The 144179-nt window shown below is 42.5% G+C and overlaps 1 protein-coding gene across 3 annotated transcripts; it reads right to left on the reverse strand.

The window, feature by feature from the left end:
- Positions 1–38086: 38086 nt before the first annotated feature.
- On the reverse strand, positions 38087–116509 carry LOC117357727. 3 transcript variants are annotated; one of them, XM_033938714.1, is made up of 6 exons: positions 116412–116509; positions 107279–107414; positions 102822–102872; positions 91619–91654; positions 41534–41654; positions 38087–39728 (listed from the first exon to the last, which is right to left on the reverse strand). In XM_033938714.1, exons 3-6 carry the CDS (start codon positions 102868–102870, stop codon positions 39458–39460), a joined length of 477 nt encoding a protein of 158 aa, XP_033794605.1. In that variant the 5' UTR covers positions 102871–102872; positions 107279–107414; positions 116412–116509; the 3' UTR covers positions 38087–39457. The 3 variants fall into 3 exon arrangements, with proteins under 3 accessions (XP_033794605.1, XP_033794603.1, XP_033794604.1); XM_033938712.1 differs by lacking the exons at positions 38087–39728; positions 41534–41654; positions 102822–102872; positions 107279–107414; positions 116412–116509 and adding exons at positions 76087–77658; positions 84564–84638; XM_033938713.1 differs by lacking the exons at positions 38087–39728; positions 41534–41654; positions 91619–91654; positions 102822–102872; positions 107279–107414 and adding an exon at positions 76087–77658 and having other exon boundaries at positions 116412–116503.
- Positions 116510–144179: the final 27670 nt, after the last annotated feature.

Consider the following 144179-nt stretch of genomic DNA (forward strand, 5'->3'; position numbering starts at 1 on the left):
CACATGCTGCTGGTCCTCCTCCGCCACCACCATGCCTCCATCTCTGCCACCACCTGTGCCGCATCCTCCACCTCTACCACCTGGGCCTTGTCCTCCACATCAGACACCTCGACAACATCCTCAGGTGGCAGACTTTCCTCCGATGCAGAGTACTCTTCCACCTCCTGTTCAGCCTCTGCCTCTGCCACTGCCTCCCTGGCTGCCTGTAGGTACATTTCACGCACCACTTCCTGGGCTAAGCCCTCAGCAACATGCTGTGCACGACCTGTGTGCAGTAAGAATATGAAGTTAGGGTTACCATAGCGTGCATTGGTTGCATACTACATACACAATTACGTATCAAACCCCCTCCCCCCAACCCATTGAGACTAAGTGGGTGTAGGGACACAGGTCGGGCCAGTGTGTGGACAAATATATAAACTACTTTCTGTCTACAGTTACACTGGTATACATCTAAACAAAAGGTGGCAGGCATATGCAGGTGACACTGAATGTGCTTGATGTATTTGTTGACACAGTGGACTGACCAGTGTCTCATCACTCACATTTTGGGTGGCAATAGGTTGCATACTAGAACAGCTACCAAGGAAGAGCACATTCACAAGGTCCTCACAAATGGAGAGAGTATCTCTAATGTTCGAGTGGGTGCTCACCTGGGTAGTAGCGATCATCAAACGGTTTGGTTTGATATAACGGCTAAAGTGGAGAGCGGCCGCACGATACTTAAAGTCCTAGATTTCAAACGTACAGACTTTAATGCAATGGGAAAGTACCTGAAGAAAGAGCTGTTAGGATGGGAGGACATAAGAGAAGTGGAAAGACAGTGGTCTAAGTTGAAAGGAGCGATAAAAATGGCTACGGACCTTTATGTGAAGAAAATCAATAAAAACAAGAGAAAAAGGAAGCCGATATGGTTCTCCAACCTAGTGGCTGAGAAAATAAAGGCGAAAGAGTTGGCGTTCATGAAATATAAAAAAAACCCAAGAAGAGGAGAGCAGAAAGGATTACAGGGTGAAACTGAAAGAAGCCAAGAGAGAGATACGTTTGGCGAAGGCACAGGCGGAAGAACAAATGGCTAAAAATGTAAAAAAGGGAGATAAAAATTTTTTCAGATATATTAGTGAAAGGAGGAAGATAAAAAATGGAATTGCTAGGCTAAAAGATGCTGGGAACAAATATGTGGAGAGTGATGAGGAGAAAGCAAATATGCTAAACAAATACTTCTGTTCTGTGTTCACAGAAGAAAATCCTGGAGAAGGACCGAGATTGTCTGGCAAAGTTACACGAGAAAATGGAGTAGATTCTGCGCCATTCACGGAGGAGGGTGTTTATGAGCAACTTGAAAAACTGAAGGTGGACAAAGCGATGGGATCAGACGGGATCCATCCCAGGATACTAAGGGAGCTCAGAGAGGTTCTGGCGAGTCCTATTAAAGATTTGTTCAACAAATCTCTGGAGACGGGAGTGATTCCTGGGGATTGGAGGAGAGCGGATGTGGTCCCTATTCATAAAAGTGGTCACAGGGATGAAGCAGGAAACTACAGGCCGGTGAGCCTCACTTCAGTTGTTGGAAAAATAATGGAAGTGTTGCTGAAAGAAAGGATAGTGTACTTCCTTGAATCTAATTGGTTACAGGATCCGAGGCAACATAGCTTTACAAAAGGTAAATCGTGCCAAACGAACCTGATTGAATTTTTTGATTGGGTGATCAGAGAGCTGGATCGAGGACATATGCTAGATGTAATTTACTTGGATTTCAGCAAAGCCTTTGATACAGTTCCTCATAGGAGACTGTTGAACAAGCTTGAAGGGCTGAAGTTAGGACCCAAAGTGGTGAACTGGGTCAGAAACTGGCTGTCGGACAGACGCCAGAGGGTGGTGGTTAATGGAAGTCGCTCGAAGGAAGGAAAGGTGACTAGTGGAGTCCCTCAGGGTTCGGTGCTGGGGCCAATCCTGTTCAATATGTATGTGAGTGACATTGCTGAAGGGTTAGAAGGAAAAGTGTGCCTTTTTGCAGATGATACCAAGATTTGTAACAGAGTAGACACCGAAGAGGGAGTGGAAAATATGAAAAAGGATCTGCAAAAGTTAGAGGAATGGTCTAATGCCTGGCAACTAAAATTCAATGCAAAGAAATGCAGAGTAATGCATTTGGGGATTAATAATAGGAAGGAACCGTATATGCTGGGAGGAGAGAAGCTGATATGAACGGACGGGGAGAGGGACCTTGGGGTGATAGTGTCCGAAGATCTAAAGGCGAAAAAACAGTGTGACAAGGCAGTGGCTGCTGCCAGAAGGATGCTGGGCTGTATAAAGAGAAGCGTAGTCAGTAGAAGGAAGAAGGTGTTGATGCCCCTGTACAGGTCATTGGTGAGGCCCCACTTGGAGTATTGTGTTCAGTTTTGGAGACCGTATCTGGTGAAAGACGTAAGAAGACTTGAGGCGGTCCAGAGGAGGGCGACAAAAATGATAGGAGGCTTGCGCCAGAAGATGTATGAGGAGAGACTGGAAGCCCTGAATATGTATACCCTAGAGGAAAGGAGAGACAGGGGAGATATGATTCAGACGTTCAAATACTTGAAGGGTATTAACGTAGAACAAAATCTTTTCCAGAGAAAGGAAAATGGTAAAACCAGAGGACATAATTTGAGGTTGAGGGGTGGTAGATTCAGGGGCAATGTTAGGAAATTCTACTTTACGGAGAGGGTAGCGGATGCCTGGAATGCGCTCCCGAGAGAGGTGGTGGAGAGTAAAACTGTGACTGAGTTCAAAGAAGCGTGGGATGAACACAGAAGATTTAGAATCAGAAAATAATATTAAATATTAAACTAGGCCAGTTACTGGGCAGACTTGCACGGTCTGTGTCGGTGTATGGCTGTTTGGTGAAGGATGGGCAGGGGAGGGCTTCAATGGCTGGGAGGGTGTAGATGGGCTGGAGTAAGTCTTAACAGAGATTTTGGCAGTTGGAACCCAAGCACAGTACTGGGTAAAGCTTTGGATTCTTGCCCAGAAATAGCTAAGAAGAAAAATTAAAAAAAAATAAAATAAAAATTTTTTTAAATTGAATCAGGTTGGGCAGACTGGATGGACCATTCGGGTCTTTATCTGCCGTCATCTACTATGTTACTATGTTACTATGTGAGCTTTGAGAGGTACCAGACATGACATGGCATAGGATAGAACGTGACAGGTGCAACTATGAATCGGATAGTGTCTCTCTGGACCCCTTATCTTCAATCAACTGCATTTTCAAGGAGGCATACCTGAACAAGGGAAATATGCCTCAGAAACAGCAGGCCTGACATTGGTCTGGATCTATGAAGGTGAACTCCAGACCAACATCTGGCCGGCAGCTTCTGAGGCGTATTTCCCTTGTTCAGGTATGCCTCCTTGAAAATGCAGTTGATTGCAGATAAGGGGTTCAGAGAATGAGCACTCAGTATGCTACCAGCGCCGATGTCAACTGGAGAGATATTCATTGATCTGAAGATTACCTCCCGTTCCTCCATTATAGTTTTTTAGCATCTGATAGTCATCTACACGTTTCAGGGTTTCTGGTATGTCTTACAAAGCAGCTGCCATACCTGTGCTACTGACTGTGTTGGGGGTGGGGGCTGCCATTTACGTCCTGCTCTGAGGCGGTGTCTGATGCGCCGGATGAGGCCTGGATTGTCCTGGTTGACCCTGCGCCTCAGGGACTCAAGGTCATCTGTCATGTATATTCTGATGAGGTAGGGACATATCCAGAGATGAAACATCTGCCTGCCAAGATATTGTTATCCTTCTTTATCTATCTATCTATGTTTCCTTTATATCTGGGAGATATATATATATATATATATATATATAATAAAACCCTAAGCAGCGCATGCGCACTCCCACCTGCATGTTCCGTATGTCCATGGCCTGAAGGAGTGCGCATGCGCCGCCTACAACTGCCCCACACTCGCGGCCCTGTTTGCATTCCAGTGGCAGCAACTGAGTGGTGGAGAGCAGCCCCTCTCCGCCCGTTGACCCTCCACAAACCTCCCGGCTCCAGCAGGGTAGGCAGCACTTTAAACATGCTGCTTCGCGCTCTTCTACTCCCAATTTCCTCTGCCGCGTCTCTGATGACATCATCGGAGACAGACGCGGGAGAGGAAATCGGCAGTAGAAGGCCGCGAAGCAGCGTGTTTAAAGTGCTGCCTACGTGGCTGGAGTCGGGAGGTTTGTCGGTGGTGGGAGGATTGGATGGGAGGGTCAGGAGCAAGCCAGATCGAGCAGGACAATGCATTAAAAGAAGAGGGAGGGGCCTAACGGAGCAGGCCAGATTGCGGTAAAAGAAGGGAAAGGGGGGTGGGGGAAAATGCTGCTACTGCTACACAGGGACCTGGAGGGGAAGGGAAATACCGCTGCTGCTTCTGCACAGGAAAGGGGGGGATAGGAGGGAAATGCTGTTGCTGCTGCATAGGGAAGTGGGATGGAAATGCTGCTGCACAGGGAAATGGGAAAAAATGACAGACAGACAGCGGGAGGGAGGGAGACAGAAAGAAAGAAAGACACCGGGGCAGGGAGAGGGACAGAAAGACAGACAGAGAAAGGGGGCCAGAGAGAGAGAGAGAGTCAGCGGGAGGGAGACAGACAAACAGACATATATTCTAGCATCCTAAGCGGCGCATGCGCACTCCTACCTGCGTGTTCCGTATGTCCATGGCCGGAAGGAGTGCGCATGCTGTAACCCGTACTGTGGTCCGAACGGGACTCAACAGCACCCCTCAGTGGTTACAAGATATACTAGCACTTGCGTGTGACCCAGACTGGAGTCACCCTGCAGGCTTGGACTGACACCACAAAAAAAAACAAAAAAAACCCACAATGCTCCAAAAAGGTAGTAAATCAAAATACCTCGGGTTTATTTTTTCCCAACATAAAAAGCAGGAAAATCATGAATCCAAACAAACAGGTAAGTAAACCATAAACCTTCAAGCAGTCCAAACTCAAAAGTCAGAGCAATAAACAGTTCAAGGAATAAAGCTCAACTGCTTTCCTTAATATTTCCTTTTCAGGATATCCTTCCCTGAGGTTAGGCTTGCCTCAGAGCTCAATGCAACCTGCTCCCAAACAGGTTGTACAATTTAGTGCAAAAATAGAGTTCAAGTCACTGAATTCACTGTACACAGTGCTCCTCTAGTGAAGCCTCTGGCAGCCCTACACTAAACTGCCAGGCAAAGGAGAGTGTCACAGGTTTGCTTTCATCTAGCTATAATATAGCCTTCAAAATGCCCTCCCAGGTAACAGCAAACCTCTCCCAAAATAGACACTATCAGCTTCACAAAAGAAAAAGAAAAGCAAAAAAATCCCAAAAGGTTCAGTTTCAGCACAAAGTCACTTTCAATCAAAGGGAGCTGAAAACACACTCACTGTTTCTGCCAATTAGGACTTGCAGCTGATGGAAAGACCAACCTCCATGGCTTCCTCACAAGGACTTACTTCCTCAGGCAGGTTGTCAAGTTCCATGGGAAGATCAGCATCAGAAAGAACTTCCTCCAGCATTTCTCCAGCCTCCTGTACCTCCATAGGTGAGGCTGTATCGTCCCTGCTTGGCCCGAGGAGACTCTCAGGGAGGAGAGGTCTGAACCTTCTCCCTAGCCTGCCTGTCTGCTTGCTCTCAGCTGCTGGTTTTTGTACTCCAGGGGCACGCCCTATTCTACTTGAGTCAGCAGACCTGCCAGGGGCTCTTGAGCTCCTCCTGTGGTGACCTAGATACTGCTCTTCCAGGGGATCCTTGGAGATTTCAGGCTCCCACTGGTGGTTGAAACTGTGAGTGTGTTTTCAGCTTGCTTTGTTTGAGAGACTGTTTATTGAAGCTGAACCTTTTGGGATTTTGCTTTTCTTTTCTTTTGCTGTTTTTGCCTTTTTTGTGAAGCTGATAGTGTCTGATTTGGGAGAGGTTTGCTGTTACCTGGGAGGGCAATTTTGTAAGCTATATGATAGCTAATTGAAAGCAAACCTAAGGCACTCTCCATTGCCTGGCAGTTTAGTGAAAGGCTGCCAGAGGCTTCACTTTGAAGCACTGAGAATAGGGTATCCAGTGCCTTAAACCCTATTGTTTTTTTTTTTTTGATGAACTGAATATCCTGCTTAGGAGCAGGCTGATTTGAATGCTGAGGTGAGCACAAACCTCAGAGGTGTGAAAAAGGAAAAACACTTTGGAATTTTATGTTTGAACTGTTTATTATTCTTACTTTTGAATTTGAACTGTTTGAAGTTGGATGTTCTACTTACCTGTTCTGTGGAACTCATAATTATCCTGACTTTGGTGCTTTGGAAGGAATAAACCTGAGATTTTGATTTACTTCCTTTTTGAGAAGATTGTGGTTTATTTTTTTGTTTTTCCTATTGGTGTCAGTCCAAGCCTGCAGGGTGACTCCAGTCCGGGTCACACGCTAGTGCTATTCTTTGTTGTAACCACTGAGGGGTGCTGGTGAGTCCCGATTTGACCACAGTCCCGGTTACAATATATGTATTTATAGAACACACAATAAGCAAGGTTCCTTGAAAGATGGGGTGGGGACAATAGGTGACAGGTTTAGAGACTAGGACACACTGGCTACATAGTGATAGGTACTGGGTGATTCTCACCTATGCAGGGTGTCACGTATTCTTGACCAGGCCCTCACTGCAACGTTGTGGGGTGGTCTTCTGCCATTGTGGCCAAATACCCTGGCCTCATTCTGGAGGCACAGCTCCACCAGGGACTCCGTCTCCCCTAAGGAGTAGTTTGGTTCCCTTCTTTCCACCATCACACCCCACCCACTGACACAAGCTCACACACACACACTCACACACCCTCTCACATACTCACCCTGGTGGCCACACACTCTTCCTAGCACACCCTTCCTTACTACACGATCTCTCACTCCCACAATCACTCACACTGTCTCTCCTGTCTGTCACCCTTACACTCTCTCTCACTTGCTCTCACACACACACTCACAGAATCACTCTCCAATCACTCAATCTCACTCAGAAATTGAAATAACTAAACTCTCCAACAACTAACTCCTACAACCCTCCTAACTCCTCACAAATGCCTACTACACCCACATGGGTCGCACTTCTACGTGGAGGTTTATATATGAGCATGCAAGACGTTATTGGGGACAGTGTGACATCAATAGGACATGTGCCAGGACATCTAATAGATAAAGAGCACTATACGACTATCAAGTTGTCCAGTGGATAGCGGCAAAAATATTTGTATGTCTTGTTTGGACGATCGCCATTTTAGTCGGTAATTTTAGGCGCTTTTGTATACCGCAAGTGGACGTGTTTATGTTGTATGTCTTTCGTGCCAATAATTGAATGACTTAGACATCTTTCTATTATCGGCACATTTACTTGGACGTCTTATGCCGCCGACACACAGATCTTTTATACGACCTATTGATTATGCCCCTCCATGGATTTTATAATAGTAGATATTGGGGGGGAGGGGGGCATTCAGGAGGATGTGAACACAGGGGGCTTCCATTGTGTGTGTGTGGGGAGGAGATGCGTGGAAGACATATAGCAGGTCTTCTCCATAGAGAGCCCTTCAAGTTAGGGAAGCCAATTAGGGGGATTTTTGATTTGGGGGAGGGGATTTTTGATGTGGGGGAGGGTTACAGTTTGGGAAGGTGCTTTAACAACCTCCTCCAGTTGAAGTTGTCAATCCCTTCAAGAGACAATCCAGCAGCATCAGACTGCAGCTTGGAGACCCAATGCTGCTGGATGGTAAAAAATAAATAATAAAAAACCTTAAACACCAGCTTTTAGCCAAGGTTATTATAATGTCTATACTATGGTTTGCGGTGTGCACATGCATTTGCATGTTTTACATCTCATTAATATGTAACTCACAGTGGCTTAATAGCACTGCATTAAAACAACACAATCTGCGTTTGAGCCCTTTTGTCGCATTAAGGGGCAAAAGACACACCTTTTTTTTTTTTTTTTTTAGTTCAATCATCTTTATTGACAGTTTAACAATTTAGTTTACAACAATTGGTAATGTTGACCAAAAATCTAAGCCATCAATATCAACAATAATGTAATTAATTGTCAATCATTACCACAACAAAAACAGTAGGAAACATCCTACTAACAAAAATAATAATAATAAAAAGACACACCTTATTGCCCCAACACAGCTGGATAACATTAAGGGGCAGTTTATGCACATCTAAAACTCAGTGATTTTAAAATAAGCATCTTAATATATTTCTTTACAATTCACTTTTCCAACCAGCCTCAGTACTGTCCCCTGCTGCCTCTTTGATTTATTTGCCTTTCCCAATATCATCTTCTCCTCAGCCTCTTTTTCATTCATCTCTCCTGGCCTTCCTCTTTGCTGTTCTTCTAATTGTTCTTCAGCTGTTTCAGTCATTTTTTCATAAGGCCTGCTAAATGATTTCACTTTATCTCTGAGTCAAAAACTAGAGAAGTGCCTGAAAGCAGAAAACAGAAACCAGAAACCCAGACAACCAGTTTGATTAAAACCCAGCAATAGTACATAAGAACATAAGAATTGCCATACTGGGACAGACCGAAGGATTATCAAGCCCAGTATTCTTAAGAAGGTGAAAGAAAATGATTAATCCCTCATGAAATGTGGTACAAAGGGTCTACAATATGGGAATCAAAGATGATAACAATTTATTTTTCATGCTCCCAGTAGACATTTTTAAAAATCATTGTTTGTCCTTTTCCTTTTTTTTTTTGTTTCACTTTACCCCATTGATTGCAATAGCAAGAGCCCTGGGCCCAGGTTTCTCCATTCTGTCATTGCAGAGTTGGGCATACTATATTACTGGTAATATACTACTGGTACAACTGGTAATTACTGGTAATATATTACTTTTACAAGTAATTAAAATTGTATATCAATTTTAAAAAAATGTAATCGCACAATTAATCACATAAAAGTGCCCCTGTACAATGCAATATAGAGATAGCAGATGTAAATTCTCAAACTGACATATTTCAATTATGAAACTAAAAATAAAATCATTTATCCTACCTTTGTTGTCTGGTGATTTTTTTTTTTTGACAACTGCCATCCTTTCTTCTCAAATTTAGATTTATTATAGGTTGTTCTCTATTTTGTTATCTCCTCAGGAAAGATGTTATATTAAATTAAAATAAAGAAAAAATAATATTACTTAATAATATATTACTTGCCCAACACAGGTCATCTGTTCCCATGCTCTGTGCTGATATTTGTAACATTGCTTTGAGCTATAGGAACAAGTTTTAGTGTATTTCTTCCTTTGTTTTCTGGTAGAAATGGAGTAGTATTAATTTAAAAATCAAAATTACAACCCGAGACCCCCCTATGAGAGCTTTTGTAATTTTTTTTGGAAGGTAGGTAAATTTGAGAAAGTGGTAGAAGGCTCAGACAGCATATAAAGAAAGGATCTCTATACTGCATGAAAGCTCCATTGGATTTAAGTAATACCATTATACAAGGTATCAATTAATTGTTGTGTAACTATCAAACTCAGTCTTTCCTGTTATGGGACAGAACTACTCTGTTAGACCTTTGAGTTAATGTCAGAGACTCTGTACACCTGTCAACATGGCATATTAAATCAGCACATAGAAACCTCAAAGTATTTCTTTATTTGTAGGCTCTGTAGAATTTACACACACACATACACACACATATTCAAGTGCAATTCTCAGCTATAGTAACAATCCAGTAGGTAATGCCAATTAACAGGATTAAATCACTAAAATGTGGTGAGTCATGCAATCCCTGGCAGAAAATGCCACTCATTTTGGTGCCTCAAATGTTAGACCTGTTTCTGGGTATATTTGATCTACTGATTCCAAAAATGACACCCGTTTTCTCCTAGTTTCTGAGATACAGAACATGGGCCATATACCACTCTTCACTCTGCTCTCCAATTTTAAAAAATCAGGATATGTTAATGTAGTATTTAAATTAATATCTTTTAAGTATGAAAGAAACATATTAAAAATGTACAACATGAAAATCTGCTTATGCAATACCAAAAGAACAAGTGTACGAAACAAACTTTCCAGTCATTCGACACACAAGAAGCTCCTTTTGTAAGACTTCTTAGAGTGGGATCTACCAGGACAATAAAGGGATGCAGAAGATGATGAAGTGGGGCAAACTGGAAACAACCAAAGTAGTCTGATCTGTGGACAATTGAAAATTCCTGCCTTTAGTTTTCCCATGGTAAGTCCAGGTAACATATGCACTAGGTATTCAATGCACAAACCATCTTTATTCAAAGCCTTTGCAAATTGTTTCATCTGGCCTAGTTTTATATGTAGGGTGGCAGTATGATTCTATCTCCTTCTACCAAAGGTTTATTGATTACATTTTGTCCTCCAACTACCATATATTCTCTTGGAGGCCAATCTGTTTTTGCCCAATGTTCATGTTTGGCTCTACTATTCCAAAGGCATAAAAAGCAAGGATACTTTGTGTAGCCACTTTGTTGACCAAGAAGAAAATTAATTATCTTCAAGTCTATACAAATCACCCATTGATATTCTTGGTAATTTATCTTTTCCAAGACTAAAAAGATGGCCTTGTACTCTTCTTTTTATCTTGGTGGAGTGACTGATTGGAATAGAACCATATTTGTTGCTTTTTATTTAAAAGAACACATTTCAAACTATGTTTTGAACTTTTGATGAAAAGATGCCACTCACTTGGGTTACATTGTAAAAGACCCATTTTCTTCAGAAGGTTTCCAATGTCATTGCAGAATATTAAGTTGTTGTCTTCGATAAAGAATGACTGCAAGTCCTTTTCTCTCCTTCAATAAAATGTTATTTTCATTCCAGGTTGAAATACATTCTTTTCTTTTAGTCTGGAGGCAAGCAATTCAGAAAACTTCTTGGAAAGATTTAAGTACCTGATCAGATAACTCAATTCATTCTTGTCAACATGTTCACTATGTGAAGTTGTTTGGGAATCACTGTCACTGCCCCCACTTTCTTTACCTTGTGCGATATCAGACATGCAAGACTCATCCTCTGAGAGCTGTTGTAGTTCATGGAAAGGTGGAATGGGTACAATATCTGAGCTCAGACATTGACAGGAAAGTAAGGCTTGACAGCTCAGACCTGCCGGAAAATTTTGCCACAATCAAACAACCCCTCCCCCCTCCACATGCACATACATCTCCTTCCCTCCCGCTGCCATGCAAGTTTATCCAAGTTTCCAAGTTTATTTGAAATACCGTCTATCAGGTACTAGCTAAAAGGTTTATCTAATCTATTCTAGTCTTTGATTTATATACTGGGTCATCTCCTAACGGAGCTCGACTTGGTTCACATGTAATTAAGATTAGAGTACATAAGAAGAAGAGCATGAGAAAAGTAAGAGCTGTATTATTATTTTGTTGATACTGTAGTTAAGCCGTTTAAACATTGTGTGAACAGCAGGGTTTTCAGGGCTTTACGAAATCGTTGTAGCTTGCCTATCAATCTAATAGAGTCAGGAAGTCCATTCCAAATCTCTACTAGCTTGAAGACAAGAGATTGACTAAGCTTCCCAACAGATTTAATTCCCTTAAAGAAGGTGAAAGATAACTTATATCTCTGTGTATTTCTCGAATAACAAGATCTAAAGGTATTCCAATATAAGGGGACTAAAGGATCAAATATTCTATAGAGAAGCTTGAAGACTATTCATGCACATTTAAATTGGATCCTAAAGTGGACTGGGATCCAGTGAAGCTTTCTCAACAGAGGAGAAACATGATTGTACTTTTGTTTCCTGAAAATATGCTTAGCAGCTGTATTTTGTATTAAATAAAGTCGCTTTAGACTGCCCTGCTTAATGCACAGATAAACTGAATTATAATAGTCTAGCTAGCAAGCACAGTGGATTGTACCATCACTGAAAAAGGTTCTTGATAGAATAATGATCTAACTTTCCTCAACATATGCAAACTGAAAAAAACACTTTTTTGTCAAAGAATTTATTTGTTTGTGAAATGTAAGTGATGAATCTAGGATGATACCTAGCACTCTGGAAGAAAAATCTATATGTAGTGAAATACCTGTTTTCAGTATAATAGAGGAAGGGAGCTTTTCTAATCTTGGCCCAAACCAAAGCAATTTGGTTTTCGCAGCCTTCAATTTCATTTGGATGGACAATGCCCACATTTGAAGTTTAGAAATGCAGCAATCTATACTAGGAACCAAATTGCTAAGATCGGAGTTGACTTCCAATAAAATTTAAATATCATCTGCGTAAGTAAATATAGTCTCTGCTGATGTGAGACACAAGTTTTTCAGAGAAGTCATATATACATTGAACAAAATCAGCGACAAAAGAGAGCCCTGTGGTACCCCGCATGAAGAGGATGTCTTACCCGTCAAATATACCTCATAGGATCGCAGTGATACAAATTTACTAAACCAGTTTAGAACTACTTGGTTTAAGCCTATATCTGATAGCATACGAATTAAGATGTCATGATGGACAACATCAAACGTGGCTGATAAACCAAATTGCAACAATACTACACATTTGTTTTGTGTCTGTAAATTTTGAATCTTTGAAATTAGCAATAATAGGAGGGTCTCCATACTAAAGTTTGGTCTAAACCATGTTGAAATGGTAATAAAATAGAAAATTTCTCCAAGTAGTTGGAGAGTTGGCTAGAAATAATTGACTCCATCATTTTTGTCAATAGGGGTATATTTGAGATTAGGCAATAATGAGAGGGAGCTGTAGGGTCTAGATCAGCATTTTTCAATAGAGATGTCAAAATTATGTTCCTCATACTCAGCGAGAAATGGCCGTTTTCAAGGAAATGATTTAATAGTAAAGTCATATAGGGAAAGGGAAAGAAGGTACCAGGCCTCGAGGCAACTTCTGGTCACTGAGCCTTTATTTGCAGTTTGTATCAAAGTTTCTTAACAAGTCTTAAAACAAATAAGACTTCATAGTTTGTTTTGGTACTTTATTTGTTTTAAGACTTGTTAAGAAACTTTGATTCAAACTGCAAATAAAGGCTCAGTGACCACAGGTTGGATGTGACATCTCCAGTGCCTCTCTTTGTTAATAGTAAAGTCAGCCATGTAATAGCTTGTGAAGGAATATCCCCCCCAAAATAAGAAGGAAATGGATCCAATTTACAACTATATTTTTTCAATTTTAAAACTTGAGTTTCTCAAACTGGGTCGAAGGTGTTCCAAAAATGATCCACTGAAGTTACCATTTGCCCATTGGAGCTTAAAGGGAAGTCCTTAAGGTTTACAAAGAGAAATGTATCCCTAATGAGTGTTATTTTATTATTTAAAAATTTTGCTATCTCCTCTGTAGTTGGAGTACAGTTTTGCTTTAAATTTATGTTCGCTGAGGTTAATGAACGCCAGAGTTTAAAAAGGATATTGCTTGATTACCTGAACTAACTATCCTAATCCCATAATAATTTTTTTCTTGCAGTTCTAGTTTCTAGATATTTCTTGATGTTAACTCTCCAAGTCAACTTGTCAGATTCTGTGTTAGTTTTTTTCCCATTTCCGTTCCAATCTTCTACACTCCTGTTTTAATTCTCGATGATAAGATGAAAATCAGGGTGCCTTCCGCGTATAACTCACTGATTTAGTTGCTAAAGGGGATAGAACTTGAAAAGTAGTTTCTGATAGCCCTTCCATTCTTTCCATAGATTTTCTGACAATTTATCAGAATATATGCATTGTAATAATATTAGTAGATTGGACCAGAAAAGCTCTGAGCTGATCATTTTCCTGGTAGTTATGGTTCATTTCTGCTGTACATAAGTATTATTAGGGGACATAAAAATTGGAAGGCAGAATTCCCCAAGAAAATGATCCGACCAGAGAACCCTCTGCCAATGAACCTTGTGTAACCTAGTTTGTTGGTGCTTGTGATCCGTACAACTAATAAGATCTAACATATGACCCTTTACATGTGTAGTGGCTTTTATAGGTGAAGATAGACTAAAAGAATTCAGAAGAGAAATGAAATGTAAAGTGTCTTTGTTTGTGGTCTAAATGTCTAAATGTCTTTGTTTGTGGTCTAAATGTAGGTTAATATCTCCAATTATCAGCAACCTTGGGTACTTCAATAGAACATCAGATATAGTGGTAGAAATAAGTTCTGTAGAGTCCTTCCAAGGTACGGGAGGATGGTATAACAGGAGAATTCATAAGGGGTCTTGAGATAGCTCATTGTTAAATGATACAGTTCAGGATGGCTGGCTTTATTAGTAAGAAGAACATTAAAAAATGATCTGAAGATCAACCACAATCCCCCATACCGTTTATCTCTCCTAGAGGTAAAAACATACAGTATAAAATGAAATAAAACAATGACAAGTAAAATTAAACTATAAAGAGGGGATTCGAGGACTGACTAAAACTAACATGACGGAAAGGGAAGGGCACAAGGGAGTAAAAAATATATTGAGATAAAAATTAAAGCAAAAGGAGGTGAGTGGGGAATGGAAAATACAAGAGGGAAGGAATCACTTCTAAGGAAGTGTTTTGTTGCTCTATGCTGAGATGTTGTCCTATATTGAAAAGGAAGGGGGGTCTCAGGTATTAAATTTATATTTAAAGAGAAAAGTTTTGATTTTAGATCGGAATTTTTCCAGAGAAAGGGTTCTAGTTTGATTTGAAGGGGAAAGGCGTTCCACAATGTAGGAGCAGTAATTGAAAAAAATCACCTTTCGAATGGAATCGTACAATATTTTGTGAGTGGATGGAATCACTAACAGATACTGATTGTTGGAGCATAGCATTCAGGTAGAAGAGTAAGGGATCAGATGTTTATCAATAAAAGCTGGGATGTTAGCATGTTTTGTTTTGAAGGTAAGAAGGAGAATTTTTAATATGAGGCAGTACGAGATAGGTAGCTAATGGGCGTCGCGAAGGAGGAGAGTAACATGGTCAATTTTTTTTGCTTTATAGATGAGTTTAACTGCTGTGTTTTGCAAAATTTGTAATTGTCAGATTTCTTTCTGTGTACTGCCTTGGTATAATGAGTTGCAGTAGTCAATATGTGAGATTGCTAGAGAATTAATGAGAATATTTATAGATGAGGGTTTGAGGAGCGAAGTGATCAAGAGTATAAGTTTTAATTTGTAAAATTATTTCTGAATGACTGAACTGATTTGTTCATGGAAGGTTAAGTTTTGATCCAAGGTTATTCCTAGTATTTTGATTTTTGTATCCATCTGAACCGATGTGGAATCTTTGCTAATAGGCAGAGATAGATCTTTCTGGGTGGTAGGAAAAAGTGTGCATTTTGTTTTTGTGATATTCATTGCAACCATATTATGATGAAGTTAGGCAGCAGGAAGCCCACTCCCTCCCGCCGCCATGCAGCAAACCCCCAATACCTCCCAAGCAGTGGGAGAGATGCCTACTCCCTCCCGCCACCATGCAACATATCCTGACACCCCCCCCCAGGAAGTGGAAGAGATGTCCACTCCCTCCCACTGCCATGAAACAACACCCTGGCAGCGGGAGAGATGCCCACTCCCTCCCAATGACATCGTTCTACCCCTGATAACATCCCCATGCCTCCCCCAACCCACCCACCACCCTTGCCTTGTTTACGAAGGCTGGTTGGAGGGATGCCTATTCCTCCAGCCAGCAGGCTCACCTCTATAAAATTGCAGACCTTCACCTCTCTGGTGCATCCTGGGATGTACTGGGGAGGGGCCTAAGGCTTTTATTGGCCCAGTTTGCTGAAAGCCCCATCCTATGGGAGGGTCCTTAGGCATCTAGACCAATCAGAGCCTTAGGCCCCTCGCCAGTGCATCCGAGAAGGGAGCCTAAGGGTCTGATTGGCCCAGATGCCTAAGGCCCCTCCCATAGGGGCCCCTCCTTAGACCCCTACCCTGTGCATCCCAGGATAAACTGGGGAGGGGAAGGCTCACCATTTTGAAGAGGTGGGTCTGCTGGGCTGGAGGGAGTAGGCATCCCTCCAGGGAGAGTGTGGCGCAGTGGTTAAAGCTACAGCATCATCACCCTGGGGTTGTGAGTTCAAACTCACGCTGCTCCTTGTGATCCTGGGCAAGTCACTTAATCCCCTCATTGTCCCAGGTACATTAGATAGATTGTGAGCCCACTGGGACAGACAGGGAAGAATGCTTGAGTACATGAATAAATTCATGTAAACCGTTCTGAGCTCTCCTGAGAAAATAATATAGAAAATTGAATGAATAGGATCAAATGGAGGAAAGAGAGTTTTCTGGAATCAAATGGATTATGAGACCCAAGACACTCTGGTTTTACTAGAGGAAAGTCTTGTCACACAAATCTGATTAACTTATTTGACTGGGTGACCAAACAATTGGATTTAGGAGGAATGCCAGATGTGGTATTCCTAGATTTCAGTAAAACCTTTGACATGGTTCCATATAGACGATTGATAAACAAAGAGAGTGCCCTTAGTCTTGATCAAAAAGTCACTAGCTGGGTTAGAAACTGGTTAAGTGGAAGAAGGAAGAAGGGGTGGTACATGGAGTTTACTCAAAGGAAAATGTTGTTACCATTATTGTACTGCAGGGACTGGTTCTTGGCCCAGCCCTTTTTAACATGTTTCTGAGTGATATTGCTGAAGGGCTGTTGGGTTGCCTCTTTGTGGATGATACAAAGCTCTGTAATAAGGTAGGTATCACTGATGCTGTGGAAAGCATGAGGAGGGATCTAGCTAAATTAGAATAGTTCAGAAATTGGCAACTAGCATTTAATACTAAAAAGTACAAGGTCATGCACTTGAGTTACAGAAACCCAAGAAAGTAGTACCATTTAGGAGGAGAAATACTTCTATTCCCAAAAGAAGAGCAAGACCCCTGATGATCTTAAGGTGGCCAGACAGGTAGATAGGGTGACATCCAAAGCCAGAGGGATGCTTGAGTGCATAAAGAGAGGAATTACATTACATTACATTTGTATTTTCTATTCTGCCATTACCTTGCGGTTCAAGGCAGATTACATAAGAATTGTCATAATATTATTAAATACATAGGCGAATTACATTAGAATTGTCGTGATATTAGGAAATACAAAGGGTTAGTTTGAACATTTTAGGTTTGCTAAGGAATAGATAGTATTGTAGGTGAAGCTTGGGACAGATCTGGATGTGTTATATAGAAATGGCAAGCCCACTGGGACAGACAGGGAAAAATGATTGAGTACCTGAATGTAAACCACTTAGGTAATAAGTGGTATGTAAATACTTAAATAAATAAATAAAAAGGAGGTGATAGTGTCTCTGTTTAAATCTCTACTGAGGCCCCATTTAAAGTACTGGGAGAAGTTCTGGAGACCACACCTTCAAAAAGATATAACCATGATGGAGTTGGTCCAGAGGGTGACTATTACAGTGGTCGGTAGTCTTCATCATAAATCATAGACCTCAATAGGCATATTTTAGAAGAAAGACTAGAGAGAGGAGATATAATTGAGACATTTAAATATCTTTGTGGCACAAATGTTAAAGAGGTAGGTCTCTTTCAACTGAAAGGAAACTCTGGAATGAGGGGGCAAAGATGAAACTGAAGGGGGATGGACTAGATTCAGAAGTAATCCAAGGAAATACTTCTTCACGAAAAGGGTAATGGATACATGGAACAACCTCCCAGTGGAGGTAGTCAACACAGTGACTGTATTTGAATTCAAGAAGCATGAGACAGGTCTATGGGATCTCTTAGGGGGAGGAAAAGATCGCAGATGATGTGGATGGGCAGACTTGATGGGCCACATGGCCTTTATCTGCTGTCATTTTCTATGTTTCTATCAATCTGATTAAAACCCACCTTGTAGACAATAAATCAGTGTGTTGCAAGCTTTTTAACCCGCAACACACCAATCTTGGGGCTGAGGCTGGAAGGCACCAGGAAGTGCGCGGATATTGACGTGAGGCCATCATATGCATGCACGATGTTGACGTCCACACATGCGTGGATATTCTCCAGCTGCAGTCCTGAATCTCCTATTACTGCTGATGGTGGCGGATGCTGCAGAAGGAGAGGTGAGGAGAAGGAGCAGAGGTGCCGGCAAGGAGGAGAGGCGCAGGTGTTATCTGACTGAGTACAAGACACCTCTCACTGTGAGAGGCACATCCTGTGAGCAGTCAGTCAGTGCTGGCGCCTCTCCTCCTTGCTGGCATATTGGGGCATACCTGAAATCTGCCAGGGCACACTAGTGTGACATGACACACAGTTTACGATACAGTGCAATAAACCTTCAGGAAAGAATTAAAAACCATGTTATTCAGGAAATTCGTGAAATCAAGCAAATGATCTAACTGACCTTTTCATTCTATCCAGGGATCCTAATGCTTCATAGAAACATGACGGCAGATAAAGGCCAAATGGCCCATCTAGTCTGCTTATCTCTTTCTCTCTCCAAGAGATCCCATGTGCCAATCCCAGGCCCTTTTGAATTCAGACACAGTCTCTGTCTCTACCACCTCTTCCGGGAGACTATTCCACGCATCTAACACCCTTTCTGTAAAAAAGTATTTCCTTAGATTACTCTGGAGCCTTGTAATTTTACTGGGTATGTCCAGATCACCTCTTTTGTAATCCGCCTAGAACCACAAGGTATTGGCGGAATAAAAGACACTCATGTAAGGTAATGTAAAATCCCCATCTGTGGAAAGTCTGCTATTCCGAAGAACAAAGGCTCACAATTTCCTGGAACATTGCTTTTAAAACGTTTAGGCTACACTCTTGGGCCACTAGGGACTGCCATTGTGAGGTTGGGAGTGGGTTGGTGGTGGTGGTGGTGGTGGTGGGGGGGGAACAGGGACTGAGGGGGTTGGGCCACCAGGGATCTTGAATGATCTGAGATGAAGAGCAGCCCTTTATACCACATCACTACCTGCTCTTGTGCTATATCTGGCATAAAAAGTCAGCATTACAAGAAAAGTAAAAAATAAAAACAACAACCTGTGCTAAACTTTAGTGCAGTATTTTTACATCAGGAACAATTATTTTATTCAGAGATCTGTATGCATTTTGTATGCCCAATGTACTACCCCTTAGCACAGTAAGTTTACATTTATTTCCCCGTGCAAATATTTCTTCCTCCATCAGGAGTACACTTCTCCCTCCATATTCTCTGTGATAGGGGATTAACAGACCCGTCAATACAGAAAAACAGCGAATAACTTTTTCCATATGTTATTCGCTGTTTTCTATTAAAAACCATCGTGTATACGGTGAAGTCGCGAATAACATGGTTGGAGACCTGGCCTGTTCCTGAAGGAGAGGCGAAACACGGTGAAGAAAGTGCCGGGATTTGGCGATTTTCTCTGTAAACGCTTGGAATCGGCGATTTCTCTATGCAAGCTGATGTCATTTGGGGGGAGGGGGAGGAGCCAGCAAGCTCAAAGCCGCAAATAATCGAAAACGCAATTGCCGAAACCGCGAATATGGAGGGAGAAGTGTAATATTAGTGTGGGAAGAATCAATAATAAACCACTGCTCCAAAGGATAGTGCATTTTACTACATTTCCCCCCTGGGCCATATTCTGTAAATGGCACCTAAATCTGCAGCTGCCTATAAAAACGGTGCCAACTGCGTGTCAATCATGCTTAGGCGCTGTTTAAAGAATCACGGCTAATGGCGTCTATGAGAAAACTTAGGCATCTACAATGTAAGCCAGGGTTCTTTTGAGAATCGTGTCTATAGGCACCTGAGGTCATCTCCACCCGTACTTTGACCTTTGGTGCCATTACATGCCTGCTTAAACTCGATTACGATGCCTACCTTTGTAGGTGTCTAACGGCACCTGCTTTCTTAAACACGTTTTTAATCAGCTTTATTAACGGTGCCGCCAATTACTGCGCCAATTAAAGCAATTATGTTAGGCAGCGGTGCAGCGCCTACTTATGCTGCCTAGCTTAAGGCACCGTACAGTACAAGGTTCTGAGGACATTTCTCAGTCCCTGTCAGAGATGTAGACACAAATTCAGCCAAATGACATTTAAGAATCCAGACAAACCTAACACCAAAATCAGATTATAATGAAAAACAGTACAGCTGTTTACGTTTATACATGGTAGGTGTGAATCATTTTTGTAGTGCTAGAAGTTCTTTGAGCTGTATGGCTGTCAGCCTCTGACAGGGAACTAATGACCTTACATCACAGCTTGCTACCCAGCAGTTCGGCAATGATTCAGCCTGAGAGACAAGCAACACCTGGAGTATAAAATGCCAGTACCACAGATAATTCATGGAGAAGTCTGTGAACGTGAGAGGATTTGATGGCCACAAAATTTTCTGAAAATCTTCACTGTCTAGCATCCATTTTGGTGCATTAATACTGCCGGAGGAGCTGTTAGTTTTCTGAGGAATGCTTGGCACAGTGTGTGGTATTCTACTATGTTCTGAGAGGAAGAAAATGTTGATTTTGAAGGGTTCAAGTCAACAGAGAGAAAAGTAATGTGATATGCCCAAAGGTTAATTAACATTTTTCTAGGCCTCAGTGAGGATAAGATTGAGAAGTGGATTGAGCATGACGTTAATGATTCTGTGTATCAGGCTCTTACAGTATTTACTCTGAAATCATTAATGGTGTTTTGAACCCTGAGAAGTCAGTCTAATGACAGTGAAGCTAAGGATTTTAGATTAGATCTGCAAGGCACAATTACAACAGATGAGCCAATATCCATTATGAGTCAACAGATAAGTTTCCTGGAACAGAAGCATTTTATTAACCAGGTCAAATTTATCACATGGAAGCCTATTTGTGTGAAACAGATAACCATGATGGAATTATTCAGGGTTGCTTGAAGTGAATACACACAGAAAAGCATTTTTGATTTGACGTCTAAATCCAAGTATAGACGTTTTCGGAAGTGTGCTCAAAAATCGTGTCAAGAAAATAGCCATTTTCAAAACAGCAAAATGTCCATTTTTTTCCTTGAAAATGACCATTTCTAGATGTGTTTGCCTTTAGTGTGTCTATCTTTTTGACAATTTTTGAAAGAAAAAAGAAAACCCACACACATCCAATTGAAAAACTCACAGACCAAGTCATTGGGATATTTGAGGGGCCAGAATGTGTAGTAAACTGGCCACATAGACATCCGAGCAGAGCAGTGGACACTGCAGTGAACTTCACATAAAAGGTCCCAGGTACACATCTCATTAAAAACCCTTTATATTGTTCTCCAAAATCCACCCAAAATCTACTGGATTGCAACTGTACATTACATCAATAGCCCTTATGCCTGCAGGTGGCACTTATATGTATGTACAATAGGTTTTGGTAGACTCACACTTTCCACTACAAGTGTAATAGTAAGAGTGAGATGTAGGCCTGGGCCACCCTCTCTGGCATCTGCTGCGCTGACCACCAGGCTATTCCTGAGACCTGCTTGCTGCTTTACTAGGACTAACCCATACCATCTGAAGAAATTATACAGGCAGGTATGTACTGTTTCGTTCACATCTTTTGGGGATGGGAGGTGGGGGGGAGTGTGTGTGTGTGTGTGTGGGGGGGTCATGCTTACATCGCTTCAGTGGTCATATGGTCAGTTCAGGCACTTTTTGCCACTTATGTTATTACAACAGGTTTAGCCCCAAATGTCCAAATTGTAACCTGAATATAGTTGTAAATGTTTGATTAAGGCAGAAACATTTCTAAGTCATAGACCAGCCATAGTCCTGCCCTCACCATGTCTCCAACACCCCCCCCCCTTGAAATTTAGATGAACTACTGACAAACTGCATAGAAAACCATGTAGACTGGAGAAGTGTGTATATGTGTGTGTGTGTGTGTGTGGGGGGGGGGGGTTGGGGAGGTCATGCCTACATCCCTTCAGTGGTCATCTGGTCAGTTCAGGCAACTTTTTGCCACTTATGTTATTAAAATAGGTTTAGTCCCAAATCCAAGTTTTATTAAAAATTTGATATAACGCTTATAAATAATTTCTAAGCGATTTACATTAAAAAATTATGGTATAAAAAAAGAAAAGCATATACAGTACTCCCCTGAAATTTGCGGGGGTTCCGTTCCAGGAACCCCCGCGAATTTCAAAAAAACACAAATATGGTTTTTAGGTAGGGGAGACAGGAGAGGGCAGCCGGAGCGCCAGTTTTGACACGCAGCTCCTGATTAGTAAGGCCCGACTTTAGTACAAGAAGAGGCGGTTGGAGCATATAGCGAGTGATTTCCTTCACTCGCTGGCACTCCGGCTGCCCTCTCCTACCTCTCCAGCTGCCCTCTCCTGCCCGGTCATTTGTGGTCGGAAAATACTGTGAATGACCGGGACCGCGAACCACTGACCGCAAATTCGCAGGGGAGCACTGTAGACATAACTGAGACAAATACAAGAAGTAAAGGAAAGGGGGAAGAACTACAATTTTGATAGAAAAGTAACATTAATGGTGAAAACAAAGAGGAGGGGAAAGAGAAGCCCTGGAGCGAATAGCGAGGGGCGAACACAAGATGGGGGGGGGCTCCGGGGACTATGGCAGGATGGGAAAGAAGAGGGCTAGGCAAGGATAGGTGGAGGGGAGGGGCAGCGGGAGATTTGAAGAGTGGACTCTCCCAGCGCAGCCATTCTTTTGTGGCACTCCTGGGAGAGCAAACTGACCTGGTGCTTGTTCCCTCGAAGTTAGGCGCTTTCATCGCCGACTGCCTGCAAAAAATTTCCTGGCCTGGCTGGCTTTTATAAGACGCGTCCATCGTTGGCCCAAAGGCGAGCATCGGCAGCTGAGCGCGAGTTGCAGCGGGGCGGAGATTCTGGCAGCAGCGCGCCCAGCAGCTGAGCACGAGCAGCGTTCAGCATGGACAGAGGAGCCAGGTCAGAATTTGTCGGCAGTGCGCCTGAACGAGTACGGAGGTGGAGATTGTGCAGTCGTCGGTCACCCGAAGCAGTAAGCTTGACCGAGTGAGTCGGCACAGTCACATGCTTCGGCTGAAGCTGCACAGTGATGAGCAGCAACAGAGCGGCTGAAAGGCAGCAGCGGCAGAGCGGCCTAAGGGCAGCAGCGGCAGAGCGGCGAGCAGTAGCCAGCACAAAGGAGCAGGTAGAAGGGGTCGGAGCAGATGCGGGCTGGGGGAGAAGTCATGAGTCGGGCACTGGGTGGCCACGTGGAGGCTCCAACATGGCGGCAAGCATGAGGGAGGGGGAGAAGTAGGCTTGGGAGCTGAGACGCTGGGTGGTTTGGGCTTGGCCACGTGGGGAAGGCCCAGGGCGGCAGAAATAAAATAACCCAGCCCTGCCCTTGCGAAATGGCTTAAGCAATTTTAGAAAGAAGAGGAATGAATTATGGTGTGGAAAGGCTTCATTAATTATATGTAGAGATATTTTCATGTGGGCAGGGTGCTTTATGAGGCATTCCCTGATAACACTGTTAACTCAGAAAAATTTAAGCAGTTTGTTGGATCATTGTCATATGCCTGAAGGTTATCAAGCTGAAATGTAATTACGATATGCAATGGCATAGTAGTTATAAAGGGCATGTATTACGCTTCTCAGGCATATACTGCAGTGGTCATGAATTGTACATATTATAATTTTCTGTTGCTATCATACTCCTACCCTTTGCCGATAGTATCTGCTTGCAGGATGGCTCCGACAAAGAAGTTGCCCACGAAGAAGAATGCCAAGGCCCCTGCACAGCCGGCGTTGGGGAAGGGTCCGAAGCAAGCTCCACGGGCAAGAAAAGGGGCTACATCGAGAGCATCTACATCTGCAGAAGGTGCGGTGGAAGCGCTGATATATGAATTTAGAGAAAACATATAAAGATTCAGGGTCGGCGAGATGAGACAACGCATGTACAATACAGTGTGGAGCCAAAATCCCACTTGCGAGTGGAGGAGGAGGGGGGAGTCATTTGCGGCGACAAGCACTCTGCCAGTGCCAAGTATGGGTGAGCCAAGCACTCTTGCGGTACCAGGATCCATTGAGCCCAGCACTCTTGCCTTGCTAAGTTCAAGTCAACAGGAGGCGGGCACATCGGCCAGGATATCAGATGGTACGGATGGGGAGCTGGCCCTAGCGACTGTGATTAAAAATGCTATAGAGTCATTTAGGCAGGGGCGCTTAGCCAGGGGGGCGGGGCCACACTGGGTCTGGGACTCAGTGGGGGGGAGCTTGGTGCACCCTGTAGTCGTGCCAAGTATTGAGATGGTGCCATTGCAGGGTGAGTGGGCATCATCCCCACTCCCAGAGCCGGTGCTCACCCCACCTATGCAGCCTATGTACAATGCATCTCAGCGAGTGGCTAGGAAGGTGGATGTAGTTTGTGGGGTTCATACACTCGATGGCGGTGTGCCCCAAAAAATTAAGCAAAAATATGGAACAGAGAGTTAATAGATATATTTTCTTTGCTGGTTAGGGATCAGGAAGATGGGGGGTGGGGGGGGGGGGGCTAATGGGGACAACAGATTGCATTGCTGTCAAGAAAGGGAAAGAAAGCATAAGATTAATAAGTCTATTGCAAATTGGGTGGCAGCTTTTCACATCTTTATGAGTGTAGTGATAGAAAAAGAGCCAGGGATGAGTACATACTTGATAAGGTATCTAGACACAGTCACCAAAGCACATAAGAAGTATCCAGGGTGGGCATGATTGAACTAAGAACATAAGAACATAAGAACATAAGCAATGCCTCTGCTGGATCAGACCTGAGGTCCATCATGCCCAGCAGTCCGCTCACGCGGCGGCCCAACAGGTCCAGGACCTGTGCAGTAATCCTCTATTTATACCCCTCTATCCCCTTTTCCAGCAGGAAATTGTCCAATCCTTTCTTAAACCCCTGTACTGTACTCTGCCCTATTACTCCCTCTGGAAGCGCATTCCAGGTGTCCACCACTCGTTGGGTAAAGAAGAACTTCCTAGCATTCGTTTTAAATCTGTCCCCTTTCAACTTTTCCAAGTGTCCTCTTGTTCTTTTATTTTTCGAAAGTTTGAAGAATCTGTCCTTCTCTACTCTCTCTATGCCCTTCATGATTTTATAAGTCTCTATCATATGAAATTTAGGAAATGCATGTCTGAGAACCCAACTATTACATGGGAACACCGGGTGGTGGATCTGTGGCTGGATGAGATGGCACCGGGTAGGCCTTATAATCTAGATGGTGGTACAATCTTTTTTAACAATTATAGTTCGGACCGCAATTCCAATTTTCCGGTTGGCCAGTCACAGTTGTCCACTTTCACACAAAGGACAGTCCCGACACAGAGCAAAAGGATTAGTAGGCAGTTCAACAATGCGCAGTGTAACTGGCAAAACTGAAATTCAGACATGCTTGCTTTCAGTGTGGCGCCCCACACCTGGCATTCCAATGCTGGGTGGAGAAAGACAGACGTTTCCAGCTGGGAAGCCAAACTAGGGCAAACGACACTACCCATAGCGTACACCCCAATTAAGTACTCAGCTCTACTTCCTTAGTTAGCACGGTACCCATGGAAAGAGCAGGCCACAATGTTAAGGGCGGGGTTTTCGGAAAGTTTCAATATTCCATTAATGCAAGGCATGCTGGGCACTGATCGCTGCCTGAGGAATGCCAAGTCAATTGCGTCTCACACGAACATTGCAAGGGACAAACTGAATAAAGAAGTGCAGTTGGGCAGGGTGGCCGGTCCATTCAGGTCCCCACCTCTGGGCAGTATGGTCTTCTCTCAATTGCGTATTGTGCCCTAGAAGGAGCCGGGAAAAATCCAGCTCATACACAACCTATCGTTCCCAGATGGTGCATCAGTTAACGATCACATTGACCCAGAGCAGTGCGCGGTTCACTACTCGTCCATAGACAAAGCCGTGGAGATGATTCTCAAGGCTGGGCCGGATGCTCACCTGGCAAAGGCAGATATAGCATCTGCTTTCAGACTGCTGCCAGTTCACCCAAATTCATTCAGGTTAGGCTTTACATTCAAAGGAAAATTTTATTATGACAAATGCCTCCCCATGGGGTGCTCCATTTCCTGTAGATATTTTTAAATGTTTAGCACTTTCGTGCACTGGGTGGTAGAGCAAATACTCGGGTATCAGGCAGTAGTACATTACCTGGATAATTTCCTATTTATTGGGAAATCACATCAACAGTGTAATAAGGCCTTGGGGGTTTTCACGCGTGTAGAAGAGCAATTTGGGATATCATTGGCCCCGGAAAAAACATTAGGACCCTCTCAGTGCTTAGCATTCCTGGGGATAGAATTAGATGTGGCGGGCTGAGTATCTCATCTTCCGCAGGACAAGCTAGACACGATGAGAGGGGAGATAATAACGGTTGCAGGAATGAAGAAGGCTACGCTAAAGCAATTTCATTCCCTATTGGGACGCTTAGCCTTTGCGTCATGTATTATTCCCATGGGTAGAATATTTTCATGGAGAATGGCTTTAGCGACGGTGGGGGTGCACTGGGGGCACCACTATATAAGAGTCACCGCACCGATGAGATCGGATCTTCGGGTATGGTGCAATGTTCTTCAGTCCTTCAACGGGTTAGCATTCTGGCAGAGTCATCCGGAAACAAACGATGAGCTACAGTTGTTCACAGTTGCCTCTGGCGGTACGAGTTTTGGGGTTTATTTTCAAGGTGCCTGGTGTGCTGAGCGTTGGCCCATTTTATGGCATGAGATCGGAATTACTCGGGATATTACTTTTCTAGAGCTGTTCCTGATATTGATTGCCATGTCATTATGGGCCCCACAACTGGCCAATCACCACATAGTATTCAGAACAGACAACGCGACGGTAGTTGAGGTAGTGAACCGTTGCATGCTCGATCGCAAGGGGTGGTATCCATTATGTGGTAGTTGGTTTTAAAGTGCATGTGTTTTAGTATCACTTTCAGGACAGTGCATATAACGGGTGTACAAAATAATATAGCAGATACTCTTTCTTGTTTCAAGATGAAAGATTTTCGTCGCTACGCACCAGCCACAAATAAACACAGGACCCCCCTTCCCCTCAGAGCTCTGGAATTTTGCCCCCCCCTCCCACACATATGGTTAATGATCTTCGCTTCCCTATCCGAGGCAACGCAGAAGAAATACAACGCAGGAATTTCCTCTTTCGTGCAATTCTGCAAAGATAATCGGCTACAAGAGACATCCTTCTCTTCCCCGGAGATGTTGCTCCAATATCTACTCCACTTGAGGGAGCGCAGAACATCAATATCCAGTGTGTGATCATGACTGGCAGGAATCGGGTTTGTGGCCAAGGCAATAGGCGGCAAGAATCCAACCAATCATTTTGCTATTCGTCATATACTGAAGGTTTGGGCAATACAGCGGCCTGGGATCCCAGATGTCAGAAGACCCATTACATTTGCCATTCTGGAATCGCTGCTGCGAACCCTTCCAGAAATATACTACTCGCTGCTGGAGATCTGTTTATTCAAGGCCGCATTCACCTTGGCCTTTTTTGGAGCTCTCAGATTGGGGGAGCTGGTCCCACCTAATATGCAACAGATTACAGGGCTATTGCTTGGTGATGTGGAATGGAAACATGATAGTTTGTACATACATCTACGTAGGTCCAAGATGGACTAGATGGCAAGGGGATGCAGAATTACTCTGGGAGCAATTCTGGGCAACAACATGTGCCCTGTTGGAGCATTGGGAAACTACTTGGCTGTCTGCCCAAAAGGAACAGTACATCTACTTTGCCATTCAAATACACTACCACTGATGCGCTACCAGTTCACAAGAGTACTCACCAGAGGTTTACAGCATATAGGTCTGAGCAATAAACAGTACAGCTCACATTCATTTAGAATCGGGGCAGCCACTTCAGCTAGACTAGCAGGTTTACCGAACACCACGATTCAGGAGATCGGCAGATGGAGGTCTAACTGATACCAGCTGTACGTTAGACCTCATCTGGCATAATGCAAATGTCTCAATTTTGTCTTGTCTTTTCAGGAAAGAAAGTAGTATGGATCTGTGGCCATTCTTACGTACACTGGGCGAGCAGGAGAGCTCGATCCCGCAAGTCGGCGGTAGGCCTGGGCATGCTCGCGTCCGGTGTCACTCTGAAATGGTTCGGAATGCGAGGCATGAAGTGGGACCAGCTGCGACCATCCATCTCTGAGTTGTTAGCGACCCGCCCGCAGCCGTGGGCACTCATAGTACATCTCTGTGGTAATTATATCTCTTCTACGCACAGTGTTGAACTCATAAAAAAGATGCAACGGGACATGCTGGAGATAGCTGACATGTGCAGGGGTACACGGCTGGTGTGGTCTCACATCATCCCTCGTCGGGTGTGGAGGAATGAAAAATCGCATAAATCCGTCGAAAAGACAAGACAAAAACTGAACAAGTGAATGCACAAATTTATGTACTCCTTAAGGAGCGTCACTATAGGGCATGACTTAATCACAGAGGATTGCTCGGGCTTATATTAGCCAGATGGGGTGCATCTCTCAGATAAAGGCTTGGACATTTTCATCAGTGGTATACAGGACGGGAGTGACACTTTATTAATGCGAAGGGCCGCAGCATGAGGCATTTGGTGTAGGTAACTCACAGCAAGTGATGTGTCACTGCTGCGAGTTGTGGCAGGGATAGCACTTAAGAAAAGGGGGGAACCCAACACAAGCGGGGAGGGGGAACAGTTGGGAGGGGTGTAGGATTTGCCGCACTAAAGTGAGGGATCCTACCCCTTCAGGGATGAGAGACCCTTCTTGGACGGAGGGGCAAGCAGAGGATGGACCATCGCTACCCCCAATCGCTTGGACAGCAATCGGGGAACAGCCAACGGGGTCCGGGACGCTTGGACGGCAGCTTGGGCCAAGTGGGAGTGGAGCATTCGCTTGAACGGTGGTGCCTATTTATATGCAGTGCTGATGGATCCCCAGCTTGGACCCTGCTTGGTAGGGTGGTAGGCCCCTCCCCCGAGGGTGAGGTTAGTAGAAGTTAAGATTGGTATTTGACAAGTTATTGTTATTTCAATATGTTATTTATAAACAGAAATGTTGATTATGGTTAATGTTATTGCGTTATAACTAGTGTGACCATATGGCTCCAGAAAAAAGTGGACGGATTGAGACATCCGGGTTTTACTTCCATTGAAAGCAACCAAGATGTCTCAATCTGTTCTCCTTACTTCCATTGCTTTCAATGGAAGTAAAACCCGGATGTCTCAATCTGTCCCCTTTTTTCTGGAGCCATATGATCACACTAGTTATAACAATGCTGCGGCCATAAATAAAAAACTTCCTTAGTGGAACTTTAACCATGATGTCTGACTCTGACTGTGTGTGTGTGGGTGGGGGGGAGAGGGTAGACAGGGGCCCCAGTGAGGCCTCCCCAACCTTGAGGATACTAGCCTTATAAGGCTAGTTTCAGATTGTTTGAAGGGCATGTCTAAGACTATAATTGCATAATATAAAGATCTAAAAGTTCTCCCCTTTCAGAGTTTAATTCTTAAAGGCATCATTGAACAGAAAACTTTTAAGAATGCTTTTAAATTTATCTAATTGTATTTCTTCTCTTATAAAAAATGGAAGGCGATTTCAGGTTTGTAACCTGGATGTAGTCATAAATGTTTGATTAAGTCAGAAACATTTCCAAGTCATAGATCAGCCATAGTCCTGCCCTCACCATGCCTCCAACACCCCTCCCCCCTTGAAATTTAGATGAACTAATGGCATAATGCATGGAAAACCGTGTAGACGATAGGTTTTGAAAACACAGAATTGGAAGGTTTCAATGACCTCTGGATTTTTCTTTCAATTGAAAGAGACTCGCCACATGCATAGAAACAAGGAAATGACTTGGTTCTCTTTTGTCTTTCAGTTTCTAACAAAAAACACATCCCTATTTCTATCATCAATGATGCTTCTCAGGTAATTAATTATTATTTTTTTTTTTAAAGATGGTTGTTAAGTCTTATTGTGTAAGAAAAGTTTTTCTGGCAGGTCTGAGATTTTCAAACATAGGCCCTCTTTTACAAAGGCCTGCTAAGCGTTTTAGGGCGGATTTAGCGCACGCTAAATCAACGCATGCACTAACCGCTAATGCGTCCATAAGATAACATGCATGCATTAGCGTTTAGCACGCGCTAATATTTAGCATGCACTAAAAAGCTTAGCGCACCTTTGTAAAAGAAGGGGATAGTGTCACTTATCTAGTGCCTTTAGGTGGAATATAGTGGGTGCTTTCATTATCCTTAAGGGTCTCCCTCTGATTTCTCTGGAACACCTAGTACTAAAGGACAGAATCACATCGTTCATCCATAGGATTGCTATGAAAGCTGGGAAATCCAGATTTACTCCTATAGTTTCTATTTGCATTTGTTTATTTATACCCCGCCTTTCCCAAAGTGGGTCACAATAAAGTACATACATAAATAGAATCACATGCATTACAAAAGATAGAACATCAATAAAACATAATAATGATGTAAGGCCTCCTAAAATTACAAAGAGGCTACCAGCGCCTCGCATCAAAAAACTAGGGACCTTAGTTTCTTTACCTCTGTGAAAGTCAGTATTAGTAATCTGGGACATGGTTTAATAGCCAGAAATATATTTGGCTGCTACTAATCTTTTCTCTGGAATCTTTTTAGTACTTTTTATACTTTTTGTGTAATCGGAGTAGTATTTATTGTGTTTGCTAATAATTATTATCAGTATTTATTATTGTGTAATAAAATATATACATTCCATTTTGACATAGTTTCATTGGGTACTACTACTGAGATAAGCCCTTGGTTTCTTTGTGGTTACTGTAGAATCACTTCCCTAGATATATATGAGTCCAGAAGGTAGCAAATCAAGGAAATTTCTGCCCAAGGCAGGGTATTTCTAGGTTATGTGATCATCTGTAACCACTTTTCTTGCTACAGGCCAGCTAAATAGCACACAAGTTCTTCACTCCCTAAACTGTACTGTTCCTTCAGGCTTTTGCAGCCCAAATGAATGACCTTGCATTCCTTAGCATTCTTAGCATGAATGACCTTGCATTTCTTAGCTGCCAAATTTCAGACATTTCTTCAGCTTTCGCCAGATCTTTCTTCATGTTATTCAAATCATCCTGGGTGTCTACTCTATTGCAGATTTTGGTATCATCCACAAAGAGGCAAATCTTACCCGACAGCCCTTCAGCAATATCGTGTATAAAAATGTTAAAAAGAACAGGCCCAAGAACAGAACCTGGTAACATCCCTTTCCTCAGAGCGATCTCCATTGATCACTATCCTCTGTCATCTCCATTCAACCAGTTCCTGACCCACCCATTTTGATTCCCACTCTGAGAGCAGTACAGTGCCATCCGTCTCATCTTTGGCTTGAAGAAATGGGAACATATAACCCCTTTCTTCCACAAGTTGCACTAACTGCCATTCGAATCCAGAATTCTATTTAAGTTCTCATGCATCTGCTACAAAACAATATTTGGTCTGTCACCGGATTATCTTTACCCACACTTCAACCTGAATTACAACAATAAGAGATCTCCCGCAGAATAAATCTGTTCGCTTTTCCCTCACTGAAATCGTGTCATCTTATAAGATTCTTTGAAAGAACCTTCTCTTTTCAAGCGGCCAAACTAAACTCATGCTCGCCCAAATTGTGCTTGATGCCTCTTCTTATCTCAATTTTAGAAAACAGATTAAAACTCAACTTTTCAACAGACCAAATCTTTAACGTTCTCCATCACTATCCCTTCCCATTCTTTTAAGATTGTTGCTCACTCCTATTGGCTTGTATGTATTTTTTTTCCTTTACTTAAATTGTAGACGTATAACTTGTTTGACTCTATGATTGCTTTGTTATGTTCTTCAATTTCAACTGCATTGTTTGTATTTCATCTAACTGCTGTGAACCGCCTGGAACTCCCTGGGTATGGCGGTATACAAAAAATAAAATTATTATTATTATTAATTACATTAAAAACTAAACATAAACATATATGCCATTTACAGTCTACATGCCACTATTTACATGTGTAGAAGCCATGCAGTTATTTTTAAAATGATCTCCATGCTTAGTGTAAGAGCCTCAAAGTGTGAAGAATGACAGATAAACTATGACCTGGACAAGAACATTATAAACTACATATTTTTTATATATAGCCTATCTATCCAAACAAGTTCTTCAGATGACACATGATAAGTCTGTGACAGTGATCACTGTTAAAAAAAAAAAAAAAAGAACTTCATTTCCTCAAGCAATTTGACACATTCAGTGTTAGATGTCAAATTATTCAGAAGCCTACATAGTTTAAGAAGGATATTTTATAATACCATGTGACTTTCTGCCAATGATTCTGGGAAAATACTCATTTCTTTGCTATGGAGACAATAATGCATGTTGTTTCTAAATTGTTTGATAAAATGGTTAAGACTGCATGCTGTCTTCAAACCATATTTTAAGCATACATTATTGCCTTCTGAAAAATGATAGCTATCTGCAGGAATCGTCAAACCGTCTTACACATCTGATGCATTGTATTGATTTTCACAGAACCGCTGAAGCCTTGTTCAGATTCCTGCAGGTGGCTTGTCATATCCTAATGGATGACATGATAATCATGCAGGATAGAAAAAGCACATTTTAACAAGTATGAGAAGAGGAACAAATATTAACCTTTTTTTTTTTTTTTTACATTAACTAAATCTAATTTATGCGTTGTGGTTTTTTATTCTTCTTAATTTCAATTGTGAGTGTTATCTACTACAATAATTATATTCTGTGCAAGACTGGATTACTTTAATTAGTGTATAAGATGCTGCTTCTTAAATATTTTAGCTGTGTTGATCCTTTATCAATCTGCACTTTTTATACCCCAACTTCTCCATTTGCCATAGTTAGTCCTCACTATCCTCTTTATCTATCATTCTAAATGTCTCTTTGTCTACTCCCAACTCTACATAAGAATTGCCATACTGGGACAGACCAAAGGAGGTCAATCAAGCCCAGTATCTGGTTTCCAACAGTGGCCAACCCAGGTCCCAAGTACCTACCTTGGACAGTCCTTATCACTTATTTTCTCTCCCATACCTTTATTCCACAATCTCTTCCCCCTATTAAGTTTCCAAGAGTGATCTGGAAAATTACAGATGGGTAAGTGCCAGGCAGAAATGGTAGAAACTTGCACATCTGATATTGTAAGGAACAAAGGGGCATTTTTACAAATCACACTAAAATCTGGGCTTAACGCATTGTAATGCAGGATTTTACTATGCACTAAGCCCAGATTTAATGTGGCACATCTATTTTCTGTTGCAGGTCATACATTAATATAGCATTATTTATTTCCTGAGATTAATTAACTGCTTTTATGAAGCGATTCACCTAAGGTAGTGCACTGCAGGTACAGCTTTAACATAAAACTTACAATTTTGTTACAGCGTAATGACCAAATATAATATAAATACAATCAATGAGGTGAACTAAACTTTGAGCTGTGGAGCCACAGTTCTGTCCTGGCGCCATCTGATGATGCCACCCACATGTGTGCCTTATCAATCCTGCTGTCTACAGGAAACATCTGTTACAGGTAAGCAGCATTGTTTTTGTTTTGTTGGTTTTTTAAACTTTATGAGAAAAGCTAATTAGTTTAATATCATAAATGCAGAATTGAACAATGTATTTGAAGAGCCTAACAAATAAAACAAAACCGTCTTTAAAAGTAAGAAATTAAATATTTCCATGAATAACCTGTTGTGAGTATGAGCTGGTCCTCTTTTCATCCCAGTTCTATTTCAGGAATCTGGCTCTTTTCATGAATAAATGACATGGTGACATTTACAGATAAAGTAAGATTTAACTGCTAGGAAGGGAGATGACAAATGCCAGAATGTCAGTAATGATCTGTGAACATAATAGTCTCTCAGTGAAGCAGCAAGAGGATACAAAATGGGACTGCTGATCTCAAATACAACTAAGAAAAAAAAAGGAAACAAATCTATTTTTGACTAGAACTTAAAATCCATCTGGAACCCAAGATAAAATGTGTTTACTGAATGCTTAGTATAAATCTCATAATACTAATGTATTTAATATATGTGTACCTATGACCTTCTCTGTCATACAGAGAAGCTACTGAATTCTAAACTACTTAACAAGTCATTCCTAAATGATATTTAGTGTCAAATTGGTTTTCATATTCAAATTATACTCATTGATTTTCATAGACACACCAAAAAAAGGACTATATTTTAATGTACAAATCTTACATTAATTTGAAACATAGAAACATGATGGCAGGTAAAGGCCAATTGGTTCATCCAATCTGTCCATCCACAACATCCACTATCTCCTCCTCTCCCTAAGACATCCCTCCCTTTTTTGAATTGTAACATAGTCTTTGCCTCTATCATCTCTACTGGGAGACTATTCTATGTATCTACCACCCTTTCTGTAAAAAGGTATTTCCTTATATTACTCCTGAACCTATCACCTCTTAACTTCATCTTATGCCCTCTCATTCTGGAGCTGCCTTTCAAATGAAAGAGACTCGACTCGTGCATTTATGCCACATAGGTATTTATCAATAATCGTTCTTTAAGAGCTCATTCCTCAAACATACTTCTGCATATATTCACCGAAGTTCCTCAGATTACCACTCTTGCGCTATATATTTGGCAAAGCTTGTGTGGTGGTTCTCCTCACCGGAACTATTTAAATCGGTGTAATATAAATTATTTCTTATTTTCAAATTTTTAAAGAGCCCATACTTATTTTCTTTCTTTCTTTCAATAAATATATATATGTGAACTTAGCTTTTAATTGATCTGGTTAGTTTGTGAACAGTTACTGCCTCACTCCCCACCGATGCGTTTCATTCTTCATCAGGGTCGGTGATGACACAACAACAGAACAGTTCAAACAAACAGCGTGTAGCTTACAGAAAACATGCCGATGCAACCTCCAACGTGGTGGGAGTGGGCGGAGCTACCTCTCGCCGCTACCCTGATCTGGCTTCCGCCCCTCTGCCTTTCCTCCCTGCTCTGCCTTTCCTCCTGGCTCTCCGGCTTCCTCCCCTTAGCCTCTCCTCTCCTCCTGACTCGCTCTGCATGGAAAATGCTGCCGCCAAGGTGGCATATGTGTGGTAATCTGAGGAACTTCGGTGAATATATGCAGGAGTATGTTTGAGGAATGAGCTTTAAAGAACGATTATTGATATCTATATATTGAACGTAGTGCCAGCATTGTTCATGTAGGTATTTGAACATCTCTTACAAGATCGAAAAAGTAGTGACAGTAAAACCAAAAAATTCAAAAAAATGTCACTCACCAGCAGTGGGCTACCTCTCTAAGATCTAGCATTAAAAGTCAAAAACAGGTGGTGAAAAGTCTGTTAATGCAGCAATCATTGATGATTCACAGCTGCATGTTAAAACGTTTTTGAGGCTTTTTCTCCACCTGTTTTCGACTTTCAATGTTGGATCTTAGAGAGCCCACTGCTGGTGAGTGACATTTTTTGATTTAAACATTTCTATCATATCTCCCCTCTCCTGCCTTTCCTCCAAAATATACCATATATACTCAAATATAAATCGATCCAAATATAAACTGAGGTAACCTTTTCCCCAAAAAAAGAGGAAATAAAAGGTTGACTCGAATATAAACCGATGTTAGAAATTTGGGTATATGAGTGTCATTTGTCATCCCCACCAGAACACCTGGCCTCAGTCAACCATGCAGAAAACAGAAAAAAAACCTTTTCAAATACAAACACACAAACTAAAAGTACTATTGTATGCAAATGAAACCCTAACGTGCCAGACTCTGCAAACGTACACCACAAAAGAAATAGAAATGCATTTCTTACTGAACAGTTCAAATATAAAAACAACATATAAATTTCAAAGTTGACATATTTTAATCACTAAATTGAAATGAAAAACCATTTTCTACCTTTGTTATCTGGCAATTTTATTTTTTTGGTCTTAAGACCTCCTTATGCATTTGCTGTTTCTTTCCTCTCCTTCACTTTATGCACTATATCTTTCTTTGGCACTGATTTTCATATTCAGTTTTCTTCCATTTTTCTGCCTCATTCTCAAGTGTGATAGCTCTGACACTGTTGAACTCTCTCCCTTCAAATATGAGGCAAGAAACCAATGTGGCCAAATTCAAAGCATGCCTAAAAACCTTTCTCTATAAAGATGCATTTGAAGTATGAATCAGGTTTTTTTGAATTATCTTATTCCCTCCCCAATTTGTTCTTTACCACCCCTTCCCTTTTTTTATTTTATGAAATGTTGTATCCCAAAAGTTTTCCTTTCATTTCATGTATCGTGTCCTTGTTGTCTATTTTACCCTAGCTTGGCATAATTTTTAGATAATGTTTTATTTTTTGTAAATCACTTAGGATTGGTAAGTGGTATATCAAACCATAATAAACTTGAAACTTGAAATCAATCTTCCAACTCTTCCCCTTCCCTCCATCCATGTGCCTCATCTCTTCCCTTCCCTCCATCCATGAGCACTATTTCTTCCCTTTCCCACCATCCGTGTGTACCATCTCTTCCCCTTCCCTTTATCCATGTGCACCATCTCTTCCCTCCTTTACTTCCCTCTATCTATGTGCGCCATCTCTTCCCTCTCTTCCCCTTCCCACCATCCATATGCCACCATCTCCTTCCTCTTTCTGCCCATGGCCTCCCCTGTACCATTCTTTTGTTATGGTCTACCCAAGTGGAAATAGGAAGTTGCTTCAGAGGGAGTAGATCACAGCAAAAGAAAAGTATAGAGGAGGCCACCATCCTAGGTACTCCTACACTCTACTGTCCACTCCTCCCTGCCCCAACCAACATCGCACTTACTGTATAGTCACGATGTTCTGGAAGCCGACGCTCTGTGAAGGGTCTCGAGTGTCTGTGCATTCTCATAGCTTGCTGGACTCCCTTCTAGAATCCCAGAGAGGGTGGAAGCCATCAGGCCTTGAGCATTCACAGATGCTCAAAGCTCTTCAGCCCAACACAGAGCATTAGTGTCAGCTTCCTGAGCATTGGGACTGTAAGTGTGATGTTGTTCTGGGGCAGGGAGGAGCAGGTAGTGGACGATAGGAGTGCCAGTCAATGGGAGGGGGAGATAGGTGTGCCAGTCATTGGGGGGGGGGGGGAGGACATAGCAATAATCATCAGTAGGGATAGCAGGGCTGATCATGGGAAGGGGTAGATGATAGCTGTGTCTGGTATCTGGAAGGGTGGAAAACAGCATTGTTGGTCATCGGGTGAGGAGGGGAGGAAAAAAAGCACCATCATCCAAAGGAGGATCAAATATAAACTGAGAACCCCATTTATAGACCATTGTTTTTGGCCTAAAAATCTCAGTTTATTTTCGAATATATACGGTACATATTGAGATCTTTAAGTCTGTCCCCATACGTCTTATGACGAAGACCACTGACCATTTTAGCAGCCTTCCTCTGGACCAACTCCATCCTCTTTATATCTTTTTGAAGGTGCAGTCTCCAGAATTGTACACAATATTCTAAATGAGGTCTCACCAGAGTCTTATTCAGGGGCATCAATACCTCTTTTTTCCTACTGGCCATACCTCTCCCTATGCACCTTAGCATCTTTCTAGATTTCACCGTCACCTTTTTAACTTGTTTGGCCTTTTTACTATAATTTGGGATTAACATATTGTAATGTAGGATTTTACCATATGCCAAGTCCAGATCTAATAAGGCATATGGAAGGGGCATTTCCTATATTTTCTTAAGTTCAGCGCATTAACTACAGGAGCACTCAAAGCATTAACATGGCATAGTAAAAGAGCTCCTAAGTTATGTTAAAATGTTTATTTGTACATTTTATTATAAATCCTCGAATGGGAGGGGTTATAGTTTTAGAAAGGACTTGACAATCACAAAGGCAGTCACGTAACGAGGGTGAGAGTCACCTGGGGTGGTGGTGCCCCTCCCCTGCCTTCTCTGCCCCCCACCTCCACACACTCCTTCCCCGCCCCCTCCTGCCACGTGCACACCGCTTCCCTTTCCCCAAACCTCTGTAACATTCCTGGTGTGAACAGCAACCCCCAGGCTACTGTTATCCTCTACTATCACTTCCTAGGTGCGGGTCCAGGAAGTGATGTCAGAGGAAGAGCCATAGCAGGTTGGGGGTTGCTGCTCACGTCAGGAACATTACAGATGTATGGGGGAAGGGAAGCGGTGCACACACATGGCAGTGGTGGGTGGCAGGGTGATGGAGAGGAGGATAGGTGCCTGCGCTCTCACCAAAACGGTACCCGGGGTGGACTGCCCATCCCACCTCCCTTTACTATGCCACTGCTCAAAGGTTTTATTTACATGTGGAAAACCCTTTGTAAAAGATTCTCCAGAGGAATACATGTGTATAAGTATGCACATAGACAAGATAGAAATACTTATATACTGTACATTCTAGCCAAAATTCTGTATGTGGCACAAAAAATCAGCACCAATAAAATTTCATGCTAAGTGCTATTTTATAAATGATGCTCAGAATTGGGCGTCGTTTATAGAATAGCACTTTGCACTGAGATCCACGCCTAATTTTAGGGGTGAAGGTTTACACCAAGGGAAATCTGGTGCAAATTATTGTACCTAAATTACACATGGATCTCCCTTATTCTATAAAATTGTATGTTAATTCCATGAACACCCCTGATCAGCCCTCCCCCATGGCTATGCCCTCTTTTTGAGTCCACACATAAAATTTACACGCAGATCCCAGCACTTAAAAATGTGTGGGTAAATTTTAATTAATGCCAATTAGAGCCAGTAGTTGATAATTAGTTCCTAATTATCAGTGCTAATTGGCTTCTTATTCAATTTAATTGCATGCAGAACTTGGATGTGTGTCCGAATTTACGTGTGCAGATTTTAGCACCATATATAGAATTAGGCCATCTGGGCAGGTATTCCCAGAGGTGCTATTATCAATGGTTCTTCACCACAGAGACATGACCCTCCCACCATTAGGCTTTGATAGGAAATGGGTCAAGATGAACTAGCCTGGGGGAAGTGGCCAAGATGGCGGCACTGATTCGGCATTTGTGAGATCACTCTCTGTGATTCTGTTTTCCAGATTTACATGATGCCGCATACAAACACAGTAGAAAAACTCATGCCCTGTTTAACTTTCCTTCTGTAAAGGACTGCAGAAGTAAGAAATTTCATAATCGTAAGCGTTTAGTGTTTCAGGTGGCTCTTTACAATAAAGAACTTCGAACATTGCTGCTCACATCGTGCTTTTATAAACATTTTAGAACACAGCTGAAGACCTATTTTTTTTCCAATCACTTGACTAACTAACTTATTCTTTTCCCTGGATAAAGTTTACTGTTAATAATTTTTTATAAACCATGTTGAACTTACGGCTACGCGGTTAACAAGTACAATGTAATGTAAACGAAAAGGTAATGTGAAGGCTGTTTCCTCCACGACGCCTTTACAACCAGTAAAGCAGCAGACAATTGAGTGGTTTACTGCTGGAGCCTGTCCAAGGAATAGGGTGTCGGTCCCCACTGTGAGAGATGGAGGAGAAGGCCCTACTTCGCTGGGGCATGAAACATTGCTGTTGCTCCCAATATCAGTTGCTCCTCCTTGTCCGGTGTTGGCCGCTGCCCAGTGTGTGGAATATTGGGTTGCTGGAGTTGCAAGGAGGGCCCTAAGGCGGATGAGCTTCCGCCATTGGAAATTTCATCAGAGGAGATAAGTTTCCCCAAGGAGGTGATTCTTGAGGCGATTTGGAAAATGTAATACTGAAGACATCCAGAGAGGTACTTCCTTTGGGAGGGAAAATTGATGCAATATCTAGGTCTGTAGGCCAAAGCAATATGGAGAAAAAAAAATTCAATAACTCAAATACAAACCGAAGTTCAGTCTCTTGAAGAATATGACTGTTGCAATTAAAGATAATCTAGCTATACATAGAAAGGTTGAGAATTACAACTGAAGATTGAATGTACGAGTTTTGAATTTCCCCCACTCCTGGAATTTCCCCTTTTGAAATATTTAAAAGTTATTTGATTAAGAACATAAGAAGTTGCCTCCGCTGAGGCAGACCAGAGGTCCATCTCGCCCAGCGGTCCGCTCCCGCGGCAGCCCATCAGGCCCATTGCCTGTGCAGTGGTCCCAGACTATCCCTATGACCTACCTCTACTCCTATCTGTACCCCTCAATTCCTTTATCCTCTAGGAATCTATCCAAACCTTCTTTGAAGCCTTGTAACGTGCTCCGGCCTATCATAGCCTCCGGAAGCGCATTCCATGTATCCACCACCCTCTGGGTGAAAAAGAACTTTCTGGCATTTGTTCTGAACCTGTCCCCTTTTAATTTCTCCGAGTGCCCCCTTGTACTTGTGGTTCCCCATAATCTAAAAAATCTGTCCCTGTCTACCTTTTCTATACCCTTCAGGATCTTGAAGGTTTCTATCATGTCTCCTCTAAGTCTCTGCTTTTCTAGGGAGAACAGCCCCAGCTTTTTCAGTCTATCAGTATATGGGGGGTTTTCCATACCCTTTATCAGTTTAGTTGCTCTTCTCTGGACTCCCTCAAGTACCGCCATGTCCTTTTTGAGGTTTGGCGACCAGTACTGGACACAGTATTCCAGATGCGGGCACACTATTGCACGATACAGTGGCAGGATGACCTCCTTCGTCCTGGTCATGATACCCTTCTTAATGATACTCAACATTTTGTTTGCTTTTCTTGAGGCTGTGGCGCACTGTGCCGACGCCTTCAAAGTTGTGTCTACCATCACTCCCAGGTCTCTTTCAAGGTTACTTACCCCTAGCAGTGATACCCCATTTTGTAGCTGAGATAGTAAAATATTCTGCTGAATTTATTCCTCTAGTGAACAGGATTTATTATTTACCTATTTCCTCAAAACAAAACCAGGGAGTCCTGGAAGAAGAAAATATTCAGCCAGCCCAATTAGATTTGAATAATATTTTGGCTATACTTGAAGAATCTATTACAGACTCTTTGGTTAGGACTACTTTGTTGGTCTCCTTCATTTTCGAACAGGACTTAAATGCCTGTATTTTTGACATTCTAAATAATTGTTTCATGGTAAAAGAATTTGGGTTTATTTGGATGTAACAAGAATTACACAAGAAAGAAGAAGACAGTTTCTTTCTATGTGACAAGAGACGAGGGTTTTAGGGTCTACTTTTTATTGGCATACCCATGTAAATGCCTTGTGAAATATGCAGATGTTAAATATGTTTTATTTATCCCAAAGCAATTGAGAACCTTTCTGGATTTAAAGAAAATCGCCTCAACATAACTGATTAATGGTAAAAGGGACAGTTGAACAGTGTTTTTGCCTTTCCTTTAAGTTTATTTCCTAAAATGTAGTGCTCATTTATTTTTCCTGCTTTACTCCCTCAATATGTTAACTGTGGTCTAAGCAAGGAAATATTTTCTTTGTATTTATTTTTGACTTTAATATTAATATTCCTACTGTATTTCTATAACAAGAAATTCTTCTTGTAAATTTCAGTCGAAATGATAAATAAAGTAAAAAAAAAAAAAAAGTAAGATGAACAAGCCTGGTATTTCAAATATTGTAAATGTCTTGAACAACCCCTTTGGGAGAATCTAATCACAAAAGCTTGATACCTGTGGAAAAGGCAGATGGACATTTCCTCTTCATTGTTGCAACAATGCCTATAGGGAAGTGTCTGTCTCTTTCTCTTGCTTATCCATTCATACACATAAGTATGTTGACAGCTTGTGGTAGCTACGACAAAGAAATCAGTATTGAAATCCTCAGCTCAATGTGCGGCGGCTGCTAAGAAAGCAAATAGAATGTTAGGAATTATCAGGAAAGGAATGGAAAACAAAGAAGACAATGTTACAATGCCCTTGTATTGCTCTATGGCAGGGGTCTCAAAGTCCCTCCTTGAGGGCCGCAATCCAGTTGGGTTTTCATGATTTCCCCAATGAATATGCATGAGTTCTATGTACATGCACTGCTTACAATGCATATTCATTGGGGAAATCATGAAAACCCAACTGGATTGCGGCCCTCAAGGAGGGACTTTGGGATCCCTGCTCTATGGTATGGCTGCAACTCAAATACTGTGTGTATTTCTGGCTGCCATATTTCAACAAAGATATAGCGGAATTAGAAAAGGTACAGAGAAGGGTAACAAAAATGACAAAAGGGATGTGATGACTTCCCTATGAGGAAAGACTAAAGCAGCTAGGGCTCTTCAGCTTTGAGAAGAAATGGCTCAGGTGTGATATGATAGAGGTCTATAAAATAATGAATGGAATGGAAATGGTAGATGTGAATCGTTTGTTCACTCTTTCCAAAAATACTAGGACTAGGGAGGGACAAGCAATGAAGTTACTAAGTAGTAGATTTAAAATAAACCAAAGAAAATATTTCTTCACACAATATGTAATTAAACTCTGGAATTTGTTGCCAGAGATTGTGGTGAAATCAGTTATTTAGTGGGGTTTAAAAAAGGTTATTGAGATGGCTTGGGGAAATCCACTTCTTATTCCTATGATAAACAGAATAGAATCTGTTTTGCTACTTGGGATCTAGCTAGGTGCTTGGGACCTGGGTTGGTCACTGTTGGAAACAGGATACTGGTATGGCAATTCTTATGTTCTTAATGTAGGAGGGAAAAGGAGGTAGTAAATGAAGGGCAATGATTGAAGGAGAGGAGGAAAGTGGGGAAGTAGAAAGAGGAGAGAGAAGGAAATAATTTGAGAAAGGAAGGATAGTAAAAACATCACACTACAAACCCCTTTAACATAGAATCCCACCCTAAATGTCCCCACATATGCCACACACAGAACCCCTGCCACACAACCTCCTAATAAAATCTACCACACAGATTCCATTCATGTTCTTACACACATACCTACATTATCTCAATAGATATATTTTATACTGCCCATGAGGATCCACAGTTTGTTTATTCCATCCGTACCTAAACAGATGCCATATACTGTATTTCCTCCCACTCACCCACAGAATCCTGCCACCTTACTGAGGCAATCTTCAATTTGCCTTATCTCTTCTTTCATTTAGTTTTCTACACAGACTTGCCCGAGTCTGCACATGGAGGTGTCATGTGTGAGTGTGGAATTTTCAAACTTGTTACGGTTTTGTCTAGGAGATCTTCAAATTATTGAAGTCAAATATTTGGTTCAGTGTAAATAGTTGATGTCTTATGGCATTGTATTTAGGATATAACATTTATTTTTTTTTTTGGGGGGGGGGGAGGGAGGGGTTACTAACCCCCTTTTTACTAAGCCACGGTAGAGATTTCTACCACAGCCTGGAGTGCTAAATGCTTTGACACTGCTTAACGATGCTCATAGAATTCCAACGAGCATCAGAGCATTTAATGCTCCGGTTGAAACCTCTACTGCGGCTTAGTAAATAGGAGGAAAACTATTTTTACCATACTATACGGTATAGTCTCAATAGTTTGTCTGCAGTCATTTATAAAAATTCTTGCAGTTAATTACACCAGCTCCATAAAATGTACAAACTAGAAATTCATTTCCTCCATCCTATTAAAACAAGTTCAAAGGCTGGTCCCTCCTTTGTGAGCCTATACTTTATCCCAGTTTATGCTGTATTATTTTATTGAAAAATTGTCATACTGTCAAGTGCATCAGTTCAGCATTAAAGAGGTCAGTTATTATTATTTTTTTAAAATTCTTTATTGGTTTTTAATCAAAAACAGTGTCATACAAATGAAAGAACAAAAGATATTCCACATATATGAAGTTATTGTGTGGTAACACCATTATCATGCATTACGGTACCTTGGGCACAGTCCATTGCAATAAATGGATCCTGCAGCAGGTAACTTTCAAAAACTGTTGGTAAATGACTCCCGATTCATAAATGCTCTGTTGTTTGCAGCAAGCCTACTGTACACTAATCAGCTATGCTTGTAGAAGACACTCGATGTCAGGAAAGAGGATCAGAAGCATATAGATTAATGTGAAAATTGCCAGTTTTACATTTTCCATGTATTTCATGCAAAATTACTTTCTGTAAATAATAATCAGAAGAACTATTATTACCATGACCGTACTCATAGTAAATTGCATTAATTAACTCGCCTGGCTTGAAAACGCAATAAAATAATGTCGCACAATGTCTAAAATTGTGTAGCCTCTGGACAACGTTAAGGGACAAATAATTCAAAGTCATCCATAGAATTGCAGAGAATAAAGCCTTCTGAAGAATATTTGTCAGGACAGAGAAGCGATTCTACTACATAGATGGTAAAAGATTGTCCTGGTTCTCTGGGCAGCTATTTCCTTACTGAATGTTATAATTCTCTGTGAATGCCTCTTTCTGCTGTCAGGTAGAAATCATGAGAAATGTAATATAAAGTATTTTCTGTCAGTTCTCAGAGAAGTGAAAGAACTGCTAGATAAGGGATAGATGCTAAAAGTAGTATACTCTCTATGCAATGGCGCAGTAAGGGAGGGGCGGGAAGCGGTCTGCCCTGGGTGCCATCTTGGTGGGGGTGCCAGCACCAATCCTTCTCTCCGACCCCCTACTCCCTCTTGACCCCTGTCACACCCCTAGCCTTAAAGCTCGGTTTGTGCCAGGCAGGGGTTTGTCTAATCCTATTACAACTGTCAGAAGAGCTGATCAATGTAGCAAGCCAGAGGGAAAGAATAGGGAAGATGGTTCATTTCCCTTTAAATCTCAGGTAGCTGAGCTCCAGGGAGTGAAAGATGCAGAATGTAACAGCCTGGAACAGCCTGAGATCACTCCCACCTCACCTACCAACTCTCAGCTGCAGAAGCTGATTGCTGCTCCTGAGAGAGTTAGGAAAAAGCTGCAGGCTGGCCCTCCCCCTCAGAGAACTGGGCGTGCCCGACTAAACGTAATAGAAGCTGCTCTGAGGGGAAGGAAGTCAGTCTGCCCTGAGCCTGCTCAGGAAGGAGGTATCCAGGACAATGCTCCTGATCCTCACTGCTCTGCTGATGTGGAAATGCTAGAGTTTGATATTGACCCTGAGACTAACCAGCCAGCAGAGCTTGAATTTATGGATTGCCAGGAATCTGCAGTTTGTCCTGAAGGTATGCCTATGGAAGAATAATAGGATACATGTTTGTGAAACTGTTGGGTTTTTCTTCCAGCTCAGGTGAGCTAATTGTTGGGACTACTTCTCAGCAGCTGTTCCCAGTTGAGGGAAGAAGAAGAGCAGTGCTGCACTTCTCCCTTTTGAGGAACCTTTGAAAAGAAAAAACGTTTTCTTTACTTGAAGAAATCTGCACTGTTAAAGTTTACTTTTGTGGTTGAATGCTGAAGAATGAGGAAGTAAGTGTGGGGAGAATCCACTGTACAACTGGATGGGTTTGTGGGGCCATTTGGGCATTCTGTGTTAACAGATATTTTAGTGGATTCGCTTACTCCCCTCCCCCCACCAACTCCTTTGGAGCTGGCTGGGGCCAAGCCTATTTTCCTCTCAGGCTTGGATACAGCACTACAGGCAGTGCTAATAGCAACCTTGCTAACTGCCTTTCTTTTTGAAGATAACAGTATTGTTTGAAGCTTTACTTTGGCCACTGATGACAAACGTTTTGTAAAGTGTTTTGGTTACTTACCTGTATGGAGATGAGAGCTGAGACATAGTGGTTTTCATCAGCTCTGGTTTTGCTTTGGGGTATTGGTATCGGTGACTTGGAGTACAGACTGAATGGAAGTTGGCTCCCAATCTAAGCCCCAATAAAAGTGACTTGTAGCATGAACTATAAAACTGACTCTTTTGAATTTTTGTTTTCATGCTTTGCCAATGAACATTGAGACCAGCAGGACTTCCAACTTTATGGAAGCACGTCAGGCGTGAGTATTTGTGTGTTTGGACCGAAGCCTACTATATCCACAGGCGCCGGCTCGACCACACCCCCCCTGCCACATGCATGCGCCCCTTCTGTTCCCTTCTACCTTTATAACTTTCCCAGCGTGAGCAGTATCACGAATGTGCTGCCCGCATCAGTGTTGCTCTCTCTGATGGCACTTCTGGGTCCTGCACCAACATGACATGGGCAGCAAGTTCGTGATGCTGCTCATGCCTACAAAATTAAAGAGGGGTGGGGCAGGGAGGTCAGGAAGGAGCGGGGTAGGGGAGGGCACCACGGCCCCAGACACCACTCACCCTCACTATGCCAATGTATCTATGGACTTGATTCTATAACTGGTATCTAGCAATGCCTATCTCCTACGTCTCAGTGCCGTTGTCCAACAACCACTAGGCGACGTTTACAGAATCGTACTTAGTGGTCCCTAAGTGTTGCTAGGTGGCCTAAGGCTTGGGTTTTCCTGTCCTAATTTACCGGCACCTAACACAGACACCTAGTGATGCCTACATCATACCATGCCTATTCTCTGCCCCTAATCATGCCTACTTTGCAGGTGGGCGACATTAGGAACCAGCAGGTGCCTGGACTTAAGTTTCAAGCTTCAAGTTTTTAATAAAAATTTGATACTATCACTTATCAAAACTACTAAGTGAGTTACAATTCTATTTCTATTTTATTTTATTGATTGATTGATTTGAAAAACATACAGACAGTGCAATCAAATACAATAAATTAACCTTTTCCTATCGTGTGTCCCGGATGATGGGACATTCCAAAAAATGTCATTGCCATCGTATGTCCCATGGCATGGGACATACAGTACACCTTCTACCTATCATTTGTCCCATCTATTGGGCCATTGTGTTTACAATAGCTGTAAATGATAACAGAGAATAATACAAAACTTTGCTAAAATAATTACGATTGGAACCAGCGTAACATAAAATTTATTACAATAGGAAAAGGTTAATCTCATAAAACCACTTATATAGAACAAATATATATTAGAATAAACCCTCTATCATATAATCCCTCCCAATAAGGGGAGAGGACAAACATACACAAAATTTTTCCATTAAAATGTAGACAATACTATGACAAACATGAAATGAAAGGTATTTGCGTAGAAATACAATTTGAGACAGAAAAGAGGAACAATTAAGGGAAAAACGAAAGGGGTTGGGTTGCAGAAGACCAATAATAAAAGACTGGTGAATTCTAAAAGTTTGCTATGAGAAACTAAGCTTAAGGCTTGAAATCTTGCAAAAATAGATGACATTTGAGGTGGCCCTTAAAGCGATCAAGGTTTTTCTTCTCAAATTAACACTGGCAAGGTGTTCCAGAGCTGTGGGGTGACTACAGAAAAAAAATGTTGTGCCATTTAGTGCCAATTTTTCTTAATGATGGAATCGTCAGTAGGCATTGGAAAACGCCACTCTGAATTCCACGTGGAAATTATTTAAACATTTTTTGAGCTTTTAATGGCAATGGTCAACTACCATGCTAATTAAACTTATTCAAATGTGAGTTCTGTTCAGAACTGGTCTAGGTGTCCACAATAGGGACGCCTAGCAGCACCTAACCTGGATGCTGTTTACAGAATCTGGCCCTATGTGACCTCCTATGGTGGCGGTGTGAAGACATGGTCCTCAAGGGCCACAACCCAATTAAGATTTTTAAAGATATCCACATTGAATATACATGATATTGCATACAATGGAAGCAGTGCATGCAAATCAAATACAAATAGACCTCATATACTGTATATTCATTGTAGAAATCTTGAAAAGGATTGGTGTAATTTTAGATCGTACCCTTACTATGAGAAATCAGGTTGACTTGTTGGTTCGAAAGGGTTTTTATACTTTATGGAAACTAAGAACTATTAGAACATACTTTGATATTAACTCATTTCGATTGTTGGTTCAATCACTTGTCCTTAGTCAGTTGGACTATTGTAACATTATTCATCTTGCTGGTACTCAGAAAAATCTTCATAGACTGCGCATAATTCAGAATGCAGCAGTCAGATTGATTTTCAACTTAAAGAAGTATGATCATGTTACTGATTTTTATCGGCGACTGCACTGGCTTACAGTTGAGGCATGGGTTAAATTTAAGCTCGGCTGTATTTGTTTTAAGGCACTAACAGGCTTAATTCCTGAGTATCTTATAAAATCTTTTATCATTACAAACTCTAAACATTCTAGAAAATCTCACTCATTATTTTTATTCCCTTCTGTAAAGGGATGTAAATATAAGAAATTTCAGGAACTATTGCTATCTTTTCAGGCAGCCTTATGGACTAGGGGGCTCATAATTGAAAGAGAAAAACGTCCAAAAACCAGCCTAAGTCGGCACTTGGATGAACATTTCGCAAAAACGTCCAAGCGCCAAAAATAAAAACGGGTTTTGGACGTATTTCTAAACGACCTAGGCCCAGTGGCGTACCTAGCATATGTGACATCCGGGGCTCATCATTTTTGGCACCCCCCACATTTGTACGAAAAACATGATTTTTAGTAACAAGCCACACATCACACATGAGTACCTAGGAAAAGGCAGCATCTTACATATGCTGTGAGCAGTACAACATCAATGTACCCATTGTAAAACTAAACAAGCCAGACTAGTACAGATCAATCGTACACCATCAATCCTAACAGAAAACCATGTCTTTCGAACACACAGAACACAGAAAATACCTTCGCCTAGAATGGAATATGTCATCACAAACTAACCCCTCCCTCTTTTACAAAACTGTAGTGTGGATTTTAGCCACGGTGGTAACAGCTCTGACGCTCATAGAATTCTGAGCATCAGAGCTGCTACCACCACGGCTGGTGCTAAAAAATGCTCCAAAGTTTTGTAAAAGGGGGGATAAAATAGAAATACATAGACAAAGGTTAAATTGAACCAGCAAGAAGCTGGACTCTGCATACAATGCAACACCACAGAAACAGTGACACATGTCTCCTAAAGCAACAAATAAATAGAAAATTTTTGTTCTACCTTTGTCTTCTCTGGTTTCTGCTTTCCTCATCTTCTTGTTACTCTCTTCCTTCCATCCACTGTCTGCCCCTATATGGCATCTTCTCTCCTTCTATGCCCCTTCCAGAAACTGTATGCCTCCCCCTTCCATCTCTCTTTTCACCTCCATTGGTCTGGCATCTCTCTCCTCTCCCACACCTCTCTTCTGTAATCCCTTTCTTCCCTCATTTTCCTTTTCAATTTATCTTCTGCATCCATCTAGATTACGTTCTTACTACCCTCTCTTCATTTCCCTTTTTTACTGTCTACCTATAGCTCGCCACCTCTTTCTCTCCCTCCCTCCAGTATTTCCCTAACTCAATCCTGTTCCCCCATCATGTGCCCCCCTTTTATTTATCCCCTCCTTCCATCATCTGCCCTCTTCTCTCCCCCCACTTCCATCATCTGCTCCTTCTCTCCACTTCCATCATCTGCCCCTTCTCTCTCTTCCCTCCCACTTCCATTATCTGCCCTCTTCTCTCTCCCCCTTTTCTCCACTTCCATCATCTTCCTCTTCTCTCTATTCCCCCCCACTTCCATCATCTGACCTCTTCTCTCTCCCCACTTTCATCATCTCCCCCTTATCCCCACTTCCATCATCTGCCCCTTCTCTCTCTTCCCCCACTTCCATCATCTTCCCTCTTCTCTCTCCCCACTTTCATCATCTGCCCCTACTTCCCACTTCCATCATCTGCCCCTTCTCTCTCTTCCCCCACTTCCATCATCTGCCCTCTTCTCTCTCCCCCTTCTCTCCATGTCCATCATCTGCCCCTTCTCTCTCTTTCCCCCCTCACTTCCATTATCTGCCCTCTTCTCTCTCCCCCTTCTCTCCACTTCCATCATCTGCCCCTTCTTTCTCTTCCCCCACTTCCATCATCTGCCCTCTTCTCTCTCCCCTTTCTCTCCACTTCCATCATCTGCCCCTTCTCTCTCTTTCTCCCACTTCCATCATCTGTCCCCTTCTCTCAATCTCTCCATCCACCACAGGCCCATCTTTCTCCCTCACCTTTCCGATTTTGGCAACAAGATTGGCAAGGCCCCCCCCCTTGTGACGGCACTGAGCGGCATCGGCACCCCCCCTGCCCTGCGACAGCACTCAAGATCGGCCTCTTTCTTACGGCATCAGCAGAACTTCAGATCAGCAACAGATGCTCAGTCAAAAGCTTCCCCTGACTGAACTGCCTGGGCGGAAACAGGAAGCTGAGTCAGGGGAAGTTTTTGACTGAGCACCTGTTGCCGATCTGAAGTTCTGCTGATGCCGGGAGAAGGAGGCCGAACTTGAATGCTGTCGCGGGACAGGAGGGGCGCCGATGCCGCTGAGTGCCGTCGCAGGAGGGGGGCGCCAATGCCGCTCAGTGCCGTCGCAGCCCAGGAATTTTCCGGATCTGTCCGGCTGTGCACCCCCCCTAAGGCTGCACCCGGGGCGGACCGCCCCCCCCGCCCCACCCTTGGTACCCACTACCTAGGCCTTCATAGTGCTGTTCAACATCCAAAGCTAAACGGGGCGTTTTGGGAGGCGTGTCGAGGGCGGGAGTTGAGCGGGACGTGGACTGGCTTAGATTTAGTCGTACAGCATGTATAACCGAAAGTTATACAGCCCAGGATCGACGGAACTTGGACGTTGTGACTTAGACCATGTAAAACATAGTCTAAGTCACAAAAACCCACCTAAATTCACCAGATAAGCACTGAAAACACATAACACAGACCCCCACATACTAACCCAGTTATCACCAACCCCCCCACCCCCATAAGAATTATATTCACAACTTTAAATTTCAGCCTCCAGACCATCATCACCTGGCCACCTGGCATAGTAAAGCTTAGTTGTCCAGCCCAGAGGCAGCTTAAGTCATCTTGGGGGTGGGTTAGGGACCCATAGAGAGGAGGACCCATGCCCATAAGCCCCTGTAATCACTGCATTGATACTTAAATATGTGCACTGCCCTATACACCCCCAAAACCCTTTTTGACTGGCATTTAAGTAGCTCCTGCAGCCATAAGGGCTATTGGGGTGGTAGATAAGTTGGTCTAGGGGATTCTGGAGGTGGTTTGGGGGGCTCACCATAACCTATAAGGGAGCTGTAGTGAGGAGAAGCCATGGCACCCTTTTTGTGAAGTTCACAGCAGTGCCCTGTAAGGTACCCCACTATTTAGGTGGCATGTCTGGGTGTGCAGTCCATCACTTTGCAGACCCCTCCCACGCCCAATAGGGCTTGTTATAGGCGTTTTTGACTTGGACGGAAAGTTGGACGGAAATGTGGTATAAAGATGGACGATTTAGTGGCTTGGATGATCAGATCGGCAGGACTATACGTAAAAAAAAGTTGGACGTATCTTTCGAAAATGTGTCTTAGGCTCTTTTTAACTTTGGATGACTTGGGAGATGGACGTAAACAGACTTAGACGTCCCTGATAATTAAGCCCCTCTAGGGATTTAACTCATATATTCATATTCCAAAATTCGTATCAACAATTTTGATGTGCCTTAAAAACATATCTTTTTAGGGTATCTTTCGGATATTGGATGTTTATTAATTTGTATTACTAGTCTTTGTGAACCGCATAGAACTTAATGGTATTTGCGGTATACAAGTGAGTTTTATGTTATGTTATGTTTGTGGTCCTTGAGGACTGTGGCAGTTGCCCTCTGTTCTATGATAATAATAATAATATCAGTTTATATACCGCAGGATCGTGAAGTTCTATGCGGTTTACAATGATTAAAAGATGCTACAGATTGAGTAGAATTAACAAAGTTAAGAGCTAGTGATCAACAGCTCTAGAGATCAGATATTGTGGACTAAGATTGTACAATTCAGTTACCTAAATACTTCAGGAACAGATATGTTTTTAGGTTTTCCCTAAATTCCCCATAAGTAGTAGGCATAAGCAGTTGTTCCAGGTCTTTACCCAATAATGCTGCCTGATGTGCGAGAAGATGTTGATGATGTTTTTTAAATTTACATCCTCTAACCGGTGGAGAAACAAAATTCAAGTGGTTATGAGTCAGATGCGAAGGAGTGGAAAAGTCCAAAAGAGACTGGTGAACTCAAGGTATTTCACACGATCCTTTATTTCTTCAATACAACATACATCAATGTACAAGTTACATTCCACACTTTTCTTGACACTTTTTATTTCAATGATATGAAATGAAATGAAAGTGTCAAGAAAAGCGTGGAATATAACTTGTAAGTTTTATGGCCCTCACATCATTCTCTTTTTGGTTGGGCTGAAGACTTTTCACTGGCCCCCTCATATAGTGTACTTATTCACTGATTGAAAAGATATATATTTTTCTAGAATTTTTTTTGTAGATTTACTGCCACTTATATGGTATGCCCCCTAGTCCTAACACTATTGGACAGAGTAAATAGCTATTCTTATGACTTACTTTACCACAATATAACATTTTATCAAGTTCTCATCATTTTTTTCTTCTTTTTTTGTAGGACCTCCAGGGCTACCCTCTCCTCCTCATAAAAGGTTGGCTATGTGTAATCAAGGTTATGTAATTAATGTAGGAGGTTTCTGTTTATAATTATTTTATATCTGAATAAAGAAAATAGCTGGAGTGTGCTTGGATAGCAATTTCAGCAGTTGGAACCTAGGACATTACCAGGTGGACTTTAGTCTATGCCCAGAAATATCAAAGAAGAGACAAGTTAACCTAATCATGTATTTCTAATAAGAATAACTAATGGGCAGACTGGATGGACCATTCAGGTCTTTATCTGCCATCATTTACTATGTTACTATAACATAAAACACAGATAAGATGTGTGCTTGAAATTCCCATCCATAGCCAGCTATCCACTCAGTCGTCTCTTCTCCAAGCTAAAGGGTTCTAACCTGTTGAGACTTTCTTTTTAGTTTTTTATTTACAGATGCTTGATGCTTCAGATGATTGGCACTATTGCAAGATTTACACATTAAAAATAAAGAAAAAGAAGTACAGTGTTATTGTATAAGAAGAGAGAAGATAAAAAAAGGGGCAAAGAATAGGGATAAAGGACAATATTGAAGGGGGGGAGGGGCAAAAGGTCAGTAAGAGCGGTATCAAGGCCAGTGTGAAGGAATGTAAACCGGGCAAGTGCCCTGTGGTTCCCCATGCCAAAGTAGGCTACAATGCTTTCTGAAGATGAAGAAGAGGGCAATCTGACAGTTGGCTTTGGGGCCATTTCCCAAATTCCTGCGCTGGAGCCATGCTTAATTGCATATCTAACACCAGCCCTGATCAGTATGGGAGATGAAAGTGGGGGAAGGAGTATGAAGGAACCAGGGGACTATAGAAGAGCTGTCTCTGCATTTTTCTTGCCTTGCCTGCTATGCCTTTAGTAGTTCTTATCTATGCTTAAGAAGTAGTGACCAGAACCGCACATACTATTAGGTGCAGTGACACTATGGATTGAGTCAGTGGCATTATTATATTCCCAGTTTTGATCTCTTTCTCTCTTTTTTAAATATTTCCTAGCGATTTCTAAGGGTTTCTTTTAGATGCCTTGGAACACTGAACTGAGAATTCTATAAGTATTGTTTATAGTGAGTCCATAATCTGTTTTCTGAATAGTAACTCTTAATATGAAACCCAGCATTGGAGGATGCTTCTATAAGATTACCTAATACTAGGCTGTCTGCCTAGTTCATTCTTCTGTTTCTTGATAGCTTTCTTTAAAATCTAAATTATTGAAATAGGTGCATTTGTGAACTGTGTGCAGTGCTGGGTTTCATTTCCCAAAAGGAACATAAGAATAGCTTTTTTGTATTTTTAGAATGAATCTGACCTTTAAGCACTGAGCCGTTTTATCTTGGCTGTTATGATGCAGTTACTTGACAGGGGAAATTAACTGCTCAGAAGTGTGGTACAAACATGTTTTATTCATGCTGCGAAAGAACAATACAACGCTGGGAGAGACATGTAGTTCAGATTCACAGTTTGGGATCTTTTGTAGCCAACTTAGTCCGTCCTCGACTATGCTTGTGAATTCAAATGTAATAGTCAGTCCTGTCATTTGGACAGGCATATGTCTTCCATTTAGAAGTGCACCTTTTCCATGTGTTATCCCCCCCTCCCCCATTTCTAAATATAAAGTATAAGACTAGGATTCTCAGTAAGGTACCCTGTTTAGGGTAAATAAGTTTTTGTGCACATAGGACCAGATTCAGTAAATGACACCCAAAGGGCTCCTTATACTAAACGGTGGTAGAAATTTCTACCACAGGCCGGCAATGTAAATATTCCAACACTCAGAGTAATTCTATGAGCGTCAGAGCATTTAACTCAACAAACCATGGTAAAAATATCTACTGCCATTTAAGAAAAACCAGCGAAAGTTAAGTGTTAAGAAAAATATGCGCTAAGCACTGCCCTATAAAGGGCACTCTAGGCTGAGCCTACTTTAGAGAACAGTGTTTAGCACAGATTACCATGCCCAACGTTGGACATAAGGATTTATACCTGCTGAAGACTGGTGCAAATTCTGGCAAAGCAAGTTGGGTGTGTACCCCGGTGTCCTATAAACCTGCACTTAAATTTTGGGAATGGCCCTGACTTAGGGTTCCACTAAATAGATCTGGACACAGAGGTTTTTGGTTAGCCAAATAATACTACTTAAAACCTAAAATGTACTGTTATTTGAGAAATTGTTGGGTTATCATGCATCCAAACCACCATACTGTACAAACAATGAAGAAACAAAAAACTTATTATAATAATAATAATAATAATGAGAAAAACAGATCTCTAAATGCTAGGCTCTTTGATTCATGAAAAATCTGTTAGAGCTCATATCATCATAGGCCTTGAAAAGTCGGCGTTGTGATCCAAGCCACAGCAAATTTTTGAAAATAAGATTTGAATGGTGTGCTGTTGCTCTAGAAAATGCTGCTTTTGAGAATTGGTCCCCTGATGTAGCCTTTCGAGGAGAAACAGGAGTACCCTGTCGGGAGTTTGATCTAACAACAGTTGTTCTGGCAAGAGTGTTTGAGTCGGAAGGGGTTCTTTTAACAATATCATTATGGGAAGAAAGCTAAGCACTTTTTTTCACATGTTTTAAAAAATGTATTCGGCTTGAACTGCATGTGTTGTTTGATAGGTTTATATAAACACACCAAGAACTTTATTGATGAAACATAAAAGCCAAAATATGAGAGATTTATTGTTGTGAATTTGCATGCTATAAGCAGTTTTGGAAGCTGAAAATTGAATGAATTTCTATACATGTTAAGTGGCGTTTTTTTTTTTAACAGACCTATAATGATATGAGTCTAATGGATTTTTCACGAATCAAAGAGCCTAGCATATTGAACTGGTTTTCTCCACTTATTATTAATTTTTTTTTGTGTGTCTTCATTGTACTGTACAGTATGGTGGTTTGGATGCATGATAATCCAACAATATCTCAAATAGCAGTATATTTTAGGTTTAGAGTAGTATTACCTGACTTAGGGTTGCCATATGGCTCCAGAAAAAGGAGGACGGATTGAAACATCCGGATTTTACTTCCATTGAAAACAATGGAAGTAAAACACGGATGAATCAATCCATCCTCCTTTTTCTGGAGCCATATGGCAACCTTACCTGACTCCTCCATGTCCCGTCCCTTGCCATGCCTCTTTTTGAGAGGCATGCAGTGTTATATAATAGCACTCAAATTTTAATCAGTGTAAAACATTTAAATTGGATCAAGGAGAAATATATTACCCAAGTGTCTCTCTCAGACTGGCTCTCAAGCTTCACAGAAGCCTGTTCAAATGAACAGATGAAGGAACAACCCCCTGTCCCCAGACACAGGGTCCTTTTATATTTTACCTACACAGCTATTTGAATGAAAAGTCCCCAAAACGTCATGTTCTTGTGTTCTAAGGCCAGCTGATGTTGCAGTCTTCTTGGGGGATGGGGGGGGGGGAAGAAAACAACCTTCACACCTGGTCAGGGTATTTGACTGGACAAAGGAGTGTCAGACAGCTTTCAACACCCTCAGGGACGCAATAGTGCTAAGAAGTCTAGCTTTAGAGAGGCATTTTATTCCGAGGCCTAGATATACAAAGAATGCTTTCTCTTACACATTGTGGCAATTGTACCCAGCAGAAACTAAGACTTTGGCCTTAGTATCTATGGAATCTCGATTACAGGATCAAGTGGAAGCTAAGTGATCAGAATGAGAGAAAATGTGTGGAGCAACAATTTGGGCATTACAGCACACGTGTTAAATAACTGGAATGGCTCGTTATACGTCAGTCTCCACATTCTTCTTGAGGAGTCTGTTAAGAGGAGTGTTTAATTTTACTACGGTAGCCAGTAATAGATTAATGAAGTGGACTTTATATTGTTCAAGCAGAGGAGAACAACTAGATCCAGGAGTACGAATGGATCCTATTCTCGATTTGCTGTGATCGGTAGTGACTGATGGTGAAAGCCATGTGTGTGCTGCTTAGAAGGGTTAGAATTCATAACATTTGGCACTCGCACCACTGCACTCTTATAACACTACACTCTACAGAATTTGGGACATGACTCAATGAATATATCTAATATTTTGGAAACATTTGATAAAGAACTAGCGGTTCCAGCAACTTTACTTTTAACAGTATCTCTCGCACCAGATAAAAACTGGTTGCTGAGACTTTTCTTTAAAAATAAACAAAAAGAATTCTTAGGTTGTAAAATACAGATGTTTCCAGATTTGGCTAAGGAGACTCAGCGAAGGAGACGTGAATTCTTACTAAGGAAACCTGGTGTTATCGCTCTAGGGGCTACATTTTACTTGCGACATCCATGTAAATGTGCAATTAATTATCGTTCACATAAATTTGTTTTCTTTGAGCCATCTCAACTGACAACCTTTCTCTCAACTTCGTGTTTGGAGAAAGATGGAACATGAGTGCTAAGTTTAAGAAAGGGTGTACTGACCTTAGTCAACTAGTATATTTTTGTAATTTAAATTTTCCTTTCATTTTCGCCTATCATCCAACTTGGATCTTATTTGAGGACTTGAGTTGAACTTTAAGCTTCTATTTGATGTTTGATGTTTTATAATGTTTTCTTGCAGAATTTATTTTCTTGCTGAATTTCCTTTCTGTACAAGTTAAACTTGATTATATTGAAAATTCAATAAATATATATAAACATAACACTACACTCTACTGCCTTATTTCAACTAAAACACTCAAAAAGTCTCATAATCATGTTGGCAAATCTTGGTCGCAGCTTTATTTATTTAACAATAATTCAAATAACAATGCAATTCATTACACCCTTCTTCCCAGGTGGCCCCAACTCTCCTCTTCTCCATCAGCTAGTCCTAGTGGTTCTGTGTTATCAAATCACAGTAAATCATGTTAATTCAAAGTATCCCATTTCATAAGACCAGAGGTATCACCTGGCCTTATAGCTGTCTGTGGTGGTGTCGCACACATTTTCCAATCTGAACATATCTCATATCCCCTCCTCATACAATAGACCATCTGGAAGGACCTCCCAATTTCTGCAAAAGCTACGACTCTCTCCCTCAGCCCACCCATTCCCCCACATCACCACATACTCCCCACTGAACCACCACCACTCACTCAAAGAACACCAACTGCAACAACAAACCTCCCATGCACCATAACACAAACACAAATAGGGTGGGAAGGGAGGGCAAACTCAGACCTTTAACCAATACTTCCTCACTCCCGAAATCCCCCAAATCTCCCAAACCCAAACCAAATCCCAGATCACCTCAGCACACAAACACCTGCTTTCTTCTCCAGACTCCCGCCCTCAACCAGCCAATCAACCATTTCTCCCTATACACAATCCCCGCCTGCCCTTCCCTGGCAACAAATCTAGTCTACCATCCCACCAATCACCTACCTTTTTACCTCGTCACACATGCATCCCAATCTTCACTAACAATTCTCACTTCTCCCCTCCAAAAAAAACACTTCAAATCTATCTAGTTTGTGGGCTCGGCCAAAGTTATTAGCCCACAGATAATATCCGTGGGCTTCCTTTACCTTTGATTTTGCCAGATTTGTCTATGGAAGCAGCCAACAAAAATTGTCCCTTTTAAGTTTATTTAAAAATGTGATTTGATCGCAAAATCATAATCCAATGCGATTTACAAATAACAATAAAATCAGAGTAAGAAAAAGAAAAAACTTATTGATTGAACCAGACAATTAATACAACTTTTGACAAAACAGACACAAGAGGCAAAAAAAAAAAAAGGAATAAATACAATTCCTAAACAAGTAAAAAGGGCGTAGGTAATGAAACATAGGATGGGGAAAGGTTACCTGCTCAATTTTCACTTAACAGCACTTAGTCTGCTGTAGAGTCTCCTGATTATATAGAATTCGAATAACTCAGTTAAATGCGTCCATAAAAAGCGAGCTTTTCAGAAGATTTTTAAAACTTACTAAGTAATTTTTCTTCCCTTATCTTGTTTGGGAGCAAATTCCAGATTTGAGGGGCTGTGACAGAAAAAATTATGCCCCTCCTTGAATAAATGAGTCTTAGTGAAGGGACTTTCTCATGTGTGGGCTTTTGATGGGACTTCAATAGTGAGACATGGTAAATATTGTAGTGGAGCAGTGTCAGGTGATGACTAGTGCTCGATTAACACAGATTTGGCTGCCAATTTCTCAGCTCAGTGTGCAGAGGTGGAAGCACTGTTACTAACACTTAGGCAAAGGAATGAGAAAGATCTTCTGACTTAAGAATCATTGCTAATCACTGATTCAAGATATCTATTTTTTGTGTTAACTGGAGGATTACAGTTTTGGGTTCAGAACCAGTTGATGTCTCTAGAAAAAGAAATTTCTGAGTCTGCGTTTTATTCATCAGTGAGATATTTTGAAACCTATTTCTCCAGCGGTCTTGAAGTCTGACGGTCCAGCACTGTAGGGCAGGAGCTTTCAGCCTCCTGCCCTTCGATCCGGCTTTCTCTCCAGCAGCAGGCAGAGTCAGAGCAGCAAAAAGGCAGACGTGAATTTTTCGCTTCCTGCCTTGCCGCTCCGTGAATGGCAGTCCAGCCCTATAGCCTCCTGTCATAAGAACATAAGAACATAAGCAGTGCCTCCGCCGGGTCAGACCATAGGTCCATCCTGCCCAGCAGTCCGCTCCCGCGGCGGCCCAAACAGGTCACGACCTGTCTAAATCACCAGAAGGGGCCCCCATGCCGCCTTGGTTTCCCTTCCTAGCCCTCCGGTCTTGCACATGCACGACCTGGGTTTCTATACTTATTTTCTGGTTAGCTTTCTCAATATCCCATGATCCCTTTATCCTTCAGGAATCCGTCCAGTCTCTGTTTGAATCCCTGTACCGTACTCTGCCTGATCACTTCCTCCGGTAGCGCATTCCAAGTGTCCACGACCCTTTGGGTGAAGAAAAACTTTCTTGCATTCGTTTTGAACCTATCTCCCTTCAGTTTCTCCGAATGCCCCCTCGTACCTGTTGTCCCCTTCAGCCTGAAGAATCTGTCCCTATCCACCCTCTCTATGCCCCTCATGATTTTGAAGGTCTCTATCATATCACCCCTGAGCCTCCTCTTTTCCAGAGAGAAGAGCCCCAGCCTATCCAACCTCTCAGCGTATGGGCAGTGTTCCAGCCCTTTTACCAGTTTCGTTGCTCTCCTTTGGACTCTCTCAAGTATCGCCATGTCCTTCTTGAGGTGTGGCGACCAATACTGAACGCAGTATTCCAGATGTGGACCACCATCGCTTCTCTCCTTTCTCCTCCTGAACAGCACTGGCAGCGATAAGCAGGCAGGCGTGAGTTTTTCGCTTCCTGCCTTGTCCCGCGTTGCTCTGTGACTGGCTTTCCCAGTTCTCACTGAGACTGTAACTTTAAACACTGTGCCACACACACTGGGAGTTTTCATTAGACTGGAAAGATGCTAAGGGCCTGATTCTCTAAATGTATGTCCTGATTGCAGGCAGCGGTAGGTGTCCTATGGTCATCTGGCAGCCAATAGAAAAAATTATCCCGAGAAAGGGTGCTTACATTAATGGCTTTTGTTGGGAATCTAGGGAGAAGCGTAGAGACAGTTAAACTCGCCCAAGGTGGGCAGTGAGCATGGTTTCACTCAGAACTGTCCTTGGGAGAGTTTAAGCATCCCTTGGCACCTTCCTAGAGCCACGACAGATACCTGAAATGTAGTCCTGCAAAATGCTGACCTACATTTTTTTTTTTTTTAAATTGTATTTAAGGGTTTCTAGTGTTGTTTTCTCTGCCAGCTCTGTTTGTTATGCTTGTTCTGATCTTGGTTGTATGCTGACCTACATTTCAATCGGAAAAGTAAACGTGGCCGGCTGAACTGATCAAGGCACGTGAATACCTGATCAGCTGAGCCAGCAGGACTTCCCTAAACTGCGGCTTCAGGGAATCCTTCCAGCTCAGCTGATCGGGGAAAATTCCCCTGCCATGATCAACAGAGCCAGCTGCACCGGAGAACCCCCCATGATACCCACCTTAGAGATCAGCAGGAAGGATGCCCACTCCCTCTCTCTCTCTCTCCTGTCTAACACCCCTGATTCCCCTACCCCCCATATCCATGATCAGCAGGAGGGATGCACATTTCCTCCTGCCGCTGGACCTTCTCTATCCCCTGACATCCCACCATGAACCCCTGAAAGCCCCAAACCACCAAACTTGCTACACGATACCCTTGACATCCCAACACCTCACCCAATACTCTGACACCCCACCTTGATACCCCAACACCCCATCTTGTATTGGGGAGTATCAAAGTGGGTGTTTGGGGTGGGGTGTTGTGTATCGAGGTGGCCTGGTGGTAGAAGAGATGGGCATCCCTCCTGCCAATTGCAGATGTGTGTGTTTGTGTGTGTGTGTGTGTGTGGGGGGGGGGGGGGGTCAGGGGTGTTAGGCAGGAGGGAGTGGGCATCCCTCTTGCTGATCGTGGATGTGGAGTGTCAGATCTTCTGGGTGGGTGCCAGGGGGGTCCTCTGCCACAGCTGGCTCTCCTGATTGTTGCAAGGCTATTTTCCCCCTGATAAGCTGAGCTGGCAGTACTCCCTGCAGTCGTGGTTTCAAGGAGTCCTGCTGGCTGAGCTGATCTGGGATTCCCATGCTACAATTAGCTGATGTCAAGGGACCCCTCGGCAAAGATAGGTGGCTGAGCCGTCTATCTTTGCAATCAGGCAGGTGCAATTCTCTAACCAGCACCGGTTGACATGGGCGCCAGTTAGAGAATTGGGGGGTAAAGCGTCTGTTCTTTAAGATAGACGTGATTCTGCATAATAATAATAATAACAACTTTATTTTTGTATATCGCAATACCACAAACAGTTCAGAGCGGTTTACAATGTAAGAGACTGTACATATACAGCGAAGATACAATGTAAGGGAATGTACTATGCAGTTGAGAGCAAATTACAATGCAGGGACTGTACATATTTAGCGTAGGTGTTAATACTGCGGAAAGCAAAGCAGAATTACAATGCAGAAGTCTGTACATCTACAGCAGCGATATTTATACAGTGAAAGAAACTGTACGAGATAGATCGGGGGAGGAGAGGTGGGAGGGTTTGGTTATTTGGAGGGGAGGGGTTTGAGAAATTTATCATAGTATGCCGGTGTGCGATTCTCAGACAATAGAATAATAGGAACTGTTTTGCTAAGAAATCTGAATATCGGATTGGCAGATATTGCTGTGATTTGGATTTGGACATTAAATCCAGAGAGACTTAGTGATCTATGTGCACGAGAAGCATGAGTCATGCGATACATGTTTTTATAATCACACTTCCACACTTAAGGCTCCTTTTACAAAGGTGCGCTAGCGGTTTAAGAGCATGCTAAAATGCCACGCACGCTAGCCGCTACCGCCTCCTTTTAAGCAGGTGGTAATTTTTCAGCTAGCACACGCTAATCTTGTGCTAGCTAAAAATGCAAGCGCACCTTAGTAAAAGGAGCCCTTAGTTTGATGAGAAATGTGCAGAAATACACACATTTGAAAGTTCAATGAAATATTACTCTTAGGTCATTAGTAAAAAGAAAAATACCACCACTTTGTCATTGGAGATTAGAAGCTAGAAGAAGACACACAACAGAGCCAGCAGCTTGGGAGGATTATTTTTCTCTCACAAAGTTTAAACCATACTTAGTGCATGTTCTAAGATATATTACTGAAGTAGCAATTTTACTAGGTTATGAATCAGAAGCTGCATTTACATGGGAAACATCAAGAAAGAACAAGCTCCGATCCCTTCTAGGGAGGAGCGAGGCCAAATCGGCCGAAGCCGGAGCGATAGGATGGGAGGGGGGAGGGGGAAGGGAGGAGAAGGGAGGGGCCAATCAACAGAGGAAGCGGGGGGGGGGGGGGGTTAGGGGATAGGGGTGAGCGGAAGGGAGGTCGCCCTTTCGTTACGGCGATCCCAAGAGAGATGCGGCTTCCCTTCCTCCCACCCTCGACTACAGTCTGTTCCCTCACCTAGGGCGCCTCCGGCTCCCGCGGCGATCAGGTCCTGTGTCCTCTCCTACGGCTGCGTGTGTGGGACCGCCGCCCGCGGGATGCCTGCATGGGGGAGTTGGGCCACTGCCGGGTGGGGAATCGCCGGCCGGTACAGGCTGTGCCGTGGGCCGCTGGCCCCGACGTGGTCGGGAGGTGGGTTGCGCCTGTGGGGAGATTGTCTTCTGTGGCCCATCTCCATTGGCTTCGCGGTGCCGCCGCCGTCTCCGGCTGTGCGGCGCGCTGGGAGGTGGGGTAGCTTGGTTTGGGCCGCTCTGCACGCGGCCACTGAGATGGGACAGATCCGGGGACCGCGGTCGATGGGACAGATCCGGGGACCGCGGTCGGCGGCCGGCTGCGGCAGGCCGCGAGCTCCCCCGATTTCTGTGCTGTGAAGCCATGCTGCAGCCGGCCGCTCGACTCTAACCGTCCGATTTGCGCGGAGGGAGGGGGGCGGCCCGCCCCACCCCGGTTTTTTTGTCCGCCGCCCTGGTTGCGGCATGCCTTCGCCTCCGTGCCGCCTGCCTCTACAAAAAAACAACAAAAAAAAACTTTTGGAATGGAGGATTTGGCTCTGGCAGCTGGACCCTGCCCCTCGCGTTCCGCTCGATCGCTGTGGGGAGGGGAGCCGATCCTGTTGGGGGGGGCGCTGCTCGCTCGGAGAGTTTGGCGCCCCTCCCCCACATGGCCAGGCGGGACCGTGGCAACTTGGGGGCTGTGGGTGGGTCCTGGTCCTCCCTGTGGATCTTGCCGGATCTGGCCACCCACGTGGCCCCTCTCTGCAGGAGTGCTCCGTTGGTAGAATGGGTGGGCCCTGGTCCTCCCGTTAGATCCGGCACGGAACAGGCCACTCGCGTAGCCCCTCTCTGCTTGGACCTGGCTAGGGAGTGCTCCATCGGTGGAGGTGCTGTGCCGGTGGCCCGACTGGACTGTGATTTTGTGTGGCGGTTGTGCTATTCATGTGGATGGGTTTGGTGTGAATGCTCGTGCTATGCTATTAGGCAATTATATGCTATCTACAGCTATTATATGCTATTTAATTAAATGCTATGCTATTAGGCAATTATATGCTATTTAATAAAATGCTATTTAATGCTATGCTATTAGGCAATTATTTGCTATGCTATTAGGCTATTATATGCTATTTAATAAAATGCTACTTAATGCTATGCTATTAGGCTATTATATGCTAGTTAATAAAATGCTATTTGATGCTATGCTATTAGGCTATTAAATGCTATTTGATGCTATGCTATTAGGCTATTATATGCTATTTAAAGGCTCTTATATGCTATTTAAAGGCTCTTATATGCTATGTAAAGGCTCTTATCTGCTATTAGCTGCCATTATATGCTATTCAGATCCCATCATATGTGATACCTACAACTTAGCAGCAATGCGCTCTTTCTCCAACTGGAGTTTCTGATGGCTTGAGTCCTATATTGTATTTTATGCATGATCCCAGAAGGAGGGCTTTACTAATATTAGGGCCTGTCTCGGGTTCCAATCCACGTATGCCTGTACTGACTGTCTTTATTCTTTAGTACTTATTATAGCCATGCCTGCTCAACGTAAGCCACGATCAAAACCAGCACTGCAGAAAAAGCCCACGGCTAAGAGTCAAAGAAAGACTAGGACCACAAGCATCACAACAACAGCGGTGGCTTCTACGGCGGCTTCTGCGGCCTCAACAGCGGCACCGGCTTCTGCGCTTCTACGGCCGCACAGCCTCAACAAGAACTGGCCGACTTAATGGCTTTGTTCCAGAGGCAGATAGAGCAACACGGGGTTCAAACAATGCACCAACTCCTAGAAGGGCAGTCGACGTTTGTCCCAGGTGAGCCACCACAAGCTGCTCCAACACCGACACATCCATTCACATAATATGCCCTCACCTCTCACGGGGGAGACCATGCCCTCTGCTAGCGGTCAACCAGGGGACCATGTTACACTAGCACGAAGTATACGGGAGGCACTGTCGCTCTTTGAACAGTCTAGGGCTCAACCTCCTTCTGAAGCAAGTAACACATGGCCCTACCCCCAGAGAAAAGGGTATTATCACATGTGGGGTAACCACGCTGGCTTTAGGAGTCGTAGTATCAATCCCTCTTCAACAAGACTCTTCGTATCCATCGTATCAAATTTTCGCCTCCATTCAGGTATGAGTTCCTCCTTAGCCAGTGAGCAGCAGTAAGATGTAGCTTTGAGCCCTCATATTAGGCTTCCTCGAGGTTTTTCATTGACCATGGCCTGCCCTTATGACGGGGTGATGCTACGGACAAGGGATATGTTGACCTCACTTCATGTGTATTTCATATATTAACTGTTTTCTTGCCTCACTTACTCGCTTCATCAGGACACGGCCATGATATCATCATTTCCCACCTTGCTTATGACCTTATTACCTGGAGTATGTTTCCATCCTTAGCATGTTGCCAGTGCAGAATGGGACGTAAGACGTAGGCCTTGAGTCCTCATTTGACTTCCTTGAATTTCTCCTCGACCATACCAGACCCTTATACGGGGATGCTACTGACAACAGATGTGGGCGCACCTCTTGTATTAATTATGTTCTTGCCTCACTCACTCTTCATGACCTACACGGCCAGGCTATCATTTATTGACCACCTTGCTGACGACCTTATTACCAGAGACCTTAGCAGGGCGACCAGCTAACATCACTCACAAGCATCAAGGAGATAGGAACGTGAAGAATCCCTTACTCGGAAGGAGAGTCACCATCTGGGAGGTGAGATCGAACGCCACGTAAGCAGCTCAACACATAGCGCGTGTCTATAATCGGGGAGCGACATAAGGGTTGTTATCGGGGTTTACACCGGATTTAAGGATACATACCGATACAGAATGGAGTTATATCACAGGCGGTACAGTACGATTCGGTGGGAATAGGCCTTGAGTTGTCAGGGTCTACATTCGGGACATTTTGCATGAGGTAAAACTTCATAGTTTATGGATCTTTCCTTTGGCTAAGCCTCGATGGTATTGTGATTTGTAGCGGCAGAGACATTTGGTCATGAGGCTGTTTTTGTTGCTTTTGTGATTGTGATGGGACATGCCGCGGGTCTCAAAATAGTACCTGAGGGGCCGCATGTGGCCCCCGGGCCACAAGTTTGAGACCACTGCTCAAGATCTTGCTCACCCTAGAGTGGTAGCAAACTCAGTGATCTACATTCGGTTATTCGGGCAAAACCAGGGATCTACATTCCGTTTATACATCAGTGTTCGGGATGGATGCTGCCTCGATTTTGTGTCAACAGGACCACATGGAATGCTGAAGGCCCTTCATACTTCCGTTTTACATTACGGAGTTTACCTTAGGGTTTACAACACTTCAAGAAATGCTGAATGACCTTCACAATTAGGGTTTACATTTCCTCAAGTACCTGATGGCTTGCGACATTAGGTCCCAGTATTTACTGGTCCCATATTCCTGTATTATTGGGTTGATGGGATAATGAGGGTTAAAGGTACAGGGTTATAGGTACATGAGTACAAGGCACCTTGGGTATGAGTTCAACAGTCCATTATGTTCTTCGGTACATTGCCTGTGGAGGTTCCTCAGTACACTGCTGGGGATATGCTCATCAGTACGTTGAATATGTTCATCAGAATGTTTGGTTTGGGGAAGTTCATCACTATATGCTTATCAGTATATTATGCTATTTCGTACATTACTTGCGGAAGTTCCATATGTTTCATCAGAAGGCTTATCAGTGCATTGGCTTGGGGAAGTACAGCTGTATATGCTTATCATTGCTTTGGATGCTCATCAGTACTCTAATCAGTACACTGGGCTGGTGAAGTTCAACAGGATATGCTCATCAGTACATTGGATATGCTCATCCATCCACCCCAGCGACCATTGTACAGTTAGGCAATAAAAGGTAGATCCGATTCTTTATCCTCAGCCTGCAGGCTTTCCCACGCTACCTTATTGTTTATCCTCAGCAGCAGCAGGCTTCCCCACATGACCTTATGTGCTCCAATTGTTTGTCCTCATCCAGCAGGCTTCCCCACACTACCTTATCTGGTCCGATTGTTTATCCTCAGCCAGCAGGCTTCCCTGCACGACCTTATGTACTCCGATTGTTTATCCTTAGCCAGCAGGCTTTCCCACGCTACCTTAATAATAATAATAATAATAACTTTATTTTGGTATACCGCATTGTGGTCCGATGGTTTATCCTCTGCCAGCAGGCTTCCCCACACTACCTTAATAATAATAATAATAATAATAACTTTATTTCGGTATACCGCATTGTGGTCCGTTGGTTTATCCTCTGCCAGCAGGCTTCCCCACCCTACCTTAATAATAATAATAATAATAATAATAACTTTATTTCGGTATACCGCATTGTGGTCCGTTGGTTTATCCTCTGCCAGCAGGCTTCCCCACACTACCTTAATAATAATAATAATAATAATAACTTTATTTCGGTATACCGCATTGTGGTCCGTTGGTTTATCCTCTGCCAGCAGGCTTCCCCACACTACCTTAATAATAATAATAATAACTTTATTTCGGTATACCGCATTGTGGTCCATTGGTTTATCCTCTGCCAGCAGGCTTCCCCACACTACCTTATTGTTATCCTCAGCCAGCAGGCTTCCCAACACTACCTTATACGGATGGCTTCCCAACACTACCTTATCTGGTCCGATTGTTTTACTCAGCCAGCAGGTTCCTACACTACCTTATCCTCAGCCATCAGGTTCCCACACTACCTTATCTGATCCGATGCTTTATCCTCAGCCAGCAGGCTTCCCCACGCTACCTTACCTGGTCACATCTTATACAATTTATACCCAGTTAGTAGGCAAAGCTCCGAGCTCTCACACAGCCGTGGAGATAACTCGCAATAGACCGACTGTTATCCTGAGCCAGTAGGCTCCCCCACAGTACCTTATTGTAGTCCCTTATATACCCTGCTTAGATCTCACACAGCCGTGGAGATAACTCGCAAGAAACGCAATACGTACTGGGCAAAATTTATGCCTGCCTGCAATAGGATAGCTGTCTGCGTCGGTACCGCCTGGATGGGGTACATCGCTCCGACACTGCTCTGGATATATTCACCAGTTCAATACAGGATGTTGTCATTGAGGCTATGTGAACCTGCGGGGCCGCAGCCATGACACTTGGGGGGAACCCGCGATTAGCGAGGTTTCGCTATCACGGGTAGTGGCAGGTAAGCACAGCATATGGATAGAAGGCATACATCTTTACTGTGGTTAAGACATGGGGCACGTCGCCTTGCTTGGACGGCAGGGAGGCCAGGCCATGGTCTTCACACCTACGTACCGCTGACGAGGGGACACCTCCTTGAATGGGAAGGGTCCGGTGAGCCGGGGTTGCTTGTACGGCACCCCACATTGTGCGGGGATAAAGAGGCATATGCTGTGCGCCTGATCATCGGTTGGTTATATGTTGCCTGGTGATGTACCTTGTGTGTTATGCCATTGTCAGAAGTGCGGTTACAGTGTACAGGTCATCACCGTTCATGCTTGATTATTATGTTCAGTTGATAACAGTTGGATGTAATTGTGCTGTTATGGCTGCGGCCAAATAAATTCCACTTGAGTCGATAAATGCCTGAGTGTCATCATTGTTCCATGTTAGTCCATGAGGGGTAAGAGCTACAGTGCTGAGTGCACGATTTGAGAACAAGCTCCGATCCCTTCTAGGGAGGAGCGAGGCCAAATCGGCCGAAGCCGGAGCGATAGGATGGGAGGGGGGAGGGGGAAGGGAGGAGAAGGGAGGGGCCAATCAACAGAGGAAGCGGGGGGGTGTGGGTTAGGGGATAGGGGTGAGCGGAAGGGAGGTCGCCCTTTCGTTACGGCGATCCCAAGAGAGATGCGGCTTCCCTCCCGCCCACCCTTCACTACTGTCGCAGCCAGGCTGGCAGGTAAGCACAGCATATGGATAGAAGGCATACATCTTTACTGTGGTTAAGACATGGGGCACGTCGCCTTGCTTGGACGGCAGGGAGGCCAGGCCATGATCTTCACACCTACGTACCGCTGACGAGGGGACACCTCCTTGAACGGGAAGGGTCCGGTGAGCCGGGGTTGCTTGTACGGCACCCCACATTGTGCGGGGATAAAGAGGCATATGCTGTGCGCCTGATCATCGGTTGGTTATATGTTGCCTGGTGATGTACCTTGTGTGTTATGCCATTGTCAGAAGTGCGGTTACAGTGTACAGGTCATCACCGTTCATGCTTGATTATTATGTTCAGTTGATAACAGTTGGATGTAATTGTGCTGTTATGGCTGCGGCCAAATAAATTCCACATGAGTCGATAAATGCCTGAGTGTCATCATTGTTCCATGTTAGTCCATGAGGGGTAAGAGCTACAGTGCTGAGTGCACGATTTGATGGTTCCATACATTTACAGAACTCAAATAAAGATGAGATAGAACAGTTTACAGTGAATGGCATGGATGGAAATTGGTGTTTACTGCAGAGGTATCAGATCTTAATTACTTAGAGAAGCAAAGTACTGGTATAATAATAATAATAGTTTATTTTTATATACCGCCATACCCGGGAGTTCTAGGCGGTTCACATTAATCAATCATAATACATACAGTACAAATAGATATATAAAATTGAAATCATCTAAAATTTCAGCAGTTAAAAGCTTACAGTGGGAAGATACAAACAATTTAAAATGAGATAAAAATTATTAAGTAAGTAATAAGATACATTAGGATGCCAGTCTGTTGAATAATTGGGTTTTTATCTGTTTTCTAAAATCAAGATAAGAGGAAGCTTCTAACACAATTTTGGCAAGCCATGTATTCAGTTTGGCCGCCTGAAAAGAAAAGGTTCTGTCGAGGAGCCTTTTGTAATGACAGGATTTTATTGAGGGATATGCAAATAAGTGTACTCTTCGAGAGCTCTTATTAATGTAACTCAGAGTAAAATGAGGGGGTAAGATAGCCTGGTAGCATGCCAAATACTGCTTTGTAGCAGATACATGAGAGCTTAAATAAGACTCTGGCTTCCAATGGCAGCCAGTGAATCTTTTGATAGAATGGAGTAATATGCTCCCATTTTTTTAAAACCAAAAATAAGGCGAATCACCGTATTCTGAACTACTCTCAACTTTTTGCGAATTTTCTTAAAAGCACCCAAATATGATGTTACAGTAGTTAAGAATACTTAAAATAGAAGATTGAGTTAACAAGTGAAAAGAGGCTTCATCAAAGTACTTCTTAATGGTGCGGAGCTTCCAATCCAAAGCACCAAAATGCTTTTTTAAAATATTAAATCAGAATGTTTTTCCAATGTGAGGTGTTTATCCAAAGTTACTCCCAATATTTTTAAAGATTGTTTGATAATGTAATCCATACCATTTACATGTATCATTGTTTCTTTGATTTTGGGCTCCTTTTACGAAGCCGCGGTAGCGGCTTTAACACACACAACTTTTCATCACGCGCTAACTCCCACACTAGCAGGAAAACTACTGCTCAAGAGGTGGCAGTAGCGGCTAGCGTGACTGGCGGTTTAGCGCACGCTATTACGCGCATTAAACCGCTGCCGCGCCTTCGTAAATGGAGCCCTTTATCATTGGGAGTTGCTAAAAAAATTGTTTTTTTTCTGAATTTAATTTGAGTTTGAAGGCAGCCATCCAGAGTTCAATTTGATTTAAAATAGTTGATAATGAATTTGTAAACTCAGGATGACAGACAGGTTAGCAGGATAACTATAGTGATGTCATCCGCATGAGGCTCTGTAAAAGATTTCCCAAAGAAACAAGATAGATGTTAAATAGGGTGGGAGACAAAGGGGAACCCTGAGGAACTCCACAGGAATTAACTCAGCGGTAGGACAGACTATCGTCCTTAAACACCTGTTTAAGGATCTTTTGCCCAGGAACCCACAAAATCAGTTCAGGACATTTCCTGAAATTCCAATGGATTCCAAACAATCCAGAAGAATGTTATGATCGACCAAATCAAATGCACTACTTAGATCAAGTTGCAAGATCATAGTGCTTGAACCTTGACTATATAGTGAGTGCAGGTAGTCAAATAAAGAAGCTATGACTGTTTCAGTGCTGTAACATGATAGGGAACCTGATTGTTTAACATGCAAGATGTTATACTTCTCCAAGTATGTGATTAGTTCAACCTTTACTACCCCCTCCAATAATTTAGTGGCCAAGGGGATATTAGTAATAGGTCTGAAATTGGATGCAATATTAGATGGCTCTTTAGTATTTTTTCTAATTGGTGTGATCACAATTTGACCTAGTTCCACTGGAAATTTTTCTAAGGATAATAAAGAATTTAACCCAAATCAGCAATTTAGCCTTAAAATTAACCGAGGTTGTTTTCATGACATTCAGAGGGCAGGTGTCCAGTCTATAGTAGGATTTGGCATACTTAAGAACATAAGAACATAAGAAGCGCCATCTCTGGAACAGACCCTAGGTCCATCAAGTCCGGCGATCCACACACGCGGAGGCCCCACCAGGTGTACCCTGGCATAGTTTTGGTCCCCATATCGCTCCAAGCTTCTCGTAAAGAGAAGTGCATCTAGCCTACCCCTACCCATGTCACTTCATGCCACTCATAAGGAGATGTACATCTAACTTACCCTTAAATCCTAGAATGGTGGATTCCGCAATTACCTGTTCTGGGAGAGCATTCCAGGTGTCCACCACTCGTTGTGTGAAGCAGAACTTCCTGATATTTGTCTTGAACTTGTCCCCCCTTAGCTTCAGCCCATGTCCTCTTATCCGTGCCACATTGGACATTGTAAATAACGTTTTTTTCTGCTCTATCTTGTCGATTCCTTTCAGTATTTTGAATGTCTCGATCATATCCCCTCGTAGTCTCCTTTTCTCAAGGGAGAACAACCCCAGTCTCTTAAGTCTTTCCTCGTAATCCAGGTTCTCCATACCTTTCACCAGCTTTGTTGCTCGTCTCTGCACCCTCTCTAGCAGTATGATATCCTTCTTTAGGTATGGAGACCAATGCTGGACGCAGTATTCCAAGTGTGGTCTGACCATCGCTCTATAAAGCAGCATTATGACTTTCTCCGATCTACTCATGATTCCCTTCTTTATCATGCCTAGCATTCTATTCGCGTTCTTCGCTGCCGCTGCGCATTGCACCGACGGCTTCAGTGTCCTATCGATTAATACTCCCAGGTCCTTTTCCTGTTCAGATTTTCCCAGAGTTGCACCTGACATACTATACTTGTGTTCTTTATTTTTTCTGCCTAAGTGCATCACTTTGCATTTTTCTACATTAAACTTCATCTGCCATTTATCTGCCCAATTCTTCAATCGGCTCAAGTCACTCTGGAGTTCTTCACTGTCCTTCTGCGATTTGATGGCCCGGCATAGCTTTGTGTTATCTGCAAACTTGATGATCTCACTGGATGTTCCATCCTCTAGGTCACAGTTCTTCAACCGCCGGTCCGCAGACCGGTACCGGTCCGCAGGAAATTTTTGCCGGTCCGCGCAGGACCGGCAAGATTGACTCATTTGAACTTCCTGCCGGTCCGCGCAGGACCGGCAAGATCAGCATCGGAAGCGTGCGCTGGGCCGGAGAGATCTTGGGGAGCCTCCGACAGTGGCTTTCTCCCCTCTCTGCAGCTCTCCTTTACTTCCCAGCGCAGCGATTCACGAAGGCAGCCTCGGGGCTTTTGCTGAGTCGCGGCTGCCTCTGATGATGCAACTTCCTCTTTCCTCAGAGGCGGCGCGACCCAACAAAGGACCCGAGGCTGCCTTCGTGAATCGCTGCGCTGGGAAGTAAGAAGAGCTGCTGGGAGGGGAGAAAACCACTATCAGTCTGGGAAGCTGCTGGGCAGGGGAAAAAGGGGACAGCTGCTACTGGAAAGGGAGAAGGAGAGATGCTTCTGGGAGGGGAGGAGGGAAAGGGATCTGGGAAGCTGCTGGGCCAGGAAAAAAAAGGGACAGCTGCTACTGGAGAGGGAGAAGGAGAAGGAGAGATGCATCTGGGAGGGGAGGAGGGAAAGGAATCTGGGAAGCTGCTGGGCAAGATAAAAAAAGGGACAGCTGCTACTGGAGAGGGAGAAGAAGGAGAGATGCTTCTGGGAGGGGAGGAGGGAAAGGAATCTGGGAAGCTGCTGGGCCAGGAAAAAAAAGGGACAGCTGCTACTGGAGAGGGAGAAGGAGAAGGATAGATGCATCTGGGAGGGGAGGAGGGAAAGGAATCTGGGAAGCTGCTGGGCAAGATAAAAAAAGGGACAGCTGCTACTGGAGAGGGAGAAGAAGGAGAGATGCTTCTGGGAGGGGAGGAGGGAAAGGAATCTGGGAAGCTGCTGGGCTAGGAAAAAAAGGGACAGCTGCTACTGGAGAGGGAGACGGAGAGGTGCTGCTGGGAGGGGAGGAAGGGAAGAGAGTTACTGCTGGACAGGAGGAGGAGGGAAGGGAGAATGAAAAAAGGAAGGAAACAGCTGGCAGAGAGATTAGAGGAGGGGAAGGGGAGACACAGGCATGAGAAAGTAGAGAGATTGATGATAGGAAGGGGTCAGCAGAAAAATAAGCAGAGGGACAACGATGATAGATCTGGTGTAGGAGAGATAAAAATGAAGAGAGCAGTGAAGCTGGAATGAATCATGTAAATAGGAGAGAGGGGCACAAGCTGGATGGAAAGGGGAGAGGGACATAGAAAGAAGACAGATACCATATGGAAGGGGGAGAGGACAGATAGTGGATGGAAGGGGCAGATGCTGGATTGAAGAGACAGAGAGGGCATACGCTGGAAGGAAGAGAGTGAAAAAAAGATTGAAAGCAGAAACCAGAGACGACAAAAGGTAGAAAAAAATAATTTTATTTCTATTTTGTGATTAGAATATATCAGATTTGAAATATATATCCTGCTAGAGCTGGTGTTAGACATAACTGGGGACTGCAAAACCCAGGCAGTGCTTCTTTAGCTTTCAGCTGGCTTAGGGCGCTCTCTGACCAGGGGGCAGTTGCCCTAGTTGCACTCCCCTAAAACTATTCCTGTCATGTGTTACTTCAGTATTCTGTTAGCATGATATTTCTGTGTAGCATTCTGTAATAATTTGGCTTGTTCAGTTTTCTTGATAGTAGAGGGGATATATGTGAAGGGGAGGGGAGACAGGGGTTTTGTTGATCCTTGCTCTGAATTATTTGTATTTATAAAATGACAATTCTACAGAATATTGTTTCTTTTTATACTTTAATAAAATACATTCAATATAAAATCATAACTGAGGCTTGTGTGGATGGGATCAGATGATTTGTGGGGACCGAGCTCGCGGAGATGGGGCGGAAACGGGATTTTTAAATTTTAGTCCTAGTAGTTTGCCGGTCCACAAAATAATTATTTTTTTTCTGCCGGTCCACGGGTGTAAAAAGGTTGAAGAACACTGCTCTAGGTCATTGATGAAGATATTAAATAAGATGGGCCCAAGTACCGAGCCCTGGGGCACACCGCTAGTCACATTTTCCCAGTCCGAGAACTTCCCATTTATGCCCACTCTCTGCCTTCTGTTCTCCAGCCATTTGCCTATCCATCTTAGTATATCTCCTTCTATTCCATGGCCCTCTACTAAATTGTATAACTTACTAAAGACTTGCCAGTCGATAGCTGTAAATTTGTTCCAACTCAAATCTGCTCTAGAAACATCAGAATCCAGCAGAATGGGGAAACTCCAATGAAGATCAGTGGGGTCAACTAAGGTTGATCTTAGATTTTGTATTTTAGTATTAAAGAAATCAGCCAAACCATTTGCAGATAGGGTAGATTCTTCTGTAGTATCAGTGAATGTCTCTGTATCGTACAAATCATTAACGGTTAATGGTGCTTTACCAATAAGTTAGAATCTTGCACACAATCCAATTCCAGTGTCTTTGACCTGGATGCCATGTCTTTTTCATATATCTGTAACTATGAGAGCAGCAGATGATAGAGCACTGTTTCTTAACACGTGGTATACATACCCTTAGGGGTATGTGGGCCGCTTTTTGGGGGTACACGGCCTGGCTGCCACAGAGGATATTCCCTGTCCACCCGTCGAAGCTGCAACCACAGCCGGGGATCCTTCCTTGCAGCCCATCCCACCCATTGAAGCTGGGGCCACTGCTGGAGATCCCTGTCTGCCCTCCATCCCTGCCTGCTCGTCCATTGAAACTGATCCCTCCTTGCTTCCCACCCCACCCAATGCCAGGGTTCCTTGCTCCTCCTTCCCTCCTGAAGCTGACCCACAGGGCTTCCCTCCGACATCAGAGAAAAGCCTTCCGGGTCAGCGGGGGTGGGTGGTCCCAGTTACCTCCTCACTCATTCTGCCTTCAGTGGCTTGTTCGGGGGACACACAGCAGGCAGCGATTTACACACTGCATGTAGCTGACCTGGAAACCTTCTCACTGATGTCAGAGGTGAGGCTTGTGGGTCAGCCATGTGCAGCGTGTAAATCACTGCCTGCTACATGTCCCCTGAACAAGCTGCTGGAGACAGAAGGAGCAGTGCAGTTCAAACAAGTAAGAGGATAAAATAAGAAAGGAGGGGGGAGGGAGAAGAAGTGTGCTGGGATATTGTAGGGGTACGATTCTTGGACAACAGCTTGAAGGCAGAGAGGGGGAGGGAGAACAAACTGGACACAGAAGGAAGGGGGCATGAACATGGAACACAGAAGGGAGGGAGGAAGGGTCACTAACTTGGGATAGGAGGGAGGGAATAGAAAGGGAGAATTGTTGGGCATCAGTGTGTGAGTGAGAGGGAAAGGAAGAAAGAGAAAAATTGGGCATATATAGAAAGAGGAGAGAGGTAGAGATGCATAGGGAGAGAAGGATGAGAGGAGAAATGGTGGATATGGTGGTGGAGATTGAACAAAGGGACAGATTGAAGGGGATGAGAGAGGGAAAAATTTGGGATGTGGCAGTAGAGGGATGGGAGACATGTCTGGATCTCTCAAGACAGATGGACAGTGAGAGAGAGGGAGATTTGTTGCTAATAGGGGTGGAGGAGAGAGGAAGAAAAGTTGGACTCATGGAGGAACAGAGAGAGATGATGGTTGGAGAATGGAATGAGGTCTGGAGGAGAAGAAGTGTAGGAGGAAGAAAGAAAGAAATATTGGATGCACAGTCAGAAGGAAGTGCAACCAGAGTCTCATGAAATCACCAGAAAACAGAGGTAGGAAAAATTATTTTATTTTCAATTTAGTGATCAAAATGTGTCAGTTTTGAGAATTTATATCTGCTGCCTATATTTTGCACTATATAAATGATAATTAACATTTTTTTCTACATACAGTGTGCTTTGTGTTTTTAAAATTTTGTGGTTACCATTATGTATCAATAAGATTATATTGTGTGAATATGAATAATGGATGGAAGAAATTGCATTACAATTAGTACTATTATTATGGGGATGGAGTCAGGGGCAGAGCTTGGGTGGGTATGGGTGGAGCTTGGGCTGGGGTACTCAGTTGGTATTTGTTAGCATGAAGAACTTGAGAAACACTGTGTTAGAGGATATAAGATCTGTAGGGTTAAGAAAGGGAGACCCATCAATAATTGCATACTTTTCATTAATCTAGTAAAGACTGTGAAAGTGGTAGAAGTATTCATATACCCTCAACCTGTGTTGGTAACAAATAATTCATTTTTACCAGACCCAGAGATTTTTCAGCCTATTCTCTGTGTGGCTAAGCTAAAATATATTCCAGTTAGCCAAATCTGTAGATCATGCCCGAATAGTAATTTCATAGAGAGCAGGCCTAGATTTTTTTTTGTATAGATTTATATTTCTTTATTAGATTTATAATTTTGACAATCAAAATCAAAACACAAGAAAAATATCATGAAATTGGAAATTATCATTAAATCCATGTAATTCAAGGAAAATTTTTTGAATACACAATATAGTTAGTCCACAATCAAATGGAGACGGTGCTGAAATTGCTGAAATTTTACAAACAAATTATATAACCAGGAAAACCAAAAGGAGGCTTGACTGCCATAGAACATTTCCTTATCTGAATGGACTGGGAATCAGGATTAATTATTACTTACTATCCTGAGACGCAATAAATTTAGATAACTGCTGCGGTTCATAAAAAACATATCTGTTCTCTTTGTAAATCATTACACATTTACAGGGGTACCTCAGAACAAAGGTCGCCTCCAACTGAACCACCTTAGGTCTCAGTATAAGAAACTTTTTCCTTCTCCTCTGTGTTGGACATGAAACATCTGGGTACATTCTTATAGTAATAGACAAAAAGGGAACATCTTTATATTTGAAGAACATTTTTAACATTCATTCCCTATCTGAATCAATAGCGAACTGTACTAATAGTGTAGCTGGTACCTGAGTCTCGGTTTCCGACCTCTCTAGGAAATTAGTTAAATCCAAACTATCTGCAGATAAGTTCTGCTGATTGGGATTTTGAGACCTAGGTCTCGCCGGTAGGTAATATATTTTAGAGAGAGGTGGATATGAGGAATCAGGTACTTTCAACACTTCACTTAGGTAACGCTTGAACATATGATTTGCCGATATGGAAAATAATTTTGGAAAGTTAATAATCTGCAAATTACTTCTCCTAATGGAGTTTTCCACCATTTCTTGCTTGAAATGTAGACTTGCTCTATCTTTAACCCAAGTTAGTGCTTGCGCTTCCAATGATTTTATTCTGGTATCACAGTCATTTGATTTATTTTCCAATACTGAAACTCTGTTCTTCAAATCCAAATTTTCTGATAGGACCGCAGTACAACTTTGAGAAAGTTGCTGTATCTGGTTTCCCAGAGAAAACTGGAGAGTAGAAATAGCCTCCCAAATTGTTTCCATATTGAAGACTTTAGGTTTAAGTAAGGGCAAAAACTCAGTTCTGGTTCCCCCTGATAAAGCCAAAGTGCTTGCGTTTGCTGCAGATACTCCCGAAACAACTTTTATCTGATCCTCCTCTCGGCTGCTTAGATGAAACTGCATACTCTCCCTGCTTCTATATGGTTCTGGGAACTTCACCCTGCTGGGCAAGCAAGAAGGCATCCTGGATACAACTCGGCATTGGCTGCTCCTCACCCACTGCTCCAACTTCTTCTTTTGCTGCTTCAGGACGAGCCGGAGGACTCTGTTCCTCCGGAGAGAAGCTGACACCCTCAAAGGAAGGGAGACGCGCCTCAGCCAGCACTTCCCCTCCAGTCGAGGCATTACCCTCCGGATACTGCTGTGTCCCCTTGCTTTGCTGCATGAACTCGCCAATCGGTCCAACTGTAGGTAATCACTCACCCGGTAGCCCCAAGCACTTAGACTTTCTTTTTATCATTTCTAGGTAAGAATAATGCTCTAAGTCTGCTATGATGTCGGCGTGCAGATTTGAGCTGCCATCTTGTCAAGCTCCGCCTCCCTCCTGCAGACCTAGATTTAAAAGACATGTTGAGAAACCAGTGCATAGAGGGTCCTCTGTTATTGGTCTATTTTCACATTAGAAAATAGACACAGTAATATTAAAGATGAGGTTACATCAGCTACTGTGAAACAAATGCATCCACAGATTACCCCAAGGCTTCATCAGCCTGGAGAAGAGACAGCTCAGGGGAGATATGATAGAGGTCTATAAAATACTGAGTGGAGTAGAATGGGTAGATGTGAATCTCTTGTTTACTCTTTCTGAAAAATACTAGGACTATGGAGCAAGCAATGAAGCTACTAAGTAGTACATTTAAAACATACTGGATAAAATATTTCTTCAACTAAATGGGTAATTAAACTCTGGAATCTGTTCTTTGAAAATGTGGTGAAAGTGTTTAGCTTAACAGGATTTAAAAAGAAACATTTGGATAATTTCCTAAATGAGAAGTCCATAAGCTATTATTAAGATGACTTGGGGAAATCCACTGCTTATACCTAGGATAATCAGAATAAAATATTTTTTTCCTCCTTCGAAGCTTGCCGGGTACTTGTGACTTGGGTTGGCCACTGTTGGAAACAGGATACTGGGCTTGATGGACTTTCAATCTGTCCTAGTACAATTACGTTCTTATATTTATTTCCGCATACAGTTCATATTCCTCTTATTGACTTACTATTGCATTCACTCTGCAATTCCTCAGTTTCTGGCATCTCTTATCTCTCCCTACACTCCTCCACGGGAGCTCTGTTAAGTGGGTAAGCCTCTCTTATCTGCACCCTTCTCCTCTACTGCCAATTCCAGACTCCATCCCTTCAATCTTGCTGCACCATATGCCTGGAACAGACTGCCTGAGTCAGTATGTCAAGCTTTGTCTCGGTCAAATCTAGACTAAAAACCCACTTTTTCAAGGCTGCTTTTAACTCCTGAAGGAAAGTTGTAATAAATATGCAAGGATTTTGGATAATTATAGATAGGAAGAGCTGCAACAGCTAAACACATTACTAGAAATAATGTTACCCATTTTCCCTAAGGTTCGTTTTATGCTGAAGTCTCACATCTCTTATTTTGTCTGATGGTTTCCAAGGAGATGCCCTAAATGAGCAAGCTCACTGATTTAATGCTCCTGTTGGATAATATCTTTGTGCTCTAAAGATCTATTTTGTTCAATATATGCTGCTCTGCCCTTTCTCCAGTGGGCATTTTGCTTCCCTTGCCTGCTTCTAATGGCTAATAATGAGATGAAATAAAATACTCTGTAATTTTCCATCACTTCTGCTGTTTTCTAATATGAACTTAGCCCACATTAGGAATTGCTTCAGATACAATAATATGGCTAATTTCTCTCTGAACAACGATAACAACCTTGTGACTAGTCTAAGATGTTTTTATATATAGTGCAGAGTTTAATAATCCCCAATGATTTTTACCAAATAATGCCCAAACACTATGCTTTCTCAAATATCTATTATAAAAAGAAATATTTGGCTACTCTTCTGTGTGTTTTCAAACTCTCAAAGATTTATTCACCAGAACCTCAAAGAAGATATTCTGACCCCGTATAACATAATTCTGTCCACAGAGCTAAAAACTAGTGGTAATCTGTCAAGAGAAAAAATGAGGGGGTGGTCTGGCCATCCTAGTCAAAAACAACCTAAACAGATATACTGAACAAAGCCTCTACTCCCTACATGATCTACTCACCTGCCAATTATCTGGTGACACGCTAAAAGGCTTCATGACCTGCTTTCTCTGCTACGCCAGGGAAATGAGAAGTTGCAAGATCTGAATTCGAAGATTTTGCATTCTGAAACTCATTATTGCCAGCACACAACCTGATCCTAGGAGATCTAAACATTCACCTCGAAGACCATATAAGAACATAAGAATAGCTTTACTGGGTCAGACCAAAGGTTCATCAAGCCCAGCAGCCCGTTCTCACAGTGGCCAATCTAGGTCACTAGTACCTGGCCAAAACCCAAGGAGTAGCAATATTCCATGCTACCGATCCAGGGCAAGCAGTGGCTTCCTCCATGTCTTTCTCAATAACAGACTATGGACTTTTCCTCCAGGAAATTGTTCAAACCTTTCTTAAAACCAGCTACACTATCTGTTCATACCACAACCTCCGAGTGAAAAAAAGGTCCTCCTATTGGTTTTAAAAGTATTTCACTGTAACTTCATCCAATATCACCTAGATTTTATAATTTTTGATGGAGTGAAAAATTGATCCACTTGTTCCCTGTTCTACTCCACTCAGGATTGTGTAGACTTCAATCATATCTCCCCTGAGCCATTTCTTTTTCAAGCTGAAGATCCCTAACCTTTTTAGTCTTTTATCCATCCCCTTTATCATCTTGGTCACTCTTCTTTGAACCTTTTCTTGCACTGCTATATCTTTCTTGAGATAAGGAGATCAGAATTGAACGCAATTCTCCATGGAGCGATACATGGGCATTATAATATTCTTAGTCTTGTTAACCATACCTTTTTAAATAATTCCTAGCATTCTGTTTGCTTTTTGGCCCCTGCCACACATTGGGTGGAAAGTTTTATCATATTGTCTACGATGACACCCAGATCCTTTTCTTAGGCGCTAACCCCTAAAGGTGGACCTTAGGATCCAGTAACTGTGATTCGGGTTATCCATGCGTTGAATACATAGCACATATATTACCTGGACTTACCATGGAAAAACTGAATGCAGGAATTTTCAATGGTCCACAGATCAGACAACTTATAAATGACCCACATTTCATAGCATGAATGAAAGAAATCGCATCATGTGCCTGGTCTTCATTTGTTCTTGTGAAAAACTTTCTTGGCAACAAGAAGGCAGCAAACTACTTACAATAAGTAGAGGATATGCTCTTTCATTTCAAAAGGCTTGGCTGTAACATGAGTGTTAATGTCCATTATCTGCACAGTTAGATTGCTTTCCAGAGAACCTTGGTGACTTAAGTGAAGAACAAGGTGAACGATTTCACCAAGACATAAAGACAATGGAAGACAGATACTAAGGAAGATGGGATGCACACATGATGGCAGACTATTGTTGGAATCTTATGCATAATTGTCCTGGCAGATCTCAATCTCAGAAGCTTCTTGTATGCCAAATGACTGGAAAGTTTTTATCATAAACTTGTGTTTTTGGTATGAAATAAGTAGATTTCCATGTTGTACACTTTTCTTTTAGGGGGTCTTTTACTAAGGCGTTACCTGATTTAGCGTGCGGTAAATGCTAACGCATCCATAGAATATAATGGGTGCATTAGCATTTAGCACGCACTAAATCGGCTAGCACACCTTAGTAAAAGACCCCATTAATTTTTAATATGTTTCCTTTTTGCTTAAAAGATATTAATTTAAAAACTACATTAAAATATCCTGATTTTTAAAATCCTTCTATTGGTTGCACTATGGGGTCCTTTTACTAAGGCGCGTTAGCCGTTTTAGTGCATGCTAAATATAGGATATAATGGACGCGTTGGCACATGTTAGCGTTTAGCGTGCGCTAAAACAGCTACTGCACATTTGTGAAAGAGGGGGTATATAAAATATACTGATTTTTTTAATGGGAGGGCAGAGTGAAGAGTGGTATATGGCAAATGTTCTCTATCTCAAAAAAATAGAGTTGCTAGGAGAAAACTGGTACTATGTTTGGAACCAGCAGGTCAAACTATACCCAGAAACAGGTCTAACATTTGAGGCACCAAAATGATTGTTGGCCAGTGTAATTTGACCACTTTGATGGTTATCTTTTGGCCCCTTTTATCAAGCTGTACTAGAAGGTTTTTTGCGTGAGCCAGCATGGTAAATGTTTGAATGTTCATAGCACTTACCTCACCAGCCTGCGCTAAAAACCTATAACGCAGTTTGATAAAAGGAGTGGTGGTGTTTGTCTCTGATAGAGACAGAATCCCTAGACATCTTTTTTTCTGCTAGGTTGCAAATATTTATGCCCATGAAATCTATATTTTTCTTTTATGTGCTAAAACTGAGAAATTTAAGCCAAGGTTTCTTCAACTCTGCCCCAAATATCAGAGGCTGGGATTGGTTCTTTAAGAAAAAAAAAAAAAAAATACCAGGAAGTGTTTTGCTAAGTTTACAGGTCAGCTAGATGTGTTTTGGTATCCAGCCAATTCAAGGAATTTAATATCCAGGAAAGAGTCCTTAACAGGAGTCTAAAGGGGATTCATTAGAAGTTCAGGCAGCTGTTAAAATAAAATAGCTATTATTAGTGGCTATTTGAATATGACTTATTCCATGTTTTTTTCATTCTTGTTGAAGTGCAGCTTCTTTCTCACATGATAGACTTATGTGACTAGTTCAACTTTATTTTCTCTGTCTCTATTTTGAAGCTATAAGATCTTTGAAAGGAATTTTATTTTTCTTGTGGATTCTTTGTTATCCTGTAAAAACCTGATAATTTTTTAAATGAAAAAGAAAATTCAGGGAGCAAAATATTTAAATACAATACATAAAGAACTAGGGACCAGATGCACAAAATTCTGGCAACCCAGTAAAAAATACCCAGATGGGAGTGATTTTGGTTTTCTGGGCTATGCTAGCATAGAAATTTTTATGCACATCATCTGTGCTGAGCAGCCCAGTAAAAGGGGGAGGAACTGTACCTGGTGCCTGTTCAGAAGAGCAAAACATTGTTCAGTTTAGGCCCAGTGTAGCTCCTGATTGCTGGAGCTTGCAAGTCATATTTTTCTTTTTTCATTTGTGACTTACCCAGGATCAAACCCACAAACCCAGGCTGATGAGGCAGAAGCTCTAACTACTAACCACTTCTCCACACTGTGTAGGGTTGTGCTTGAGATCTGATAAGCAGCAGCAACAGCAGCAGCAAAAAAAGAGGTCCCGCTGCTTTTAGAACTCAAGCACAGGAGGAATGGCTAAGTGGTTAGAGCTCCTGCTTCTCAGCAGCCTGAGGTTGTGGGTTTGATCCTGAGCAAGGTTTTAGATTTGTACTTATCTGTTATATGAGTGTATGTCCCATGCTTAACAGCTGCAACCTGCCCATAGGTGTGGGACATACATTCACATAACAGATGCACAAACATCTACCAGATGCACAAACATCTACCAGCAGCTCCAGACTTTGCACAAAACTTTACCAAATAAGAGGTGTGCATTCCCTTTTGTGCATCACAAGGAAAGCTCATTTAAATACTCTTTGAGCTCCTTGTAATGCATTTGCATAGGGTTTTTGGTAGCCACTACAATAATTGGTAGAAGTCCCTGAGAACCCTTTTGAGCATCAAAGATTGGCTGTAACCTGTCTTACTTTGCACGGCAGACTTTTGTGCATCAGGGTCTAAATTCTGTATATGGCACTGAAAGAAAATGAGTTCTAAGCACTATTCTATAAACAGTGCTCAAATTGGGCACTACTTATAGCAGCGTCTTGCAAACTTTGCAAAGCTGCAGCACACTAAACGTGGTTGCTGCTACTCAAGGGCATCCGAAAGTGCACAGATGTTGACACAATGATGTCACATGCATGGATGATGTCATCACGTCGACGTCTGCGCATGTGCGAAGGCCCTCCAGTTGGGGCCGTGAGCTGGCAGTGGGGGGTGCTGGAAGAGAAGAGGTGCAGAGAGAAGGAGAGGGGCAAGCGCCGGCTGACTGCCTATAGGATGTGCTTCTCGCCACGAGAGGCATGTCCTATAGGCAGTCACCTGGCACTGGCGCTTCTCCATCTCCCTGGCATATCGCAGCACACCTGGAATCTTGGGTGGCACACATTTTGAGATACACTGATTTATAGAATAGCATTCGGTGCAGGAATACACGCCCAATGTTGGGAATGAGGATTCACACCAAGTGAAACCTGGAATAAATCCTCATGTCTAAATTAGGTATGGATCTTCCTTATTCTTTAATACTGTGCGCAAATTCCAAGAATGTTGTGACCCTTCCATGCCCCTCCCATTGCCATGCCCCTTTTTAGATCTCTGTGTATACATTTACACATGCATTTTTATACAACAGTGGCTATAAATATGTATATATGAATTCTACATTTTGCCAATCAGTGTCAATAATTGATTATTGATTGTTAGCACTAATTGACTTAATACAGAATACGGCCATCAGATTAATATGCAATCTTCATAAATTTGATCATATCACCCCTATATTTGAAAGAAGCCCATTGGCTCCCAATTAAACATCGTATTGCATATAAATTACTTTTGGTAACTTTCAAGGTTTTGACTACAAAAGAGCCATCCTATCTTGTACGTTTGTTAGGTCCAACATTTTCTTACAGTTCAATTGCATAGAGAAATAGTTCATGAGCATGTAAGAGATGCAATTTTCTTTGTTAACGGTCCAAAGTTGTGGAACTCATTACCATTAATGCTCCGACTAATAACTTCTATTGATATGGTCAAAGTCATTCTGAAAACTTTTCTTTTCAATGAAGCATATTAAGCCATAATTATGTATACAGTGCTGTTGGTATCAAGCAAAACAGTAAATAACCCGCATGTATTTTTCCCTTCCTTCTTTTCTATATGCATTTTGTAGTTCTTCCCCCTTGACCTTAATTCCATGTAAAGTGGAACCTTGGTGTGTGAGCATAATTCGTTCCAGAAGCATGCTCGTAAACCAAAGTGCTCATATATCAAAGCAACATTTCCCATAGGAATGAATGGAAACGCGGGCGATTCGTTCCACATCCCAAAAAGACCTCCCCCCCTCCCCCGAGGCCACTGGTGCACTTCCACCCCACCCCACCACATCCCCAAAAGACACACACACATACCCCGAGGCCACTGGCACGCTTCCACCGCACTCCCGTGAACTGGCTTCGCCCACCCCACCCCTGAGAATCGACATCACCCATGAGAACTGGCATCGCCCCCTCTGCTCGTCCGCCTACCCAAACCCTTACCACGATCGGGCCAGCTGGTGCCAAAAGAGCCTGCTGCCTTCCACCTGCCGGTGATCTCTGCTGGGCCTTGAGCATCTGTGAAATGTGATCCTTCTTTTTATAGGCAGCCAGTAAATACAATTCCTTTAGGACTAGCATTGTATGATTAAAACCAATAGTTCTGCTGCTCTGTTCTGAAGGAATGAAGACATTATGAACTAATCCAGGTCATTTCCTGATATAAACAATTTCAGTAATTAAGGTGACATGTGACCAAGGCAGGAGTAATAACCAGCATGTTGTATACAGCTTAAAAATATTTCAGTTGAATATTTTACATACCTCACATTTCTTTTTGTGTAAGACTTTATGTTAACCAGTGAATCCTTTCCACCTCTGAAGAGAAAAGCCCAAGGCTGCCTCACCGACGAGAAGAGCACAGCACAACAGAGAAGTCGTAAGGATAAGATGTCAATAATTCAGCCACGGGTGTAAAATTCAAGATACACTTTATTGAATGTAGCACTGCGAAAACTCGAAGACTCGACACTGACAGTGTTTCGGCATCTATGCCTTTGTCAAGAGTCTCAAAGGCTTATTACTCTATCACATGAATAGAGCATTCAACACAGGTCAATGTAAAGAGCGAACAGAGTAGTAACTGGTGTCCAAAGCAAAGCTGAGGATCACGAGTAAGGAACAAAACAGTAACTGGTGTCCAAAGCACCTACAATTTGTATTAGGTGCCATTTATAGAATTGGGGCTACATTGCATAGAATTTTCCTATCCACCTTTTTCAAGATAAATGAAAATATTCTTATAAAGGGCCATTTTCAATAGGACATCTAAATCTGAATTAGGATGTTTCACATAAGATGTTCAAAGTCGGAGGTTGCAAAATGGCTATTTTCTAAACTGGCAATACCTCAAGATTTCCAATTTTTTTTTTTTAATCACCTACTTAGACGTCTTTGCCACCAACTTGTCCAACTGTTAGGACACCCAACTTTATTCACCATTTTTGACCACTAAATTGTCCAAGTTCAAAATGTCCAAATCCAGACCATTTGGACATGGGAGGGGCCAGTATTATAAAGACTGGACCACATAGACATGTTACTAGAACAGTGGGCACCTTAGAGGGCTCTGCTGTGAACTTTATATAAAGGGTGCCAGAAGTACATCTCACCATAACCCACTTTTACTGCATAATGAGGCCTCCAAAACTCCCCCCATATCTACCATACCCACCTGTCTCCCACCCCAATAGCCCTCCCTTATTGCTGCAGGTATCACTTATATGGCAATTTAGTAGGATTTTGGTGTATTTTGGTGACCTCACACTTTCCACCATAAATGTAATGGTTAAAGTGGTTTATGGGCCTGGGTCTACCTCTCTGTGGCTTACTAACCCACTCACCAGGCTACTTAAGACACCTGTGTGATGCTCTACTAGACTTTTCCATATCAGATGCTGCTGTTCTAGAGATAGGTATGTACTTTTTAATTCAGATTTTTGTGGGGTGGGAGGGGTCAGTGACCACTGGGAGAGTATGAGGGATCATAACCTAATCCCTCCAGTGGTCATCTGGTCAGTTTGGGTAACATTTTGGCACTTAGATGCTTTTAAAACATCTAAATTCTATCCAGGACGTCTTGGGAAAGGTTTATTACTGCACGAGGTCCAAATCTAATCTAAATTCTATCCAGAACGTCTTGGGAAAGGTTTATTACTGCACGAGGTCCAAATCTAAGCCTGCCCAAAGCCTGCATATGACATACCTCCAACATTGCCCCCCCCTCCCTTTAGTCTTGGATGCTTTGTAAGATGTCCAGAAAGACAGTTTTAAGAATCAGCACTTAGATGTCCAGGTGCTGATTTATGCCATTTTGTGGACGTTTTAATGTTTTGAAAATGCCCATAATAGTTAACTTTTACTAATAAGTAATAATAATAATAATAACTTTATTTTTGTATACCGCAATACCACAAACAGTTCAGAGCGGTTTACAATGCAAAAGACTGTACATATACAGCGAAGATACAATGCCAGGGAATGTATTATGCAGTTGAGAGCTGTTTACAATGCAGGGGACTATACATTTACAGTGGAGATATTTATACAGTGAAAATACAGTGCAAGAGACTTGTAGAGCACGATACAATGCAAGAGACTATATAATGCGGTTAAGTGGATTACTATGCAAAGATAGTTACATATAGAGCGAGATGTCAATAAACAACTGGATAAGAGTGGAAGGGTAGGAGGAGGTTACAAGTAGTTGATTTGAATTTTTACATATCTATGAAGCAAAATAATGCTCCCTTTTCTTAGCTAACATTTGTCACTGGCCATACAAGTACTCTTGATTCTCAAATATCTGAGACCCATGAAGTGCTAAATGCTTAGCTTCACTTCTGCTGTTTCTTTCCAGCAGAGCAGAGTTTTTATGTATCTTCAAAAGACAGTGTGCCACTATACCCAAGAAAAGATCAAGCTCTCAGAGATTAAAGCATAACGTCTTTTGAAGTTCCATACAACTCTGCTGAGCTGGAGAAAAACAGCAGATGCAGAGCTAAGTATCCAGCATTTATTTTCAAGAATTTTTATTGAAGTTTCCCCAATTATGCACCTAGTGTGTCGACTGTGTTTGAGAATCAATAGTGCTCATATGGTCAACAGACACTATTTGCTGAGATGAGGGAGATAATTTTTGAATAAGAATGTGTGATGAAAAGTTCATGGACAATTCCTTATAAGCAGAGCTTAAATGAGAGCCCTTTGTGCTATGTGGAGATTGAGCACTAACAAGAACTGTGCTCACCTATATCTCTTCAGATCAAGCTGTACTGAATGCTGCCCAATCACTTTAATTCATTTCTGGAATATCATCTGTGTATTTTCTTTTATTTATTAATTATTATTATATAGTTTCCTCTTGTTTTTTCTTCTTTTATGAAAAAAAAAAATCATTTACGTGTCTTGTTTGCCAGATGGAATTAAAAATGACTGGTGTAGGAAAGCAAACTGAACTGAAGGAGATCCCACACGTCGCCAGTAAGATTTGTTAAAAGCTTCAAGCTTCTGGGCTAGAAGGGAGTTCTGTGCCTGGATCCATGAAAAGATGTCACTAAATAGTATGGCTGCTTTATCCTGCCTATCACCAGATAAAGTATGCACTATCATGTTTGTATGTGAATATTTAGTGGCATAAATTTACAAGACTCCTTTTTCACATTTTATGTAATAAGATATATTAATTGCCTTTATGAAGAGATTCACCCAAGGCAGTGTACAGTAAGGTACATCTTGGCATAAAACTTGCAATTTTATTAACAGTGTAAACAGTAGTAAAATGAACAAATATAAGCATCGGGTGGTCAGATTAATAATTTTATTATTATGTGAAATGGTGTCAAGCAGTTTTGTGGTAGTTTTACAATAAAATACAATAAAATTAATGAAGTGGTTAAATGGATTTTAAAAAATGCTATTTTCAGTAAAGGAACTTGATTTATTTAATATTGGGTGAAACTATATGAGGATTTAATATTGGGTGAAACTATGAGAGGATTGATGAGTAGTATCATATATATGCGAATATAAACCGACCCAAATATAAACCGAGGTAACCTCTCCCCGAGGAGGAAAAAAGATTGACTCAAATATAAACTGAGGGGTGGGGGTGGGAGAGGGTTAATATTCAAGTACAGTGCCCTGCCCTGCCAGGCTCTGCACCCAGCCCTCCCACTCACTCCCTTCCCTGCTATGCTGGTCTCTGGACCCAGGCCCCCTCCCCTCCCTGCCTAAAAACTTTTAACTCCCTCCCACCTGTGTGGCATACCTTTTAAATCCCTAGTAGTCCCGTGGTAGGCCGGGACAGGAGGAATCCCTTCCGTTTCCTGTCCCGGCTGACTCTGAAAACTTTTTACCTCCCTGGCGTATCTTTTGAACCCCTGGTGGTCCAGCAGTGAACCACAGCAGGAGCTATCTTCCTTCACTCCTGCCCTGAGGAGAGCCACAAGCTGAATGGCTGCCACAAGTTCTCACGAGTTCCTTGACTTTCTGTACCACAATGAATGTCATTTATTTATTGAGATGCCCATGCAATCTGTGTTACATAAGCTAAACCTCCATACCCCTTGAAGACATGATTATTTAAACACAGGTACAATATCGATCATTGGTGGGAAGTAGATGTTTTGACAAGACACTGTATTCTTTCTGAACATCTTTAATGACTTTCACTGCATGGCTATAGGCCGCATTGTAGCTTCTCTGCAGGGAGATGTGAAGCAAAGATTGTATCAACTGGAGCAAAGGTGGATTTTTTTCACCGAAAAGGATTTGGCCGAAAGGATTAAATCAAAAAGATTGAGTTTTTTTTTTTTTTTTTGTTTTGTTTTTTTTTAAGATTGTGATAATCCGGAAATAGCTCACACACCGGAAATGAACAGATCAGCGTTTTCTTAATGCGGAGCCTGCTGCAAGCTGTTAGTGCACAGATTAACAACTTCCTCTTATGCAGCCAGGACTACTGGCAAAACAAGATTCTTATTGGGAGATCGATTACAACTTGAGCTGAGGAATTTAAATAGTTGTAAAATATGGCGCTGAGAAGCTTGGGCGTTGCAGCACTGACATTTGGGGAATTCTTGAAGAACTCAACAGACAGCTAAGTTTTGTTTGTTTATTTTTGATGGTTTGCACATCAGTGGGATGTTCTTTGGTGAGATATGATTGGTATTTTGTGAGTGGAGTTTTTTTTTTTTTTTAATGCCTGTGATAGTATTTTGGCAGCCTTTCACAAAGTGATTGATAATTGCTGCACATAGTTTTTGAGGCTTTTTCTCCACTATTGTTGAAAAACCATATACTACGTAGTCTCTCCCACTATTGGCACAGTAATTTTCAGATAATTTTGTTATAAGAAAATTTTGGACACAATTTATAGAATTCCCTCTTTTTCTGCATTATGATGATTTGGCTGAAGGGCTGGTAAACAGAAGGGCCTCTTTTTATGAAGTCACGTTAGCGAGTACTGTGCCGCAAAAGCTCTTTAAATCTTTATGGGCTTCGAGGCATTTACTGCTACGACCCGCCCTATCGAGCTTGATAAAAGAAGCCCTAAGTGCTGTGTAGAGAATGACGTGTAGAGAATGACACGGTGACAAAATTCAACACCATTCCCGTCCCCGCGGATAACCGCGGGAAACCATCTTCATGTCATTCTTTAAGGAAAGAGGGAAGAATCAGAGTATGAATGGCCACAATCACTGACCCGCAAGCTTTGCTTTGAATAATGCTGGTGTAGAAGGACAGAGGATGAAATAAGACACTAGAAAATGACATGGGTTTATTTCCCGCGGTTATCCGCGGGGACGGGAACGGTGATGAATTTTGTCACTGTGTCATTCTCTAGTGCTGTGTAAGTGAATTTGAATTTTAAGAAAAGCAACTTTAGTCAGATTTTATTTAAAATTGCAAGGTGATAGTTATAATACAGTACTGATACCCGAAAACCTGCATTACTGCTGCCATAAAGCAGAGAACTTACTGACAGCTTGCTGACAACTGTTTTTAACCTAAGCTATGACATTAATTGGGACAAAATCTAGTTCTTTTGTACAATTAAACCAGGTTCTCAAAGGTCAGTGGTGACTGGTTGGTACATAAGACTGCTGATTTACTGTGAACAGTTATAAGGGCTGAGTTGCTGGGATGGTTGCTGTGCACAGAAATGAATACCTGCAGAGCCTGAGAAAGTCCTTTTATTAGAATATAGTTTACATGTAAAAGAATAGCAAAGAATTCTAGCCTGGGGAATAAAATTATCATATTTTCTTTAGTGCAGGGTTTATACATGGTAAAATTAATGGTGTGCCATGCACCTAGCAATAGAATCACTATAGGAAAGGAAAAGAGTCCAGGGCTTTGCTTTATAACCTTTTGCAAAGGCAGGGAGTACCTGCACAGGAATGGGGAATGGGGATCGCGGGAATCCCACGGGTCCTGCGTGGGTCCCGTGGGAATCCCCCCCTAACCCACGGGACTCCCACGGGGACCCACCTCTAGCCAACGGGACTCCCACGGGGATGGAAGGCTTTGGAAGCAGGGTTCATCCATATAATATAATGGACACATCAGCCTTAATAAAAGAGGGGGTTTATAAGTTAATTACCTGAACAGAAAACAAAAAAAGGGTTCCACCAAAGAGATTCCACAAGGAAAACAGCAGCGCAAACACAATAGAAACTGTGGAATTGATGATCCTGTCAGAAATAATTGCTGCTTTTTATGGGGACGGGCAGGGATGGAGGTAATTCCTTGCGGGGATGGGTGGGGACGGAGAGGATCCTAACGGGGACGGGTGGGGATTGGTGGGATTTCTGTCCCCGCGCAACTCTCTAACACAGAAGAAGAACTGAGGAGGAATAATACTGGAATACTCAAGGGCCCCACTATTAAGAAAGGAAAAGAGCCTATAAAAGAAAGGTGAAGAATATAAATAGTTGATTTTTAAAAAGTGAGAGACAAAGGACTAGATTCTGTCTAGGGCTCTGATATCGGCGGCCACCTAAAAAGCAGCCACTGATCGCATGTCAATCAGGCGATGGCGCCCTATAGAGAATCGCACCTCTGTGAAAGATGTAGGCCAGGATTTTCTGGGCCTATATTTCTGGTGCCTATCTATGCTGCGAATCGCACTTACGTAGGTAGTTTATGGCACCTAACACCACTTCCGGCATTAGCCACTCCCATAAGCACCGTAAAGCATCTACATAGGTGTGTTTTTTAATTTAAGCATTGGTAGGCGCTTTATTGTTACCATTTTTCACCATTCTCAAGTGACTTAGGTGCCGGTAGGGTGCCTACCAGGGCCTAAGTTTCAGAACCATTTATACACTATTCCCCAAAGACAAAATCAAGAAAAGAAAGAGTAAGAGAGAGAGAGGGCTCTTTCCACAAAGTAGCACTATCCATTAACAGCACACTGACTTGAACAAGCCCTTCAAATTCCCATTCAGCCATAGCACTTTGTGATAGGAGCCCATAGAGAGAAATGTACTTACCTGAGAGAGGTATCTGGGTTCCGGTGTATCTGGAGCCTGAAAAATAAAGCAACTTTAAAAAGATTCAGTTCTTATTTACGTACCTCCCTTTCACAAAACAACAGAAGTGGTTTTTAGCGCAGGCCAACGTGCTGAATGCTCTGCGCTGCTCCCGATGCTCATAGAAACTCTGAGTGTCGGGAGCAGCGCAGAGCATTCAGCACGCCGGCCTGCGCTAAAAACCACTTCCTTGGTTTTGTAAAAGGGGAGGGGGTTAATGCAAAATAAACTGATAGAGTATTGTTGAAAATTATATATATATTTTTTTTCTAATAGAAAGTTGTTTTTCTTATCTAACTGGGTGTTGAAATCTTAAACAGGCAAACTTCCCTGTTTGAATCAAGTTCTATAGCCTGAGAAAAGAAAAATTTTATTTGAAAGAATTCATCTGAGATCACCTTTTAATTATGTATGTAATGTAATCCGCTTTCAATAAAAGCGGAATATAAATAATAAACTAAACTAAAAGCTTAAAATATTTATATTATACTATTGATTTATTTATTTAGGGCCCTTTCTACAATGCCACAGTAGCAAATTCCTGCACACAAAATGTAACAAAGACCATTCAATTTCTATGGGCTTGGTTGCATTTGCCACACTGGGAATCACTATTGTGGCTTTGTAAAAGGGGACTTTAGTTAGTTATTCATTACACTGATGTAATAATAATCACCTAAACACTTTAATGCTAACACTGGTTTTTATCCATGTTTTTATTTTAATCCCAAATAAAAAGCCCTTTGTAAAATCACTGTCCACATTTTAGGCCCCATTTATCAAGCTGTGCCAGAAGATTCTAGCACAAACTGTCGCAGTGAATGCTCCAATGCTCATAGAATTTCTATGAGCATCGGAACACTTACCTTGCTGGCCCACACTAAAAATCTCTTGCATGCCTTGATAAGAGAGGGTTAGTTATTATTTTCCTTCTTGAAACAGTTAAGAGCGGTTTGTATTTTGTCCAGTTCTAACTGAAGCAGGTGATAAAGTCCAAGGTAAAATAAGCCACGGCTACAACATTCAGGGTTTCTTTTACCAAAACGTGCTGAGAGATGTGGAGGGGCATAATCGAAAGGGACGTCTAAGTCCGTTTGCGTCCAACTCACACGTCGTCCTAAGAAAAATACAGCTCAAGACACACTTTTGAAAAATACGTCCAAAATATTTTTGTTTCGAAAATCGTCTAATTATATGTCCTGCCGATCTGATCGTCCAAGTCACTAAAGCGTACATCTTTTTACCACATTTCCGTCAAACTTTTTGTCCAAGTCCAAAATGCATGGAACAAGCCCTGTTGGACGAGGGAGGGGTCTGCAAACCCAGACATGGCCTTACAGGGCACTGCTGTGAACTTCACAAAAAGGTTGCCATGTCTTCTTCTCCCTACAGCTCCCTTATAGGTCATGGTGAGTCCCCCAAACCACCTCCTGAATCCCCTAGACTCACTTATCTACCACCCCAATAGCCCTTATGGCTGCAGGAGCCACTTATATGCCAGTAAAAGAGGGTTTGGGGGGTGTATAGAGGAGTGCACATGTTTCAGTATCAATGCAGTGATTACAGGGGCTTATGGGCATGGGTCCTCCTCTCTAACCCACCCCCAAGACGACTTAAGCTACGTCTGTGCTGGACGACTAGGCTTTTCTATGCCAGGCGGCCAGGTGATGATGGTCTGGAGGCTGAATTTCAAAGGTGTGATTAATATTTTTATGGAGGTGGAGGGTGGTCGGTGATCACTGGGGTAGTGTGTGGGGGTCTGTTTTATGTGTTTGCAGTGCTTATCTGGTGACTTGAGGTGGGTTTTTGTGACTTAGACCATGTTTTACATGGTCTAAGTTACAACGTCCAAGTTCCGTCGATCCCAGCCTGTATAACATGCTGTATGACTAAGTGTAAGCCGGCCCATGTCCCGCCCAACTCTCACCCTCGACACTCCTCCCGAAACGCCCTGTTTAGCTTTGGTCATTCAGCGGCACTATGAAGGCCTAGGTCGTTTAGAAATACATCCAAAACCCGTTTTTATTATCGGCACTTGGACGTATTTGAGAAATGCTCATCCAAGTGCCAACTTAGGCCGGTTTTTGGACGTTTATCTCTTTTGATTATGAGCCCCTTAGCCTATTGTATAGTTATGGGCTGCATGGCACTTAACACACACTTATTCATTAGTTTGTGCTAAATTCATTAGTGCACTTTAGTAAAAGAACCCCTTAGGACTATTACTCAGGAAGAGGGCCAAGTGGCACAATCAATGATGTAAATCAATGATATGCAGCTGGCATTAAAAAGTATCAAAAATATACCCTTTTCATAGTATTCAAAAACAATCATATAATAGAAATATGATAAATGTAATCAGAATATAAATGATACAATAATAGGCAGAATGGAAGAACATTCATATAGCATAGATATGATTCTCACAATACTAATGAAAACACTGTAGTAGGCACACATTAGAACATTGAAATAATTTTAAAATGGCCCTGTATTTCTTTTGAGTTTTGCACCAGTTCTCAACATGAAAATACAAATTTACATCTGATGTTTCTAAAGCTCAAATTTTCTAAACTAAACTAAAACTTAAGTTTATAGACTGGGTCATCCCTAAAAATATGGAGCTCAACTCGGTTAACAGTCATTAATTAATAGTAATAACAAATTAAAATAAAAAGGAGAAGGAATATGAACCAAAAATTGCAGAGATGCCATTAAAAGGATTAAGAGGAGTGGTTCGTTAAATATTTTGAAAATAATAATGTTTTCAAAGTTCTATGGAATAATTGAGAAGAATTTAAATCTCTTATCATACATGGAATTACATTCAAATCTCCATTAATTTAAGCATATAGGAATTCACCAGTTTTCCTGTAATCTAATTCCCTTAAAAAGGATATGAAAGTTTTAATCTTCGTGGACTTCTCGTGAAACCAGATCTCTGTGCATTCCAGGTTAACGGAACCAAAGGTATGAAAATGCCAAATAAGAGTTTAAAGACAATACATGCTTATTTAAATTGAATCCTAAAGTAAATAGGGAGCCAGTGAAGTTTTTCCAGCAGAGGAGATACATGATCGAACTTCCTTTTTCTGAAGATCAATCTGGCCGCAGTATTTTGTATCAATTGCAGTCTATGCAAATTACCTTTGGTTAATTCCAAATAGATTGAATTACAGTAGTCCAACAGAGCAAGTATGACAGATTGAACCAAAACTGAGAAATGCTGTTGATGGAAAAAAGCTTTAACTCTCTTTAACATGCGAAGGCTGAAAAAACACTTCTTAACCAGAGAATTTATTTGATTTTTGAACATAAGTGAAGAATCTGTAAGAATACCTAAAATTTTCTAGAAGTATGTGCGATGATTCAAGTGATACTTTGTAAAATATTCTCTCTCTAATGAATGCTAATTCAACTGACAGTTGTGTACATCATTTTTCAGGGGGGCTCTGTAAATGGAAAGCCAGGAGGAGGAGTTTGGATGTCGTATAGAATAGATCCTAAGGAGAGTTTTGAGGGAAACATCTCTCTCTCTCTGCCAAGCTGACTGGATAGGAACTGAGCTCTCTAGTCAGTGGAGTCCCAAGTGCTAGATTAGGCTAAGAGCAAGAGTTACCCGTTTCTTATCTTCCCAACACCTAGGTTCAGAACTGAAAGCCTTAGGCCCTAATGAGGGAGAAAATTCACTATGTCAATCCCAGCACAAGGGAAAAGAGCAAAAAGAGGTGCCATAGAAGAGTGAAATCTCAGGAGTGTGTCCCACATCACCCATCCCTTTACTTGCAAACTAGGGGCTCCTTTTACTAACCTGCACTAGCGGTTTTAGCGAGCACTACAATGCCCCGCGCGCTAGATGCTAATGCCTTCATTGAGCTGGCATTAGTTTTTCCGCATAGCGTGGGGGTTAGCGCATGCTAATCTGCAGCGCATGCCAAAAACGCTACTGCAGCTTAGTAAAAGGAACCCTAGGTCTTGCAACCATTTTATATAACAACTAGTCTTTAAGCCCGTTACATTAACGGGTGCTAGAATATATGTCTGTCTTTTTTTTTTCTTTCTGTCTCTCTCCCCCTCCATTTCCCTGTGTAGCGCTGTCTCTGCTTTCTTCCTCACTTTGCACTCTCCAGCTGTAACATTACTGCCTCGCTTTTTCTCCTGCAAGCATGTCTGCTCTCTTTCTCATCCCCAGTCTCTTTGCTCTTTTTCTCTTCTTGCAGGGGTCTCTGCTCTACTTTCTCTATGTGTTCCTTATTCCTGCAAACCTCTATGCTGTATCTTTTTCTTTGTATGCTCCTGCTCTTGTGTTTCCCTGTAGATATTTATTCCTATTTTTTTTTCCTTCTTCAGTCTCAGCCCTTCTTTATCTGAACATTTCCTACCTCAGTCTCTCCAATTTTCATTCCTTCTTCAGCCTCAGCTCTTCTTTATCTGAACATTTCCTTCCTCAGTCTGTTCAATTGCAGCTTTCTTGCCCTCTAAGCCCCTGCTGCAAGTGGCTGTGCATGTCTTCTCTCCTGCTCCCCTTTCCCGACAAACCTGCGACTCCAGCAGCGTGTCAGCACTCTACACATGCTGCTTCGGGGCCTTCTACTGCCCTGATTTACTCTGGCACGTCCCTGATGACATCATCAGAGATGACGCAGAGCAGTAGAAGGGCAGTAGAAGGTCCCGAAGCAGCGTGTGTAGACTGTTGCACACACTGCTGGAATCGGCGTTGGAATCGGGACCGCGAAGAAAGTAGCGGCTAGAGTCTTTTTTTGGTATTTCCCTTCCCGCCCCTTGAGGTGCCGCCGCGGCTCCTCTCGATCCCCGCCAGCGTCGGAAGCCTTCGATGCTGGTGCGGCTCGTGAAAGGAGCCGACAGGAGAGCAGGCTGTCCAGCCTGGGGTCCAGTCCTTCCGGCGAGTGTAGGTAGGTGCTGGGGATTCACGCATGCGCACTCCTGCGGCCACAGACCTACTGATCATGGAAGCACGCCTATAGGAGTGCGCATGTGCAGCTAGCATTTTATTATATAGGATGGAAGAGTTACCTTATTCTGGAGGGAAAAGTACAAAATAGAAATAGTCCTGGGCACAAGGAGTCAACCATTGTTAAAAGAAGTGGAGTATTTATGCAGACCCCTATAGAAGCTGCAGAGGAGAGATTCTGCCACAGCACTGGTCTCCAACATTTTTCAAGTAAAGGGTCGCAATGTGAATATGAGAAGGCTCTGAAGTCCACCAAAACATTTGAAGCGTACACATGCTGCTAGTTTTGTAAACCGCCTTGACCTGCTTGCTCAGGTTGGATATTAAACATTGAAAATTAATACTAATATTGATTTTACAACACTTCAAGGATATATTCTGTGGTGAGGGCGAGAGGTGTCTGGGGTGGTGGCACCCCACCATCTTCTCCACCCCCCTAAGCTCCTTCCTCACCCCCCTGCCATGCATGCACCCCTTCCCCTGTAGCTCGAGCTATTCACTGCCGTAACCAACAACTTCAACATGCTCCTCGCGACCACATCCTCTCCCTCTGACATCACTTCCTATGTGAGGCACCCAGAAGTGACAGGAAGAGCTGACAGTCATGATGAGTACATTGAAGCTGTTACTCAGGATGGTGAACAACTAGAGGTATGGGTAAGGGAAGGGGGCACACACGCAACAGGGGGAGGAGTGGGAAGAGGCGGTGGTGGTGAGGAGGAGGGGTACCGGAACTTCAACATATTCCTCACGACTGCATTGGCTCTCCCTCTGATGTCATTTCCTATGTGCGGCACCAGAAGTGATGTCAGCGAGAGCCAATGCAGTTACGAGGAGCACGTTGAAGTTGTTACAGTTGTGAACAACTAGAGGTATGGGGGAATGGAAGGGGGGTGCGAGTGTGGCAGGGGGAGGAGTGGGAAGAAGCAGGGGGTGGAGAGGACTGCACCCCCCATTACTACGCCACTGAATATATTTTAAAAACTCACTTTATTTTGAATTGTCAACAATAACAAATTCCATAAATGAGATACCCGAGTACCACATTTAAGAGATTGTTTGCACTTTATCAAGTGGGATTCTGCCTTTTGAAAATTGTGATTTCGATGTTTTCAGCAGATGTACTCTTATTTGGCCATGTTAAGTCATCTGTCTGCTTCATGAATGAGCCTCATAGTCTCTGTTGGGAAATGCTAATTAAAAGGGGCCCTTAGATTCTTAGCATTCTGGGTGAAGACCCACCCTGTAACTGGATTTGTAAATAACCTTGAACGTGTATTTGGAAAGACAATAATTCAGACCCATTTCTGCCCTACTCTCATTCTTTCTTTGAATTGCGAGAGGGATATATAAGGAAAACTAGCAACAACAAAGAACCAATTAACAAGGATAAATCCTATGTAAATCACTTTGAAAATTTTCCTTTCTATTGTGACATTTGTCTTGAATAATCCCTCTAATTACAATATGGATCGCAGTGCATTCCCAGTGCTGTTGAGCTGTTCTATGTGATTGTTTAAGTAAGCGTACCATTTGCTGTTGACGGTATGTAATATAGTAGGAAAGGGGGGGGGGGGGTGTAATTGCGTAATCCTGCTTTTCCCATTAGAGGAGGAGTAAGCAATGTAATAGAGTTTACAAATTTAAGTGTTTTGGAGGACTCTTGTTTCATTTCTGTTATACTGACAAGAGGGATCACTGGGCTCCAAAATCAGTGGGCCTTGGACAAAAAAAAAAAAAAAGTGAGGGGAGTTGGTAGTTTTGCCTTTTTTTTTCTAGACAAAAGTTGAGGGATTAGCTGAAGGCCAAAGACTATTCTCCTGCCTCAATAATATTCATTTTCCCATAACCATAAAGGGAATGACCAGTAGGAAAAAGGAGGTATTGATGCCCCTGTATAAGACTCTGATGAGACCTCATTTAAAATATTGTGTACGATTCTGGAGACTGCACCTTCAAAAAGATATAAACAGGATGGACGAAATCCACCCAAGGGTACTAAAAGAACTAAGAAACGAAATAGCGGAAACACTCTGACAATTTTATAATCCATCCTTGAAAACTGGGGAGATCCCGGAGGAATTGAAAAAAGCAAATGTCACATCTATCTTTAAGAAGGGATCGAGGGGTGACCCGGGGAACTACAGGCCAGTAAGCTTAACTTCGGTTCCGGGTAAGATAATGGAAGCACTGACAAAAGACAGCATCTGTGAACACATAGAAAAGAATGGACAACTGAAAGCGAGCCAGCATGGCTTCTGCAAGGGAAGTTCATGCCTACAAACTTACTGCGCTTCTTTGAAGGGATTAACAGCCAGATGGACAAAGGGGAATCCATAGAAATCATTTACCTCGACTTCCAAAAAGCCTTCGACAAGGTACCCCATGAGCGGCTACTTAAGAAGCTGTGGAACCACGGGGTGGAAGGGGATGTATACCGATGGATTAAACACTGGTTGGCAGAAAGAAAGCAAAGAGTTGGAGTAAAAGGCCAATACTCGGACTGGCAGTGGGTCACGAGCGGTGTTCCGCAAGGGTCGGTGCTGGGACCGCTGCTGTTCAATATATTTATAAACGACCTAGAAACAGGGACGAAGTGTGAAGTTATTAAATTTGCGGATGACACCAAACTCTGCAGCAGGGTTAGAACCGCAAAGAATGCGAAGACCTACAAAGGGACCTAAACAAACTGGAAGAGTGGACAAAAAAGTGGCAGATGCACTTTAATAAAGAGAAATGCAAGGTCATGCATATAGGGAAAAAGAACCCGATGTTCAGCTACACAATGGAGGGATCATTGCTAGGGAAAGCAACCTTGAGAAAGACTTGGGTGTGCTGGTGGATACAACAATGAAACCATCAGCACAGTGTGCAACAGCCTCAAAGAAAGCAAACAGAATGTTGGGTATCATTAAGAAGGGTATCATGACCAGGACAAAGGAAGTCATCATGCTGCTGTATCATGCGATGGTGTGCCCGCATCTGGAGTACTGTGTCCAATATTGGTCGCCGTACATCAAGAAAGACATGGCGATACTTGAGAGGGTCCAGAGAAGAGCGACAAAGATGATAAGAGGTATGGAAAACTTTTCATATGCTGATAGGTTGGAAAGGCTGGGGCTTTTCTCCCTGGAAAAGCAGAGACTTAGAGGAGACATGATAGAAACTTTCAAAATCATGAAAGGCATAGAGAAGGTAGACAGAGACAGATTCTTCAGACTATGGGGAACCACAAGTACAAGGAGGTACTCGGAGAAACTGAAAGGAGACAAGTTTAGAACTAATGCCAGGAAGTTCTTCTTCTCTCAGAGGGTGGTGGACACATGGAACGCGCTCCCGGAGCTTGTGATAGGGCAAAGTATGCTTCGGGGATTCAAAGAAGGATTGGATAAATTCCTGAAGGATAGGGGGATTGAGGGGTACCGATAAAAGTAGAAATAGGTTAGAAAGAGCATAGATAGAAGAAAAAGGGGGATTATAGGGCTAAGTCAAGGAACACCTGACAGGTCATAGACCTGATGGGCCACCGCGGGTGCGGGTTGCTGGGCGCGATGGAGCTCTGGTCTGAACCAGCGGAGGCAACTTCTTATGTTCTTATGAGTTGGTCCAGAGCAAGGCTACTATAATGGTCGGTGATCTAAGTCGGTGGTTCTTAAAACTGTTTTGGGAGACCCCAGCCAGTCAGGTTTTTGAGATATCTCTAATGAATATGCATGAGGCAGATTTACATATAATAGAGGTAACATGCATGCAGATCAGCCTCATGCATATTCTTTAGGGATATCTTGAAAATCTGACTGAGAGCACCTAGGACAGGTTTAAGAACCACTGGTTTATGTCATGGCATTCGGGGAAGCCTTAGAGATCTCAATATATATATATAATTTGGAGGAAGGGTGGGAGAAGGGAGACATTTAAATACCTACATGGCATAAGTACACATGAAGTCAATCTCTTTCAAATAAAAGGAAACTCCAGAGTGGGAAGGTATAGGATGAAGCTAAAAGGTGATAAGCTCAGGAGTAATCTAAGAAAATACTTTTATACAGAAAGGATGGTAGATACAGCTTGTATGCGTCTTGCCTTGTTAACATTTGTTATACTTTTATATGCTAAAATCAATAAAAACTTTGGAACTTAAAAAAGAAAGGATGGTAGATGCGTGGTATAATCTCCCAGTAGAGGCGATGGAGGCAAAGACTGTATTTGAATTCAAGAAAGCATGGGTCAGGCACTTGCGACCTCTTATGAAGGTTAGGAGATAGTAATGCTGTGGATGGGTAGACTGAATGGGCCATTGGCCTTTATCTGCTGTCATGTTTCTATGTTTCTATGACAACAGTTAATGTCCTTTAGTTTATATGGAGATACACTTCCGCCTCCGTATTCGTGGGGGTTAGGGGCAGAGCCGGCCCGCGAATATTAAAAAACCGTGAATAATATTTGGGCTGGTTCTGCCCCTAACCCCCGCTTCCCCCGGCTATTTTAAGCCCTGAAAGCACCCCCGCCTTTAAGCCTTATCTGGTGGTCTAGCGGGTTTTCAGGCAGGAGCGATCTTCCCATGCTCCTGCCCTGTGCAGATCGCTCACAGGAAATGGCTGCCTTGAGCTCCCGTAGTCTCTAAAGCCATTTCCTGTGAGCGATCTGCACGGGGAAGTAGCGTGGGAAGATTGCTCCTGCCCCGAAAAACCGTTAGACCACCAGGTAAGGCTTAAGGGGGGGGGGGGCTTAAAGGGCTTAAAATAGCCTGAAAAATGAAAATGCTTTTTTTGATTTAAAACCACAAATAAGTGAATCTGTAGATACAGAATTCGCGAATACGGAGGGGGAAGTGTATAAGCTTGGAAGCTCATTATCCCTCTTATTAAATGACTAACATGTATATTTTTCCTCAGTCACATAGCAGCAAATTTTCTGGTGCTTTAACAACTAAGCAGTCAGCCTATTGTCCTAGGCTGACTGCGAGGAGAAAATGTGAGACTGAGAGAATCCCTGGGATGAGGGGAGTGGGAGGGGGAACAGAAATTCTGTGCAGCTCAAGGCAGGCCACTCACCACTGTTCCCATACTCCTTTCCACACCCCCTGCAAATATGTCACTGACTACCTATAAGAATGTTAGTGTTCTGGAAGCATAATCATAAATGAAAAGATAGATTTTAGCAATATAAAGAGGGAAGAAATAACAAACATAGGACCCTGAATCTAGTCTTTCCTTCATCTCTGAGAACTCATTAAAAAGGTAAGGAAAAATTTCCTCCTTCATTCCTATAGTCTTTGGATTTGCAAGATACTCAGTCCTTCAAAGAACCTGCTGCACATAGTGATGAATGAAGAGGACTCTGAAGGAGCTTACGCATCTGGTATATCACAGAGATGATCAGGAGTGTTTGAGTAAAATGTAGGGGATTTGAAGAGATTCAAGAAGTGTACTGTTATTTTACTTGCCAAGGAAATGCTTGTCTAGTTTTGGCATCAGTGAGGAGTGCCCTCTTCCACTGGAGAGCAAGACGGAGCAGAAGATCACTCATAAGTCATTGAGGGGCCAAAGACAATCCACACATAAATGCTGGCATAACTTGTGTACATGAGTGGAATCAGGGCCGCCATCAGAAATTTCTGGGCCCCTTACTGAGCAATCCTATTGGGCCCCCCCACGCACCCCTTCCCCCCCCCCCTTTTGTCCGGGGCGGTGCTATCAGGAAATCGACAGGGGACAAAAAAAAGTATGACAGCAGTGTTTATTGTTTATTGTTGTGCAAAGCAGAAGCATAATACAGGAATTTGTGCTATGGTGGCCTAGGACCAATGTTTCCTCTAAGGATTGATGAGGTGTGTGCAAAAAAAAATATCCATGAGCAACAAGTTACATACTCCACAAATTTATGAGCAGGCACGGAGGACGCATTTTTAAACAAATGTAATTTATCCTTGTACTCCTTATGTATTTTTAATCATCTATGGATATGTTTGTATGTTTATTGTTCAAATGGTTTTATTTATTTCCCCAAATTTATTTTTGTTATACGCATTGAAAATATTTGATATTGCGTTTAAATCAAAATCTCAATAAACTTGAAACGAGTGCCCGTGAGATTGTGGGAGGGTTAAATACTCAAAACTTAGAAGAATAACAATTTATTTAAAGTTTTTGCTACGCCAGCTTTCTGGTATCTTTACATACAGTGGTGTACCTAGCATATGTAACAGCCGGGGCCCATCATTTTTTGGCACCACTCCCATCTGTAAGAAAAACATGATTTTTAGTAACAAACCACACGTCACACATGAGTACCTAGGAAAAGGCAGCATCTTACATATTGCAGTGAGCAGTACAATAATACACCCATTGTAAAACTAAACAAGCCAGACCAGCACAGATCAATCCTACATCGTCAATCCTAACAGAAAACCATGTCTTTCAAACACACAGAACACAGAAAACACCTTCGCCTAGTATGGAATATGTCATCACAAACAAACCCCTCCCCCTTTTACAAAACTGTAGTGTGGATTTTAGCCATGGTGGTAACAGCCCTGACGCTCATAGAATTATGAGCATCAGAGCTGCTACCACCACGGCTGGCGCTAAAAAACGCTCCACAGTTTTGTAAAAGGGGGGATAAAATAGAAATACACAGTTTCAACGCTCTAGCTCAGAGATGCCCAAACTTTTTGGGCTTGCGATCTACTTTAAAATGGCCAAGTCAAAATGATCTACCAAAAATAAAATTAAAAAACACAAAGCACACTATACGCTGAGAAAATGTTAATTCCTATTCTGGGTTTTTTCAAAGAGGCGATAAAGGACAAAAAAGTATCTTTCCGGAGATGGAAAGAGGACCCAACAGAGGAAAATTGCCAGGCGCACAGGAAATGCCAAAAGGAATGCCACCGGGAGGTTAGAAAAGCAAAAGAGAAATACGAAGAGGGGCTGGCCAAGGAGGCGAAAAACTTCAAGGCATTCTTCAGTTACGTTAAAGGGAAGCGACCAGCGAGAGAGGAGGTAGGGCCGTTGGACGATGGGGACAGGAAGGGAGTGATTAAGGAGGATAAAGAGGTAGCTGAGAGGTTGAACACGTTCTTCTCGTCGGTTTTCACGAGCGAAGACACATCTAATATACCAGACTCAGAGGAGCTCATGAGTGGGGAACAGGCTGAAAAATTAGAGCACATAGAGGTAAGTAGGGAGGATGTCCTCAAACAGATAGACAGGTTAAAATGCGGCAAATCACCGGGCCCGGACGGGATCCACCCAAGGGTGCTGAAAGAACTAAGACAGGAAATAGCGGGCACAATCCAACATGTTTGCAACCTATCCTTGAAAACTGGTGAGGTGCCAGAGGACTGGAAATTGGCAAATGTCACACCGATCTTCAAGAAGGGATCGAGGGGTGACCCCGGGAACTACAGGCCGGTGAGCCTGACTTCAATAATAGGGAAGATGGTGGAAGCTATGATCAAGGACGGCATTTGTGAGCACATCGAGAGGAATGGCCTACTGAGAACAAGCCAGCACGGATTCTGTAAGGGAAGGTCGTGCCTAACGAACCTTCTGTACTTCTTTGAGGGAATAAGCAGTCGGATGGACAATGGGGAGCCCATAGACATCATTTACCTCGACTTTCAAAAGGCTTTCGACAAGGTGCCACATGAAAGGCTACTTAAGAAGCTGTGGAGCCACGGGGTGGGAGGGGATGTGCACAGATGGATCAAGCACTGGCTGTCGGGTAGACTGCAGAGGGTTGGAGTAAAGGGCCAATATTCTGACTGGCGGGGAGTCACGAGCGGTGTGCCACAGGGATCGGTGCTGGGGCCTTTACTCTTTAACATATTCATCAATGACCTGGAAAAGGAGGCAAAGTGTGAGGTTATAAAATTCGCAGACGATACCAAAATGTGCGGCAGAGTTAGGACCAGGGAGGAGTGTGAGGACCTACAAAGGGACCTGGACAAGCTGGAAGACTGGGCAAACAAATGGCAAATGTGCTTCAACGTGGACAAATGCAAGGTCATGCATATAGGGAAAAAGAACCCGTTGTTCAACTACAAATTGGGGGGGGGTATTGTTGGGAGACAGCAGACTCGAGAGAGACTTGGGTGTGCTGGTGGATGCATCACTGAAGCCATCTGCACAGTGCGCAGCAGCCTCGAAAAAAGCCAACAGGATGCTGGGCATCATAAAGAAGGGCATAACAACCAGAACACGGGAAGTCATCATGCCATTGTATCGAGCGATGGTACGTCCGCATCTGGAATACTGCGTTCAGTATTGGTCACCGCACCTCAAGAAGGACATGGCGGTACTTGAGAGAGTCCAAAGGAGAGCAACAAAAATGGTAAAAGGGCTGGAACACTGCTCGTACGCCGAGAGGCTGGATAGGCTGGGGCTCTTCTCTCTGGAGAAAAGGAGACTCAGGGGAGATATGATAGAGACCTTCAAGATCATGAGGGGCATAGAGAGGGTGGATAGGGACAGATTCTTCAGACTGAAGGGGACAGCAAATACGAGGGGGCATTCTGAGAAACTGAAGGGAGACAGGTTCAAAACAAATGCAAGGAAGTTCTTTTTCACCCAAAGGGTAGTGGACACTTGGAATGCGCTACCGGAGGAAGTGATCAGGCAGAGTACGGTACAGGGATTCAAGCAGGGATTGGATGGATTCCTGAGGGATAGAGGGATCGTGGGGTACTGAGTAAACCAACCTGGTCGTGCATGTGCAAGACCGGAGGGCTAGGACTTCGATAGGAGGGCAGAACTTAAATGGGAAACCAAGGTGGCAGGGGAGCCTCTTCTGATGATTCAGACAGGCCTTGACCTGTTTTTGGCCACCGCGGGAGCGGACTGCTGGGCAGGATGGACCTGTGGTCTGACCCGGCAGAGGCACTGCTTATGTTCTTATGTTCTTAGGTCAAGGCAGATGACTCTATGCATTGTCACCTCAGTAACAACCATACAAAAATAGACAAATATACCCCCCCATCCTTTTTATTAAACCACAATAGCAGTTTTTAGCGCAGGGAACTGCGCTAAATGCCCAGCGGTGCTCTCGACGCTCATAGGCTCCCTGCACTAAAAAACACTATTGCGATTTAGTAAAAGGGGGCCATAGTGCAAAATATAGACAGCATATATAAATTCAGACACATTTTGATCACTAAATTGAAAATAAAATAATTTTCCTACCTTTGTTTTGTAATTTCATCTGGTTGCACTTTATTCTTCTGACTGTGCATCCAATATTTCTTCCCTTCTTTCAGCCTCCTGTATGCTTCCTCTCCTCCAGACCTCATTCCCTCCCTCAACTTTTTCTTTCTTTCTCTATGTCTGTCTTTCTCTGATTCTGTGCCCCATTTTTTTGCTTTGTTTCTGGTTCCCTGTCCCCCCCCCTTCTTTCTTTCTTCCTTCCTTCCTTCCTCCGTGCCCCATTTTTTGCTTTTTTTTTCTGGCTCCCTGTCCCCCCCCACACACACCTTCTTTCTTTCTTCCTTCCTGCCTCCCCCATGCCACCACCGCCCCTGCCGCAATCGGGAACAGGCCGAAATCTCCCTGCTTCTCTTCTGCATGGGGCCGATCAACTCTCGCCACCCGATGTCAATTCTAACGTCGGAAAGGACGTTCCGGGCAGACAAGCAGCGATTGGCTAGCCAGAACGTCCTCTCGACGTCAGAATTGACGTCGGGCCGCCGCGAGAGTTGGTCGGCCCAGCAGGGAAGAGAAGCAGGGAGATCAAAGACACGGTGCTGGCCTGATCCCCGATGGCAGCAGTGAGAAGGGAAGGGAAGCAGGTTGGGCACCACTGCTCTAGGCGAGCCGCACTCTAAGGAGAACAGTTGACCGCCCCCCCTTGGTACGCCACTGGAGTAGCAGCGTGTCTGGCCGGCTCGTTCGTTCAAAGCCGCAGGTGGCGGCTCCTTGCGAGATCCGCGCCTGCGTCTGAAGCCTCTCTGATGTTGTGACATCAGAGAGGCTTCCGATGCAGGAGTGGATAGCGCAAGGAGCCGCCACCCGCAGCTTTGAATGAACGAGCCAGCTGCTGCTCCAAAAGGAAGAGAATGATCGCCTCCAGACCGCGGGCCACAAATAAAACCTGGAGAGCCACACGCGGGCCGCGTGTTTGATACCGCTGCCTTAGAGGCAACACTGCCTAGGACCCTGGGGGAGCACGGGCCCCCTGTCACCTCCGGGCCCCTGAATGCAGGACTGGTAGTACTGCCCTGATGGTGGCCCTGAGTGGAATGGGCCTGAGCTAGTTCCAGTATGTTTTGGAAGTTGCTCAAACAGACATGGGGAAGTGGCAATTGAGCGAGCTGAGATATTACCAGTAAAAAACAAGAACAAAAACCTAAGAGTGTAATTTTATAAAAGTCACCCAAATTTGGGTACTGGAAATCTGAACACTAACCTAACATTCTATAACAGCAAATTTGCACCTAAATTTAGGCAAGATCAGGTAAATTAGTAGTCCGAGGGTAAAAAGACTTCAAGTGCTCACTGGTGCTGGATGTTAAGATACAGTAACTCTTGGTCGGTCGCCTCTATTGTGAGCTATCATTAATCTTTTTTTTAAACTCCAATTTTTTTTTTTTATATCTATGCTACTAATAAAGCACTTTTTGCTACATATGAACATTTAGCAGTTACTTAGCTTTTTGCTAGTTGCTGGTGGTTGAACGGCTGGGACCTTTATTTTACCAATATTTATCTTTTTCTTTTCTCAACGGAGCATCTTCATTTCACTTTAGGAGCTTTGTCAGGAAACTTTGCGCCTAGAAGTTCCCTGTAACTGAAAGGAAACAAAGCCATCAGTGCGAGGACTGCAGTGCACTGTCTATGTTATTTTTCTCTTACATGCTGGCAAAATGCTTAAATTATGTCTTCAAATTAACATGTGTTTTTTTTTAAATGCTATATTTTAAACGGTTTTCAAACAGAAAATCAATCATCTAATTGTTACCTTTGGAGAAAACAGAGGCCGTTCAAGATCTATGTCAGTTTAAAGCGCCTACCCACTGGTAGAATGCCTACTGGAACCTTCTTAACGACACTGTTTTTAGAATCTGATCCTTAATATTTTTATTGAAATTGAATTTCGAGGGCGTAAGATGTCGATCTCTCACGTTAGGATCGGGGCAACAATGTTGTCTGTGGCAGGCGCCAAGCTCGGGAATGCGCTGCCTGGCTGCAGGCCGGCACACTGAATGCTCTGTGCTGCTCCCGACACTCATAGAACTCTATGAGCGCTGGGAGCAGTGCAAAGCATTCAGCGCGCCATCTGGTCCTAAAAACTTTTGTGGATTTGTAAAATGGGGAGGGGGAGGGAGGGAGGAGGTGCATAAGGCTGAAGCCTGATAGTGTTTTCTGATAGCTTCTTTAGCAAAAGCAGGGTTTCCATGCAAGGTATGGCCTTAACTTTCTCCTGCCTGGGCAGTTCTATGGTTCTGTCCATCCCATAATTACCTTGATATATATATATATATATAAATAAAATATAATGGAAATATTATTATACAATATTTCTAAGAGTTATTTGAATCCATGCTGTGTAGAGTAATTAATTCCTGCCTACTAATAGCACAGTTTGCAGTATATAAATATGAGCATTACGAAGTAAATGTTATGCTTATTGTCTGTTTCCTTCTATGGTGTGGCACAAATTGCCAGATATAGTTACAAGCTGATTTTTCATAGTATCATGAGCAGACAGTGTTCCCAAGGTTTCAGGAAGCCTGCTGTTTTAATGGCAAGACGTCTTGACAGCTTGGGTAACAGCCATTGGAGGCTATAATTTCTACTCCGCTGGAAACATTTTCTTTTGGACCCCCTGATTACATTATCATATTCTCTGTCCACTATTACTGTCTCCCTGTTCAGGTTTTTCTGTGTTTGTAACTGTCATAAAAGTTAATCGATTACATATAAATGAAAAAAAAATTGATATTTTCTTTGATTAGTGTTTTTAAAAAAATGTATAAAAAGAGATCTCTTTTTGTCTCAGTAAATGTGTGGTTTAATGTATTCCTATGTATTCAATGCCCAATCAGAGTATGTTAGGGAATTGTGAACTGTTAGGGAGTATGAAGAAGTTCAGGAAGTTAAAAGGATTCACTCAGAGAATATGTTACCTATCCTTGATGGCTGCAAAGGAAGAATGTACAATATAAGATACAATGTACAATTGGGATAGAGATTTTATTATGTAAATATATACAAAATAAAATGTATTAAATTGAAAGTTCAGGTATAATAGTGTTCACCTTGAGAAATTCCAAATTTGGGCTCAGCTCCTGAAGATGTTTTTGAGCGAAACACAGTCTGGTGTTGAGTGGGACTTAAATATGTTTTATTAAAAGAATCATACCTGGCATGGACTTGAACATATTTTAAAGAACCTTAGGGCAACATTTACACATTGTTTTTGTTTGATCTTTTCTAGGTATTTTTGCTTCTATTTGTAGGTATTGTTTTTAGCTTGTATTTTTAAAAAAATATTTTGCTCTTTATGTTTGTGAAATAAATAAAGAGGTTCTCAGTATTAGCTTGTGTACAAACTGCAAGAGAGGCAATGCATAGAATGGAACTAGAAGGCCTTGTTGGTTTCAGAACGGTTTACATGAATTTATTCAGGTACTCAAACATTTTTCCCTTTGTCCCGCCGGGCTCAGAAGCTTTCTAATGTACCTGTAGTTATTCAGCTCCTGGCAATTGAAGGCATATCATAGTCTGTTACACAACAAAATCCCTCCTGTAATCTATTAATCCCTTTCCCTAACCTCCCTCCCTCCCCCTAGTTCTCTCCCCAATTATGAATATCAGTGTCATTGAGATGGATGAGTAGATAGGATCTATAAAGGAACCTTGCTATTACATTTAGCTTTTTCCTTGGGTTGGCGTTTTAGTGGCCGCTCGCCATAACAACTAACAATCCTATATCCTGTAAAAACGAAAAAGACAATTCTTTTTCAGAGCAGTCAGCTTGGACATCAAGTGAAAATAGTCCACCTTTCACTTTATAGTAGGTAGTCCAGGTAACTCCAATTTCAAAAGAAGGTGTTAATGTCGGACAGCGAGGCTTCCTTTTCTGGCTTATAGGGTATGAAAATATTGAGTAAATGCCTGTTGTATTTCTTCTAGCTTATTGCAGTTCTCACCTTCTCCATCTATTACCCGTAAAATGGTATTGTGAAGTTGTTTTTTTCTTAAGCTTATGAGCTAAAAATTTGCCTGCTCAATTGGCTGTTTCAAAATATTCCTGTCTAAGGCTCTGTAACTTAACACTAACTTTCTCCAACTCCAATGCTTATAGTTCCATTCCAAGCTTATTTATTTGTGACTCTGTTGCAGGTAGAAGCTGCCCCCTTTGTGGCCCTGTTCTAATCGATAGATTTGGAGTCTAAGTTCCTCTGACTTCTGTCGCTTAGTTTTTCATATGTGGATCCTCAACTCTATTATCTTACCCCACAGCACTACCTTAAGTCCCTCCCAAAACATCACTGAGGAAACTTCAGCTATATTCTTTTAACTCATTCTCAATTAGACATACATTGTTTGGGTCAGCAAGGAGGCTGTCATCTAGCCTCCAGAATCTCTGCCCTCTACCAGAGGGTTGAAGATATACTCCCTCTTGTACGAAACTGCAATAGCAGTTTCTAACGCAGGGAGCTGCGCTGAGTGGCCCATGCTGCTCGCGATGCTCATAGGAACTCAATGAGCGTCGGGAGCAGCATGGGCCATTCAGCGCAGCTCTCTGCGCTAAAAACTGCTATCGCAGTTTCGTAGAAGAGCGGGATAGTTTAAACCAAATCAGAGTGTGAGCTGACCACACTGTTGCCTCAACAGAGGAGCTGTCCACTAGTGTAAATAGGTCTTTATTCGCCAGCCATATATCTATTATAGAATACTAGTCTTATAGCCCGTTACATTAACGGGTGCTAGAATATATGTGTGTGTGTGTGTGTGTCTTTATTTTTTTTTCTCTCTCCTTAGCCGCTTTCTGTATTTCTGTCTGTCTTTTTAATTTTTTTTTCCTTGGCTGTCCACTACCACCCCTTGCCTGCTCCCCCTGTCCAATCTCCCTTCCTTTTACCTCCCCTGTGTCCTCCACCACCCCATTACTGCTCACCTTATCCAGCAGAAGCCCTTCTCCCTTTGTTTTACCTCCCCCTGTCCATCATCACCTCCTTCCTGCTCCCCCTGTCCAGCAGTAGGCTTGTCTTCATTTTTCTGCCCCCCTCCCTGTTCATCAGCACCTCTTCCCCTGTCCATCAACCCCTTTTCTGCCCCTCCATTTCCGTGTATTGCAGCATTTCCCTCCCACCCCACTTCCCTGTGCAATATTTTCCTCCCCCCATACCTTCCTCCTGAACTCCATGCCCTACTTATGTTAAAATGCTTTCCGGGATTGGCTGCCGTGGCCTGCAGCCACCGACAGCCGCCGAGGCCGCCATCTGACTCGGGCCGCCGCGGCCGACATCCGCCTTGGGCCGCCGACAGCCGCGGCGGCCGACATCCACCTCGGGGGGAGGGAGAGAGAGAGCTTCGCGCGCATGCGCACTCCTATCTGCGGTGCCCTATAGCTCACAGAAAACCGGCGCACACAGATGGGAGTGCGCATGCGCGGCCTAGCATTTTATTATATTAGATGAGCTATGAACGTCTGAATAGTGGGTATAATCAGTAGCAAAAGGGTGCTGTAGGCACCAAGGCCCAGATTCTCTAAACAGTGCCATTTTTTTAGGCACCAGTAGGTGTCCAAACAATAAAAAATGCCATTGAAACAACATTTAACCGAGTTTTAAGATGCCTTCTGGCACCTAAAAAAAAAAAATCGGCACAGAATTGCACACTCCATAGCACTTTAGGCTGCCTAATGCCACTGTGGGCATGTCTAATGCCATACGTGGCATTAAGCGGCCTAAAATGCCTACAGAGACGTGATTCACATCATAGGTAGGCACCAGAAATATGGGCTAGGACAACTTAACATCTGATATCTCCATCCTCATCTTGGCATGTATGAGAAGAGACCATAGCCTTGAAGCAAAGTCACTGGAGAAAACCATAAGGCCTCAGCAAAGTATATTGTTATCAAAATCATAGATAATCTTTATACTTATTTCTATTTAGAAAAGAAGGAAGGATAGAGATACTATCCAAAATGCTGTTCCAATGAAACAAGTTTGGTCTTGCATTTCAAGTGCATAGAAACATGTCCTAAGGGAAATGAAAAACAAACAAATTTCATATCTCATAGAAATCAAGAAATTACTTCTTGTGCAGGAAAGTTGACACTCTGAAACTGAAGATAAACAATAATGAATCAAATATAACAAGAAACAAACTATATCAGATTCCTCAAGAAGAGGAGCCTGTAAAATGGCAAAATAAGCATTAATTACAAAAGTTTGCATAACACTTTTTATATTTTATGTTTACCAGTTGCATTACTGTGATTGTGGGTTTACAGTATTGGTCTTATATTTCAGTACAATATACTATATTAGTTGTTATGGAAGATCCTTGTATGAGGTCTGGATCATGCCAGTGTGTCTAAGGCATTATTTAAATTTTCAGATGACAATTTGATCCGCTTTGTCCTATGCGAAGTACTGAATGTAATTTATTTTCTTGCTTTTAAATTACATTATTCTAAAACACATCTATAACTAGGATAAGCAGTATCTCATATAAATGAGATTCCACAATGATATAGAGAAGCTAACATTTTATAAACAACGGGATGTGCCCCTGAGTAAGTCTCAAAATGGGGTACTCTGTAGGGCAATCAGTTGAAACACCCCCCCCCCCTTAAGGAAATATTTGAACATTTGTGGGCATCACAAGGATAAGAACTTAAGAAATGCCGCTGCTGGTCAGACCAGTGGTCCATCATGCCCAGCAATCTGCTCACGTGGCAGCCCTTTGGTCAAAGACCAGTGCCCTAACTGAGACTAGCCCTACCAGCGCACATCCTTGTTCAGCAGGAACTTGTCTAACTGTCTTGAATCCGTGGAGGGTGTTTTCCCCTATGACAGACTCCAGAAGAGCGTTCCAGTTTTCCACCACTCTCTGGGTGAAGAAGAACTTTCTTATGTTCGTACAGAATCTATCCCCTTTCAACTTTAGAGAGTGCCCTCTCAATCACCCTACCTTAAGATAAGTCTCCATCTCCATTTATTTTTTGAATCATGATGGAAACTTTCTTGTATAAGGATTTATGGGTCTAAGCGACTTTATATTTAACATTTTTGATTTCTCTGATTTATGCACACAGCACTTCTGAATTTAAAAACGATTTATATACAGGGTGGTGATATGTGATGATTGTGAGTAAACCCTGCACAATTACTGTGGATATACGCAGGTGAATTCCTTAAGGATTGATAGGAGGTTCCCATATAAATCACCCTCTATGAACATTTGACAAATTATTTAAATAAGTGCAATCTTGTTTGTAGGGTTCTGTGTGCAAATTAGAGAATTAGGAGCAGGTATTTTGCATTATTTTACATTTTTGGCCCCTCCCAACTTTTGTTTGGCTTTATATATTTGTGGATCTCATATAAATGAACCTTGAGCCTTGAATTACAATTCTTAAGGGATTAGGAGACCCCCAATTGTCCTGTGAAAATGAGGGTCTCAAAGGATCGGTGCTCTCTACATTGTTCTTTAACATCTATATTGCACTGTTAGGTTGTTGTTGTTTTTTTTAAAGAACTGGGTGTAGCTTACAGATGTCCAGTTCTTGCTCCCCCGCTATTGAGGTAAGGGAGGAATTAGCTAACAGTGTTGGAGAGGCAAAGAGTCTAGACGCGGTGCTAGATGCATGGCTCAATATGAAAGAACAGGTGGATCATGCGACAGTCTTCATTTTTTTTCAGTTGCATATGTTGTGGACATTGAAACCTAGTTTTTCTCCTTGTTGTGCAATGTTTAGTGCCAGTAAAGTTAGGTTATTGCAATGCCTTCTTACATTGGGCTAGATTCACTAAACAAACCAATCATGTACCGATCGGTTTGCGACCCCTTTGCCACCAGATTTCCCTCTGGCCTGATTCACTAACCTCTCCTGCAATCCGCTTCCAATCCGTGCATGCAAATGAGGGAAAACGCATGCAAAGTAGACAGGGACACGATTCAGCAAAGAAATTTTAGAAGCTAATTGAAAGTGAGAGGGCATAAAATGAGAATAAGAGGTGATAGGCTCAGGAATAATACAAGGAAATACTTTTTTTTTTTTTTTTCAGAAAGGGCAGTAGATGTGTGGAATAGAGATGGTGGAGACAAAGACTGTGTCTGAATTAAAGAAAACGTAGGATAGGCATGTGGTATCTTTTAGAGAGAGGAGGAGATAATGGATGCTGCAGATGGGCAGAGTGGATAGGCCATTCAGCCTTTATCACTCATCATGTTTCTATGGATGTTTTTGTGGTTAAAAATGGCCAAAAAAGTTAGACATCCAGACAGCCAAGACATCTAAATAGGTGAATTTAAAAAAAAAGATATATAGATATATATAGAGATCCAGCAGTTTCAAAAATGGATTTTTTACATTTTTGCTTATACTTCTGAGGACATCCAAATCGGAGTTGGACACACTATCGAAAATGTTCCTCTTTGGCTGTATCTCAGAAAGGTGGTATATCAAATTACTCTTTTATTAATGTAAACTGTGGGTACCCTGAAATATTCAATATTCAAAGACATCATGACACTGTATTTTAGTGCAGTGGGGATGTATCTTATGCATGATGGCAGAATATTTCTGGATGTTAGGTATCACCCTTCAGGTAGCATCCCTCTGCTCTATGGATATCTAAGCAAGTCACGGTGTATGTGCATAGGAGCACCTGTCCACTATTATAGAAAACATTGATTTCCCTCTATGTAGTTCTATTCTGTATTAGGATCCTAGCTTTTAGAAAGCAATTAAAAATGTCTTTTACTTTGACAGATGGTGGGCTTATTCATTGGACCACTTGATTATCCTATCTCACGATGAATGTTTATTTCTTAAGCTAGCCAATTTTGGTTGCTAGGTCTATTTTCAAATTTGCCCTGGAACACTGACATTTTGAAACAACGGACCTTTTTTGTCTTTCACCTACATTTAAATAAATTAAAATTAATGCATTTATTGCTGCAGTAGAGGACCACAGTGCAAATATAGTCCCAGATGTGCGTTTCTTTTCTTTCAGAATATTATGAAAGGGCAAAAATATCACTGACAAAACTATCATTAGCAAGAACATTTTTACATCAGGAATCCAAACACAAGACAGAAATGAAAAGGACAGGTTTTATTTGTAGCAAGAAAAGAAAAGGTCATCAACCAAAAAGACATTGGAAACAAAATTTATTTCCAGATAACGTTATTTCTGCATAGAAGAAAGAATTATTATTTTAAAGAGTACAATAATAATTTCTAATATCTACCTGCAATGTATCTCTGGTTATGTTCTGCTGTAAATAGTAGAATGTGTCTAAATAGCAAAATATGATGCATCCTCCAGGTAAGCTCTCAGGGTGTTACTGAGCTTCCCAGTGCTATTCAAAGAGCCACCACAATACTGTAAAATAGGATGTGCATTCAAGAGTGTGCTTTTGTTTCATAAGGGTACCTAAGAGTTTAAAATACACCCTCCCCCCACTTTAATTATGAATGGGTGCACCTATTATTAGCTGATTTAAGCGCTGGAATTGCATATATATGTATAGCTCAGGGGTCACTGAAAAGTTCTCAGCCCAACCAACAAAGTTTGGGCAGTCTCCTTCTAGGGCTATTGTCTACAGTCAAGGGAGACCAGATTACGGAGCAGGTCTCTCCAGGCAACACACAAGTGCCAGTCCGAGTGGTCCAATGGAGTAGCAAAGAAGTAAACACAAAAGAAAAAAAAAAAAAAAAGGTTATTTTACTTTTTTTACTAGTTCCAACACAACATAATCTGTTTCCCAAACAGGTTTATTCCTTGGATTATAGTATATTTTCTTCCAAAACCAATATCTTCAAACAAAAAGGTTATCCATCATGCAAACAGCCAGACAACTCATAGACATTTCTTTATAATAACCAAAACATTCCTTTCAATTCCACAGTTCAGCTTTCATAAAGGCAAAACATTCTGTTCACTAGCACAGTTCAAAACCTTGCCAGAGGTTTATGCACAAAAAAGAAAAATGAAAATAGTGTTCAATGGAGGCCTTACATAGGCCTAAGCCTGGGCCACACTTTAGGCTTCCTTTAGGCAGCCATGCACTGATTCTTTTACATGCATTCCTATTTTAAGCAGTACCTTGAACTATTCTTCCACTGAGCTTTCACTATCTGGGCCCAGTGAAGAGGGAACCAACCTCCCAATGAATTTGGTATTGTACTCCCTCCCATTCCCTTTTCAAGGTTTGTTATTGTTCTTGAAGCTCCCGTTTGGCTTTTCTATTTAAAAGTTCAAAATACCAAACATTTTTACTGTAGCTACTGAACTGCAACAGTCACGAACAATCCACAGTCTCCACACTTGCTATGAGCCTCAGAGAGCTTGAAGCTCAGCTCGACTTCATTATCTCTATTCCAAGCACAGAACTCAGCCTGAGCTTTAGAGGCATATTACTCACAACAGCAGGTTCATTAACATTTCAGGCATTTAGCTCCCAGGCCATTTCTTCCTCTTCAGGTAGTTTAGAATAAATATTTGAACCATAGCTTCAGTTTGTTCCTCTATATTGAAATCCTCCTCAGAACCAATGAATAACTGTTCAATATCTGCTGTATCAGAATAAGTCATACCTTGTTGTGAGAATTCCTTAGGTTCACCTACTCTCTTTAATGAGCCAGACCTTGGAACAGAAACTGGCTTGCCTCCTGTTTTCCCATCAGCTATATGGTTTGTGTGCCTTGCTGCATCTACTTGTAGTTCAATCAGTTTAATCCCCATCCCAGGTGTGAACTGACCTTTGATTAGTTGGAGTATTCTCAAGCCTATGGCTTGAGTAGGAGCTATCTGCTGAACTGAATAGGGCATTCCTATTCCCATATCTTTCTTCCTAGAACTTATCCTAAAGGTTTGTGAGACATTGGTTTTCTTTAGCCCCTTAGTGTCATGCTTTTGGAGGGGTAAATAGGCCCTTGTGTTTACACACTTCCTTTCTTGTGGCTGCCGTAGCTTACTGGGAAGTGGGACCACAATTGCTTACTCTAGGTTGAATGCGCAATGAATAGTCTAGGTTGTGGCATTGGCTTGATCACCCTGGGCTTTGATGTTGGGGCAGGGACTAGAGCCTTCAACCTGGGAATTACCCTGGGCATTGCTGTGTTTCCCTGCCACACTATACACTTAGGGGCCGATTCTCGTTGGGCTGTAGGCATCCTACTGCCGCCTAACTTTTTGTAATTGTTTTAATTGATGATAAATGACACGGTAATTATAATGGAATATTTCAGTATTATGTATTGTTTTTATTTTTTCCCCCTTTAATTTTAACCTGCTTTTTTAAATTGTAAACTGCCTAGACCAGGGGTAGGCAATTCCGGTCCTTGAGAAGCACAGGCAGGTCAGGTTTTCAGGATATCCACAATGAATATGTATGAGATGGATTTGCATGCACTGCCTCCTTGAGATGCAAATCTATCTCATGCATATTTATTGTGGATTTCTTGAAATCCTGACCTGCCTGTGGTTCTCTAGGACCAGAATTGCCTATCCCTGGCCTAGACGTAATGATAGGTGGGATATCAAATATATAATAAACTTGAAATTTAACATAACATAAAATTTTATTTGTATACCACAGTACACCATGAAGTTCGAAATGGTTGACAGGAATTAAGCTGAAGATCATACTGTACATGAGAGGTCAGGATACAAATACAAATAACAGGATCATGACAAAATCAGAGTCAAATGCAATTATGGTATGATAATACAAGAATAACTCAAGTAGGTGAACAACTTTCGAATGCTGGTGCAGATAGATACAGAAACCCAAAAGAAGGTGGTGAGAGAGGTGAGGGAGGGCAGATAGTAAGAGTTGAATGAGTCTGTGCATAGAGCTTTTTTTGTCATCTTGAGGAGGAGTGTGTGAGACATGCAAAAAGGGCACAGGGTTTCATGCTCTAATAGGAATTACCGTATAAAACACACTTTTTTCCCCCCAATAAAAGTGGGTGGAAAAAAGGATGCATCCTATGGAGCAAAAACCCGACCCCCCCCACCCATTACCTTATTTAGATCGGCGCCCGTCCCTCGCCCGCTGCCACCACTGCTGCTACTGGTGGCTCCTGCAAGTAGAGGAAGGGATGCTCTCTGCTCCTGCCACTGCTCCTGGTCTCTGCTCCTGGCCACCATAAATAGAGAAAGGAAAAGGCAAGGTGGGTGCTCATCCCTCGCTCTCGGTGCTTTAGACAGGAATCTCCCCCCCCTGCCGCTGCTGCTTTGTGGACGTGTTCTCACAGCGGCAGCAGCGGGAGGCAATTAAAACTAGCAGGCAGGCGGGCGGAAGAGGACAAACTGGAAGGCAGTGAGGGGAACATAGGAGGGAGGGAAGAAGGGACAATTGTTGGGCCTGAGGAAATAAAGAAAAATAAAAAAAGAAATCACCAGACAACAAAGGTAGGAAAAATGATTTTATTTTCAATTTAGTGATCAAAATATGTCAGTTTAGAGAATTTATATCTGCTCTCTATATTTTGCCCTGTATTTGTCTATTTTTCTATAGTTGTTACTGAGGTGATATTGCATATTTTAAAAATTGCTTTGACAATTGTGCCCTGTCCCAGCCTACCACCAGAGGGGGGACAGGGTGCAGAGCCTGGCAATGAGTGTGGGGTTGGGTGCAAAGCTTGGCAGGGAAAATTTGGTTCAGAATGTTTTTTTTCTTGTTTTCCTCCTCTAAATTTAGGGTGTGTCTTATTGTGCAAAGATATGGTATGGTGCAAAAATTGGATGGTTAACAAGACTAAGAATGTTATAATACACAGTTCTTCAACCGCCGGTCCGCGGACCGATGTCGGTCCGCAAAAAAATCTTGCCAGTCAGTGAAGGATTCGGATCCCCACCGCAGCAAAAGGTGCCGGAGTCAGCTGACGTGCAACTTCCTGTTGCCGTTGCTATGCTGGCACTCCTGCCTTCCACCACCGACTCTTGCCGCATATGTCTCCGTACCCCCAAACAAGCAGCATGTTTCCTCTATGTAGGCTAGTGGCAGCTCTGTGTGCTTTTAACTTCGGCACACAGCTGCCCCTAAGCAGTATTTTAGTGTGGTTTCATGAGACAGCCTCGGGGCCTTTGGTTGGCCAGCCCGCTTCGATGATGCATTGTGGGCCGGCCTACCAAAGGCCCCGAGGCTGCCTCATGAAACCGCGCTAAAATACTACTTAGGGGCAGCTGTGTGCCGAAGTTAAAAGCACACAGAGCTGCCGCTAGCCTACATAGAGGAAACATTTGCTGGAGAGGGAAGGAGGGAAGGGAGTAGGGGTGTTCCTGGACAAGGGAGGGGAAGGGGCTACTGCTGACAGGGGAGAAGGGAAAGGGAAGGGACGAGAATTACTGTTGGATAAGGGGAGGAGGAAAGGGAGTAGGGGTACCCCTGGACAAGGGAGACGAAGGGGGAACTGCTGATAGGGGAGGGGAGAAGAGAAAGGGAAGAGACGAGAATTACTGTTGGATAAAGGGAGTAGGAAAGGGAGAAGGGGTAGTCCTGGACAAGGGAGGGGAAGGGGATACTACTGACAGGGGAAAGGGAAGGGATGAGAGTTACTGGATAAGAGGAGGGGGAAAGGGAGAAGGGGTACTCCTGGACAAGGGAGGGAAAGGGGCTACTGCTGACAGGGGAGAAGGGGAAGGGACGAGAATTACTGTTGGATAAGGGGAGGAAGAAAGGGAGAAGGTACTGCTAGACAGGGGAGAAGGAACATTGGAAGGAAACAGCTGGCAGGGAGATTAGAGGAGGGGAAGGAGTTGGGATGGAATGGAGAGATCAGATGAGGAAAGTGGAGAGACAGAGGAATGACAAAATAGAGATAGATTGATGCTGGGAAGGGGGATCAGATGAAAAATAAGGAAAGAGGGACAAAGATGCTAGATCTGGTGTAGGAGAGAGGGGCATAGAAAGAACACAGATACCATATGGGAGGGGGAGGGGTAGAGGGCAGACAGTGGATGGAGGAGGCAGATGCTGGATTGAAGAGACAGAGGGCAGACACTGGATGGAAGAGAGTGAAAAGACGATGAAAGCAGAAACCAGAGATGACAAAAGGTAGAAAAAAATATTTTTTTTTTCTATCTTGTGATTAGAATATATCAGATTTAAAATATGTATCCTGCTAGAGCTGATGTTAGACATAACTGGGGAGTGCAAAGCCCAGGCAGTGCATCTTTAGCTTCCAGTTGGCTTAGGGCTCTCTCTGACCAGGAGGCAGTTGCTCTAGTTGCACTCCCCCTAACACCATTCCTGCCATGTGTGACTGCGGTATTCTGTTAGCATATTTGTGTAGCATTCTGTAATAATTTGGCTTATTCAGTTTTCTTGATAGTAGAGGGGATATAGGTGAAGGGGAGGGGAGACGGAGGTTTTGTTGATCCTTGCCCTGTATTATTTATATTTATAAAATGACAATTGTACAGAATATTGTTTCTTTTTATACTTTAACAAAATATGTTCAATATAAAATCATAACTATTTGAGGCTTGTGCGGATGGGATCAGATGGTTAACGGGACCGAGCTTGCGGGGACGGGGCGGAAATGGGGTTTTAAAAAATTTCAGTCTTATTAGTTTGCCAGTCCACGAAATAATTATTTTATTTCCGCCGGTCCATAGATGTAAAAAGGTTGAAGAACACTGTTATAATGCCTCTGTATCGCTCCATGGTATGACCTCATTCTGGTCTCCTTATCTCAGGAAAAATATAGCGGCACTAAAAAAGGTTCAAAGAAGAACAACCAAGATGGAAATCCTCTTGTATGAGGAAAGACTAAAATGGTTAGGGCACTTCAGCTTGGAAAAGAGATGGCTGAGGGGAGATATGATTGAAGTCTACATAATCCTACTATTCAAAAAACATATTCGGTTAACCTAACCTAACATGAATCCCATCATGCTGGAATCTTCTTTTCTATATCACAAAATAACCTGAAACCTCACTATGTAACTTGAAACCAACTACCTTCCAATGTAATGTAACTTCATGGAAATGCCCAGCTATCTTCTAATGCAGGGGTGCCCAATACGTCGATCGCGATCGACCGGTAGCTCATGAAGGCAACGTGAGTCGATCGCGAAGCCCATCCCGGGCTCCGTGATAGACTTGTATTGCCATCCTGATCTACCGGGCCGATCAGCCTTCCTCTCCAATGTTCTCCCTAGGGCCTATTAGCTGGGCGGTCCGCCCAGCTGTCATCTGCTGCTGCTGCTGCCGCTGAACATTAAAAAAAAAAACAAAAATCCGGCTTGGAGATTTCAGCCCACAGCGAACTTATGCTCCGGGCTCTAACGTGTGCGTGCCGGCTTCCCTTCTCATCCCTCCGAAACCGGACATTATGTCCGGGGGGGGGGAGAGAAGGGAAGCCGGCGCGCACATGTTGAGAGCCCTGAAGCAAGCGTTCGCTACGGGCTAAGGCGGGAGACAGATTAGTGAGGCATTTGCTCTTCTTGTTGCCGGGTCCTACCTACCTTCTGTTTCCGCGAAGGCAGGACCTGGCAGCATTTCCCCCAATAGGTCGATCGCGATCTTGGGCCGATCAGCCTTCCTCTCCCCGACGGCAGAATTGACGTCAGGGAGAGAGAGGAGTGCTGGTCGGCGGAAGCAGGGAGAGCTTGGGGTGGAGTCGGCTTTCGAGCCTGTTATTGGTGGTGGTTTGGGGCCTGTTATTGGTGGCGGTTTGGGTCCTGGTCCCCAATGGCAGTGGCAGTGGCTTGGGGGAGGGCAGGGAGAAAGAAAGAAAAAGGGCAGGCAGGGAGACAGAAGGAAAGAAGAGAAACAGAAAAAAAAAGAAAGGGAGGCAGAGAGAAAGAAAGGGCAGGGAGAGAGGAAGGAAAAATTGGGAGAGGGAATGAGGTCTGGAGGAGAGGAAGCATACAGGCTAAAAGAAGGGAAGAAAGATTGGATACACAGTCAGAAGAAGAAAGTGCAACCAGAAACTCATGAAATCACCAGACAAGGTAGGAAAAATGATTTTATTTTAAATTTAGTGATCAAAATGTGTCTGAATTTATATCTGCTGCCTATATTTTACACTAAGGTCCCCTTTTACTAAACCACAATAGAGGGTTTTAGCGCAGGGAGCCTATGAGCGTCGAGAGCAGCGCTGGGCATTCAGTGCAGCTCCCTGCGCTAAAAACTGCTATTGTGGTTTAGTAAAAAGGGAGGGGGGTGGGTATTTGTCTATTTTTGTACGGTTGTTACTGAGGTGACAGTGCATAGAGTCATCTGCTTTGATCTCTTTGAAAAAACCCCGGAATAGGAATGATAATTAACAATTCTATGCATACAGTGTGCTTTGTGTTTTTTTTTTAATTTTATTGTTGGTAAATCATTTTGACTTGGTCATTTTAAAAGTAGCTCGCAAGCCCAAAAAGTGTGGGCACCCCTGTTCTAATGTAATGTAACTTCCTGGAAATGTCCAGCTATCTCCCAATGTAATGTAACTTCCTGGAAAAGCCCAGTTATCTTCCAATGTAATCCGCTTAGAACTGCAAGGTACAAGTGGAATAGAAATCTGTAATGTAATGTAAAAAAAAAAAAAAAGAATGGGTACAAGTAGATCGATTTTTCACTCCAACAAAAATTACAAAGACTAGGGGACACTCAATTAAGTTACAGGGAAATACTTTTAAAACCAATAGTAGGAAATATTTTTTTCACTCAGAGAATAGTTAAGCTCTGGAATGCATTGCCAGAGGTTGTGGTACGAGTGGATAGTGTAGCTGGTTTTAAGAAAGGTTTGAACAAGTTCCTGGAAAAAAAGTCCATAGTCTGTTATTGAGAAAGACATGGGGGAAGCCATTGCTTGTCCTGGATCGGTAGCATGGAATGTTGCTACTCCTTGGGTTTTGGCCAGGTACTAGGGACCTGGATTTCCCACCATGAGAATGGGTACTGGGCTTGATGGACCATTGGTCTGACCCAGTAAGGCTATTCTTATGTTTTCTTTTGCAACATGTCTAGTCCAGATCTGAAGAGCTGCTCTGTTCTTTGATGAGGATGTTTCCTTGCTATAGGTTCTAATGGAATATTTTGACTCAGATACACAAACATTAAAACAGTAAAAGACAAAAAATGAAAATTCTTCTCCCTCTGGGCCCTTTCTGGATGTCTTTGTATCTTGTCACCACTGTATTTGCTTTTGCTGTTAATGTTTGGCCTGCTTCTTCTGCCCTGGTATTTTTGGTTTTATTGAAGTATTTTACTACCCCTTCTACCTTAACCCCCAAGAAAGTAAGCTTGGTTTTCTGCACTGTATTGAACTTAATGTTAAATGCTCTTCAGACTCTAGATATATAGGAGGTAATTCTCATAGGAATAATAAAGTTAGTGCAATGCTCCAGGGATCAGAAATAACCTAGACAGGCACCCTGTTCATAGCTCTTTGTGTAACTCTTTTACAAAGAAAAATCACATCTCACTCAGTCACCCCACAGCATGAATAATTGTGTACTTAGCTTTTTATTAGCAGCAGACATGGATCATAGCAAACAGGTAGATGCTCATAATTATTCAACATCAGGCAATCAGATAGCAATGATCAGATAAGCAAGTAGATCATAATTTATCTGAAATCACAGGAAATAGGCATGGGGCTACATAGATTGTCCAGCTTCGGGGAATAAAAAGCAATACCAATCACAAGCACTAATATCTGTGCAATAGCTGTTTTGGTAAATACTCTAGCTAAGATGGAGGCCCTGCAAAAGTCCCAATAAGCATAGTCTGACAATATAGTAGATCAGTGGTTTTCATTGCAAGGCCCGTGAGCCAATGATGGCCCTCCGAGATCTCTGTGGCATCCCATGGAGGCTATGCAGAATATCATCCCCCCCTTCACCATTGGATCCTATACTGGTATACCCTTTTTGTTTCCAGCACTGCACTCTTTGGGCCAAGGGCAGTATGAGTGAAGTAAATACACTGCTTTCTGCGACCCCGGAAGGTTTCCCTTTGCTACAGCTTCCTACCACAGGGACAGGAAGCTGTAGCAAAGGGAAAGCTTCTGGGGCTTCATCAAAACCCTGCCCTCTTGAAATTTAGATGCACTTCAGACAAACAGCGTAGAAAGCCATCCAAAAAATAAATTTCAAAAATGGCAATTTGGACATTTTAGCAAATAAACCATCCAAATACCACTTAATGTCATTTTTGGATGTTTTTCTCTTTTGAAAATGAATAACTATATAATCTCATAAGAACATAAGAATTGCCGCTGCTGGGTCAGACCAGTTGTCCATCGTGCCCAGCAGTCTGCTCCCGCAGCAGCCCCTAGGTCAAGGATTTGAGCCCTAACTGAGTCTAGCCTTACCTGCGTATGTTCTGGTCTAGCAGGAACTTGTTTAACTTTGTCTTGAATCCCTGGAGGGTGTTTTCTCCTATAACAGCCTCTGGAAGAGCATTCTAGTTTTCCACCACTCTCTGGGTAAAAAAGAACTTTCTTACATTTAACTTTAGAGAGTACCCTCTTGTTCTCCCTACCTTGGAGAGGTGAACAACCTGTCTTTATCTACTAAGTCTATTCCCTTCATTATCTTGAACGATTCAATCAAGTCCCCTCTCAGTCTCCTCTTTTCAAGAGAGAAGAGGCCCAGTTTCTCTAATCTCTCACTGTATGAAAACTCCTCCAGCCCCTTAACCATTTTAGTCGCTCTTCTCTGGACCCTTTCGAGTAGTACCATGTCCTTCTTCAAGTACGGCGACCAGTGCTGGTTGCAGTATTCCAGGTGGGGTCGGCCCGGTACAGCGGCATGATAATCTTTTCCAATCTGTTCGTGATCCCCTTCTTAATCATTCCAAGCATTCCTTTTGCCCTTTTCGCCACTGCCGCTCATTGCGCGGATGGCTTCATTGACTTGTTGACCAGTACTCACAGGTCTTTTTCCTGGGGAGGTCTCTCCGAGTACTGCACCAGACATCCTGTATTCGTGTACAAGATTTTTGTTACCGACATGCATCACCTTACACTTATCTACGTTAAACTTCATTTGCCATGTTGCGGCCCATTTCTCGAGCGTGTTTATGTCCTGTTGCAGGTCTTCGCAATCCTCCTGCATCTTCACTACTCTGAATAACTTCATATCATCTGCAAATTTAATCACCTCGCTCTTCGTTCCAATTTCCAGGTCGTTTATAAATATGTTGAAGAGCACAGGTCCAAGCACCGAACCCTGTGGCATTCTGCTAGTGACACTTTTCCAGTCCGAGTATTGTCCATTTACCCCCACTCTCTGTTTTCTATCCACCAAACAGTTTTTGATCCACGTGAGTATTTCACCCTCAATTCCATGGCTCGCAATTTTTCAAAGTAGTCATTCATGCGGGACCTTGTCAAACGCCTCCTGAAAATCCAGATATACAATGTCGACCGGGTCACCTTTGTCTATCTGCCTGTTAACTCCCTCAAAGAAGTGCAGCAAGTTTGTCTCACAGTGGATGCTTTATGAATTTTTTAAAAATTAATCTCAATAAAATGAACATACTTTGGTTGAGAGGAGAGGAAAGAAAATAGCCATCCACATATAAACAAATTAGCCTAGAAAGCGTTCTTTAAACTTAGGGCTTCTTTTACGAAGGCACATTAGCGGTTTAATGCATGTAATAGCACGTGCTAGCCGTTACTGCCTCCTCTTGAGCAGGCGGTAGTATTTTGGCTAGCGCGGGGGGTAGCGTGTGATTAAAAGTCGCGCGCACTGAAGCCGCTAACGAGGCTTTGTAAAAGGAGCCCTTAAATTACTTCATAGAATAAAACCTTTTCTGGACACATCTCATTTGAGAACTCTTTGCAGGCAATAATCATAAACCAATTAGATTACTGCAATATTGTTTTGTTAGGTTTACCAAATTCAAAAATTTGAAGTTTACAGCATGTGCAAAATGTGGCAACTAAACTTATTTTAAGGGGAAGATCTACTGATTTTGATTAGGTTGCATTGGCCGCCATTTCAAACAAGAATCTAATTTAAACTTTTTGCTTGGTAAATACAGCTCAAGCTTAGTGAGTGTTTTCCAGCTAGCCATTTTCAGCAGGACATTATTAAAGATGAAAGAACTTTGGACTCTAATGGTAGATAGCCTACACAATTATAAGACTCTGGTGAAGAGAAATTCTAGGACTGTGATTCATTTGATAAAGCCCAGAGCAGATTGCATTATAGTTTGTTTTGAAGAATTCTTTACTAGTTTGTAAAGTTTCATGCCACCGGTGCATTGTGTAGCTGAGACCAGTGGCTTAATAAAGCTTATAATTTTCACTGAAGCCATTCTGACTAATGGATTTTCTATAAAGGAACACACACAGGTTGTGCTAGATAATAACCTAGGGGTGTCCCATTTGAAAGGTTCCCCTACTTCAAAGGGGCTCACGCCAGAGTTTAAGTCATATGTCACTGCCAGGCTGCCTAAAGCGCTCGGTGGAGCACAGGTGGTGACACCTTCCCACGCCTAAGGACACCTATGTTTAAAAGTAGGCATGGTTATGAATGGACTTAGGTATCAATAGATGAGTGAAAAGGTGGCCTAATGGAGCATCACCTATGTCTAGGACACCTAACAGTGCCATTTTTTGATTAAACCAAACAAAAAAGGAAACGTGGAGACAGATGTTGCTTATTGAGACCTTTATTTTGATCAAAAAGTCAATGATATCCACAGCCTGGAAAGGGGGACCCAACACGGTCCATGTTTTAACCTATGTGTCTTCCTCAGGGGTCCAAGTGTGGTTGCAATAAGATTAATATGGATGAAATCCAAGGCGTAAATATCAACCAAATTCAATCCATTTCTTTTGTAAACGTTTTGCGGACTACTTTTACTGTGGATCGTATGGGCCAACTTCCTCGGTTGGCCATTTTTTGATTAGACAACTGTACCAAGTAGGTGCCGCTCGGTGCCATTTATAGAATCTGGTCTTACATGTTTTTCAGTTATATTGTTCTGCAATCTTGAAATCGAGAAAATGAAAAGAGTCTGCTAACATGATATCTATGAAGATCTGGCATGAAAGTAACTCTAAAAATATTTAACAAATGGAAGGGTGCTGGAGGTACATTGATATATTATTCATTTTTACAATACCTATGATTCTGCAAACCCTGAATACCTTTTCTTTCAAGGAAAATAAAATTTGGGCAAAATGAGACTATCAACTGGTTATTTTTATTCTCAGCCAATGCTTGGTCTGCCACAAATTCTAAAATGGATACTTCACAGGTTCCAAGTCTTTTGTTGTGGCTATAATGGAACACTAGCATTGGCCTTTCATTTTGAATTGTCAGTACAAAACAGCATAGGAGATCAACCGAGGCAATTCAGAGAAAATGTTTTGAAACTGCAGCTCCTGTTCCATGAATTATCAAGATCTTTTGTTGTGTTATAAGCAAGGCAACTTCCTGCTAGTGCTGAAAATACTCACACTGTCAGTTAATGCCCTGCAGTGTATTTTACAAAGGTCATGTCACAATTTTCATTGATATCTTTGATGAAAGAATAAGTATAGTGTTGCCCTCTGAAATGGTACACAGTCATAGATCACATTTCCTGCTGGTTTCAGAATAATATGTAGCCACTGTTTCTTTACCATGCCTTTTTCCATTGTAGAACTTTGGGTCATTCCTCAATAACTAAATGGTAAATGTGAGTCTATGGATTTTTGCTACATTTGTCTTATCTTCTCAAACAGCTTCCACAGGATATTTGTAACTAAAAATTTTTGGTCTACTGTGTAAGTGTTTATGATACAATTATATTGCTACAAATCTGAAGCCATATTTTATCTAGCTCTGTTTGTAAGCATATACAAACAGTCAAAGTATGAATCTAGGGAGCTTGTTGGGGGGGGGGGGGTTAGAGATGGAAGAATTATTACTACAAAGATCACACTGAATGATAGTCTTGGTTGAATTTCAGCCAGGACCTGCATAAGCTTGGGTAGCCAGCACAAGTTGCATTAGCCCTCAATATTCAATGCTGGTGCCTGAACATGGCTAGCATTAAATATTTGTGGATAATTCTGTCCACAGCGGTCAGCATTTAAAAAAACTGCTGACCACTTTGGGCTGAATTTTATATTCTTATGGCAGGGAGGAATAGCTTAGTGGCTAGAGAAGTGGGCTGAGACCCACAGAAGCACAGCTCAAATCCCACTGTCCCACTATCAGTGTGTCAGAATTTAACACTTTGGCCCATATTCTATAAACAGTGCTGTAGGTTAGTGCACAATGTCATAAAAAAAAATATTGAAAAAACCTGATGGTTACATATCAATTAAATACAATACATAGAATCACCAAAATATACCAAAATGACACTGGTAGTAATTTTTCTCTTTTTTTTCTTTAACCATTAATGAATGGGAACAAGCCTCAGAATATTGAGAGTTAAGTTCTCAACCCTACAGGGTTCTTTCAGAGAGAAATACATTTCTTTCTCTTATTCACATTCACATTACTGGCTTGAACCCATCCTCCCTACCATCTTTCTAACATTAAATATATATTTTTTTATTTCTTCAATGATTTACATTAAAAATACTCTTTAATATTAAAGGGGCTTTATAGTTTATTAATACTAAAAACTATTTTGACCTCACAGTTCATTTCAGAAATTCAGAACTGACAGAAGTGCACTAGTGCAAAGTGTACTAGTGCTTTAAAGTGCCATTTCAAAAAATGCATATGTGCTGTAAACTTTTAAACTCTTCATTGTAATTTCTTTCTATACTAATTACTGTAAACCGTGCCAAGCTCTACTTCTGTGGAGATGATGCGGTATACAAACTTAAGGTTTAGTTTAGTTTAGTTTAGTTTAATCTCATAGAGCTTAAAGTACTTAGCTTTGATCTTATGCTCTTTAAGAACCAGGACCGTTGCTTGCTACTCTTAGTCCAATGTGGCCTGTGTTTCAAGGGATCAAATTACACCCCGCTGCATCAGGGAAGAGTCTTTTTGCAATGCTTATCTAGGCTACAAATGAACTCCTGCTAGTTCAGAACCTTTAAAGCTCTATGGGCTTTGGGGCTGTTAGCGCAGCTTTGTAAAAGTGGCTGTTAGTATTACCCCTTTGATCAGTAATCATTTCTCCAACCTATAACAAAGATATAATGAGTACCACCAGAAATGTCTGTTATTAAAGTAATCATGAAACTTGGAGGCAGCAGAAATGGCTGTGAAGCTGTGAAGCTCCCATCCCCAGGCATACTTTTGGCGATTTTCCGCTTTTAAATTTATTTTGTTAGAAGCAGAAAGTTTGAAATTTTATCTAATAATGGCTTCTAATAATCAAACCAAGCCTGAAACAGCTTTTAATACAGGTGGGAAGGCAAAAAGATTAAAAGAAGATCTGCCCACACCTTCCAAGACTCCCCTGCCTGTGGATATTCTGGACATGATAGAGCTAATTGAGGAGCTGTGAAATATTAGGTTAGTGATGAAAGATAACACAGATCAACTGGCAGCGTTGAAGGAAGAAGTGGCAAACTTGGCACAGAAAGTGGAAATGGTACATACCAGAATGGAACAGATAGAAACCTGAATGGAGAAAGTGGAAATGGAGCAGCTGCAATATAAAAAAAAGATCACAAGGTTCTTCAGGACATGGAAAAACGGATGGTAGATTTTGAAAATTGTTCAAGAAGAAACAATGTGAGGATACTGGGATTAAAGGAAGGGGTAGAGGGAAAGAATGTTATAACTTTTTTGGAAGAAGTCATACCAAAAATACTCCCCCTTAATTTAAAAGTGCCATTAGAAATTGAAAGGGCACATAGGGTCCCAGGAAGGAGACCTAGTGGTCAGTCGGGACCTAGACCATTAATATTATGCCTGTTGGGGGGCAAGATAGCGTCTTGAGCAGACGTTGGTTTGAGAGCTCCTCTTCACACGGCAATTTTCTTTTTGAAAACTGTTTGAAATATACCTTCTAGATGCTTAAAAGAAGGGGGAAACAGAGAGGTTTCCCTCCATCTATCTCTGGCTCATCAACCCCACGACAGACTGTAATAACATCATTTACAGTCCAACCCTACTTACCGGGCGAATCCGCTGCTGTGACCGGAGTAGAACACAGCTTGGACGGCAAAACTTCGCTGAGCCCACGAGGACCGCACACCAGTGGCGTACCTAGGGGGGGGGCGGGGGGGGGGCGGGCCGCCCCGGGTACCAGCCCTAAGGGGGTGTTCCCGGCCTTGCCGTTCAGTCCCCCGCCACCCCCGAAGGACCCGCTCGCCCCACTGACCTTCCTGCACCATCTGTGAAGCAGCCCGCAGCAGGATCGCGAAGTCAGCGGCAGCAGCCCTGCGCTGCTTCCTGCGCCGCGATCCCGCCCCACCCTGAAGGCCTCATGCCCCGACCCACCCCGAAGGACCGCTCGCCCCCCTGGCCTCCCCGCACCACCTATGAACAGCCGCAGCAGGATCGCGAAGTCAGCGTCAGCATCCCTGCGCTGCTTCCTGCGCCGCGATCCCGCCCCTCCTCTGACGTCAGAGGAGGGGCGGGACCGTGGCGCAGGAAGCAGCGCAGGGATGCTGACGCTGACTTCGCGATCCTGCTGCGGCTGTTCATAGTTGGTGCGGGGAGGCCAGGGGGGCGAGCGGTCCTTCGGGGTGGGTCGGGGCATCAGGCCTTCAGGGTGGGGCGGGCGGGCAGGCAAGCAGGCTTTCAAGGGGGAGGGGGTGACAGGCAGGCAGGCAGGCCTTCAAGGGGGGACAGGCCTTCAAGGGGGGCAGGCAGGCCTTCAGGGGGGTGCAGGCCTTCGGGGGGGGGGTGTAGGCCTTTGGGGGGTGCAGACCTTCAAGGGGGTGCAGGCCTTCAAGGGGGGAAAGGCAGGCAGGCCTTCAAGGGGGGGACAGGCCTACAAGGGGGGGGGGACAGGCCTACAAGGGGGGGGGGACAGGCCTTCAAGGGGGGGTGCAGGCCTTCAAGGGGGGTGCAGGCCTTCAAGGGGGAGACAGGCCTTCAAGGGGGGGGAAAGGCAGGCAGGCCTTCAAGGGGGGGACAGGCCTACAAGGGGGGGGGACAGGCCTACAAGGGGGGGGGACAGGCCTACAAGGGGAGGGACAGGCCTACAAGGGGGGGACAGGCCTTCAAGGGGGGGTGCAGGCCTTCAAGGGGGGGACAGGCAGGCAGGCCTTCAAGGGGGGGACAGGCCTACAAGGGGAAGGGACAGGCCTTCAAGGGGGGTGCAGGCCTTCAAGGTGGGACAGGCAGACCTTTAAGGGGGGACAGGCCTTTGGGGGGGGACCATGATTTAGAAGTACACAGAGGGAAGGGGGTGTTCAAAGAGACATGCATATGCCAAACTTTGGGGGGGGAAGAAATAATGGGTCTGAAAATAGAGGAGAGGGAGAGAGATGATGGACCATGGGATTTAGGGAGGGAAGGAACAGAAAGGGAGAGAAATTGGACACAAGGGATGGTGTGGAGGAGGGATAGAGATACTGGATAGGAGGGTAATTAGGAAAAGAAAGGGAGAGATGGTGGACTCTGGGATGGTGGGGAAGGAGGGAGAGATGCCGGATGAAAGGGTATTTAAGAAAAGGTGGATCTGTGGAGGGAGATGAAAAAAAGGAAAGATACCAGACTTCCTGGGAAGGGAAGGGAAATGGAAAGGGAGGACAGAGTTGGCAGATGGATGGTTAGCATGCAGAAAGAAGGAGACCCTGGCAAGCAAGTTATCAGAAGAAAACCAGAGCCTTGGACCAACAAAATTTGAAATATAACCAGACAACAAAAGGTAGAAAAATTAATTTTATTTTCTGTTTTGTGATTATAACATGTCAGATTTGAAATGTGTATCCTGCCAGAGCTGGTGTTGGACTGCAAACGTGAGCTAGGATTTAACAGAAAGAGGAAAAGTCCTTTTTGTTTCTTTATTTTATTTACACCACAGCGCCAGTGTGGTTAGGAGAAGCCAAAGGGGGTGAAAAAGCTATAAAACCCACCAGGAGTTTTGAAAAAAATCACCCAACTGGGCAGGAAAATCGAATTGAAAAACCAATTCAATAGGGCTGAATCGAATCAAAAATTTTTTTTCCTGTATCTGGCAGCATTAGTTTGCGCTACTGTCTTAGACTTTAGGACCTGGGATTGGGGAGAGATGGCATCCTCAGTACTTTATAATGCAAGTGAAACGAGGATTTGGTCAGACTTTTGAAGGGTCTGCAGAAAAAAAAATATTGTATAGGCCGGGGACATGAGACAGCAGGAAATGGGAACTTTTCTTCCTTCTATTTTTGTGAATGGAAAGGCTGAGGATGTCAGAGAGGTCAGTTAAAATATGTGCTTTATAAGAAAATATAATAATGTGTTTTATAAAGTTTATAGCATAGCTGGCCTACCCAGTGAGGTGTTCCTAGTGGTGATGGTGGCAGCGTGTCAATGTGTTGAGAGGAAGAGGTGGTGTGGGAAATTCTGCTGAGCAAACTCTGGGCCCATTTCCACCCCCCAGTTAGTCCACTCCACTCAACTGATTCACACACTGAGTGGGTCTTTGGGTGTTGTTTTGGGATCTCTTCCAGTGGTTTATCTCCTTCTGGTCCAAGGAAGGAAACTTTGTTATCCTTAGCATTGACCTACAGAATATGTTTGTAACAGCGCTGCTTGTGTGGCATTAGGCTATGTAGTGATCGAAAGAAAAAAACAGACCTTTGCACATTTTTGCACTATATGGTGGGTGTATGAGGAGATTCACATTTCCTGCACAGCTAAGTCCATGTGAAGTTACCTTGTGCTGTATTTGACATCTAGCAAGGTCTCTGTTTGAAAGGAAAGATCTAAACTTAAAAATGAAGTGGCCAGAAGTTATGGTAAAAGCAGATAGTGTAGCTGGTTTTAAGAAAGATTTGGACAAATTCCTGGAGGAAAAGTCCATAATCTGTTATTAAGACATGGGGGAAGTGTCTGCTTGCCCTGGATCGGTAGCATGGAATGTTGCTACTCTTTGGGTTTTGACCAGGTATTAGTGTCCTGGATTGGCTACCATGAGAATGGGCTACTGGGCATGATGGACCATTGGTCTGACCCAGTTAGGCTATTCTTATGTTATGTTCTCATCTGTAGGGGCCTTTGTTTTCACTTCTTATTTTAATGTATTTTTTTTTCTGGGAACTTATCAGTGTTTTTTATAATGGGAACAAAAATGGAAGAGAATTAATGTGTGTGGAATGGGGGGTAACTAATTTCTTCAGCTAAATAATTCAATCCACTTCAAACAGACATAGGAGAACTTGTGCACCATTCACACACCCTCCAACCAAAAACGTCAAAAGAAAAAAACTGTTCGACAACCTCCTAGCCATTCGAGCTGCAACACTCGACCCCCAACTCTACAACCAATTGATATCAACCACAGACTGCAAAACCTTCAAAAAGAAATAAAAACCCTTCTATTCAAAAAACACATAAAACCGAACTAACACAATCAGAACTGTCCCAAGCATCACCTGCAACTACTCCATATGTACTTCTAATGTCATGACAATTTAGACATAATTTATGTTATGTTATGTTTGGAATAATGGTTACATATATGAGGTTCAATAAAAGAAAATTTTCACTGCCTGTTTCTATTCTGACCATTTATTCCATTTCATGGTTATTGCAAAAAAAAAAAAAAAAAAAAATTTTTTTACATGGGGGGGGGGTGTCAAAAAATGATGGGCCCCGGGTGCCACATACCCTAGGTACGCCACTGCCGCACACGCCCCCAAATCCCGGCGAAACATTGGGAGATCAGACGCTGCTGGAGGGCATGCCGAACGCACCGAGCATGGCACGCACTGCACCTGAGATTGACCCAGAAGTTATTCCAGCGATGCCGACTCTGGGACAGGAGTTGTTGCACCTTGGGAGCATAGAACCTGAGGGGACCAGCGGTGGAGAGAACGAGGGAGCCTGGAGTTTGCTCTCTGGGGATCTAGCCCATGGGAATCTGGCACTTATCTCCCCCCTCAAGCCACTGGAGAAACCACAGGCAGTGACTCTTGATTCTATATGGTCTGCGATTGAAAACCTGCACTCGGTTGTACCAACTTTATATCCATTACTTTAAATACTTCTTCCAGGATAACCCTTTTGGAGACTTCAGTTCAACAGCAGAAGACTGAGCTTTCTAAACTAGAGAAACTAACAGTTGAGAATAAGAACTTGGTGACTAAACAAATGACTGATAGAATGATGTTTCTGAGGAAGATAGAAAATTTGGAAAATCAACAGAAAAATTTGAATTTAAGGATTCTTAACTTTCCAATAGCTAAATTTATGTCTCCTCAGGAACTCTTTAAGAACTTTATGATGACAGTCTTAAAAGTTTCAGAATCGAATCTACCTCCGACCCAGAGAATTTATTATTTAAAGAATATACAAAAAGAAAAAGTTTTAGAAGGTGGAATTGAACAGTTAGATGTATCAGCTATATTGCAATCTTTTGAAATTAAAACAGTGGGTCAGGCGACATTATTAGTATCTCTTCTGTTTTTACAGGATAAGGAAATTATACTTTAATTTAAAACAAATCACCTTTTTAGGTGAAAGGGTATATATATTTCCTGATGTCTCAAAATGGACACAGTCCAGGAGGAAAGAATTTTTGCAATTTTGTTCAAAAGTTATTTCAATGGGGCAATTTTTCAGTTAAGATTTCCTTGTAAATGTTTTATTTCCTATCAAGGGAATAAATATATATTTTTTGAGCCTGCCCAATTAGGTTTCTTTTTGGAGAGTAAAGGGATCTCAACGCAGCCAGAATGAATCAAGTGATTAGTGCGGAATTTAGATTAAATAAGTAGGTTAAATCTTATTGCTGCTCCTTTTGCTATATGTTTTATTGTACTTGTATCCCCTCTCCCCAGGGGGTTTTCTCTTTTTGTCTTGCCTACCTCCTTAAATTGAGGACTATATAGTTAGTATATTGCTTTGTATATTTTCTTTAGTCTGTATTGACTAAATATTTGTATTTCAGTATTTCCTGTACCATTTTATGGTTGTATAGAAATTATAAATAAATAAAGATTTAAAAAAAATTTTGCCTGTTTTGTTTCCAGCATGCTATAGAAATTATAAGAGTGGCAAAGGAGACCAAAAATCTGACTTACAAAGACTCAAAGATTATTTTTATCCCTGACTTTTCGAGTGCAACAGTGAACCTGCGCAAAGTTTTTACAATTGAGACAATTAAGGCAGATTGGGGCAAAATATGGTCTTTATACTCATAAAGATAAATTATTTTAGTTTGAAGACCCTGAGGAGTTGAAGGAGTTTCTGTCTCAACAAGAGAAACTGATAAACTGAACTGATGATCCTGTCAATTGTGGAGGGCACACTGGAGGAGAGTTTTTGGACTTTGGAGTGAATTGAGTCTTTATTTATTGTTTTCTTTTGAATTTTGGTGAAGTAAGGCTGAATTTTTGTGTTTTGGATCATTTATTTTATTTTATTAATATTAAATGACTTAACTACTTCGGATTTCTAACTGTCTTAGCACCATGAGGACATTTTTTTTTTCATTTGAATATGCCTCGAGATTGGAGAGAATTCGATCTTTCTTCTAATTTCATTGAATGGTTAGTCAGCATGCGGATAGTTCCCGCCCACTATGTTAATGGAGAGTCTCATGGAAGTACACTGATGGACATCAGAAGAGTAGCAGCAGTCTTCCAGTCCGGCTGCTTCATCTTTGTGAGAGCCTCTGCCGGTACCCAGTCAGCCCGCCCCTGCTAAAGTTGATATCCTGTGTAACTCCAGCCCCCGAGTTTGATGGTTCTTTTTTCTTTCCCAACTGGGATGTATCTTCCCATAATAATAAACTTCTCTTTATTATAATGGGATTTGCCATACAATTTATTTTGAAGAACTGGAAAAACTGGGACTGGTTAAATTATAATTTCTGGTGGGAATCTTTATGCCACATTTTTAAAATGGAGCTGTAGGTGGTATTCTAAGCCACCCTGGATACCTTGTATGAAAAATTCAGTTATAATGGTTCTTCTCGGCCCTCAGAGATGCCACCAAGGGTTCACAAGATCATATCCCCTGGCTTTATGCACCTGATCGTCACTGGGTCGGTGTTAGTGCAAAACTAGAATAAAGTCTTAGAATGAATTATTTAATTTGCTCATGTGTTTACTTAAAATAATAAATATTGATGAAAAATTATTAAATCAATACTTAGCTTAACCGGGATGGTGGTTGACAAGGGATATGAAAGCCAACATGTTTCACCCATAGAGGGGGTTTCCTCAGGGCTACTATCCCTTTCTGTTGCTGATTATTCACGACGTGACCACCCGATCTGAGTTCTCAAGACCTTGCATAAATCAGTTAAGCCTACCATCCAAAACATTTTTAAAATGGAACATATGATTGCTATACAGCAGGGACATTATAGGAAATTTAAGGATGTTTGGGAGCCATTGACAAAATTCTGTAAGGAGTGATTATGGATTTTGTCCTTTGAACATATACGTCCAGGGTGGGGAAATATTTTTAATTTTAATTATGGTTGAGTTCAATTGTTGGGTATATAGAAGGGCGGGGGGGGGGAGAAACATGTATTTGTTATGAAATATAATTTGATTGAATTTAAGTGCTTTTAAAGTGTAAAATGTTGCACTTATTTTTAGCTTGAAAATGAATAAAGATATTAAAAAAAATAAAAATAAAAAAACATATCCTACAACATCCCTTAGTTCTGGGCAGGTTACAAAACATACATAATAAAATTACAACAGACAAACAATTTCATACAAACAAATAGTACTAACAAAAAAATCTATTATAACCCCCAATCAAATATCACTAATGCAGAAAAAAAAAATACTATAATAAAATAAAAACTCTCTTTTTAAATTCCAGCAACCATCCAAATGAATACATGATTATACTTAAATTGAGGTATCTATATATACTCTCTCTCAAATAAAAATGTCTTTACATACTTTCTGAACTGTAAAATATTAGTAATAATAATAATAATAGCTTTATTTATATCCCATCATACCTTTTCAGTTCAAGACGGTGTACTGTATTGAAGTGAACATAATGATTACATGTTACTGGAACAGTTACAGATACAGGTTTGAGAAGAGTACAGGTGTATCGGGACAATACAGCATGGGTTTGGGGTGGGAATAGGTGACGGGAAGCAAGGTAAGAAAGGAAGAGGGGGTGAGTTGGGGGGTTAGTCATTGAGTGGAAGTTGGAAATTTAGACAAATTTGTCAAACAGGTGGGTTTTCAGAGCTTTTCTGAAAGATTGGTATGTAAGGAAATTCAGGAGGAGGCCACTTAGGGTGTTGTTCCAGATGCCTGCTTGGAAGGATAGCGTTCTATCTAGGAATCTTTTAATCTCAATAGGTAATGAATTCCATAACAACACTTCTTGAATGGTGTTCCAGGTTAATCCCTTTGAGCTCTAGCAGAAATCCAGAGAAGCTAGATGCTAACAAAATAAGAGCTATGCCAACACAGGTCCCTGATAATAAGCCCATTGTAAAATCTAGACAGAAACAGGGAAAAAGAGGTGCACCTAGGAAACACTCTGGAAAAGGAGCACACAGAGTCAGATACCTATTTATCTTTTTCCAGGCAACTGCCCAATAGGACACACTCAATACAGGGAAACCCTTTTAAACCAGGAAAGGGTAAATAAACAGTTTATATACCGCAGGACCGTGAAGTTCAATGTGGTTTACAATGATTAAAAATGCTACAAATTGAGTAGAACTAGCAGGTTAAAACTAGTGAATAAGAGCTGGCTAGCATTAGAGACCACAGTGCACTATGGAGAAAGCTGGGTCAAACAGGATCACAGCTCTCATCCAATCAGGGAGAAGCATACACCTGTGGCTAGCTTTAATTTTCCTAGGAAGGAGAGGCAAAGGGAAGAATAGCAAGGCAGGAATGAGCAGCAGAAGTTGAAGCCAGAAGCCAAACCATGCAGGATTTGGGGACAGAATACAGCTGGAAAGTAGAAGCAAGACAGACAGGATTTAAAGCCTGAATTAGAGTTTCAGGAAGAATGCATTTCTGTTTGCTCTGAAGATGTTGTAGAAGCGAATGGTGAAGAGCCTATAAACTATAATGAAGGCTCGCCAGATGACTTGCCTATGGAAAGCATGATGGAAGATTAGATGTGTTTAAAAGACTGAAAGTTTACTGCCTTGAAGAATATGCAGACAGTGCCAAAGTTGTGTTTTTGCGAGGCAAAGACTGAGACTGTTTAAGCCTGAAAGTTTACAGCACTGGGGAATGACCAAGCAGTGCTAAAGCTGTGTTTCCAATGGCAAGTGTGGAAACTGGTCACTATGCAATGAGGCCCAAGTTAAGGATTTCTTCCTGACAGCCTTAATAGACTATAAAGCTGCAGGGCAGAAAATATGACTTCAGATAGTAACAAAGAGAAATGCAAACAATGCAGAGCTTGCAATGAAAATGTAGTAATGCAGAACTCTTGAGATATTAAAACCTAAATGGGATTGGCTGATCATTTATGGGTGATGTTGGTCCACATCATTGACCTCTGAACTTAAATAAAGCTCAATGGTGTCTCAGGTATGATTGCATGAACTCGGTGAATTAAAGAATGGCAAAGGACTAAAGAAATTGTTTATTTGCCATTTCCTGAAGAGGTTTCTGGTCTGGCCTAGCAGGAACAAAGCTAGGACCAAAGCATAAATAAAAAGTGAGAAACAAGTTGGTGGCATAAAAGAAAAGAAGTTTTGTTTTGGGAAGATAAGAACGTGCTGGAACAATTAATTGAACTATGGCTCATATACAGTGGGACCCAGTTGCTGAGAAAGGGCCCATTTTTTTATTGCTGATATTGAACTATTTAAAAGTAGAATATGTTGCATTAATAAAAGCACTTATTCCAGAAGTTGTGTTTGTGACATTTGAACTCATAAATCTTGTAGTGCCACCTTCTCTACCACCTCCAAACATCCACTCAGTTTGGTGAATGAACTGGGAAACATAGGCTTCACCTTCACAACCAAGCTCATGCCCAGTCACAACAGTCACCATAGACTTCCAAATCCTAACTAATCATACAACATTCACTGATGGAAATTCTAGCCACATCTTATTCACAGAATGCAACTCTCGCTGTTACTGGTAAAAACTAAGCTGCAAATGTAGGGAGATAGTGGATGCCTTTCAAGAGGCTCTTCTCAGACAAATGGTGATGGAACCCACAAGGGAAAAAGCGATATTGGATCTGGTCCTCACAAATGGAGAGAGTATCTCTAATGTTCGAGTGGGTGCTCACCTGGGAAGTAGCGATCATCAAACGGTTTGGTTTGATATAACGGCTAAAGTGGAGAGCGGCCGCACGATACTTAAAGTCCTAGTTTCAAACGGACGGACTTTAATGCAATGGGAAAGTACCTGAAGAAAGAGCTGTTAGGATGGGAGGACATAAGAGAAGTGGAAAGACAGTGGTCTAAGCTGAAAGGAGCGATAAAAATGGCTACAGACCTTTATGTGAAGAAAATCAATAAAAACAAGAGAAAAAGGAAGCCAATATGGTTCTCCAACCTAGTGGCTGAGAAAATAAAGGCGAAAGAGTTGGCGTTCATGAAATATAAAAAAACCCAGGAGAGCAGAAAGGACTACAGGGTGAAACTGAAAGAAGCCAAGAGAGAGATACGTTTGGCGAAGGCACAGGCAGAAGAACAAATGGCTAAAAATGTAAAAAAGGGAGATAAAATTTTTTTCAGATATATTAGTGAAAGGAGTAAGATAAAAAATGGAATTGCTAGGCTAAAAGATGCTGGGAACCAATATGTGGAAAGTGATGAGGAGAAAGCAAATGTGCTAAACAATAATTCTGTTCTGTGTTCACAGAAGAAAATCCTGGAGAAGGACCGAGATTGTCTGGCAAAGTTACACGAGAAAATGGAGTAGATTCTGCGCCGTTCACGGAGGAGGGTGTTTATGAGCAACTTGAAAAACTGAAGGTGGACAAAGCGATGGGACCAGATGGGATCCATCCCAGAATACTAAGGGAGCTCAGAGAGGTTCTGGCGAGTCCTATTAAAGACTTGTTCAACAAATCTCTGGAGACGGGAGTGATTCCTGGGGATTGGAGGAGAGCGGATGTGGTCCCTATTTATAAAAGTGGTCACAGGGATGAAGCAGGAAACTACAGGCTGGTGAGCCTCACTTCAGTTGGAAAAATAATGGAAGTATTGCTGAAAGAAAGGATAGTGTACTTCCTTGAATCTAATGGGTTACAGGATCCGAGGCAACATGGCTTTACAAAAGGTAAATCGTGCCAAACGAATCTGATTGAATTTTTTGATTGGGTGACCAGAGAGCTGGATCGAGGACATATGCTAGATGTAATTTACTTGGATTTCAGCAAAGCCTTTGATACAGTTCCTCATAGGAGGCTGTTGAACAAACTTGAAGGGCTGAAGTTAGGACCCAAAGTGGTGAACTGGGTCAGAAACTGGCTGTCGGACAGACGCCAGAGGGTGGTGGTTAATGGAAGTCGCTCGAAGGAAGGAAAGGTGACTAGTGGAGTCCCTCAGGGTTCGGTGCTGGAGCCAATCCTGTTCAATATGTTTGTGAGTGACATTGCTGAAGGGTTAGAAGGAAAAGTGTGCCTTTTTGCAGATGATACCAAGATTTGTAACAGAGTAGACACCGAAGAGGGAGTGGAAAATATGAAAAAGGATCTGCAAAAGTTAGAGGAATGGTCTAATGCCTGGCAACTAAAATTCAATGCAAAGAAATGCAGAGTAATGCATTTGGGGATTAATAATAGGAAGGAACCGTATATGCTGGGAGGAGAGAAGCTGATATGAACGGACGGGGAGAGGGACCTTGGGGTTATAGTGTCCAAAGATCTAAAGGCAAAAAAACAGTGTGACACGGCAGTGGCTGCTGCCAGAAGGATGCTGGGCTGTATAAAGAGAGGCGTAGTCAGTAGAAGGAAGAAGGTGTTGATGCCCCTGTACAGGTCATTGGTAAGGCCCCACTTGGAGTATTGTGTTCAGTTTTGGAGACCGTATCTGGCGAAAGACGTAAGAAGACTTGAGGCGGTCCAGAGGAGGGCGACGAAAATGATAGGAGTCTTGCGCCAGAAGATGTATGAGGAGAGACTGGAAGCCCTGAATATGTATACCCTAGAGGAAAGGAGAGACAGGGGAGATATGATTCAGACGTTCAAATACTTGAAGGGTATTAACGTAGAACAAAATCTTTTCCAGAGAAAGGAAAATGGTAATACCAGAGGACATAATTTGAGGTTGAGGGGTGGTAGATTCAGGGGCAATGTTAGGAAATTCTACTTTATGGAGAGGGTAGTGGATGCCTGGAATGCGCTCCCAAGAAAGGTGGTGGAGAGTAAAACTGTGACTGAGTTCAAAGAAGCGTGGGATGAACAAGGAAGATTTAGAATCAGAAAATAATATTAAATATTGAACTAGGCCAGTACTGGGCAGACTTGCACGGTCTGTGTCTGTGTATGGCCGTTTGGTGGAGGATGGGCAGGGGAGGGCTTCAATGGCTGGGAGGGTGTAGATGGGCTGGAGTAAGTCTTAACAGAGATTTCGGCAGTTGGAACCCAAGCATAGTACCGGGTAAAGCTTTGGATTCTTGCCCAGAAAGAGCTAAGAAGAAGAAAAAGAAAAAAAAAATTAAATTGAATCAGGTTGGGCAGACTGGATGGACCATTCGGGTCTTTATCTGCCATCATCTACAATGTTACTATGTTACTATGTCAGACTCTTATTCACTGCTTTAAAGGAGGGATAGGGGGATATATGATTCAGACGTTCAAATAATTGAAAGGTATTAAGATAGAACAAAATCTTTTCCAGAGAAAAGAAAATGTTAAAACCAGAGGGATAATTTGAGGTTGAGGGGTGGTAGAATAATGTTAGGAAATTCTTTACGGAGAGAGTGCTTGATGCCTGGAATGCACTCCCGATGGAGGTGGTAGAGAGGAAAATGATGACAGAGTTCAAAAAAGCATGGGATGAAAACAGTGGATCTCTAATTAGAAAATAATAGGTATTCGATGGCTGGGATGGTTTAGATGGGCTGGAGTGCGCTTTGATGGAGACACTAGTAGATAGAACCTAAGCACACTACCGGACAGATCTCTAGGTTTCTGGCCCAAAAATATCTAAGAAAAAGGACCATTTAAATTAAATTATTAATTTATAGAGCAAGCATAGTTGGACAGACTGGATGGACCATTCGGGTTTTTATCTTCCATCATTTACTGTTACTATGTTACAAACAAAGTATCTTGAACTCAGTACATGAGGCAAAAGGCAACCAATGTAAATTTTGCAGATGGGAGTGATTTGATCATATCTGGAGGTACACACAATGATCCATGCAGCAGCATTTTGTGCAATTTGTAAAGCAGGAATCACATACTTGGGCAATCCAAGATAAAGGGAATTGCAATAATTAAACATCGGAGTCAACAGCATACTGATCGCAGTACGAAAGTTATCCAATGTAAGATAATCTCTTAACTTTCATAAATGAAGCTTAAAAAATACTTTGGAGACTACTGCCTTAATTTGTGGCTTAAATGAAAGCGTGGAATCCAATAACACTCCCAAATACTTTAATTGGTTTAAGACCGGAATGATCATCATATCCAACATTATAGTAGATGGGAACTTCTCCAAATGTTTTTCAAGAGCTACACATAGTCTCCTGCCAATGGTGCTTTACGGGGTGGGTGTTGAGGATGGTGGACCAGCAGCAGGAGGGAGTGGACATCCCTCCTGCTGATTTTCGGGGTTCTTTCAGGGGATCCCCTGCCGTAGCCACTCAGCTGATTTTGGCAAAGGTGCTTCCCCCCAATCAGCTGGGCCAGCACTTCTCCCCGATGACGCAGGTTATCGGGGATTCCCTTGCCGCAATCACCTGAGCCAGCCGTGTCAACCTTTAGGTTGAGAAATATGGACCAGCATTTTGCTGACCTACATTTCAGGCATCTGTTGCAGCCCTAGGGAGATGCCTAGAGTTGCTTAAACTCACCCAAGGCCACTTCCAGGTGAAACCATATCCACACTCAAGCCTTGGGTGAGCTTAAGTGTTCCTAGGCATCTCCCTGCACCCGTGACAAATGCCTACAGTGTAGCAGTCTCCTTTGGGGTTTTTCTTTTAAATGTGCATCCCAATTGTCTGCCAGACGACAGTAGGACACTTACTGCCACCTACAATTGGGACACCCATTTCTAAAATCTGCTCCAGAATGTCTGGCTACAAGCTCAATTGAAAACCAAGACATAAGAACTTGTAAACTTAAGAAACAGCCTGAAGCAGAAGGCACAAGAGGTTACACACCTACAGGGTCACGTAGCCTATGTGGAATCCTCAAATGCAACTCTGCAGATGTGGTTGGCAGAGTTAATTGGGGAAGGAGAAAAGGCATAGGAGCAATGGGAGAACGCCTTGGTTGAAATCAGCCATACACATTAACAGTGCAGGTGACATCCCCCAGTACTTTTTATAGTTCAGATAGCTGGAGGGATAACCAGTGGCATACCTAGCATATGTGACACCCAGGGACCATCATTTTTTGGCACCCCCCCATCTGTACGAAAAACATGATTTTTAGTAACAAGCCACATATCACACATGAGTACCTAGGAAAAGGCAGCATCTTACATATGCAGTGAGCAGTACATCAATACACCCATTGTAAAACTAAACAAGCCAGACTAGTACAGATCAATCCTACACCGTCAATCCTAACAGAAAACCATGTCTTTCGAACACAGAAAACACTTTCGCCTAGTATGGAATATGTCATCACAAACTAACCCCTCCCCCTTTTACAAAATTGTAGTGTGGATTTTAGCCACGGTGGTAACAGCTCTGATGCTCATAGAATTCTGAGCATCAGAGCTGCTACCACCACGGCTGGCGCTAAAAAACGCTCCACAGTTTTGTAAAAGGGGGGATAAAATAGAAATACATAGACAAAGGTTAAATTGAACCAGCAAGAAGCTGGACTCTGCATACAATGCAACACCACAGAAACAGTGACACGTGTCTCCTAAAGCAATAAATAAATAGACATTTTTTTTCTACCTTTGTCTTCTTTGGTTTATGCTTTCCTCATCTTCTTGTTACTCTCTTCCTTCCATCCACTGTCTGCCATCTCTCTGCCCCTATATGGCATCTTCTCTCCTTCTATGCCCCTTCCAGAAACTGTATGCCCCCCCTTCCATCTCTCCTTTCATCCCATTGGTCTGGCATCTCTCTCCTCTCCTTCCCTCTCCCACACTTCTCTTCTGCAATCCCTTTCTTCCCTCATTTTCCTTTTCAATTTATTTTCTGCATCCATCTAGATTACGTTTTTACCACCCTCTCATTAATTTCCTT

Source organism: Geotrypetes seraphini, chromosome 3 (assembly GCF_902459505.1).
Source record: "Geotrypetes seraphini chromosome 3, aGeoSer1.1, whole genome shotgun sequence".
Classification (NCBI taxonomy): Eukaryota; Metazoa; Chordata; class Amphibia; order Gymnophiona; family Dermophiidae; genus Geotrypetes; species Geotrypetes seraphini.

Coding starts and splice junctions, on each gene's coding strand:
- LOC117357727 (XM_033938713.1), bottom strand. CDS start 77,451: ATGCCTCGACTGGAGGGGAAGTGCTGGCTGAGGCGCGTCTCCCTTCCT.